Genomic DNA, 144,179 nt, shown 5'->3' on the forward strand with positions numbered 1-144,179 from the left:
GAGGGAGAGAAAGACGCGCGCTGCAAAAAGCCGTCGTCCGCCACCGAAGCGGTGGCGGGTGTAATGATGGCCCACAACAGAAAAAACCCGCAAGCGGAGCTGCAGATTTTAACTGTGCAAAGAAATACATTCGGGTTCCTCATTGCCTACTTTCGATGGTGAAGGGCTGTTCACGGCTGTGGGGCATCAATTGTTCTTCGCAACCTCTAGTTTTGCCTGTAAATATGAAGATTGCAACGTGCAGCCAAGGCGACGCTCCGTCGGTGGCTTCGATTACTGATGCACCGGGTGAAAGTGCTGCCGCTCCAGTCCCTGACTCACAACTGCAACAGATGATCAGCCGCTCTAACCAGTGAACAGTGTGACGCTTTGGAGGCCTTACTGGTCAAAGAATTCTTCAATCTTTGATTTTTCAGAGCCCACCGGTTCATGGTGCATTCCCGTGACATGTAGCCGGCATCGCATTGACACAGGCTACTCACACCCAACTCGACAGAAGCCGTACAGAGCGTCGCCAACAGAACGACAGGTCATCATTGAGCAGGTTCGGGATATGCTGGAAAATTGTGTTATTCAAAAGTCATGCAGTCCCTGGGCCGCCATTGTAATTCTAGTGAAGATGAGAGATGGTACATGGAGCTTTTGCGTCGGCTATCACCGCCTGAATGCTGCAACAAAGAAAGACGTGTATCCCTTCCCCGGATCGATGACTCCATAGCTTGTCTGTTCTCCGCATCATACTCTTCATCCGCTGACCTACGATCGGAATATTGGCAGATTCCTATGCACCCTGACGACAAGGAGAAAATGCTTTTATCACACCCGATTGCCTGTTTGAATTTAATGTAATGCCTTTCGGGCTCTGCAGTGCTCCTGCAACTTTCGAAATACTTATGGACGCGATCCTACGTGGACTAAAATGGCAAATATGTATGTGCTACCTCGATGATGTCGTCATTTTTGGCCGGCGATTCAATGCGCACAATGAATGCCTCGCTCTCGTGCTCGACTGCTTCAAAAACGCCAGTCTAGTACTTAATTCGAAAAAGTGTGACTTCGGTGAGCGCCAGATTTTGGTACTAGGACACCTCGTCAATCGTGAAGGCGTCAGGCCTGACCCTCCAACGACCGCGGCCGTTGCATCGTATCCAACACCTCAGTACGTGAAGGAACTTCGAAGTTCCCTAGGACTGTGCTCATATTTTCTCCGCTTCATACCCCGTTTTGCTGACATCGCTAACCCACTCACGTGCCTTCTCCACAAAGACGCTGCCTTCGAGTGGACATCAGAGTGTGACTCTTCTTTTCACCAGCTCAAGTTATTGCTAACATCACATCCGATTCTCTGGCATTTCAACCCTTCTGCTCCAACGAAACTGCACATGGACGCCAGCGGTGTTGGCATTGGTGCTGTGCTGATCCAGCGTGACGGTGACAAGGAACATGTTATTGTTACGCTAGTCGTTCCTTAAGCAAACCTGAACGCAATTACACAATCACTGAGCAGTAATGCCTCGCTGTAGTTTTCGCCGTTCAGCGGTTTCGCTGTTATCTATACGGGCGACCCTTCACAGTGGTCACCGATAATCATTCCATGTGCTGGCTGATAAACCTCCATGACCCATCTGGCCGTCTTGCACGGTGGGCAATCCGTTTACAAGTGTTCGATTACCCAGTTTCGTACAAGCGTGGACGCCGGCACGCTGACGCGTACTGTCTCTCACGTTTACCGCTTCCCCCGACGGAATGTGACGCCGACAATTTTGATCATTACATCGCAGTGGTTTTACCTCCATTCCCCTATACCCGTACGTTCCGCACTAAGCAGAGGAAGGACGAGAATCTCCAACCAATTTTTGCCGCTGCAGGGGACCCTACAGTTTCCAGTTCCTATTGTATACGGGGTGTAAAAAAAAAGGACTATTCTGCCATTGGTCTCCGCTACCTTCTGGTGGTGCCCGTCAGCCTACGCTCCTCTTTTTTGCGCGTTGTGTACGACGACCCCACTTCGGTACAGTTGGGATCTGCGAGGACGCTTTATCGCATCCAAGAACGTTTATACTGGCCACGGATGCGTGAAACCACTGAGAAATATGTGGTTAGCTGTGCTCAGCGTGCTAGTCACAAACGCCCCACCAAAACTCTTCCTGGTCTCTTTCAACCTGTGACGCCTCCAAGATCCCCTTTTGAGAAGGTCGGGGTAGATCTCTCGGGACCCTTTCCCAAGTCTCATTCTTGCAACCACTGGATCGTCATCTGCACTGATTACCCCACTCGTTACTGTGAGACCGCAGCTCTTCCATCGGCTACTGCACACCAGGTCTCCCTCTACCTGCTGCACTCTGTTATACTGAGCCATGGGCCCCCTCAGTGTTGATCAGCGACCGAGGTCGTCAGTTCACTGCTGATGTTTTCGAAGCACTCCTTTGTTTGTGCCAAACGCATTTCCGGCATTCTACCCCTTATCATCCGCAAACAAATGGGTTGACCGAGCGAACCAACCGGACACTCACCAACATGCTTTCAATGTACGTCGCCGCCGACCACAAGGACTAGGACTCTGTGCTACCATTTATAACATATGCATATAATACCGCCCAACAGGAAACAATCAGTTACAGTATGTATATATATATATATATATATATATATATATATATATATATATATATATATATATATATATATATATATATATATATATATATATATATATATATATATATATATATATATATATATATATATATATGTATGTATATATATATATATTCAATGCTGAACGCAGATAACAATGCGCCGCATCCGCCAATAAAAAGCGCCAAGACCTACAGTCGCCATGTAATAAATTCTGCGGTATTAGTGATTTGATTTCTTAACGTGTTATAATAACACTGTAATGCATAAAGTGCAGCAATCGATTTAATTTTGTTTCAGAGAAACATACGCCAGCTCTGTTTCTTGATCTCAGCTAAAACAATTTTGTTGCAAATGTATTGCACGTTCTCGCGTGCAAGGTCGAAAATATAGGTGCTTGGTGTCATCCGATCTTTCAGCACGTGCTCTGCATAGCCCGTGTGGAGTTCCATTCCCTACACAGTGCATCTGAAGACGACCAATCTCGCAAGTCTTTGTTCGTGTGCGGCAAGAAGAACCAAATATAAGAGTTCCGTTCGATTTTAGGGCAGCAGCGTGTATCTATTCATAGTGTTCGTTTGATTCACGGCTGACGGGACAAGATGATCCATACTTTTTGCCAACAACGTCACTCAACCTGAAATGAAAGGACACTTTTTTGCTGCACGCACAGTGTGCAAGTTGTACAAACAAACCGGGCCAAACAGGGTTTAATCTAGCCGGTCGGGAATTATTTTACCTACTCTTAGCGTCGCCTAGCAACACGTCTGACACAACATTCCCGGTCCATCCCGAAAAAGACGCAAGATAATTCATAGAGTGTCTTCAAGAAACGGTTTGGTCCAAGCGCAGTTGCAACGAGGCACCTCCTTTACCACCGCGACTATGCCAACACTCAACACTGAGGGTCTTTTGGAATCTGATTAGTGCGATTACTGAATCAAGCAGGAAATTAGAGATTTTTTGTGCCTCCTTTGCTGCATTTGATCCAATATCGTTGCATAAGCCCTTGGGATAAGAATTTTGTTTCGTACGTAGCGGTAAAAAAGGTGTTGCAGTTTATTTTATCTGGTTAGGAGACGTTAATGCATGTATTCTGGATACTCCAATGAACAGGGATAGAAGAAAGGTATTTCGGGGGTTCGTATGCAATTGACCTTCGGTGTTGCTTTCACCATAACCACTAGAATTCCTATTTTTGCAAAGACATTTACTAATATTTTACCTGTGTATAGTTGTGTTATAGAGATTTGTATGAGAAGGTAAACCTGAAATTCGGTCTAAGAGATCATAGTGAAGTATTAATAAGCAAAGACCACAATAGTCTAAAACCCTTTAGGCGTCACACCTAATATGAATGACCTTTCAGCACGTGGTAATGTAGCAGCGGATCGCGAAGAACTGCATTTCAAAAGAGAATAATCTGAACGAGGAGTAATCACCTGCTATGACATAATGAAGATCACTCCAGTGCAAATGTTTTTAATAGTCCTACTTTACCGCCTACCGATTCAGGAAGCAGCTGAGGCATATACTGAACACGTTCTTGAGGCCATTCTCTCCCGAATCGGTGAAAATTACCACATAACTATAGCAACTTGCGAAGGATTCTGGGACTCTTCAGACATTCAATGGATGCGCCAGCTTCCAAGGATATCGACTCGATGGACACTGCCAAACGAGTTGTTTCGTTTTCTGTTCTACGATGACAATTCCTTCAAATTCAATACTAGCGTTGTTGTACCGATACATGGCAACAAAACTTGGCTGTGCTTGGACGCTTTCTTCTCGCATGATATTTCCTTTTACCTCGTAGACTGGATCGTGATTGGGGGTGGGGAAGTGCATGTTAGAGGACAGAATAATTCGTTGTGGCCCCCTTATGTTCGCACCTTCAAGTGCCTTGAGGCAGAATACGACTACATCGACGCTGAGCATAACAAGAGTTCGCTGGCATACAGAAGCTGCTTTCCGCTGTCATTTTTTTCCCAGCTGTGCCCGTCATCAAATCGTCGGCGAGAAGGTAGGAACAATGTTGGAGCATCAATTAAGAACAATCTGATACGCATAGGCTGCTATAAAAAACGGTATACCGTTTATCCTCCGTGCTCTCAAGAAAGATCACGAGTTATTCAATCTGCTTTGCATTTTTATAATGCTACTCTTTCTGTGTCTTTGTATAGCGGTTTATTAGAGCTCGGACAAGATATCTACATTGGGAACATGGATATTTTGATGGAAATTGGCGTAGTGAGGGAAGACACCCTTAATAGATTCAGTATTCCAGCTGTGGTCATTTACTCGCATAACACGTTTTATGCCCAGCGCGGTAAAAGCCAAGCTGCATCATTATTCACTATAGCTATAGAGTCTAAAGGCGCTTTCTGCCTTGTAATAATCGTATTGTTGTCATCTGTGCTTGCTGTTGGAATGGCAGATATTCTTGATTTCCGGTTCTGTTCCGCTGATACTGTTCTAGACTCCACAATGTTCCTTGTGGCTTCGTTCTTTGGCACGTCGTCGCAAATTCCCTCCATTAGGCGCTGGGCATTTAGCAGAAATCTAGTCTATGGAATATGGCTGATTGCCATTCTTCCGCTGTCGAGCTATATAAGGAGCGAGTTAACGTCCCGGCTAAGCGTACGGCTCCCTGCCGAAAGTCTTGACTCGCTAAAGGAGCTTGGGGACGCTATCGACGATGATCGTGTGTGTATCCACCTATGTGTAGTTTCAGAGAGTTTGAGTGAGTATGATTTGAAGTTTAATAGAAAGTGGACTCCGTTGCAAGAGAAGCTATCATCATGGTTCTGGAAACAAAAGCGGTATCCCGCTTCGGATTTAGTGACGAACATGCAAGACTGCCTGCTCTGCGCCCAAAGGGAAGGGCACGTCTGTTTGATGCAGCATATTAGTGAATGGATGGTAACGATGGTGGCGCCTACGGTCGTTGAGTCGGTGGACAAGCTGCAGCCTATTATGGGCACAGCGCCCGTTCGAAAGAACTGTCGTTTTGCGAAGCCGTATGCAGCATTATTACGGCGAATCTTCGAGACATCGCTGCACATACAAGACAGAGAAGTGGCCCGTCTCGCAATGCAGTACGGCACCCTTGCTGGCAGTTTGGAAACCAGCTGGAGGCCGGAACAGACAGAGGGGTTCCGGCTGTTTTTTTCTTGCTTCTTTGCCATTTTAGGGGGTGCAGGAGTAGTCCTCGTCATTGAACTCCTTGTTGGCTGGTATCTGCGCACTAAAAAGGTGAGTTACACCCATCGTCTGTGCAAACATTGCATTCATTTGGGAACCTAAATTGACGTAAACGATTGAGAGACTTTCAATAAAATATATCACTGGCAGCCCGGCATGTTATTCTGCACTGGCTAAAATCCACTTTCCCGGACGCTTAAAAGCTATTTCATTCCATTTATACCAAAGTAATTAAGTCGACACAGGTAATAAAGAAAGAAAAAATATGAAATGTCTTAGGAAAAGGCGATGGTCAACTTAACAACGCTCTATATGCAAAAGGGTGGTTATCAGGACGTGGAGGAATGAAGAAGGTGGGAAAAGAATGAGAATGAAGAAATTTTAGAAAGGTAGCAGCATGTTTACAGGAGTTGTTCACGATAATGCGCAGTGAACAGTTGAAGACAAAAGTAAACAGGGATCCTTGAGCGATTTCCTGTGCTCTTATTAATTTTGCGGCGCTACCTGTCCCACGGGACAATTCCAAGTAAAGCTGAAGGTTGTGACAGTCAATGGAAGTGAGGCTGTTTGAACTTCATGCCAAAAATGTAAAACCTGAGCCCTTGAAGTTTTATGGCTTGGGCAGATACCGAGAACATTGGTGCAGCCTATATTTGGAGGCTTTGTTTTAATGCGGGCGAGTCGCAAGGCGGCCATTTGTCTGCGATTTTGGTGCGCGTGAGAGAGACCCTCTTCTCAATATGTTTCATTCCGCTTCACTACAGCATTTTTCATAAAGATCGTAGCTCTCTGACTTTAAACACCAATAGCTGAATGGAAACCAGGATGTCCTAAATAAGCGGGGAATTCCATTGAAAACACCGCCACATTTTACCAATATCCATGAAGCATGCAGTTCTCTCGGGGTTATAGCTAACTGTGGACAATGGTAGGCAGCTCCAGGGGCCTTGAGAGTCAGATAAGCAGCAGAATAAGAAAGGTGTTTTACGTTCATGACCGACAGCTTATCAATGCCCCTCTTTCAGTAATGCATGAAAAAGTGATAAGTTACCACTGCGATCTCTTGGGGGTGGTAATTTTGAGAGTGGTAAAAAGAATTAAATTTAGGCTTAGAACAGCTTCCCGTGAAGCAAGATTTCTTAGGTGTCTTACCCTAAAGTTTCTTCAAAAGGAGTAAGACGGGAAGTGTAGTATTATGTAGAAGCAAGAAATCTTTCGTTAACAGTAAGAACTGAAAAACAGAAAGTTCACGTAAAGCACTAATACGCCAAACGGTACGTACTACCAGTGATATCGCTGCGAAAGCCTCTCCATTGTGTTGTGGAAGGCAAATAATGCAGTGAAGGTAGGGGTTCGAGCACGGCTGGCGTACGACTTGAAACGGAATTCTGACTCGGTGCTAAATGCGGGATGTTGCTGGGATGCATGGTTCTTTGTAGAGAAAAGTAAAAGCCTTGCGAAGAAAGGGAAAGGAGATAGAAAAAGCAGTGCTGCCACGTCTGGAGAGCGTTGTCAAACCACATTTTCCTTTTAAGGCTAAAACGCGCAAATCATAGCAGCAGAAGAAGAGAACGAATCTGATTTCGTAATTTAGAACCGATTCGAGTGCATCAATAAAAGAATGCTTTTTCAAAAGAGGCGACACCTATTCGTACTCTAACCTATCGCAATGCTTGTCCGTAAGCACGTTTACGTGTGGCGAAGCCTTGTGCAGATGGCGTATCAGAAAGTCCAGTATTTTAGGCCTTGCAAACTTTATACTTGTAACATGCGCTAGCCAAGACAGATGCATCACCCCTTAAGAGCTCATAAAAGAATATGCATTTACATTTGGTAGAGGTGAGAGTCATTAACAAATTGCTACACTGTTCTAGAGCAATATTACCTACGCTTCATAAAGTCATTTTGCCTGTCGCGTTATTGATAATTAGTATAATAGAAAACTCTCCTGCACACATTCGTATATTAAAAGAAGCCTTGCGAAATCAGTGATTATTATTAAGGAAAGAATAACAACGGACCAAGAACACACCCTCAAGGAATGCGAGAAGTTACTTGCAGAGGACCAGAGATAATATTATTGACAGATAACGTTTGAGAACTAGCTTTACAATGTTCTACAATTGCAATCAGAACATAAGGGTCCGCATTTAGATTTTGAAGCTTAGTAGAAAATTTTCGTGAGCTATCTTTTGAAGACTTTAACAAAATATAGAAAAGTTGAGTCCCCTTTATTGATAGGCATAAGATTAAATGCAGACAATAAATAAAATGTGCCAGCTGCGTTTGCCAAGAGACCTCCCTCTAGAAACCAATTGTGAAGGATGAAAAAAGTCAACGCGGACTTTGACAGGGAAATTGTAGAGTAGATGGCACATCATACAGCCTTTCTCTGGAGACAGAGCAGTAATTTAGCCCAGATTTTTTTTACTTTTGTGTAGACTATTTTGCAGTCACGGTTCCCGCAATAAGTGACTGAGAAAAGAGTGGAGGCACTTTTGCTTAGCTCACGTGTTTTCTGCATCCTAGTACATAAGAACTGAGCGCTCTACGCCAATTTAATATGATATCCTAATTGTCCCAATTATGGAGATAGAACCATCGGGAAAAAATTTGATACATGATATAGTGCTTTTAATGTTGGTTTTGACATAAAAATAGGGCACGGCAGGTCGTGCAGTGAACAGTGGGGAAAGTACAGAGCTTTACAGAATTTAGCAATTTATTTTATAGCAACATATAAACGAAAAACTTGCAAATTAAATGCTATAAATGCGCCACACACTCTTGAGCCTTTGCGGTCAATTCTTAGAACAAAGTTTAGGCACCTCGATGATAACGTCGGGTTTAGATATGATGGTGTTCAGGTATGATTCAGTTCAAATTGGAAAACTGCTGGCGGGTATTCACATCACATTAGATAAAAAATCGGGTTTTAGAAGTAAACTGTGTAATTTGGAGCAGATTACAGAAAACCAGGGTTCTTGTCTCCTTGAAGCTTGCTTTGACTGATTTTAGCTTTGCGAGTATCACATTGAAGTCCACGTGATTTCGTTTCCTGATTCCACCAAAACACAAAATAGGGAATCTTCTGGGCCAACGAAAATGATTTTCAAATAAAAAGCGTTCACGATTGATAGAGGTTTAACAAAAGCAGGTACGTGCTTTCATGCCTTTCGAATTTGGGCAAGCGAATTCCTCATTAATGTAGTAGTTTGTGCATTTTATCTTGTGGGTGTTTGGCAGAAGGGCCTCTTTGATTGCCCATTGCGGAATTGTTACTATTGATTTCAAGTATATGAGTGTAGCTATAAGCGAAGCGCTCATTTGAATTTTAGAGATCTGACACCTACTTGCAGATGACTAAAAAATTGTAGGCATTGCAGAAATTATCAAAATAATGTTACAAGCGAATCTGAAATTTCGTAGAAGGTGAAGTTATTGTTTTTAAACCCATAACTAACGAAGAACGGGTATATCAGGGCGATCAGTTTTCGTCGTCATTTATGAGCGTTTAGAAATCCATCACGACGCCGGGTATCCCAGCTGGTCTTTAGCGAAATGCTTAATATTCCTTATTTAACGTTCCTTGCTTAGTGCCCAACTTGTGTAGCGCCCGTCTGTTGTGCTTCTCGTCTTCGTGCTTCCTGTATTCGCGCTGTTCCGTCCGCTATGAACTTAGTGCTCAATGTTCCTTATTTTTCCATATTTTTCTAATATGTATTGTAAGTTGAATATGTAAAATTGAAAATTTTTAGTCACTCCTGCACGAGCCTGTAACAAAAAGGCATCAAGTGCTAACAAATAATAACAAAAATAATTTAACTTCGTATTAGCCTTGGTTACAGGCCCATGAATATCAGGGGGTGTATCTGCTACTAGCCCAGTCGCATTTTTGTTCAGATATTGAATTGTTTTGTTTATTGTTACGAATTGAGTTTTGGGGCTCTGCATTTCATCAAGAATTTTAGTTTGTCCAGCGATGAGCTTTGTAATTAAGCCGCGGTACTACTTCAACATCAGTAAGACCTGGGTTAGTCGTAATCAAAGCTGAATTGATTAGTAACTAACCAATATTGGGAGTGCTATAAGCAGCAATGGCGCCGCAACAACGTGAGCACGACAGCTACACCGCCTGACGACTGTTCTTATTTTATTTCGATAAAAAAAAGTTTGGCAGAGGTGCATTAGAAGAATTGACTAATAGTAATCGGCACAATGCTGTAGACATCTGACTCACAGAGCGCTCTTAATGGCAGTTGTTAGCATTAGCTTACCAAATCTCATCTTACTGGTGGCGATGGAGTCTTCCAGGGTGTCCAAAGGAACGGCATCTCATGTTCAAATGTTGGCGCTCACTGATGGGATGGTGACGGGTTCGGGAAATGTAAAGGGTAGCACATGGCAGCTCATTGTTGGCAACAGAAAACACGTTCTGGAAATGCTGTCGCACGCAGTTTCTAATCCGTCAGCCGGTGGTGCTCCCTTTCTTTGGAGGCGACAAACAATGCATTGTTCGGGTACTGTGGTGTTTTCGTACATGTTAGAAAACACCAGAATGTCAAAATCGTAAAGGTCTCCACTACGCCCCACGCACCAGGGCAGGAAATGGAAGATTTGTGATCACACTGATGGCAGTCGTAATTATAACCATTATTTGGCCCAGCCACAAAGACTCTTGATAGCGTTCACAGCTAAAGATGAGCGAGAGCAGACTAGGTGAGAGAATAATTGCGAGCTAATGATCGAGCTAATAACGCCCATAGTCGTGTGCGCATAAAATGCTGTAGTATATAGATCATCACCTATAGCATTTTCGGATTTTGAAAGTCACTGAAGAGAAGGCAAAAGTTGCAAAGTATGCAATCTGGCAGATGGACGAGGAAGGGGTCATCACGTCGACCAGGTAAAAAGAGAGCACAGACAAAATAATCACAGAGACAAACAATTAGGCGCCCTTATCCTTTACTGGCAGTATTTCAATACAACAGGACAATAAAGCAGTTATACTCCTGCACAGAACATGAGACACGGAACAAGTGGATTTATATAAAATAATAATATGATAACAAATTAAAACAACTGCTGGCGTTTATAGACTGGGAATATGAAGTGACATTGAGAAAAAGAGTTCTGCTCTGTCGATAGCATTCCCTCCCATTTTGGAAGCGATGAGAACTTTTAGGGCAATTACATGTTCACTACTGCACGCAGGCTGTAATACAGCAGCGGGTTATGAGTCCGGGTCACAACGCAAAGCAATACGTTCGTGCACAGTGTTATCAATTCGTGCATTCAAGAGCAGCAAGTGGTCAAATTGTGAAACTATAGAGTTCCATTACTGCGTCTGTCATAGCCGCTCTTCCTTTGAGGCAATGAGCTCCAGCGCTATATCACACCACATCCTTCATTACCCTAATGCATCATGCCATGTAACAGAATACCAATAAATATCAATCCGCACCATACAATATCCCCGCCGGGGTGGCGCAGTGGTAAGACGCCCGACTACTGTGCCGGAGTTCCCGGGTTCGAACCCGACCTCGGCGGCTGCGTTTCGGTGGAGGCGAAACGAAGTGGCGTCCGTGTGCTGTGCGATGTCAGCGCACGCTAAAGATCCCCAGGTGGTCGAAATTACTCCGTAGCCCTCCACTACGGCTCCTCTTTCTCTCTTTCCACTTTCACTCCCACCTTCCTCCCTTCCCTTACGGCGCGGTTCAGGTGTCCACAGAGCAAGTGTGACAGATACTGCGCCTTTCCCTCCCTGTGAACCAACCAACCAAACAACCATACCATACCATACCCAGCCACCATTCCGTGTGAAACCACACCATATACGGCCTCCCATAGCACACTATGCCATACCGCGAATGGCTGCCGAGCACTAATGTCGGCTATATAGCGTGCACATTATAAAATCCATATGCATCACACCATAATTTATTATATCACCTTTCCCATACCCTAGATGCCATACTGCACTATGGCCCCGCTCTGGTGGTGCAATGGTTAGGGAGCTCTAATCCTATGTCTAAGGAAATGGGATTGAATCCCAGCCGCCGAGGCCGCTTTTCGAAGGAGGGGAAAGCAAGGCGCGTATGCTGTTCAGTGTCAGTGCACGTTAAAGAACACCAGGTGGTTGAAATTTCTGGAGCCCTCCACTACGGCGCATCTCACAGCCTCAGTCGCTTTCGGACGGTAAATCTCTTAGACTAAACTATACGGTTGCCCATCATGCAATAATAAACAGTATACACAGCCCTATAGCCTTCGATACCATACTATGGTATGGTACACTATAATGTACCATACTACACTATACTGTGTCTATATCAATTGTTACAGTGTAATATTCTTAAGGATAGCAGAGCGATATAAAATGGCTGTTCATTCCGTTTTTAAGATAAAAAGAAGCGTGAAAAGAAATATTGTTTCGATCAACTCAACTATGCCAGAAAGAGCGAGAGAGAATTTTTACTACAAAGTAAGGATACACTCAAGCGCTCTTTTAAAAGTATGAAACCACAACAGTGTTGATCTCGTCTATTTGTAAACGTACTCAATAGCATGCAGTTGTAAGATAACATTTTACGTGAAAGATCACCGGTCATACATAAAATCTTTCACTCGCTCCCATGGTGTCACAACGTGAGTTTCGTAGCCTAACCGGTATTGCGATTGTCTCGAAAACCAGATTATGGAGATTGGAATTCAGCCGAAATCTAGAAGAATCAATTATTTTAGAAAGAGAATCATTTGAAAGGTTTGGTGGTTTCTATTCGCAAGACATAAGGTGACGTATTAGCATTTGTTCCTTGCAAGGAGTCATGCTCTCGTGAGCTTCCAGTGGTGCTTGAAATTCAAACGCGAGAACACGCGATGATGTCGTAATTACCATGTCGAACAATCAAGAGCTTTTAGCCAACTTGCCGAGCTTCCTTGAGACACCGCCAGGTTTTCCACTCAACAGGTGGCTTAACTCTCTCGCCTATTAAAATTATTCTATAAAGCCCCTGTGAGGGTCCCTTTAAAAACTTAAAGGTGGACTCTTGCTTGCCGCGAGGCTGCTGGAGAAAATCGACTTTCACCTGTTGGTATAAAACTGATCTTGAGGCTAGGGTATGAGGAAAGGTGTTCCGTTAAGAGTGTATGACGTCGCATTCTTCGTAAAGTTTAGAAAGCATAGTTTAGAGAGTTTCAATTGATCCCTTACTACTATATTTCAAAATCCCGTACACATAACAAGCGGAGACCACGCTATAAATGAAATATGCTAACAGAAAAGTTAGCTTGACTTGCCTCCTTCATGCTACTTTCTTAGAGAAAGGGAAGTCCTACGCGGCAGTATAATAATAGCAACCTCGTCTACCCTCGTCTTCATTTCAGGGCTAATTTAATGGCGAATGTTTTTTCATTTCCGAATAATCTCAGATCATATAACTTTAATCCTAAGATAACAACAAACAAAGCAATTTTGTGAAGACCGTCTTTATGGTTTTATACAAAGCCAGAATTTTTGTTCGTGGAAAAAAATGAGAACATTTTAATGATTTAGAAATCACAGTTCATTGCACTGAGCTGCGACTGTTTGTTTAACACATGTAAACAGATCGTGCATTTTTGTTCGTGAAAAAAATGAGAACATTTTTATGATTTAGAAATCACAGTTCATTGCACTGAGCTGCGACTGTTTGTTTACCACATGTAAACAGATCGTGCATTCCCGGTCGCCATTATTAGTTCCTCTGAGTGGACGTACTACAGAAGCGTTAGGCAAGAACCCCAGGTCTCCCATTTATCGGCGACAGACTGTGTTCGTGCGTTGGGTCAAAGAAGCCGAAACTTAGTGTCCAAGAGGCACCTTCGACCCAAGCAAGCAAGATGGGCAGACAAAAAATCCGACTTCGAAATCTCGACTAAAGCCAGGTCTGAAAGAACCATAATACGGTTTACAAGATCCGCATCCGACCAGAGTAGAACTCTCAAGATGACCAGCCCAGCTTGCAGCAGAAGGAGGTCCAAGTCGAGTCCCACTTACCTGCGAATACATCCAGCCCAACCGATGTAGCCGTGCCGACCAGCCTGTGCCTTCGATATCTAAGGAGAACGCAGCCAGCACACAGAAAAGTGCATACAGAAAAATGTGGCAAAGCGCGAAAGCCTTGCCGGCTCCTTGCCTCAAAACAGGCGTGAATGCTGTGGTGATGTGGTTATGGAAAAGGCGCTGTCTATTCGTCATCTTGTCATTTTTTTAGCCGTTGCTCAGAAGTCAGCAAGGAGGTCGCTAATTAATGTTTGAAGTTTTTCGCTTATGCTTTTATACTGCGGCACGTTTCCTGCGTGAGAGGATAGATGAGCACACTTTTAGGTTTTAGATAAGTCAAGTATCGAGGACCCGAACAAAGCCCTCGAAAACGCCCAGAAGAACGCAAACCATTGGAGATTCAATACGAAATATAAAGGTGTAAGATAAGGTTCTTCTACCTGGAGAAAAATGAATTGGAGAGGCGCGCTGCAAATGAGCGACTTACTGCAAAAATCAGTGCTTTGTTTGCAACAAAATTTAAAACATTTTAAATGTTAAATTTATCTCACCAATTTGTAAAAATTGGACAAATATGTATTTGAAGTTCAAACCTATATCCATCATACAGTTCGCTCGAGAAAACTTTCTGAATTTGCATGCCTACAATATATCAGCAGCGCATCAAAGCAAACATTTTATCTTAGCAGAAATTGTCATTTTGCATAAATGGTGCACGCATTGTCAGACATATTTGCTCAATCAGATGACGGTTTATTTCTTGGAGTGTAGTAAGACAGACAATCATTTAGATCTCTTGGCAAAAAACTGCGTGTTCGGACTTTCTGGCAAAAAAAGTTCCGACATTCTGCAGATACCGCCTCTTCAGAGAGAAGAAAAGTTTAAATATCACTTTTTATCATCAGCTATTTCTGTATTGGAGGACATTATATAACCTAAGCTTTTTGACGCAGTTTTGTCTTATATGGTTCATTTAATTAAAACCATAAAAATTAGTTTTGTCCTAATTACACTTCCGCAAGAAATTGTGAAGGAAATATAATTATTTCGTAAGCATTACATGTTTAACTGCCTAAGTGTTGAACTTGAGGAAGCAATACAATAATGCGCAGTATTTACCCACGCAAAGTATCGCTGTTGCGTGGGACTTCAGTCAAGCAGAAATGGCTGATTTATTAAAAGAGAACGCCTACCTCTTTTGTTCGGCGAGCGCTTTCCTTGTAGTGCAAAAATAAAGAATGCAGTTGGATACCGTGAAATCATGACCATAAAACTGCAGCATCGACACATATTCACAGTGGTTTCTTATGCTCCTAGGACAACATAACCATCGAATATCAGGCGCATTGAATCTCGCATAGAAAAATGAAAGAAAGCTTCGAAATACAATTTAAGACTAGTCGTGCCGTTACCATATCGCAATACGTTGAATTTCAGACCTGGCCTTACCCCCTCAGTACAGACTGCGCGAGAGTACGTCGATTCCACTTCCTTAAGGGAATGATTGACATGGAATAATTGGAAGGGAATGATTGGCAGCAGTCTACAAATGCTGTCACGTTCTTGCGCTTCATTTAGATACAGCTAGGAGACCCTAATGATGATTTTCGTCCTGAACAAACTGTTTCATATTTCGGTCTATTATTGTACCGTTTAAGCCTTCGTTAATCAACGCTCTACTATGAGTATGTTTTTGGCCTTTTCCTTACTATTCCTATTTTCCTCTATAAGTGAGTAACGGCAAAATAAAGCCGTAAATTTCTTTTTTTTTCAATTTAGGAAACACTAGTTTGCTATACTGGATGCCTTCGATGTCGAACAGGAAACGATCGTTTAGAGAGAGCGACTGGTTGTAGCATTCCGATTATAATAAATGTACAATAAAAATATCTAACGCATTCTCGGAAAGCTGACTTTCTGCTCCTCAAATAATTTGGCTTGAATCTGGGCACTGCAATTGTGTGGGTAGAGTGATCACAGCTACTTACGAAATTCAGTTCGCAGAGCGCGGCTTCTGCAGCTTTACAAAACTGACCTAATCAGTTGCGCCGGTATCGGTGTTATTTAAAGAATGAGAAGAAGTACAAGCTAAACAGTCAGATAAAATCACAGTTTTCATCCTTGATAGTTACTACGCCAAAAATTGGTGGCATTATTAATTACGTTCTAGTTAGCCTGCAATGTAGATATACAAGGCTAAGCTAGGTGGAATGAACTAATTTACTCTAATATAAATAATTCTTAAATAAACTTTTGCTATAAACTAGTGAAGGAATACACCGTTGCACGGAGACCAATGAGTCATCTCTCTGCAAGCGGAATGCGATAAACCCCATTCTTTTTGCAGGTGGTGAACCTTTTCTTATGTGACACTGCACAACGAAAACTATCACGAGCTACACTGTCGAGCCCCTTTCTAACTCTGGCGCACAAGCCTCCTATCTTGTTTTCCGCTGTAAATACAATGTCAACGTCGTAACTTGACGCAAGTTTCTTGAGTCGGTGCGAAATGCAGTGGAGGTAAGGTATGGCAGCCAACTGCTTTCGCCGCGCCACCAAACCAACATCAAAGCTCGTCTGTCAGAACATGTTAAAACACGTTAAAACACGTTCTGACAGATGAGCGAAATGGACAGTTGGAAAGCATTCCGCTCAGTTGTGGCCGGTGCTACTACAGGCAGACAGGCAGATGTCTAAACATGCGCCTGACGGAGCACTCTAATTCTCTTGGAGGGAAGACGAATTCTATTCTGGCGCTACATCTACAATCCCGGGAGTATAAATCGGAGGATGACTCGTCTCTTTGTACGCCTGGTTTCAGTAATATGGGTGTAGTTTACAGCAATGGTAAACAATTCTGTCCAGAGTTGGTTGAGGCGTATTACATTTCTAAGGCTGAGGACAATTGTGTGGCTAAGACATCGGTTAGCATTCATTGTAAGGAAATCGCTCTATTAGAAAAGTCGTCAGTTAGGCCTTCACTGAATTTTCTTCTTCTTTTTCGTCTTCGTCTCAATTTCCTGCCATTTCAATGGTTGGGTTGTGCGCGTGCTTTTCAGAACGAGTCCTCTTTGTATTCTTTCGTTCAATAAACATTCAGTTGTTAGTCCAGCCTTGTCCTGTCCTCTTCTTCCCTGTGTTCCGTCCTTTGGCTGGTTAAAATGAAACCCTTCGAACTATTAGGCTGGATTGCCATGTTACCTTGAGATCGAGAAATTAAGTCTCAGCTTCAACTTTTACACGCGAGCAAATGTAGCTAGGGTCGAATGTGTGCGCGGCCCACCTCCGGCGCGTCGGCACCTCGTGAACGAAGCATAGTGCACAGCGAGCGTATTCGGGGTTTCTGACTCCATTGATCGCTTGCGCGAGGAGCTGCAGCTCGAACATTGCGCTGCGGTCTATTTCAAGGCCAGAACATCCACGTGGATGAGGTGCCACTAAGGTCGGCACCATTGGCGGCAAACCGGCCCAGAGCTACCACCCCCTCATCTGTGGTCCCTAATTTAGATTCCTTTTGTGAGCTTATCTGAGGCCCACCTGCATAAGTGGCATTATCTGTCCGTTTCTCATATTTGCCCTACTTTACTTGTCATGTACGTTCATCTATTCTAGCTTTTTGATTCTTAAAATCAATGTTAACACGCTGAGTAATTTCTGCTCTTTGCTACAGCCAAGAGGCAGCTTTGTGCATATATATCTAAGAGTGGGCTTGGTTAGGCGAAACCTCCTGGGATGTTGCAATAAATAGCATAATATCCAAGGCTAATGAGCTCCTGAAAGGGAAGGGTTCGACTTTTGTTTGCACGCACCTTATCTTTTCCGCCACTGCCTCGTTTCTTAATTTTCAGCTACTTTTCGCATGTCCGAATTATTTGTTAGTTTTATTTTTATCCAAAATCTTTTATTTACTTCTGTTGACCAGTGTCGTTAGTACGAAGCATTTTACTCTTTGTTGTCGTCCTCATCATCATCATCATCATTATCAGCCGAACTATACCCACTGCGGGGCGAAGGCCTTCCCGATCATGTGCTAGCTGCATAAACTGACCCCTGCGAATTTCTTAATCACATCCACCTAACTAGTTTTCTGCCGCCACCTGCAACGCCTACCTTCCCTTGGAATCCAATTCCAAGGGAAGAGACCATCGGTTATCATCTCTTCTAACTACATATCTCGCCCATTCCTATTTCTTCTTCTTTATTTCGACCAGAATATCAGTAACCTAAGTCATTTTTCTGACTCCCTCAGCACGCTTTATATCTCTTAACGTTACACCTACCATTTTTCGTTCCATGGCCAACTACGTTATACTAAACTTAAGTAGAACCCTTTTTGTTAGCCTCCATGTTTCAGCTCTATAGGTCGGTTCGGTGCCATACTGTGCCACTAATAAACAATGACTGAGATGCTCGGCACAGTGATGGTGGTTTTTGTGAACGGGAATGCATTCACCGCACAACCGGTCATTTCATCGTGCACGAAAATAAGATGATCCATGTCGATATACTTTACCTTGCGATTAACCAAGTGCTATATAATAATTTTCGACATATTTCACGTCCGAACTGCACCCCATTGAAGACGTAGGATCATTTGTTCTTCTTCCGGCAGCTCACAGAAACTGACGAGAAATGCGCTCGAATCGAAAAGAAGCCGCTGAAAGCTGCATTCAGCATTAACAGGCGGTGCAATTTCTCAGTGCGGAAACGTTTGCTCTTCTTCCCTGTCACAAGGTACAATTATGGTGCTGAACGCTCCTCACCCTAAAAACAAGAATGGTAATGGCCATGGCTGCCGCCAACATTAAGCGTTAGGCTCATTCCCTTTCCTTTTAATGTAACAAAATAGCAAAACTGGATGCTTTGCCTCTAATTATGAAATTCAATGAAACTGCATTGCTGCAGGGCCCAGCATTCGTACCTTCAACTTGATGTCTCCAAGGGTTTTCCGAGGCTGGCAGTTTTAGTCTGTCGAGTGATCCCTGATTTTGCTCTTTAGCACAATAGTGAGTGATGACTGAACATGTGCCGTTGCACCCAGCGCCTTTACAGCTGGCCATAGACATCATACTAGCTCCGTAAGGCATCTGTTATCTGCCGCCACTCTGTTCTCAGGACGCTGACATATATATGTTGCTGCAAAACCTGAAAGCGCCTAAGTTACAAACACGTAGTTCATGCAATCTAAATTTTAATTATGTTGAACGCGGCGAAAACACAAATACAGTACGGCCCACTGTTAAAGGGAACATGAGGTCGTGTTGCTGCCGTGCTTTACAAAGCTCCCCGTGAGAGAGCCAGTGGCAAACAATCTTACAAGGTTCATGCCCACTAAGCACAGACGACTGCTCTTCCCGAAAATGCACTTGGTGCCATCCGATCCTGCCAGTGATCGGCGGCAGCACTTTGCAAAATGTTTAGGCCACGCGATCTCATGTTTTCTTTATTTATAGATAGTACGGTTCCTTGAAAATTCCCCCTGATGTTGAACGGCTAGCGTTAGTAAGATTCTTTATAACATCATTATAGTCTGAGGTAATTTTGCGTCATGATGCTTTACAGAGGCCACTCAGAAACATTCAGTGCGAGTTAATCGTACGTTTTAGGAAACGTGTAGTGAGTATGAAGGTATTCTTGAATTAGTTGCCAAAAAGCTGCGTTTAACGTTTCGTGCTATTTCATTGATAGTGTGATATTCTAAATAATTCGGTGTGCAGGTTGCGCCTCATCTCCCGAAAGCCAGCCTTTCGCTTAAAAGTTTGTCGCATATTAAAATTATTGACAAAATAATGTGGCCATCAGAAAATGATATTATTCGCACTAAAACATAGAAATGCCTCAAAGATTTTTTTTTTTCATAACACATGGTATCACTCTGTTCAATTAGCTGGTCCACTGCGCTACATCTATAAGGGGTCTTTAATTGTCATCATGTTTTTTTTTCCTCAGAATATCTACACACAAAGAGAGGGTATACGTTCTTGTAGGCCTGGGAAACCCCGCCATTGAGCTTTCGTACATAAGAGGGACGATTGCAGCGGACGAGAGTGGGAGAGTGTCAGAAAGCAAGTGTTTCGAAGAGTGAATGATGTTTACGCAAGACAAACTGAAAACGACAGCACCTGTAATAAACTTTGAGCATCACATGCCCTAACTGGTCTTTGCTTTAGATTAAAAAAAAATTGTAGCTTGCACTTTGACCACAAAAGAGTTCAATCAGAAGAGAATATTTAGCCTATTTTGCAGCACAGACTTCTCTGCACATTGGGTCCTAAAACTAGAACGTAGAACGTTTCCACAAGCGGGACTGTGTTTCAACCACGACTTTACCGGAGCCAGTTTTATTCACACCCGATAAAATAATAAGAGAATATGCTTTCTGTACCTGCTGCAGCTACTGCATGATCTAGAAAAAAAAATCAATCACATTTTTATTACTGACTATGCACCATAGACGCAAGACTTAAACCAATATCATTTTGTTACCTGTCTCAGCTGAGTAAGCATGCGCATGTGGCATCGAGCGTTGCGGTTAGAATGTGGCTTGATTGTGCTCAATTCTATTCTTCGTCATTTCTCAATTTCACTACACTTAATTCAGCTATAAATCTTTTATTTGCAAATCCGTATTTTCGAACATATCAAAGCGCATTTCCAGATGAATAGATTGCGTAGACTAGTTATATTCTTCAGAGTTGCGATGAGATCGCGTAGCCCGCACACATACTAACGGCATGACAACCACACTGTTCGTACTTATTAAAGTTTCAAGCTCGCCTAAATAATAATTGCATTCAGCGACCGTTTACCTTGCCATCGAAGTGCTGAGTGCGGAACCTCAATTTGCCGAAGCCATCCCGAGCCGACCCCAGCTGAGTCCCCATTTCCTCACTCGAGTTGATTCATTAAACCTCCTAAATATCAAATCTTTGTAGACATCGCGTATTCAGGCTTATGTTTATAATTCCGTCACAACAATGTGTCATGTAGAATAGGAGTAAATAAAAACATGCAATCAGCAAGTAAATAAGAATATTTAGGAGCACATTGCAAGGCTTCAAAAGAAAAAAAAATTTTTTTTAAATGTACAATACAGCACTGCTCCCTAAAACGTTGCTGCTATCGTTGTGCGTTTGGGCGTCCTTCCACCGGTTGCAGGCATTTTTCTAGTTGAAAAAAATTGTCAATTCTTGGGGAAAACCCAAAAATTACAAAGAACTAGTGCTCGCCGCTACGTCACCCAACAAAACACACGCGTCTAGCGGCCGGTGAAGGAAGCAGGAACTCAGTACGCCGAGTATAGCAAGCGCTTCGACAGGCGCGTCCTTGACGCCGTCAGAGCAAACGTGGGGCACCTCACACGTGTCGCTACAACGCCTATCCTTCGCACGTGGCGTCACTTCCGCTCGGGCGACGATAAAGGCTCGGGGCACGATGCCCCCAGTGCAGGTCAGGTACTGCGGCAGGCGAACGTACACGCTTCTGTGACCAAGCTCAGATGTAAGACTAAATATTATGTAAGGTAAGTTCGTGCCCCTGTCTGGTTTTCCTACGTGTTGATGTCGATGTTTTGATTCTTTTACGTTGCTGTCGGGCAGATAAGTTTTAATTCGATTGGGTTGTTTTGTGTTTTTTTCAGAAAGTAAATTTTTGCTTTAATAATATTGGCTGCCGCAGTTTGTGCGAAGGCTTTCCGGACACAGGCTGTCTGCCGTCGGGGAGATGTTAGAAAAAATAAATAAACCAGCAAAACATCAAGTACAGAATGAGTACTGAAATTTATTTATATAACCGAATTTTCAGCAGCTCTAAAAGAAGGGTTGTATGAGAATTTACACTCGCAAGGATATATCGACATTGTCATTTAACCATTTAAGACAACATAATGCATTGCCGTCTAAAGTGCCAACTGTCGACTAATATTCGGAGCGTAGTAAGAAGATCGATTGAAATTTTTTTTTTTTTTTGAGATTCCGTTTTTACTACAGTGAATAAAAATGGTGCAGTGCAGCCCAACCTTTTCACTTGTTTTGATGGGTTACATGGAGATGTTAGTTAAACGTGAAATGCGCTTTTAATTATTAACCAGCGGACCGCTGAAATTGAAGGCCCGAAAGCCTTTGAGGCTAAATGCAAGCACTTGAGAAAACTCAGGATATATAATTTGTAACGTACCTCTTTGTTATGGCATTAATTACTAATCCATATACCTGTTCGGAGCCACTTTCAAAATCCACAAACATGACAATTAACATTTTATGCTGTCATGCAAATATTTCAATATACGCATGAGTTTGCCAGCTTATGCTGCATGTACAATATTATCTGCTGTTCAAACATCTTCTGTTTGAAAATCCGTAATTCTTCCCACCGCTTAGGCCATAAGTTTGTCTGTTTGATTATTTTCTTAGTTTTCTTAAAAACTAATTATTTCCAACATGTATTCCAGCAATGTGTACTTCCTGATACTTCCTTCTTTTCACGCAGAAAAGACACGATGAAGGTAACAGCACAGGTTGTTTTGATATCACTCTGCATCACACTGCCCTGCGTTTCGTCACAAGCGAAGACACCACAACGTCAGTATAGTACATCTATCTTTACGTTCTATTTAATTCTTCCTGCTTATTAATCATGAACTGTAGCGTAACATATATTGATAAAAAGAAAACATGCCACCCTTCTGTGGTGCTCACGAAAGCATGTTTTTGTCAAAACTAGTAATGGAAGTGTTTTAAGCAGCCCCCAGTCTTGGTGAGTGTAAAGTAAGCCATCGCATTCTTCCTCAGGGCGTACTCGAGTTTTATAGAAAGAAATGTTGCAAGAAAATCTCTACACAGTGTTGAATAAGAAAGTATTGCCGCTAACAACAATACTCTTTGCTCCTGCTATACTGCATATTAAATTCCTCACTACACAGTGTAGCAGAAATTCATCGTTCGACAGGCGCTATGCTTTTTTGCGTGGCTTTTGCTGTTGCCGAATTACATAGTTCGTTCGTGGGCGCAGGTCAGCCCCAAAAAAAATGTTTCCAGTCCCTTGTTTTCCTCCATCTCGCCTGCGGCATTTACCGACTGATATTATGAATTTAGAAAGCTGGTTCAGGGAGATTATGATATAAGTGCTGCTGTACGCCACAAATAGGGTTACATTCTTAGCTACATGTTCCTGAAATAAATATTGAAGTGTACCATTTTTCATCATAGATGTGCCCTTGGTAGCATATATAGATAGGCCGTTAGGCATTAGTCACAACCATTCCAGTTTCAAAAATGTCTGCACCACCGGTGGCAGGATGAGCCAAACAGTGACGTCGTGAGATTGTTACCGTTGAGCGTGCTCCGAGAGAATCTAATTGTAGCAGCTCGAAAGAAACTTGCTATGTCCAAAGGCCAGTGTTTATAATGTATTCTATTTTCATAAAGGCTGGAAACTGATGTCGCTTTTACTATTCTCCAGCTACAGATTCTCCTGGTAAACAGAAGGCCTATATGTAATGAGAAAAATATAGCGGTTAGTATTCATATTGAAAATTTACTATTAGAAGAATTCTGTTCATTTTCTGGCGTTATAAGTGGCGGAGGGGCTTGCGAAACTCGATGAAGTCGTGAGCTCTGCGGTGTAGGGCCACCTAAGATAGACAGCTCACGGCAGAGAGTTCTAACAAAACGTGATTCACTGGAGAGGGTAATGGCAACCCACTCCAGTATTTCCTGCCAAGAAAACCCTATGGCCAGTCACAATACCATTAATGATATGGCGCCGGAAGATGAGCCCCCTAGGTTGGAAGGCGTCCCACATGTTACTGGGGATGAACAAAGGGCGCTTCCTAGTAGCTCCAGGACGAATGAAGCGGCTGGGCTAAAGCCAAAAGGACGCTCAGTTGTGGATGTGTCGGGAAGCGACCGGAAAATCCGATGTTGCAAGGAGATATATCACATAGCAACATGGAATGTAAGATCTATGACTCAAGGTAAACTGGATGTCGTCAAGCGAGAAATGGACAGATTGTACATTGACACCTTGGGTATCAGCGAGCTCAAGTGGACCGGAATGGGAGAATTTAACTCCGGCGACCATTATGTCTTTCATTGTGGGCACGAATCCAAGAGAAGGAATGGGGTCGCCCTCATAGTAAACAGAAGAATGGGCAAAGCAGTGCTAGGGTACAAACCCAAAAACGACCGAATGATTTCACTTCAGATCCAAGGTCACCCTTTCAACATAACAGTTATCCAAGTCTATGCACCGACCACTACTGCTGAAGAAGCTGACGTTGAGAGATTTTATGCGGACCTACAATGCCTTTTAGACCGCACCCCATCATCAGACGTCGTTTTTCTCATAGGAGACTGGAATGCTATGGTCGGGAGTGAAGAAATATCCGGAATTGTAGGCAAGTTCGGTCTTGGCGAGCCAAATGAAGCTGGGCAGAGGCTAGTAGAGTTTTGTCAAGAAAACAACCTGACTATAGCGAATACTCATTTTAAACAGCACTAGAGGCGCCTGTACACATGGACTTCACCGGACGGTCTGTACAGGAATCAGATCGATTATATTCTTTGCCGGCAGAGATGGAGAAGCGCTATACAAGCAGTAAAAACAAGGCCTGGGGCCGATTGTGGCACCGATCATCAGCTTCTTGTTGCCAAAATTAAGCTTCTATTGAGGAAAGCGCAGAAAACTAGAAGGCCTTTCAGGTATGATCTGGATCAAATTCCATTAGAATATGCTGTGGAAGTGAGGAATCGATTTCAAGAATTAGATCTAGAAGACAGAGAGCCCGAAGAGATGTGGACTGATGTTCGTGATATAATACAAGAAGTTGCTACTAAGGTAGTTCCAAAGCAAAAGAAATGCAAGAAAGCAAACTGGTTATCTGAAGAGGCTTTGCAAATAGCTGAGGAAAGGAGGATGGCAAAAGTTATGGGGGAAAGAGAAAGATACAAGGTTTTCAATGCGTATTTTCAGAAAATAGCAAGAAGAGATAAGAATGCCTTCCTGAACATACAGTGCCAAGCAGTTGAGGACAACCCAAGTAGCACAAAGTGGGCTATGAAGAGTGAGCCCCGGTGGGCCCGATGTAGGCAATGCAGGACAGCCCCAGTGGGCTCAATGTGGGTGCTGCAAGAGGGGCCGACGTAGGCCCGAAGCGGGCTGTCGACAAAGCCCCAATGGGCCCCACTAGGGGCCGATGCAGGCAGCCCTTGCGGGGCCGCCCACATTTTTCCGGCATTGTTAAAAGGGCCCATCCCGCCAACTCCCCGCGATGGTCCTACTTTGGACCGATTTGGGCAGCCGCTTTGGAGGAACATTTTTTTTTATTTCAGTTAGCCCCTCAGATAACGACATAGGACCAATCCGCGTTCTATAGCGCTAGCCGCACTTGGGCTTGCCCACATTATTCTCACAGGGGTCCGACGCAGGAAATTGATGGCAAGCCGTAGTCGAAGTTTTCCCAATCAATATCTATGCACATAATTAAGTAATTATTTTTTCATGTCTAGACTTTCTAAACAGCCAAAATATTAAATTTTACAATAATTCATAACATTCATCTAGCCGAAATGACTTCATGTACATCTTGTTCAGGCTATGTAGATGTGTGTTCTGAACAGCAATATTGTGCTGGGAGTTGCAGGCTGTCCAAACCAACCTCATCAGAGGCAACAGTTAGCAATCAGTTTATTTTAGTATTTGTAGCGCAATTTGCATGAGCGCGAGAACTAAAGCCATGTAAATTTCTAATCTACTAAACATGGCAACAACTGTTCTACAAATCATCTATAATAGTAATTTAGGGCAACATCTAATGCACATAAAGGTTGGAAACAATGATTACGCAATTGCACGTACGCCTTCTAGCCCCATTACGGCCGATGCGGGACCTACAGCGGTTTTGTGTGGGCAGTCCCAATTGGGCTGGGCGTTGGTTTTGAACCTAAAGCCCACTTGCTGTTGCACGTGCCTTCAATTCCCCACGAATGACCAATTTTGGTATCGGCGGGCCCTTCCGCCTTCCAGCCCCATTACGGCCCATGTGGGATATAAAGCAGTTTTATGTGGACAGCCCCAATTGGGGTGGACGTTGCTTTTCAACCTAGAGCCCACCTGCTGTTGCACGGGCCTTCAATGTCCCCACAAAGGACCGATTTTGGTACCATGCGGGCACGCCAGCCTTTTAGCCCCATTACAGCCTATGTGGGACCTAAAGCGGTTTAGCTAAGGCTGCCTCATTTTGGCTTCACGAGGGCTTGCCCAAATTGAGCCCTTATTCATATTTCACCTGCCCTCAAGTAATCTACAAGGGGCCGATTGGGGCAGCATGTGAGTATTTCTGTTTTCTTGCCCCACTACGGCCGATGTTGGTCCCACAAAGATTTAATGGGGGCGGCCTCAATTCGGATCTATGAGGGTTTTCCCATAAAAAGCCCACATTTAGGTTGCATTGCCCTCAAATATCCGGCAAGGGACTCTTGTAGTCTGGATGCAGGAATGTGCTCTGCATTAGCCCAAGAAACGCCGCTATGGGACCCATGTAAGGTCCCATAGCGGCAAGCCCAAATGGGGCTTGCCCACTTTTGCCCCCTCGGGGACCGATGCAGGTTTTATGATGGTTGCCCCAGCCTTACTTGCCTACATCGGACCTACTGGGGCCCCACATTCTGTGCTACCTGGGAACAGCCAATTAAGGAACACAAGAGCTCTATATAAGACAATCAAAGATATCAATGGAAGCTTCTGTGCTAAGCTGGGCGTGATTAAAGTCCCTTGATAATTTGAAAGTAGCGACACTCTCCTCCGCGCCGCGCTTTGCTCCTCGATTCTCCTCGCGCGGCGGCGGCGAGCGCTGCGCACGACACGCTTTTCCTCCTTGACGCCCGCCGGCCGGCCGCAGCAGTGAGTGAAGCGCGATCTTTTGGGCCAGGTCTGCGCTTCAGGAGTGCACAAAATTTTTAAAAAATTGCGAGAAAAGCATTGAAAATGCCGAAAGTAAAGTTCATGAATTGATTGGTTTCTTTTTAGAACTGTTTTGAATGGGGAATACTGATAAACAAAGCTTTCAGGCGATGTTCTGTGCTACAGACACTTTTTAAGTCTCATGATAAGGTTTTACTTTGTGCACTTAATCTAGTACTGCCTCTGACTTTGTGTTTGTTTTTTTGTAGCGTGAAATCTGTCACCGCGGTAAAACTTCGGAAAACGATCCAGGCTGCTGATTTGAACTTCAAGATCAGAGAAGGTGAAAGCAGGACTTAGTCTATTTCGCTACTGTCAAGCTATCTCTCTAAGCATAGTATATGTCACGTGATCAACCATGAGATTGGATTATTGGTTAATTGTACATGTATTTCGATCAATTACTGAGCCAAATTAATTGATATTTAGTAAATTGCAATTAAAATCTAAATTTTAGCTGCAACATCGAACCGTATACCATTGGAAAGCTTAGGCCAAGTGTAATGGCACTGTGCTAGTTAGCGATCCGCGATAATCTGCGTTAATTAGTTAATTTTGTATAAAACCAAATTTTTAGCTGTTCCTTGCTGCTTCGAGGCAAGGAACAGGTTTGCCACGGCAGTCTTGATATGATGCTGATGGAGGAAGTAAATAATTTTACGAGTACGCGGCCCCTCACCTGACTTCGCGTGTGGTTAAAAGACAGCAGGGTACACTGGGAGATGTGGTGGGCCCTATTGCCGACACACTGAAGTTCTGGGGCAAGCATGCTGTGGTCTCATGCGCTATGTAAAAGAGCTTGATTTCATTGAACTCAACAATCAAATAAAAAAAATTACAAGGTGCACATAGGTCTTCAACGTGCGGAAATGAGAAAGCATATAACTGCCAATTCATTAACTATCGCTATCCTATCTATCACTATATCTACTGATGCCAGATACGAATCGCAACTGTCATTATCCGCAACGAACACTATCACCTCACTATCCAGGCCTATTACTATCATTTACTATTATTATCCGTAACAGTCACCATCATTACCTATCACTATTCATAACCATCACTATTTAATCTGTGCCGCCCCATGACCCATTGATATACTTCAATTTTCATTGACTTACTTTGTCAGTCATATCTCTATTATCTCATAATATCTGACGAGACAACTATACATTGACTTTTAATTCTTATACTTTCTTGTTTTCTCATAAATGGAGGTGGGTAAAGAGCAAGCCACAGAAATAACTGACTACTATCAGAGCGAGGTTCATGTCTCTGTCGAGGAGGCTTCCTTTACTTCAGGACAGGTCGGTGAGAGAAAATTGATGGAACTGCGTTTGGCCTGTCTTTTTTTTCGAGTTCGTGTAATATTGGAGGCTCAAACTGGTATTCAGTGAAATGTAGCTAGAACATAGAGCGATGAGTTAATCACTCAGGCTAGGTGAAAAAAAAATCTTGTTGCATACAATTGAAATGAGTAATATGTTACAGTGTTAAGAATTGTTGCTCACAAAATGTTCCACTATTTTTACATCATAACTATAATCATTATTGATTGTTTAAGTACAGAAAATTGATGCAATGATTCCGGCTGATTTGACATCGATGGGATAACTTTCCTCGCAGTAAATTAATACACGGAATCGCGGTTTTAGAGCTCCAGCTTTCAAAGCGGAGGTAACCTGCCAACGCCTAGTAGTTATGGTCAAAGTGAAGCGTGTGTGATCATATGAACACCGCCTGCCCATTGGCCGTACCCCTGATAAAACGAACGCATATTTTTAACCCACGCGTGCGTCGAAGCATGGCAACACATTCAAGAATTGAATGTGTTGCCATGCTTCGACGCACGCGTGGGTTAAAAAATGGCTACACATTCAAGAATTACCCCGCCGGGGTGGCGCAGTGGTTACGGCGCTCGACTACTGTTCCCAAGGACGCGGGATCGAATCCCGGCCTCGGCGGCAGCTTTTCGATGGAGGCGAAAAGCAAGGCGCCCGTGTGCTGTGCGATGTCAGTGCACGTTAAAGAACCCCAGGTGGTCGAAATTTCCGGAGTCCTCCACTACGGCGTCTCTCATAGCCTGAGTTGCTTTGGGACGTTAAACCCCACCAACCAACCAACCAACATTCAAGAATTGAAAAAAAAAATGCCGTACGACCTAACTAGTGCAGATTACCCGCAATACCTTGGGTTTACTTACCAAAGAGTTTTTCAGGGCCAGCATTAATTCCTCCCGAGTAACCGACGCACACTACAAGTACAAGCTGGAAAGGCTAGCTCCTCTAGAAGCCCGAATTTTGATTTTTAGTGAAAGAGGCCGGGGATCCTAGCATAATCGCGACAAATGTAATCGAGAAACAGTAATTTTCCAGTTATCTCTGACAGCAAAAAGCAGATTATAGCGCCCTGTTTCTGACTGTACAGAAGTCGAAGCGTGTTAAATGATGGAGCCTTGGAGCCTCGCAGAATATTCAGCATGCTGCAGAGGACAACCTTATTCTTATACAATGAACATGCTGCCGCCGCAAAATTATTGAGGAGCAAGCAGGAATAAAAAACGCAATGTCAGGTGACGCGTTATTACGGGGAGTGAGAAAGGCACCCGACGTCGCAAACAACTCTGTTCTTTCTAGGAATAAACGTCTTTCGACTAATCTTGTGAATCCATTGACTCGTGCGCAAGCCGTCACGCTTGCCTTGAGATATCATGAATACCGCATAACCATCTTCAGGCCGCTTGCTGCAGTTGTAAGCTGAACAGCACAGCATCGAGGTTGCACGCTGCAATAAAAGCACAGCGCGCAATATTCGCTCGCCGAGACTAGGAGAAAAATGGCGCGAAGGAAAAAGAAAACACAAGAAAAACGGCGGACGCGCGTCTTTTTCCAAGGGCAACGGCAGGGAGACCAATCGTCGCTCAGGAAATCGGGCGGAGAGCCGGCCTTCAGCGAAGGGGCGCGCAAGGGGCGAGGAGGAGGCGAGGAGGTAGCGCGGCGGCGGCAAAGTTCAATCGTTGGCGTAACTTTCAAAGTATCAAGGGGTTTTAGGCGTGATAAAGGACAAACGAGGCAAGGACCTCACTGAAGCCTCAGAGATAAAGAAGAGGTGGCAGGAATACACAGAAGAACTGTACAAGAAGGACCCGAATGTGCAAACCCAACATAAGACGGTTGTGATTACTGATCTCGAGCCGGGCATCCTGAAGAGTGAAGTTGAATGGGCCTTAGCCAACCTTGCTAAGAACAAAGCTAGCGGAATTGATGGCATTCCAGCTGAGTTGCTTCAAAACCTCAGCCATGACGCTGTTAACGTTCTGCATACATTATGTCAGAAGATTTGGACACCCCTGCAGTGGCCACAGGATTGGAGGAGGTCAGTTTACATCCCCATTCCAAAGAAAAGAAGTGCCAAAGATTGTTCCAACTACCGCACGATCGCGCTTATTTCGCATGCTAGCAAGGTGATGTTGAAAATCCTCCAAGGAAGGCTGCAGCAGAATGGGGATCGGGAGCTTCCGGACGTGCAAGCTGGGTTTTTTCAAGGGCAGAGGAACTAGAGACCAAATTGCCAACCTTCGCTGGATCATGGAAAAAGCAAGAGAGTTCGAGAAACCCATCCTCTTCTGCTTTATTGATTATGCGAAAGCGTTTGACTGCGTAGATCACAGCAGATTGTGGCAAGCTCTCCAAAAGATGGGAGTTCCAATTCACCTCATCTGTCTCCTCAGGAACCTGTATGAAGGACAAGAGGCCACAGTCAGAACTGGGCATGGTCTTACTGATTTGTTTCCGATTGAGAAAGGAGTGAGGCAAGGCTGCATGCTGGCGCCCTGCCTATTTAACCCATATGCAGAGTGCATCATGAGGAAGGCCGGTTTGGACGAGTCTTCAGCTGGAGTAAAGATTGCTGGAAAACGTATCAACAACCTTAGGTATGCGGATGATACCACTTTAATGGCAGAAAGTGAAGTGGAAGAGACTTCTGATGCGCGTACAAGAAGAGAGTGAGAAGTTTGGGCTTAAACTGAACATTAAAAAGACAAAGATCATGGCGTCTTGCCCTATCAAGTCCTGGAGCATCAATGGACAAGAAGTGGAAGCTATGACAGATTTTCTCTTCTTGGGCTCCAAGATTACCTCGGAAGGAGACTGCAGCCATGAAATTAGGAGACGCCTGCTTCTGGGAAAGAGAGCAATGGTTAGCCTTGACCGCCTTATAAAGAGCAGAGACATTAGTCTGCCAACCAAGATCCGTATAACTCGTGCGATGGTCTTTCCAGTTGTGATGTATGGATGCGAGAGTTGGACTGTGAAAAAGGCTGACCGCTGAAGAATTTACGCGTTTGAATTGTGGTGCTGGCGAAGACTCTTGAGAGTTCCTTGGACTGCCAGAAGATCAAATCAGTCGTTATTGTCTACCATAAACCCTGACTGCTTATTGGAGGGTCAAATTCTAAAGTTAAAGCTCAGCTACTTTGGTCATCTGATGAGAAGAGAGGAGTCGCTGGAGAAAGATTTGATGTTGGGAAAGGTTGAGGGTCGCCGGAGAAGGGGTAGGCAGCCAACGCGATGGTTAGATGGCATCCTCGAGGCACTGCAGATGAAGTTATGTGATGTTAGGAAGATAGTGAGAGACCGGAAAGCGTGGCGTGACATGGTCCATAGGGTCCCGAATAATCTAGATAATGTTGCAAACTGCTACCAGCACAAGCTGGAACATAGTATTAAGACACAAGAGTGGCCGGAATCTTTGAGACAGGTCTCAGTGCGTCTTGCCCTAGAACGAAACTGATAAAAGTGCGACTCGCGACATCGAGCATTAACAAAAAAATACCGAAGTGATACGTGATCGCGAGTCAGAGCGATAAGGCCGTATGCCGGCGGCTGTTAAAGAACAACAAATACAGTTTTGAAGGTTTCGTGGCAATATATATATATATATATATATATATATATATATATATATATATATATATATATATATATATATATATATATTGCATAAATGACGAATTTCTCTAAAAACATAGCTGGGGCGTAGCTTTAGTTAATCCCGGTAGGTTGCGAAAGCAATAATAGCTTGTCTACGCTATAGTTTCGTTGCTGTTCTTCTTCTGTTTCCTGAACGAGTCGTTGCCGCCTAGTTGCATTACTACGTTCTTGACTGCTCAGTGAACACGTCGACAAAGAGTCTTCACTGTTCAAAGCGTCCATTACATTCCATTCGGATTCGTCACCGGTTGAGGAAGGTTCAAGAGAAGCGCGACGCCCTCGTGTAGCTGCATCCTGAGCGCGCCATCGAGCGAGGCGCTGTTTCCATTCTTCATCTCTCTCAGTAGCCCGCGTTCCTGTTTATCAGGATGCATAGCCAGTGCCTCAGCTGAGCAAGCGTGAGCATTTATATAGCCATCGTTTTCTTCCTCCTCCTCTCAACTGCGAGAGAAGAGGTGACAGCAGCGCCGCCACTCGGTAGCAGCGCGGCTTCAGCTGCAGCGCGCCGTGCCTACCGACCGCCGCCACCCGACGACTCGACTTGGTAGACCATCTTTCGCAGCTGGTATGACGTCACAGCCACCTGGGGTCAATAAAAGTCAAACCTGCCTACCGACCGTGGCTACGCGAAGGGCTGAAAATGGGAGTAGTGTTGCTTTTGCTATAACACCTACTTTATCCACTCTGTCTTCTGCAGGGGCAAAAACTTCTGCTCACAGAAAGTATGTGCTTCAAAAAGGTACAACGGTCAACAATAACACAAGTATTTCACGCCGGACTTGAAGCTGCGAGCGCGCAGGACGTAACCTCAAAAGAAAGAATTTTAGACATTCAAATCTAGATCCTTAGCCCTCGGCTGGCGCCATATTCGCTGATGCTGCTTTGATGTTGGTTCGATTGCACACTTTCTAATCTTCTCGGCAACAAGCCATTCCAGCTTCTCGTTCAGGCGACTCGGTAGCGTGTCTGGCCCGGCTGTGGTTTCTGCCATTAGCGACAGTGGCTCCCTCTACGCTACGCCGTCTTTTCTTGTCTCACCACCTGGTGGATTCGGTCGACACTACACTCACGGTTTCGGCTGAGATCGTCCAGATGACGTATGTGATTGCGTATTTGCCTAAGTTACATTGAGGAGCGGCGCAGATGAAACTTCGTGACGATGATGATGTTCACAGCAAAGCGCGAGAGTTTTTAGTGGTTGAAAATTGATAAATACGACGACGGTTTGCTCCGCAGCCCCAGCATGAAAATGTGTTTTAAATTTGCGTAAGACGTGATCGGCTCCGGCGATAGCAGAGTTCCAAAGAGTACCAACACCATTCCCACTTTGAGTTATAGATCAATGCGCTTCCGCCATCACATCTGGTCTGCTAACCGCCCTGGTTACCTCAGTCGGTACAGCGGACGAATGTTTCTTTAACTACGAAGTTTCTGAGAAAGCTTTATAGCTTTTCTTTGTAGCCTTATGGCTACGCTTGCGTGGAGGCGAACGAGTAATTACTCCCTTATTAGAAATCTATTTCAGCTTGAGGGATTTCACTACATATTTGAAAAGCTCCAAGGAGTGTTCATTTTTTTTTTTTGTTGGGTTCGTTGTTTTTTATCCTTTAAGCGCGATAGGATTTTCTGGCCTGTAAGCGCAGGTGGCCTTGATCAGAACACTTTCATGTTCATCAGATAGTTTTGGGTTTCATGTTTTTTCCATCACCCTTGCCAGTCGATTGTACCTACATGTTTGCAAGCAAATGTAGTTTATGTTTTGCCAGATTTTATTGCGTCTTTGAACGTTCCAAATCATGCCTGTTTATGGGGTGTAATGCAAGAGTTGTTTTGACTGTTCAATTCGTACTTGTCCATTTTTCCCCTGGGTTTCTTTTTCAGCGTCGACGAAGGGTTTGTACACAGATTTAATTTCTAAGCTCTGCCTTCCACCTATGTACCGCTTTTGTTCTTTGTATTTTCGTTTAACAGGAGATGGGGAATTCCAGATTTTACGAAAAATACCTTTTTCGCCGAGTATAAGAATTTTATTATAAGACAAACACTGAGACCCTGTCCTTCAAAACGTGGTGATTGAAAGGGTCATTTTAAGATAGATTGTGACCAATCTCATTCTCCAGAAACTATTGAGTATTCTGTAATTGATTGCAGTGATGCGGTATTTTTGTGAGATGTTATGCAAAGGATGTCGAGAAAAAAAAGAGACTTTATTAGATACCTCACTGTAGGCTTACATACAGCGCTAACTTTTGTTGATGGGCTTTAGACATGTTATTTTCAATTAGAGTACACAGCCTCTGAAAAACGCGCATGATGTACCAATAGTGTAAACGTGTTGCTTCTGCAAAGAGAAGGTTCTGTAGATAATTTTTCATTTAAGGAAATTTGCTTGCACAGCCCGAGCTGTAACCAGAGTGGAACTCACTCTAGTAATGTTCTCTTCACTGCCTCTAGTTTATAATTTTGTTGACTAGGGATGTCCTATTGTGTAGCTTGTTTATCTGGTGTTGCTTCCCTAATATTGAGTAAAGTTCATGTATGTGGAACATTGATTCAATGTCATAAATACCACGTCGAAAAAACAAAAAGAGGCGATAGAATAGTGCTCTCGCGTACCAGGGCCAGGGATGTTAGTCTTTTCATTCTGGCGAGGGTTGAAAGCCATCCTCTGCATTTCTTTTAGTAATTTTTTTTTTCAATTATTTACCCTTGGCAGAAAACGCGACTTTGATGCGCCTGAGCAGTAGAGTTAATGCAGTAAAATGACGAGAAAAATAAATTTGCGGAAGCGAATGTCTTTTTTTTTTTCAAACGTGAGCTGAAATCTGGACACAAAGACCAGAATCCTGCGACGCACATGTATAAACGCTGCTTCTGCAGGAAGGCACAGAAAGGTCTCACACACGTTCGAAAGCGCGAAAGGCACGGATGACCAGGGGTAGTTATGCAAAAGCAACATATTTACTGTATCGGCGCAAGCCGCTCAGGAGCACTTGACTCTGGTAGGTGAGAGGACAGCTGAACAGCGCCCTTCTAGGTTGCTCGCGTTGTAGCTGTTTCTTAAAATGAAACCTTGTTAGCAAAATATTTATCCAGGTTGTCCGATGAGCAGAGGTTGTGCAGCTGCTACAGCTACGGGTTGAGGTAAAACTTTGAGATGGCTATTGGAATAAGTGAGTACGGAATTCTGCCCTGTATTTGTAAAAGCGCTCGAAGTCTATGATGATGATACAATGACATCTTGACAATGACAATATGCCTTTGAAGTACAGTTTGTGCCTCAAGCCAGCAGATTAAGCCATGATATTAACGACTTCTAGGGATGCATGACAAAAACAAGGTAGTAACATAGATTAGGAGAGCAAGGAAGCAGTGGCATTGTCATAAAAGGAACTTTCGTTTTCAAATTTTGCTTGAAATAACAACATAAGCAGAATCTTTCTCGCATGCCTAATCAAACGTGTAGGAACTGCGTAATATAAAAAAGAGCATTTTCTCTCCTGCTTTGAGGGCGCAATGCTCGCCACCACTACGGTGATTCCATGCGGCGTAAATTACATTGCTGCATTCGTAAAAGGCATTATCTCCTGGTGGTCATAATTTTGTCTATTTTCTGCTGCGCTTGGTTTCTTCCACAGCACTGTTTGATGCACTTTCTGTTTTCCAGAGGTGTGTGAGTTTTCGGGCCTGGATGTGGAGACCATGGTCAACGAAGTTGTGAGCCACCTGCCTGTAGAATATGCCGAGCACGAATCGTGGCCAGAAGAATATATTGGCGGTCTCGTGTCCTCCAGCCTCATCTTCAGCGGGCTCAACAGGCTAAGGCCCTACGGTCCCCCACTACCGTATTGTCACAACGGTTCGAGGCTCGTGCAATTTGACCTTGCCACGCCGAAGGACGAGCTAATTAAAGCCTGGGCACGCTGGAAGACGTGCTCTGGCCGGAACGGAACGTTTGGGACATTTGCAGGTGCGAGAGTGACTGCCACATTTGAGGTAAGCTCAATGCGCAGAATTTGGTATGCGGACCTCTTATATTCCCCTCAGTATCGTCGTGCAAGTTATATTTTGTTTATGCAAAACTTAGATTTATTACATCATTATTAAAGGAGCCTTGCTTGAAAACAATTAGGAGACACGCAAAGCCCACTTTAACGGCTAGGAGTTCAATGTGATAGTGGTTCTCGCCGCAGCTCTTGAGAATTCTAGTTAACCTACGCGCACAGTTCAACCACATGTACAATATTATTTCTGTAATTGCGGTTTCCGCAATGTGCAGCATTTCTAAACCCACGCTCACACTCAATAGCATAGAGTCGGAACCTACCACATTTTATCAAATACTTCAAGACATAAATACACTTCACCACTCTAACTAAACTACATGGCGGTGTCTGCGTGGCCGAAGGGGGCCTGTCCGACGGCAGAACTAAAGATCACGGGTGTACATGGTATCTGGCCCCAATGGCGATTTTTTTTTCAGCGCAACTCTCTTTCTATTAAGTGCTCTGCGGTGTCTCATTGGTTCGGGCGCTGGAGTACCAAACGCAGGGATGTGGATCAAAATCCCGGCTGCGGTGGCCGTTTTTCTATGGAGGCAGAAAGCACCGCGCCCGTGTACATGTGATGTCATTGCATGCTAGAAATCCCTATATGTTGAAATTTACGAAACCTACATTACGACGTTTCTTTAGCCCTAATAGCTTTGGAATTTAAGCCCTGAAAATCACATAAAAACAACATTTTCGTCTTACAGATTTTCCTTCATATCTTTTCTTTGTACTGAAAGGGGCCTTAATAGCATTTGCATCACAGTGTAGCATTGTGAACACAATTCATTCAAAAATCAAAAACTTTTCAATTCCAGCACTCCAACAATCATCTCAAGCTTCTCCCCCACTAATCCCAATCCGTTGAAGCCCTCGGCAATGGTTTCTCCACTGGACAAGCGCCCTAACAAAGTCGCGTTAAATCATTCGGCACTCCTCGTGAGCCAGATGAAAAGAGTATGGAAACCGAAAAAGAAATAATAATCTTTGAACGAGCGCTCCGCTGAAATAAGAGCTGGGATGAATACCGTAACGGGGAGGCATCACGAGTTACCGTCTGTGCAGGTACCCATATAGAAGCGGAGAAGACAGTATTTGGTGGGAGGAGATAGGACACAGATACTCCGGTTGTGCCCGCAAAAGCCTCGTCTGTAAACGAAATCTTGTAGCAACAAATGTTAATGAAATCGTACACTGTACGAAAACGTGTGGGGCTAACTATGCAGCGGCTATGGCCACGTTCGCCCATTATCGCTGAATCTACGCATGACTTGTCCTGTGATTTTCTAAAACAAATTGTACTTACCTATCACTAACACTGTGCAGGTTTTGTCCCAATGTCGGGAGAAATGCTTGCGATGCTCTGCCCCATCGAGTTCTTAGTTGAAATCTGGAACTTCCTTGATGGCTTTGTCACGCTTGTTAGAAATAGTTCAAACACAAAGGTCAAGCCTGCGCAGGCACTGGAGAGGCGGGCATGGTGACGCATAATGATCCACAACAACACAGAGCAGGAGGATTCATAAAAAAAATAAACATTTTTAGATTTATTGCCCTGGTATTTAAATAGTTTCATTTAGCGTAGTCGACGCTATGTTTTGCGTTCATAAACTAGTAACTACTTATAGAACATTTTACAAAGCATTAGTATTAAAACTAATTTTCTACCAAATCGAAATAATTCCGCTCTGATTGTTGGTATAAAATGTGTGAAAAAAGTGATATTATGACACGTGCGCTACTTTTTTACTAGCGCTGATAAAGACTTATGTAAATGTTCTTTTTTACCTACCTAGCGAGCACTCCGTAACCTTACAACTGCAGGTAGGACTCTAGATGAAGGGAAGACGTGGAACTGCTGCACATGATTTCGTCTTGAGAAGCATACTGGATAATGATAATATAGTGGTTTGTTTGTTCACTGCCCAGTCGAAAAAAACTACAGAACTGTATCAAAAATACGACAAAATAACCTGTAGTTCTTTCGTAACCATCAGATTCTTCTGTAGTTCTGTAGTTTTTCTGTAGTATATTTCTGTTGTCTGTAGTTCAGTAGCACTTTTCTGTTGTAACTACAGAAATTTCTGATGTTACTACAGAATGTTCTGTTGTCACAACAGGTTTCCCGTCAAAAACCGCTCAGAAATTCTGTCGTAACATCAGAAAATTTTCTGTAGTTTTTTCCCACTGGGTGGCGTCCTAGCTTTAATTGTGCGTTTCATTATACCTTAAATTTCATAATACTCCGGTTTCTTTACCACAGCAGCATAATTTCGTGAGCGAGTGAAATTATTGCAGGCTTTAAAAAGCACGTAATATCGTGCAGTAGCGCTGTGGAACGCTTTACATAAATCTGTGCGTTGCTTGTATGAAGAGCTGGCGCTGTTTGTCGGTCTCAGTGTAGAATGCTTATCACGAGATTCTGCCTTTTATGTTTTAGTCGCACTCGGCTACGGCAAAACTTCACGTCAGACAATCGGAACAAGCCTGGTTTCACATATAGGCAACCATGGCCGCAACGTGTTCGCGCCATATTCTAACGCAGTGGGCGTTGAAGCAGATCTCGTTAATAGCACATATTGATCTCTTCAAAATATACTTCCGCTTTTACCGGGGCGCAATCATTAATCCCATTAAAAAAAGCTGACTACTAGGTCGTTGCGGTTTACAACTTTCGATCGAACGCGATGACATGGCTGCGTGTGGGAGCCTTAAAAACGAGCCTTAATATTGGTGCTGGTTTTCCTCTTTTGGCGCCAAGATTGGGGTGCAACCGCTTTCCGGAAAGCATGCGTGCTCGTACTATGTCGTTTCCTTCTCCATTTACAACGCCTCTTTTAGTAAAGTGGGAGATCACTTTGCGATAGGGATTGGATTCGACGACAAATGTAACTCTGATTTTAAACTTTGATCATCAAAAGACCACGTGACCAAGCTTAGGGGGTGGCGTCAAAGAAAGAGGGTGAAGGAAATGAAAGGTTGCCGTCAGCAAACACAAGACAGCACAGAGGGCTTCACGTAATTACTATTTCGCTTTTCTGTTTTCTGTTTCCGAATCAGTCGTCCGCAAACAGAAATAGTCCCCCGCCGGTGGGTGGTGGTATAAACATTTTATTTCCATTGGAACAAATAGTGGGGGCGACGCTCCCTGCATGTAACTTGGGTGCTGCCTTTGAAAAGCAATCCTTGAAAAGCAATCCTCCTCATAGCATTGGAAATGCCCCGCCGGGGTGGTGCAGTGGTGAGACGCCCGACTACTGTGCCGGAGTTTCCGGGTTCTTTTCCGATCACGGCGGCTGCGTTTCAATGGAGGCGAAACGAAGAGGCGTCCGTGTGCTATGCGATGTCAGCGCACGTTATATCCCCAGGTGGTTGAAATCACTCCGCAGCCCTCCACTACGGCTCCCTTATCTCACGTTCCACCTTCACTCCCACCTCCCTCCCTTCCCCTACGGCGCGGTTCAGGTGTCCACAGATCAAGTGTGATAGATACTGCGCCTTTCCCTTCCTGCGAACCAATTAGTATTAATAAACAGAAATTGCGGTGTGCTGTGTGCAGGTGCACACTTCCTGTGTACAGTTAACCGTCTACATGAAATAACAAAGTGGCAGATATCGGAAAGGCATCTATTCCTCTTAGACACGGCAACGTCTTAAAACATTTTCCTCAAAAATGTGGCCAGACATGCGTAGAGATTGGCTCACTTAAGAACATTGTCCTCCCCCCCCCCCCCCCCCCCCCGCGTAAACGTATCTTGTAAACAGGCGGTTTCACACTTTCTTTCCTTTTCTTTTTGTTCCTGCAGGACTCGGACCTTTCCTCCGGGTGACAACAGCAGTTTTGACTATTACCTATAATGAACGATTGTGTGGATGTGCTTGCTTCGTGAACCCTATTTAAAATTTAGTCATCGCTACTGCGTAGCTATTTCAGGCAGAATCTGCAAGACTTGCCCCAATTCTAACCTGCAAGAACCACTAAGCTTTGTAGCCGTCGGTTCGAACAAAGCCGTGTAGTTGCCTCTGCTCTAGCAGTCTATAGTGTGCCGCTAGAGCATAGTGGAGATTGCACATGACATAGCTCTTCGGTTTGTTTTTGTTGTTGTGGCTGTAGGAAGAAGGAAAAGAAAATGTACGGACCTGCTACTGGCTCTCTAGCTGAGCCACCTCCGCTGCCTCGTGCAGACAGAAAAGAGAAAGTGGAGAAGAAAGAAAACGAAGAGGGAGAGAAAGACGCGCGCCGCAACAGCCGTCGTCCACCACCTAAGCGGTGGCGCGTGCAATGACGGCCTACAACAGATAAAAATTGGTGGCCGGCCAGACCCCGCCGCAAGCGGCGTCGACCTGCCGTCCCAGCCCCGCAGGGCTAGGAACAGTCACCGTCATCACCCTCTTCGGTTTGCAGGAAGAAAAAAACAATCAGTACTAGGCCATATCAGCTGCCAGCCACCGTCTGCCGCGCCATAACATAAAGTGAGCAAAAGTATAAATATATTTCAACGCGATGACGTTAAAGCCCCTTTCACCAAAATATCTTGCAGCGGCGCTGCCTTTGCCATTGTGGGCAAACCTTCACTGGCACTCTCGGCTCTGGCAGGCGGTAGCTGGCAGCTGATATGGCCTAGTACTGACTGATGAGCAGGCGACAAGTAGGGTCCTCTGACGTTAAATACGGAATGGAGCTGCACACTCGGGCCCCTCCTTTCATACGGGAGGGTCATATCAGAAACCACCTGTCGGGACCCTTGGATTCATGCTGCTGCCTTTAGGCTATATCTGGCTTGGTAACCTGGGCTATTGCGTCATACCGTTAAATGCAGTTCTTAAGCGTCCCCCATAATGTTTAGCTGAACTGCGTCCGCCATATGTAAAGATTTCACATTCCCGCACGTAAGTAGTTTCATGTGTCTCTACCAAATTTGTTGCACGCTAGTGTTAGCTGCTTCGTGGAGTACTGCACCTGGTTATCACTTCCGCTCTTTGAGCCTTTGCAGCGGAACGAAAAATTAAAAGAGTAGCGAGAACATAATTTGCGTATTTATACGCCGACTGAAGTTGGGAAATGTATTGATATGTAAACTCATTTCAGTGTACCTCTATTTGTTTGATTCCCACTTATTTTTTTCTCGCAAAGATCGTGAATCCACGGTTGAGTCGGCCAGGCATATCCGGTCCAGTGCTCACTCACATCAGCGGCCCGACCATCGTATCCGTCAACAAGGTGTCCCTTTTCCTGGATGGAGCCGGTGACGCCATGGGCACTGCGGTTGCTGTGTTGGGAAAGCTGCTTCCGCAAGTCCTCTACGAATTCTGGGATGACGTACTCACCTCGAAGCTGGGAAACATACTTGCCGTTGTAACATTTGCCTAATAGTGTCTGTTAATGTTAGTGATCAAGGGCGATGTACTGATTTGGTAGGCCATTTTTGGCGCTCCTAGGCTCCTTGTAATCTTTCGAACTACATGCGCTCATCTTCCTTCAACTTGGTGCGCTCAGGAAGCGTAACTGCGTGTGACATGTGCTCGAAGGGGTAGGGATCCTCGGTAAGGATAGCGAGATCTAACGAGTTGGGATTTTGTGCGGAAAGCTGCTGAGTCATGGTTTCGGTTTCGTGGAGAGTTGTTTTATAGCGCACAGGAATGGTGGAGCTGGGCATTGCAAAGATGAAGATTGCAGTGATGTTTTCTGAAATGGTTTAGGCATTCACATTAGTTTCTTCCCTGTGGGAAGAGTGGGTGAGTGAGTGAGAAGACTTTATTTACACCGCCATGGACCTCGTGGCAGGGGCTCAGCCAGGGGGAGGGTCTCCTTGCCGGCTTTCCTGCGCCATGGCCGCAGAGAAGGTCTTGGAGTAAGCCTCCTCCGCCAGGCATAGGACGATCTTTTGTTCATCCACATTTGGGTTGCGGATGTAGGACTCGCAGGTAATTTGATCATGGGATCAGTTTCCTCAGCTCCGAGAGAATAGGGGCATTGCCAGATTAGGGGATTTTGACTCAGAGGTACGTTGCAGAGATTGCAAGCCTCTGGGTCTACTGTCGAAGCCCTCTTTAAGGCTCGGAATTTCCCGCCTCACATTGACTTATTCGTACTTATTCGTACCATGGTGTTGTGTCTCAACACGTTGAAGCGCTGACACCGATTATGACACAACTTTTTGTCATCCAGGGTAAACCCGCGCTTATGTAGGCACTGTGATTTTGTCCCTGGTAGGGCACGAAAATGACTGGCGGATGTGTTGTCTAGAAAGTGGGTGCCCAGTGTTTACTAGGCCGCTTTTCTTTATACATCTAACGCACACCAAACGTGAAGTCTGTGCATGTCAATGTCACTTCGTACTCATTTCTTCATTCTGAAAGCAACAGCTTCAAATGATGAAATAATGCTCAGCAAATAGCGTCACACCTCACTCAAAGAAGATACCCTACTCAACATATAGAAGATAAGGTGACTAGGTTGTGCATATTAAAAATAAATACAAGAAATTTTGACTGTCACCTATTTTTAAACTTAGTATCAAATAATCTGAAACAATTTCCGTGATCACTGCAGATTATACCCTGCAGAAATGCGGAAGCTTGAGCATTGCTGTGTTGTCCGCGAGATCGTACAACTACTTTTTCAAAGTCATTTTTCCTCCTAACAGCAAGTCAATGGAACGACCTTCCCCACGAAATTGCAGCCATCACCTGCCCATCCACCTTCCTAGGCAAAGTCACATCGCACTCGTTATCATGAAAATGGTTTATGCACTTATGTTAACCCCACCCCTTATGTAATACCCCCAAAAAGGGGGTCATTAAGGAAATAAATATGAAATAAAATGAAATGTGTCAGCGGGATTCTTTTTCTAATTGGTATTAAATATTCTGAAAAAAAATTCCGTAATTACTTCAGATTCCACACTGCAGAAATGCGGAAGCCTAAGCGTTGCTGTGTTGTCCGCGAAATGTGTCACCGGGATTCGACTTTTAAGCTTGGTAATAAATAATCTGAAAATATTTCCGTAATTACTTCAGATTCTACACTGCAGAAATGCGGAAGCCTGAGCGTTGCTGTGTCGTCCGCGATATGTGTCAGCGGGATTCAATTTTTTAGCTTGGTAATAAATATTCTGAAAAAATTTTCCGTAATTACTTCAGATTCTACACTGCAGAAATGCGGAAGCCTGAGCGTTGCTGTGTCGTCCGCGATATGTGTCAGCGAGATTCAATTTTTTAGCTTGGTAATAAATAATCTGAAAGAAATTTCCGTGATTACTTCAGACTCTACACTGCAGAAATGCGGAAGCCTAAGCGTTGCTGTGTCGTCCGCGATATGTGTCAGCGGGATTCAATTTTTTAGCTTGGTAATAAATAATCTGAAAGAAATTTCCGTGATTACTTCAGATTCTACACTGCAGAAATGCGGAAGCCTAAGCGTTGCTGTGTCGTCCGCGATATGTGTCAGCGGGATTCAATTTTTTAGCTTGGTAATAAATAATCTGAAAGAAATTTCCGTGATTACTTCAGATTCTACACTGCAGAAATGCGGAAGCCTGAGCGTTGCTGTGTCGTCCGCGATATGTGTCAGCGGGATTCAATTTTTTAGCTTGGTAATAAATAATCTGAAAAAATTTTCCGTAATTACTTCAGATTCTATACTGCAGAAATGCGGAAGCCTGAGCGTTGCTGTTTTGTGCGCGAGATGTGTCACCGGGATTCGATTTTTAGGCTTGGTAATAAATAATCTGAAAATATTTCCGTGATCACTGCATATTCTGCACTGCAAAAATGCGAAAGCCTGCACATGCTGTGTTGCCCGTGAGATGTGTCAGCGAAATTCCGCGAGCCATAGATACTGCACCTTTTTTTCCCTGTAAACCAAATTTAGAAAGCCGGGGAAAAGGCATAGTATCTATCGCTCGCGGAATCCCGCTGACACATCTTGTGGACAACACAGCAACGCTCAGGCTTCCGCCTCAGAAATGCGGGGCCTGACCATTGCTGTGTAGTCCGCGAGGTTTGTCAGCGGGATTCCGCGAGCAATAGATACTGCTTCTCTTCTACCTGTAAACGAAATTTAAAAAGCAGGCGAACTGTGGCGACTGCGTTTCGATGGAGGCGAAACGAAGAGGTGGTGGTAACTTTTATTGCCACAAAATTAAAGGAATCATTACGGGCTGCGGCGTACACAGGGTGGCCTCCAGTCGGGGGCGACCTCTTGATCTCGCGTGACGAGGGCCAGGTGTGTAGTTTTTCTTGGGCTGGCCAACAGCTTGTCCCATTCCTCCGCTAAGGGAGATAGCAAGAGTGCCTTTAGAGGTTGATAACTGGCGCATTCTCACAGTATATGGTATTCAGCGGCCTGCGTTCCGTCACAACAGTGCCGACATGCAGGGTTGTATTTTGTAATTAACGATGATCGGTAGGGGCTAAGAATAGCCTTTGTAGGCGTCTGAGTGTCGTTGCTTGCGCCCGGTCCAGATCGGGGCGAGGGGCGGGGTACATGCATCTTAGCTCGCGATAAAAGTTTATCTCCGCGTATGTGCGCGACGCCTCGACGGGCGCGTCCGTTCCCGATAGATCTCCTGTCTCCCGGTTGGTTAAGCCTCGGGCTAGACGGTCGACCCCCTTCGTTTCCGGAGTTACCCATGGGAGCCGGAACCCATACGAGATTGATGTTGTGATTGAGAGAACGGTTCTGCAGAATTTGCGCCGCGAGTGCGCGTACAGAATGTTTGGCAAAATTTTGAACGGCGCCCTTTGAGTCGCATATAATAATATTGGGGAGGGGATCTGCGATGGCCAGTGCGATAGCTACTTCCTCTGCCTTGCATATGGAGCTAGCATGAAATGTTACGGCGGTAATGAAGGTTGACTTTGGAGTGGCCATACATGCCACGTATGCTCCGTTTTTGATGCGTTGAGCTGCATCCACGTACACTGCTTGTGGATCGTCCTCGTACTGTTTCTCAAGGGTCTGTGCCCTTGTCTTCCTGGTTAACCAACTAGTCTACTAGTAATATCAGCCACAGGATGCGGGATCGAAACCCGGCCTCGGCGGCCGCTTTGCGATGGAGACGAAAAGCAAGGCGCCCGTGTGCTGTGCGATATCAGTGCACGTTAAAGAACCAATTGTGGTCGAAATTTCAGGTGTCCTCAATTAGGGCGTCTCTCATAGCCTTAGGTGCTTTGGGACGTTAAACCCCACAAACTAAACCAAACCAAACCGATAAGCCCCGCCGGGGTGGTGCAGTGGTAAGACGCCCGACTACTGTGCCGGAGTTCCCGGGTTCGAACCCGACCACGGCGGCTGCGTTTCGATGGAGGCGAAACGAAGAGGCATCGTGTGCTGTGCGATGTCAGCGCACGTTAAAGATCCCCAGGTGGTCGAAATTACTCCGTAGCCCTCCACTACGGCTCCTCTTTCTCTCTTTCCACTTTCATTCCCACCTTCCTCCCTTCCCTTACGGCGCGGTTCGGGTGTCCACAGAGCAAGTGTGACAGTTACTGCGCCTTTCCCTTCCTGTGAACCAATTTATTTAACCAAACCGATAAATGGAATGTTGCACACACCTCCTCAGGGGGGTGTGTGGAGCTTGTCGAGAGTTACGCGTCCGGCAACGCTGCGAGACAAGCGGGTCACTTGTGCTGTTTTATGGGCTTCAATGAGTTTAGGTAGCGTGTTAAAAATTCCCAACTGCAGTAGTCGATCTGAGTTGGCGTATACCGGCAAGCCAAGGGCCGCTTTGTATGCTGTAATTATGCTATTAAGTGCATCTTCGTCCCTACGACGCAGATGATAGTACGGGCAAGCGTACATGATTCTGCTTATCATGAAGGCTTGAATAATCCTGCACAGGTCGGCTTCTCTCATACCCCTGCTAAGTGTGATAATGCGCCTCACCAGCCCACCTATCTGGTGCGCCGTGACGCGTAGCCGGCGTATAGCTTCTGTGTTCTGCGTATTATTCTGCGTATTATTCGACAGATGCTGAGGCGTTAGAGCAGCAACTCAGCAGTTCGCCAAAGGAAGCAGATCATTGAGTGCGATTCCGTGGGGTAAAACTTGGGTCGATCAGCTGAAGTTAAGAACGGGAAGATAGGTGCGGTTAACACTGACAGTCACGACGGTATGGGGGAGTATGTCATTGCGACGGAGAACAACATCGGTAATTGGGCAAGTGACGTATGTGCCGCGTTTGTGAGAAGGAGTGAGGGTGGAGAGGAAGCCTTGAAAGAAGGGAGGGGGCTCCAGAAAAAACTAAGAATGCGAAGGGCCTCAGAGAAAACGTGAGAAATGAAAATTGAATGGGGGAGAGAAGCCGAGAGGAGAATAAACAACAAAAAGCGCAATTTAGCAGAGACAGATCTGATACCACCTGACGTAATGTTTTTGTTTCCTCTGTGCAGTTTGGCGAATAAAATTTTAAAGAAAAAAACTTTCAAATTTGGAATGCACTTATTCAAACATTGGTCAGTGACACTTCTTTTACGCTGTTTCTTCTTTAATGAATTGCCTCCTGCATCCTCTGTGCGAATCCATATTATTTGAATCATACTCACGAAGGTTATTTTAAATGCGAAAGCTCGACAATTCTTCTGAAGTACAATAAATTGACAGCTACAATGTACTGCAGACACTGCGATTGGCCACCCGAACCGTTTTGTTAAGAATCTGGGGGATTTAGTAGGCGAAGCGGCATCTTTCAGACGAGGGGCCATCAATAGAAAATATAGTAACTTGAAAGGACGCTTGTTCAAATCAATGCTTTATCGAATTCATAACACTGTTCCCCGCTATCAAGTAGCGCACAGTTTAGGCAGATATTTAATGTTCGTGACTTCTGTTAATGTTCGGTGATTTTCTTACTATCAAGTGCTTATTCCCGAACGACGTACTTTCGTGGCAGAAGATTCCAGGCCAGTTGATGCCCCACACGGCCTCAGAGCTTGGCTCTCTGGTGCTTGAATCTTTCTCGAGATTCTGAGCAGATGACAAACGTTGAACAAAATGGACTACGAGTTCTTCAAAGCCGGAATAATTGTCTGTTCCACTTCATCATAAAATGCACTGGGTAATTTTTCCTCGCGAAAGCTCTTTAAAAAGCTGAAGTCACCGTAATCTGCAGTATTGTTTTCGGATGCAAATAAGATCTATAGCGCCCATTTACCCTACTACAGAAATTAATCTTCAAGAATGCACTAATTAAATAGCGACCTTAATAATTGAAATTTGATGAGATTTTTGGGTTTCCTTATTTTATTTTTCACAAAGTACACCGGGAGGTGGAGTAGCAAAATGCTTGAAGCGGCAGTCCAGTCAGTGGTATATTCGGGACAAAATGGTGCAGGCTATTCTAGATAGTACGGAATAGCAGAGCTGAAATGCATGCAGAAGAGTATGTCTTTGCGGTGCTTGTGTCGACGACATATGCAGTTCCGGGAGCAAGTCATTCCCCATGAATTAGGTTGACACTGGAACAAACAAAAGGCATGCAAAAGTTACGCAGGTTCTGTTAGTCGACCGAAATTGTTTAATAAAGTGTTTGATGTTGCAATAAAACGAAAACCTCCAATTGTTAGAAAGGGTGCATTCGTAAATTTCTAGGAGTACGCCTATTGTTGTAAAGGCGTGGTCAATGGGCACGCCGCTCCCGGGTGACGCCTCAGACAGCGTAGCCAGGCCAAAGAATGCCGGTTTATTTTCGGATCAAGGGTTATTATATAGCCAGAGGGGTGAGGGAAAGAAGGAAAGAAAGAATGAAAAGATCGGTGCCGTCGCCGGTTCATAGTTGGCGACTTATCGCTTCTGCTATCAGCAGCACCTATATTAGCTATCGGGCTATTACATGAGAGGAGTGCATGTTTTCTCGATTTGTATGCCAGTGCACGATAGCTATCGTTCTGCAGTATCAAAATTCATTTTCTTGTTTCTCTTATACACAGACCATGCTACAGTGGTTTTCAATTCTTATGACAATATTTAGCAATCTGTTTGATATCTTAAGAATCACACCTTGCAACAATAATTAAGGTGAAGTCGTATTAAGATATTAGCGTATTGACCTCGTTAAAGCCTGTACGCTTGAATCCTTTATTCGTGCAGGCTCCTTGGTACCTGGCAGTCACGAGCTATGTGGATTTTTGTAGTAACGCCGAGCAGGCCGAAATGTCAGTCCAAAACACCGAACGCAGCCGTAGGAAACAGAGCTTTCAGATTTCCGAATGGCGAGTTCTTCAACTCGGGAAGAAATTTTTTTTCTTTTTTGACAGGTCGCAGACACGATAATCACCTAATCCCTTCCCAGCAGCGGGTGGGATAAGAAAACACCTACAAAGGCGGGGTGGTACTTCAGCAACGCAGGCTCGATTACAATTGTCATCCCGAAAAAGTGTGCACCAATTTTACACTAAGCGGTGGCGCTTGCAACTTTGTTACAGCGGTAGCACAAATGGACACATCTACCGGTATTGTCGTGGACAAGGCCTGCTGACACAAGAACATTGCCGCTGTGCAACGCTTCTCATCGCCTCAATGCGTAATTATATCTTCCGACGCCTACACCAACTTTGGATGCTTACCGCCCGGCACAGATGTGAAAAGCTTTGCCGGTCTCCATTCGCAGACTGACGCCACCAACAAAAAAAAAAGTGGCGCTCGCTGTCTGCTCGGCATCTTTCCTTTCCTTGAGGAAACTAGAAGGCGCGGCCGATGAAGTAAGGTCGCCGGAAAATCAACATTACCAATACCTCAAACTGTAGTTATGGTAAAAAAATAATTTTGAAGTAGTCAATTATGGCATACACATCGTAACATTAATTGACACTGGAGCAACTTTCTCTTATGCGTTTAAGCTCAAGAATCGTTTGGGACGCAAAAAAATTCTCAGCTGGAGTCAAGCTGTCGTATTATGTTGTGTTGACGGTGAATCATTCGTACTTCTGTGTGTGTGTTGCGCGAACATTGTGATTGGCGGGCAAGAGTTTGGAACCGAATTGACAGTGTTCCCTTGCTCCACATATAACGTACTTCTGGGTATAGATTTTTTCAACAGTTTGGTGCAATGTTAGAATGCCAAAGTGAACAGATTGCACTGAATACTACATTGAAGTTAGCTCTTGCAGAAGCCTAGTTGCTCGATTTGGGAGCATTTTCTGTGTCTGAAAATACAGTTGTACCTGCGATGCATAGAGAATTCATAAAAGTTGTTTCGTTTGCAGACTTGCGCGAGGATTTCGGCGCCGTAATGGAACCTAAAACCCTTTTTTGTGCAAAGAAGATTGTCTGCGTGGCCTGTTGCCTAGTTTCAATAACCAGAGGGCACATCTTGCCGTGAATTGTAAAGTATTCAGACCAGCCAGCTCTGTTATCTCCTGGCATAAAACACGCTCATTAAGAGGAAGGTTTGTCGACTTTCCTAGTGGCACTGCGTGACTGTGCTCTTTAAGCGAAAACACATTCTTTTTCAGTGTTTGAAATCCAGGCAATGGTAAACACATCTTTGGCAGCAAAGGAGCGAAAAGATTTGTCTGACCTGCTAAGCATGCTTCCGTTTCCGACTTCGCTAAGGATCATCCTCCACCGATTCGAACTTCTCGTATTCATAATTCTATTAATACTGCAATCTTTTGCCCGATTATACAAAAGCCCTACCGAGTGTCGTCGAGAGAACATCAGAAGCGTATTGATAAACAAGTACACGACATGCTCCAACTTGGCATCATCCAGGAATCTTCAAGTCCTTGGGAGGCGATAGTTGTTTTTGATAAAAAGACTATACATGGCGTTTCTGTTTGAAATGCCGTTAGAAAAAAGATGTGAATTCGCTTCCACGTATTGGCCATGCAATCCAGTCTTCCCTCAGCATCGTAAGTTTCCTCGGTAGACTTGAGATCAGGGTATTGGCAGATGCCAACGCACCTGACAGACAAATAAAATACGGCCTTTGTGACACCCGATGGTCTTTGTGAGTATAACGTAATGCCATTTGGATTATCTAATACGCCTGTCCCGTTTGAGCGAATCATGAACATCATTCTGCGCAGATCCTCAGGCGAAAAAAAAAATTCAGTTCAGTTCAGGCGTTCAGTCGTGTCCGACTCTTCGTGACCCTATGGACCATGTCACGCCACGCTTTCCGGTCTCTCACTATCTTCTTAACATCACATAGCTTCATCTGCAATGCCTCGAGAATGCCATTTAACCATCGCGTTCGCTGCCTACCCCTTCTCCGGCGACCCTCAACCTTTCCCAACATCAAATCTTTCTCCAGCGACTCCTCTCTTCTCATCAGATGACCAAAGTAGCTGAGCTTTAACTTTAGAATTTGACCCTCCAATGAGCAGTCAGGGTTTATGGTCGACAATATCGACTGATTTGATCGTCTGGCAGTCCAAGGAACTCTTAAGAGTCTTCGCCAGCACCACAATTCAAACGCGTCAATTCTTCGGCGGTCAGCCTTTTTCACAGTCCAACTCTCGCATCCATACATCACAACTGGAAAGACCATAGCACGGGTTATACGGATCTTGGTTGGTAGACTAATGTCTCTGCTCTTTACTAGGCGGTCAAGGCTAACCATTGCTCTCTTTCCCAGAAGCAGGCGTCTCCTAATTTCATGGCTGCAGTCTCCTTCCGAGGTAATCTTGGCGCCCAAGAATAGAAAATCTGTCACAGCTTCCACTTCTTGTCCATTGATGCTCCAGGACTTGATAGGGCAAGACGCCATGATCTTCGTCTTTTTAATGTTCAGTTTAAGCCCAAACTTCTCACACAAAAAAAAATTACGAGGGTTCAATGCTGCTGAACCAAATATTCAGCGAAAGAATTAGCTGCAGGTGACTGAGCGTTCTTCTTCTTCTCTTTTTCTTTTTCCTCAGCCCACATATAAAGCCCCGCTCTAACCAACCCATATGAACGTGCCTTAGTGGCCTGTAGGGTTACCGTGAATGCCAGGGTCCTAGCAGGCTGATTCTGACATAACCGTCCCATGTGAAACGAGAGAGACAAGTTGGCAGCTCCTGCCAGTCCGTGTGTCACGTGGGGTGTGACGTCACAGCGTCACGTGGGTAAGACGTAACTGCGTCCGGGTCACGCGATGGCTTGAACGTGCGAGTAGTATTGCTTCCGCAATTAAATTTGTTTGCTCTGTTCAATGTTTGAAAGGCATTCCTCGTCCTCAAATGTAAGAAATGGCACTTTTGCGAACGCTAGACAAAGGTCCTGGATGAGTTGGTCGATAAAGAGAGCATTCGGTAGGATCCTCAGAAGATTTAGGTTGTAATCAACATTACAGCGCCGAAATCAGCGAAGGCGTTTAGAAGCTATTTAGGATTGTGTCTATTTTTGGCGTTTTGTACCCAGTTACGCTTGCATTGCCTACCCGCTCACGTGATTTGCACAAAGACGCATCGTTCAATTTTTCTGGTGACTGTGATTATGCCTTCCGCCATAATAAATTTCCTCCTACATTGGAACCAATTCTGCTCCACTTCTGCGCCTATACCCCCATAGAAGCTCACACCGAAGCTAGCGGCGTCGGCGTTGGCGCTGTGCTCATCAAGCGCCATTGCCGTGATCAGCATGTGATAGCTTATGCCATTTTTCTTTGAGTAAGTTGGAACATAACTACTCCGTTAGGTCAAAAGAGTGCCTCGCAGTCATTTTCGCTTAGCAACTATTTTGTTCCTACCTCTATGGAAATTCTTATACCATCGTCACGGACCACCATTCGTAATATTGATTTGTAAATCTCCGATTTTTGCGACCGGCTTGACCGAAGGGCTTTGCGTTTACAAGAGTGTAACTTGAATGTGGCATACAAAAGCGGCTGTCAACACGCCGACGCTGACTGTCTGTCGTGCTTGCGGGCAGGGCAATTTATTTTACATTGCCCAAACTAACTAATGTCTCTCATTCGTAAGCCCGTTATACTTAGTGGCACTGGCAGAGTCACGTTATTTTATAATATCTTTGGATGGCCTCACTATACTATAAATCTGTCATATTCTCCGCTTTCGTCAGCTGGTAGTGACAATGACAAATTTGATGAGTACTTGGCTCCTATCGAGCAACATTTTCTCATCCTCAACTGTCTAGACAGAAAAACACACCAATTAGAATTTGGTGCCGCTCATGCCTCAAGAGATGCGAGTTCATGCGTTCGTGATGGCCTATTTAGAATTGTGACCCCCAAGGTGAGCACTTTCTTCTCGTCGTGCCGGAAAACCTCCGCATTCTTGTTTTCGAAATGATGCATGACAATGCCACGTCTGCCCACTTGTGTGTCACCCAGAGCCTCAACTGCATATAGGAACAATATTAATGGCCAAAAGTGCGTCAAAGCATTCAGCGCTATGTAGCCAGTTGTGTGAAGTGCCAGCGGTACAAGCTTCTTACTGCCCGTCCACCCAGACTGCTGCACCCTATTACACGTCCGACCGCATCCTTTGAGCAAGTCGACATCGAACTCTTGGGTCCTTTCCCAAGGCCTTCGAGCAGTAACCGATCGGTAGTTGTATGTGTCGACCATCGTACTCAATATTCAGAAATAGCCGCCATATCCTCACCCACTGCTTCCGAAGAATCCCTATTTCTCGTCCACCGACATGGCCCTCCTCGAGTTTTGAATAGTAACCGTGGGCGTCACTTTACAGCTGAAGTTATTGAAGAACTCCTCCTTCGTCGCTGTGTCTGAGACTACTGTCATTCAAGGCCGTGCCAGCCTCAAACGCAATGAATTCTTGAACGCACCAACCTCACTCTGACCACTATGTTTGCAATGTATGCAGATTCTGATCCCAAGATCTGGGAAGAGCTCGTCCCTTTCCTACCTTTCATTACATAGCTTACAATAATGCGCAGCATGCGACTGGCTGTCGTCCGTTTTAGCTTTTTTTGTGCTTGAGTTTCCAGCAGCTGTCTAAATACCATCCGTCCTTTCTTCCTTCACAACGAGCCTTTTATCGCCGCTCTACGCTGATTTAGTGTTGTTATGGGCTCCACTGAGCAAGCATGGTTTATCCCAGAAGCTGGTGTCTCACTATACGGGTCTTTTTGTCGTCCTAGAGCACCCGAGTGACGAGAACTATATGGTGTCATGCAACCGTGGAAGTGGCCGATGCTCACGCAGGACCCAGATGATGCATGTCGCTCGGCTATATATATATATGTGCGTGCGTGCGTGTGTGTGTGTGTGTGTGTGTGTGTGTGTGCGTGCGTGTGTGCGTGTGTGTGTGTGTGTGTGTGTGTGTGTGTGTGTGTGTGTGTGTGTGTGTGTGTGTGTGTGTGTGTGTGTGTGTGTGTGTGTGTGTGTGTGTGTGTGTGTGTGTGTGTGTGTGTGTGTGTGTGTGTGTGTGTGTGTGTGTGTGTGTGTGTGTGTGTGTGTGTGTGTGTGTGTGTGTGTGTGTGTGTGTGTGTGTGTGTGTGTGTGTGTGTGTGTGTGTGTGTGTGTGTGTGTGTGTGTGTGTGTGTGTGTGTGTGTGTGTGTGTGTGTGTGTGTGTGTGTGTGTGTGTGTGTGTGTGTGTGTGTGTGTGTGTGTGTGTGTGTGTGTGTGTACGGTTGCTAGCTTACGTGTGCTTTAGGGGGAACTAAAAAATTCTTGCAAAAAAGAGTACAGCGCTTACCGTGGCAGGACATCTGCGAATGCTGGGTCTCGGCGTAAACGACGGGGGAGGTTTTCCTCTGAAGGTGAAAGGAAACACTAAGTAAATAGATGATAGATACTCTAAAAGAGGCGCTCGTTAATTCAGTAGCAAAACAGCCTGATCAAACAAGACAACGACATCCGGCATCGTCTCAAAAAATTCGCTCTTTGGTCGATGGAGTGCGTGATTTATGTAATCACGTGATATGGCTGCGTTCGGGGGTGCACAGGTCAAGCAACTTGGCCATCAACAATGCCTGGTATAGGTTCAGTGGCATCTGATAATCAAAAAGGTATTAAGATAGCTCCACGTTTATGATGGATTGAAGACATGTTAACGCGAGGAGTGTCTAGCGCTGGAAAATGGCGGAACCATAGCTGGCGGCCAATAAAGAACGTCGCTGATGATAGTATATTGGAGCTGCTCAGGTTCAGAGAAGAAAAGGCGACCTAGTGAAGTTAAAAGAATAAAGCAATCGCATTCTAAACAAGTAACGTGCATAGAGTCAATAAACTTTCTCGCCACGTCGTACTGCACAAATAAACAATAACGAGCAAAGAGAACCGACGCCTCGTGCTCGTACACCTCAGGAAAAGCTAGGGTGGCACTGAAGTGTTCAAACATTAGCGTTAGGGACCCTACGATGACTTGGATTACCAGGATGCACTATTTTGCAGACATCACTCGTTTTTTCTTTCACATATATTGATCACTCGTTTGCTCTGTCACACATTACTCTTCAAGCCCCGCCGTGGTGGTGCAGTGGTTAAGATGTCCGACTGCTGTGCCTAAGCACCCGGTTCTAAGCCGAGCGCTGGCGGCTGCGTTTCGGTGGATACAGAGAGGCGTCCCTGTGCTTTCGGGTGTCAGTGTACGTTAAAAATCCCATGTTCGCACAAATCCTTCCGTATCTCCACTTTCACTCCCACCTTTGTCCGTCCTCTTATCGCGCGGTTCAAGTGTCCGCAAAAAACATTCTGGCAGATACTGCACCTTTTCTTTTCTGTAAACAAATTTATTTATTTATTTTTTCTGCTTAATCTGAAAGGGGAGGGAATTCTGGGGCAGCATTTTACGGAATGAGCTACTCTTGATCACTGACCCCATGAAAGCAATAAGACAAGTAAATAGCCTGAGTAGGAACACTACGACTTAAACGTATCGGTGGTGAAATCGCCGCCGTGTAGTGTAACACGGGGCAAGACCTAGGAAGCGACCACAAAATTATTGAGTTCGTGGTAGAATCTGGAGCGCCAGCGTTGAAACCCAAAAAGGTTGCTTCAGTACATTTTCGTCTATTCAGGCAGAACCATCATGACGATCAAGAAATCTCAGACATAGAATCATGGGGTACAGACATTCTCGTGGGAGTTAACGAAGCCACCGAAGAGTTAAAAGCAGATGAAACACAAGGACAAGTGGATAAGCGCTTGATAGGACTGTTGCGAAAGAGAAGGGAGCCACAAGGAAAGCGTTCCCAACACAGCGTGAACAGGAATGTATGCAAGCTCCTGGCCAAACAGAACAGAGGAGCATGCGCTGTACATAAATAAAAAAAACTGGGCAATCATCTGCGAGCAGATGGCCTGCGAAATCGGCAAAGATAACACGTGGAAAATGCTTACACATTTGTAAACAAGGATAACAAAAAACATAAGGCACGCCAACTACAGAAACTGATATATATATACGAGGGCAATAGCGACCTATTAATCTCTCAAGTGAGAGCCAGGAACTTGCTATGAAGCCCCCTGACACCTCTCTCCGAGTAGAAGGGTGCATATAATCCCATTCTGAATGGGCCGATCACCATAGGAGAGGTTAGGATATCATTAAACATGCCTAGAACAAAAATGGCAGCACATCGAGATAGAATCAGCAATCCAATGCTAAGCTATTTAGATGATGCGTCAATAGCTAAACTAACAGCGTACATGCGGGAATGTTAAGCCAAGGGCCAAATTCCGCCTGTGTGCAAAGGGGCCAAATTTGTCCTTATTCTGAAAACAGGCCAAACACTGAGTCTAGAAAACCTCAGCTTAATTTCGCTTACCTCATGTATAGGTAAGCTAATAGAGCAAGTAACTCGAACGAGACTAAACAGATTCCTAAAAAAACAGAACCTTTACCCAAACCCAATTATCGGACACAGGGCACGTTCCCACATACGACGTCCTTTTTGACCTTAAGGAGAAATGCTAGACAACCAAACGTTAGACACGAGAGTAATGGTCTGTTTACACGTGGCCAAAGCATTCGACACCGTTGATCCCTCAGCTATAATAGAACGCCTAGAAACTATAAACGTAGGTAGAATGAAAGAGAATTACGTCAAAGACTATATTTCAAATAGAACAGTTAATGGCTGCCTATAGGAGGGAGGGAAGCGATAACAATAAGACTAGCCAACAAAGGTACTCCCCAAGGCTCAGTCCAATCACCAATACTCTTCTACTTTGCAATGATTGGCCTACCGAAGAAATTGGAAGGTCTCAAAGGGATTAACGCACACAAGATACGCGGTTGACCTCACATTCTGGGTTGCCAGAGGCAGTGACGCACACATCAAAAGCACCATCCAAAAAGCAATCGAGGAAGCTGAGTCATGCCTAAACTAAATAAGACTCAAATTTTGTGGCAAAAAATCGTAAGCGCTCTTTCTCGGCCTACAGAATAGGTATAAAAAAAAAAACCTCAGGAACACGAGTTAACGCAAACAGTAAACGGGGACAAAATACTCTTTGTAGAAATGATTTGAGTGCTGAATCTTCGGATACAATGAATCGGTAAGAACATTGAAACAATGCAAACACTAGACTCGACTGTAGGCCTGAAGTGTAGGCTAATCATGGGAATAGTAAACAAACATGCGTGAATAAAAGAGAGCAACTATTGAGATAATTCAGTCATTTATAATCAGTTGTATCCCATATATGGCACCATACCTACGGCTAGCCTAAGCAGAAAATAATAAGATTTAAATTCTAATCAGAAAAGTGTCAAAACCACCTTGGGCCTCGCTCCGTTCGCATGCACCCAGGGCATTTTCAGCATTTGAATTTTAACCACAATAGACGAGCTGAGTGAGGCTACCAGAGTAGCTCAACAGCAATGACTCCTACGCAACGAATCGGGGCTAAAATACTTGAAAAGCTAGGCTTGAAACGTTTAGAAATCCCTAAACTCATGCAGGATATAGCATCAGAATCCCCCCACTCCAAGAAACATACACCGGGTTACACCATGAGGGCTGAAGAAAGGACAGAGCGAATGCTGTACAGAAAAACTAGGAAACAGAACTGACATTATTTAAACGAACGCGGAGGAATACAAACGCAGAACTGGTTTCCTATCCCAAGCAGCCAGGATGGACGGGGACCGAGTCTCGTGTTGCAGCATTCGACAGAGAGACGCAACAGTGGTTGAGGAGGTGGCCATTGCACCGGCCCTAACCCATACTAATGTCCGGGTGATTGTAACCGATTTCCAATCGACTGTCTGAGACTACAATGCAGCTAGGGTATCTGCTGAAGCCGTTAAAATTCTGGCTACCGGACCCCCCCACCACAGCTAACTGACCTTGTCTGGACTCCGCCTCACAAGGGCTTGCGTGGAAACGAGACAGCACACGCACTGGCCCGAGGGCTCACACACCAGGATACCAGTGCGTTCTTTTTGAACAGAGAGCCTGTTCAGAGCGAGAAGCTGAAAACATATCACAATATTCTCTATCCTTACAGATTAGAAAGAGAGACAGTGCCTCGAGCAGGCAAAAATATGAACAGAAAGAGAAAGGCTTTATGGAGCAAATTTCAGGTGTTTTTTTTTTTTTGTAAGCCACTCGCACTAAGCAGATGACATCCGGCGATACAAGACCCGAGGTGTGATCATTGTAACAAAATTGCCGACATGATAGACATGGCGTGGGCATGCCATACCTACAACAAACCCGACAGGAATATGGAGTCCTGGGATGCCTTAATGATCAGCCAGAAAGAAGACGTCTAAAAGAAAATCATCCCTATGGCCCTAGACAGCGCTGAATCTCAAGCAATTTCAGTCTGCTGAAAGGGAACAAAGGTTACTTGACGGGTTCAAATAAAGTAATTTATCATCAGCCAAAACTGCCTTGATGGCGCAGTGGTAGTGAGTAAGACGCGATATTCCAATCTGAGAGACGTTGCTGTTCATCCTTGGAAACATATGCTTCTCCTAATTGACAACTGCCATTAAAGCAGCTAGGCCTGTCAGAATTGTCATTACCGCTAAGCTAGTAGATATTTTTCCGGCTGCTTTACTATCATTAGTTGGGCAGCTGTTTATTGTCATCTTTTCTAGCGTATTTGTGCACTGGAAAGACCTAATTGTGGAAAGATATCGCCCAAGTCAATGTGTTGCGCATTTTTCTTTCATTTTATTTTCGTTGTAACTTGCGTGTTTTACGCAGAGAAACCTACTTTGTGGCTGCGTACATTTTAACAGGACAATTTTTTTATTCTTTATCACTGATTTAAATAACTCTTAGAAAGAATACCCGACTTGATTAGTCTCGAATTTTACCATTCACATCGTTCGAATGTGAGTCTTGATGTTTAAAGTTTACCGTGCAAGGGAGCGAGTAGATCGTTTGCACATTTAATGAAATAATTGATAATTCTTCAAACTTCGTCCTTATTTTTTGTGTGCGCATGCTTATATGTTGCTGTCTCCTTATTCACTAATTTTCTAGAAAGGCACTGCTACATAAAAAGGTTTGTTGATTTACGTCTTTGAACAGAACGGTCAACATTACAGTTCGCCGAGAATGCTATGTGGCAGCGGAGCCCAAGTTCCTTATCGAGCATTTTTTCACTGTTTACGGTGAGTACCAACCTGCTTGGAACGAAAGCGAAAGCATCACCTTTAAAAACATTTCTTTGAACGCGAAGACACGACTGGGCACTGAATTCACGTATAAAATTTTCTCTATTCCACCGCATTGATATTAGGAAGGTGTGGTCATAGAACCTCGAATAAATAGTAAACCTTGAGATGCATCTGAAGATAAGCGTTTCTGTAATGCGATTGAATATTTTATTTTCCTATCATATCCTCACATTAATGGCTCAAAGGGATAATTCAGTGCCTAGAATAATCTTCCTTGTGACAAAAGTTTGGAGTAAGTTGAATGCACTTTTTATACTTTCCTTATTTTCTTTCTGATGTAGTAATGCCACGCAAATTTGGTCCTGGAATGAAAAACTCACCACGCGAATTGTTTCAGTGTATTTGACTTAAATGGGCCACTTATGATAAGACGCCATAAGTGCAACAACTTTCAGTGTGGAAAGGCACGCATCCTGTCAATAACGTTCTTGAGGCACTATGACCCCATAGGGGCGATAATGCGAGAGCCTTTGGGGCTGGTTATACTTTACTGTTTCTTGACAAAACCCCGCCGATCACACAGTGCGGGACAGCGTTTTCTTCTTTGCCAGATTTGAGGTGAGCAGCTACACTCGGCGGCGATGGCGTGCGCTTGTCGCGGCGCTTGCTCTTTATGGCTGGTGATAGATGGCGTGAGCCACGCTTCCTTCTGGATACCGGAGTTAAGGCGTAGTCGTAGCGCCCCTACGTTGTAATGACGATGACAGGAACGGTAAAAAATGAGAACTAAGTAATGTTTCGCACGTGCCCGGCTTGGCGTAGCCGGTTAAGGCTCTCGGCTGGTTATCGGAAGGGTAGGAGCTCAATTCCCGGCATAAAATGTTTTTTTTCTTAAACATTTGACAGAACCCCACCAATATCCCACAGAATCTGGCGGACAGATATCATCGAGCTGAATTTTCACCATGCGCCAAGTAAGGCTTTCGAAATGAGAAATGCTGCGTAGATTCTTAACAGTGCCTGTGTAGCTTTGAACCTGCAGCATAACAAAAAATGCGCCTCCTCTACCCTCTACTCTAATGATACGTACGCACCGCAGATGTATTAACGAATAAGGTCGTTTCACATGACAGGATTCACTGAATACGATAGCAGTTATCATTGAACAGGACTATTCGCCTTTCTGAGTAAAAATATGGTTCTACTCACTCGACGACAAAAAGTAATGCAGCCGTGAGCAAAAGAAACATGCCATGCGGGATCATCTTCGTTTCTAAAAGAACACCCTACAAAGAACTGAGGTTATCGTTTTTAGAGCCCGCGCGAGCCGTGATAATGCGTCGACTTTTAATGCAGAAGAAAATTCAAATTCTTTTCGCCATTATCATAAATACTCAATACTTCTTAGGCGTCCTAGCCGCACGTAATTTCCTGAAATTTTTGCTTTGCCACACTTGCCTGGATACAGCTAGACTCTTCCAGAAAGAAATTCACTGAAGGATGACGTCATTAACTTCAGCAATGTCGGACTCTGATAGAGCGAAATGGGTCTCTCGATGCGCCTAGCAATCGTGCCTGCTTCTGATCTGAGCAGACAAGCGCAAGTAAATGCTCTCCCAATGTTACTCTACAAAGAGCAGTCATCAATACTTACATGTATTAGTATTTTGTTTTGCCTAAATAGTACCTGGATCGCTTATGAAGCTTTATTTTTAGGTAATCGCCGTTTTTGCCCGAAGAAAAGGAGACATGAGTGCATATTCAGGCTATTAAGTACGTATTTTATATAATCGCAAACTATCCCGTCACTAATTAGTCCGGTTACTATATATAGCGAGATTGTATAAATGGCTTCAATTGCATATTGGAGCTAATTGTTCGCCGAATATTATTTATGTAACATCTCCGCGGCAACAAATTTATATAAATTTTGTAATACGAAACAAAATTTATGATGTGATTTCAGCACGATCATGCAGTGTGAGCAAAAATAGATACTGACTTCAAATTTGGGGCAGCTAACGAAAGAATGTACAACACACCAATAGAAATCTCTGAAGTTACGAGAAAGATAGAAAATATAAACTGACATTATTAGATCCCGTTCTTCTAAAACCCTTGGTTCAGCACTGTTGACTTTAGAGCTGTGAGTAAAAAATCGTGGAAATTGTGGCCTTTGCAATGTGTAACGTTAAGAGGCTAGAAGACATGGAATAACTAGCGGGTGCTACAGAAGGTTTTATCCTTGATGTGGACAATGAGATTAATTATCTGCCCACCAGGACTCCAAGATCTGGAGTTTGAAACTTTGCTGTAAGCCACGCAGCCAACCAAGGTTTTGCTGGTTGGTTACAGCGGGCACTCTATGTGTAGCCTCCTCTTATTGATAACGCAGCTAACAACTGCATGCCTATTTTTTGCGATGTTTATTGCCTAGGGGAATAAAAGGATTGTTCTGAAGGATGAAGTATATGGTAAAGTAAATGAAGAGAGGTTGGCTAATGTAAAGAAGCCTAGGAGTAAACGATAAGTGTTTGCAATATAAAATGGATACAAATTAAAAGATTGGTGTTTGATCGAAAAGCAAAGCGATTGTACTCGAAAGAACGTCAACAAGGGGACCTTGCAAACAGCAGCCAATAACGAGTTTGCTTTGTGTCTCTAAATGTGGAGTTTTAGTGCAAATTGTTTCCAGATATTTTACTCGGCTGTGAGGCTTTTTGCTAATAATAGCACTCAGCTGTACTAGCGGGACGCCAGTGATATTAAAATGCAAAATAACGAAGGCACCACAGTAATGCTTATTGTATACTATCCTTCTGGTCAAATTAACTTGATGAATAAATATAAATATACTGTAAGGGCAGGCTTGGCAGGCCAGGTTTATTTAAACCTAAGGTCCGAGTCGCGCATCGATGCTATCCACTCTAGGTTTCTACTAAAGAGAAGGATGAAGAGGAAGCAGGCATGTGCTCCGTTGTGGAAAGAAGAAGCGCCATACAGCGCTCACACAGCACTTGGCTCTGTCTTTTAAAATGAACCTCTTGGAGATAATAAATGAGTGGGAAGTGAGAAAATTTAACCCCAGTAAGTGAAACCTACATACTCTCATTACATGCAAATTAGATTATGTTCCAGCAGCCTCGGAAACTTGTTTCCCGACATGTGGAGAACGTCACCTGTCTAGCGTTGAATGCAATTGTGATCCTGTCGTTCTTAAAAGTCGTAACCGAAATCTTCGCGATTCCCTTGCTGCAGAAATGTATCGTGCAGAGGCTGTCGAAAAAATCCGTGAATGAGGGGAGACACTTGATGGGGTTTCTTTTCTCCCGACAGCCTCATGTCAAATTGTTCAAGTAAAAGCAAAGGAAGGATAGGAGGAACATATTGAGAGAAAACGCGAATTAGGAACATTAATGTGATTTCCGCCTACACAAAATCATGTATGAAGACGTAAGTTTGTTTTTTGTCTTTGGATACAGATGTAGATAAAGTGTACTTAAATTTCGATGATGTCCATCTTAGCTTGTGCTTTGTAGCCTTTATCGTGCGCACGCAACTCATTTGACGCAAGATATGCAGATTGAATTGGGAAGTGGTCGTGATGGTGAACACTTTGAACTGCGCACCACAGCACCTTAAAAGCCAGATTCTCCTAGAGAATTTTTTCGTGTACCATAATTTGAGGATAAAAAATGTCTAACATAAAGATATCTTCCGGCTCCGCACATTCGCTATCTTCAATTCGTACAATGGCCTGGATATCACCGAACCCAAGGCGTTGTTGCGCGTTCGATTTCAGTCAGCAGAATTAGGGAAACAGTTATTTTCGACAAGATGCGCCCAACTTGCAACAGCCATTCCTAAGCTCTTAGCGTGTTAAAAATTCATATAATGTTTTATTCTATGCCCACATTGTTTAGCGTCCGCCGACAACCACTAAAATAGCAAAACTAGAGAAATTCGGAGAAAGTCCCGGCGGTTTACCCATAATAAATATCGGAGTTCAGACTCCCAGACTTACCTTGCAGCCATCTCAGGGCTTGGACACTCTCAATAAGGGCAAAGCTCCCCCGTTTCAAATTTTATTATCAATTATTACATGTCAATTATCACATCAATGTGCCAAATTTATTTGCCAGTAACGGTATCGACAGACACGCCACAAACCTGCTCTCACATTAACTGAATATTCATGTCATACAGATGCACATAAGCATTCATTTTTGTCCTGCCGTTGTTCGAAAACGGGACCAAAACTAGATTCTTCCATCGCCCAAGCGCCGACTTTAGTAACATTTGCTACAAAGATCGAATTAATTATTTCTGAAGTATAACCCCTGCGCCACCCCAGCGAGAGAATGGGGATTAGTTTGGTAATTAGGCATTCGGAAAAGTTCTGAGCATTTATGTTAAAGATGAAATCCGGATTTCAGTTCTTGACACAAAGAAAACTATGGTCAGTAACTTCGAAACAGACTGCTTATTTATTGTCTGTTTAGAATCTTTTTCGGTTATCAAATTTTGCAAAGGAATGGGCATTCTTATGTAAGCAGACCTGCAGTTAGATGAGACTACTGCGTAGCGATGTCCGTAGTTTTGTGCCTACAACGCTAGCTTTCATATCTAAAACCAGTTTTTCTGGCGGACATGGACGCTCTACACGCAGTCCTGTTGACACGCGTGTAGAGCGAAAGATATAAAAAACTTTTAAAGGTTGTAACCTTGACTGCCATTTTGTTCGACGTCAAGGTTTGAAATATCAGCGAGCGTGGCAGAATTCCTAATTGCAATAAATTTTGTATTCAGAGGCGTCCAATTTCCACACGCGTATTTATTAGCAGTCATCACTAATACGATTGTGCAGCTGAAAACGCAGCCACAGATTTGCAAATCTAAAATTTTTCATCATGGTTTCTATTGAACGCAGCATTTCAAACAAAAATTTGTGTTAGGCATTGCTAATTATATTAAATATTTAATAAAGCAATATATATTTTACAAAAATTTGAATAATCCATCATTCCGGCACCTCCTGACTGCTAGCCTCTCCCCCCATAATCCATCGTCATAAGCCGCTTGGACGCAGGGACCGTATCATAATTTACTCCTAGACTTCATTACATCAACCAAACGTTTTTCATTTATTTGACCATACAATTCATCCTTCATAACTTTCAATTTATGCCCCAAGGCAATAAATGTCACAAAAAACGTTATATCTGAATTTTGCAGACTGATTCAAAAGGCAAAAGAACGCGCAAAAATTTAAATATATTTATTTGGGCGAAAGATGCTGATAAGTCATCGGTCTAGTTTAGAGTCAGATTCTCCACCTCAGCTCTCCGATACATGTTTGCTCATCACGGCCATGCAGACCTAATAGCGCAGCCATCTTATCTCGATCTCAACCGAACTTTTGATAATCTAAAGCACTTCAATGGCATGAATATCATGGGAAAACTCAACTTTAAAAATAACTATTGAGTACAAAGAGGGAGTACAAAGAACAAAGATTTACACAAAACAGAGAAGCCCGTGAAAATCGGGAGGTCTCAGATCCCAAACAATCTCAGTAGAAAATGGAGGTATGCGGCAGGGCGCATTCCTTCTTGTGTTTTTCAACATTGGTCGTATGCATTTGTCGCACAAAATGCTGATCACAGATAATTTTAATCTCTGTGGGTGAACAGGGGCAGTCTGGGGACAGGAAAGCGGGTATTCTAGAGGCTGCTACGGCGTTGGAAAAAAATGCAGAGCAGCACGGTCTCCGCCGCTTTCCGAAAAAAAAAAAATAGTAAGTTCTATATTTTGGACAAAAGGATGGTACGTGGCTGTTAAAATTTTGCGCACATTCTTGTTATATCAGATGTAAAGTAATCCAGTATCCAGGGGTTTTCAATTAAAAGGGCACCAATGCAGAGATGAATATAAAGCTGCGTAAGGTAAGCTACCAACTAATGCGCATGATTATACCGGTAACACAATTTTAGAAAAAAATATGGCTGGTTTGAATAGTTAATGAAAAACGAAGCAGGTGCGTAGCACCGCTTATCACTCACTATATCTTTCATGCATTTTAAACTTTGTTATACTTCGTTTTGCTTTATACTAAACGAGTTAGTATGTGATGGTTCGCAGTTCGCTGATGGTCTCCGAAATTTCTCGGTTCCCCAACGAAGTGCCGAATAAAATGCAGCCGAACTGCGAGGAGAAATTTTGCTGTTTCCTAATTAACCAACCACATTCGTTGAAGAAAACACGCTCACAATAAAGCGGTGCCTTCGCACTCTCACCGGTTTTCCCAGCACGACGCTGGACGATTCATGTATCATGCCCCCTTGGAATTGGAATTCTTCGGAGCCGACGAAGGCGATCTATGATCGTCCGTGTCAGCTCGCTGTTAGCCTTGCGTGAACTTGAGCGTCCAAACGGCCGCGTCTCCGCCGACTGCCGATTTATGGGCCTGCGACTTTCCGATGCTGTCGCCCCACTTCTTTTCACGTTTTCCGATGCAGAGGTCCGTGAGCAGTGTCGCCTGACCGAAGAGGGCAGCGGCGGCTACGCGGCCGCAAAAGGGGAGCCGGCCGCTTCTGGACCGAGCCAGGTTGCGCAGGTGGCGTCTGGACCGCAAACGAAGGGGCAAAGGGCCATCGCAGGGAACACGTGAACGACAGAGACACTTCTCCGAAAGGGAGGCCAGCTTGTAAACACGCGCGCACACTCTGTCTTGTAGCAACAGGCCGCTCTTCCCATAATTCAGTCGGTTTGGCGCCAACTGTCCAAATTCCAGACAAGTCGAGCCCAACACCTCCTCACCAAACTGTGCTGCACAGTCTTCGAGCTTGCCGCACACAACAAGGTACAAGAGCTCGACGCTTTTCCACCACTTCACTTTTCGACAAGTACCCCTCCACCCCCGTCGCACAGTGAGATGCGGGCGTCGCCACTTTCCCTCCCCCCTCTTCAAGTTCACGGAGAGATGGATCGACAGATTGAAAGAGCGACTTCTTTTATAGCTCTGCTGCCGCTCCACCTCAATATAAAAGAAACAATCCAAAGGTCAGCGAGGCCAAGAAAAGCGAAGGCGATTTTCTCTTTTATTTTCCTATTGACCTGAACTTGTGTTCTAAATAATTTTAGGAATGAAGATAATTAAATCAAAGTAGAGGGAGAAAGAAAAACAACATGCGGATGGTGGGAACAGAACCCGCGACCTCCGATAATGGTGTCCGGTGACCATACCAACTGAGCTACATTGACGGCTGTCCAACCGTCTTATTTCTTTGCTATTAGAGTCGCCTGTAACCGCACATTGAGTTTTCACCAGCGCCTCCCATCTATATATATATATATATATATATATACAGATAATGCGTGTGTGTGTGTGTGTGTGTGTGTGTGTGTGTGTGTGTGTGTGTGTGTGTGTGTGTGTGTGTGTGTGTGTGTGTGTGTGTGTGTGTGTGTGTGTGTGTGTGTGTGTGTGTGTGTGTGTGTGTGTGTGTGTGTGTGTGTGTGTGTGTGTGTGTGTGTGTGTGTGTGTGTGTGTGTGTGTGTGTGTGTGTGTGTGTGTGTGTGTGTGTGTGTGTGTGTGTGTGTGTGTGTGTGTGTGTGTGTGTGTGTGTGTGTGTGTGTGTGTGTGTGTGTGTGTGTGTGTGTGTTTAAGATTTGTTTAAAAAAAGATCTATACAACCTATCTATCTAATGCTACAGCAGCTTACTGGATCCAGCCAGGCGTCCGACACATTCGCTTGAAATTCGATCCAACATTGACATTTTATTTTCCTTATGAAACTGCGCGCCATCATGCGCGCTTACTACATAAACTTCGTTTACACGTGGCTTTCACGCGCAGGTACTTGCATTTGATTGGACAGGATGTTCAACTTGAGGAATCCCAGAGACTGTGGACCATATATTATCGGTGTGTCCAGTGTATGCGGGCAAAAGAAGTGTGCTAGCCGCTTCTTTGAAGCGTTTGGACAAGAGGCCATTGTGGGAGAAACTGCTGCTGGGCGCTTGGCAGGACAAGGGGAAGGGTGTCCAGGACTGTGGGCTCTTTGTAGTTTTTTCTGCGCCACCGGGCTTGATTCGCACTTTTAAATCAAGATGCCGTGCCTGTATATATTTTCATAAGCCTTCTCCCACATTTTCACCCATCATGATCCTCTTTCTTCTCCCCTTCCCCTTCCCCAATGCAGAGTAGCAGGTCAGATTTTATTCACTCCGGCCAACCTCTCTGCTTTTCCTTTCAATAAACCCATATAACAATAAATATACCAATACATGGCTCGATCATCCGTAAATAAATTCGTTTATATCCACTTGTCTGATTGTCAGGAACCCTATTTAAGGGATTTGGCTTTAATTTTGCTAATATTTTGGCCTAATCGTGTATTTAAAGCAGCTCAGCTTATGTGAAAACGGCATCGCAGAGTAGCTCCGACAATGTTCTCTACATATGGTTTTTGAGAATCACTGGAATCACGCAATCACGCAATCAATAGAAGCCTTGCAGGGACCGAACCCAGAGCACCCCAACCACTGAGGTCGTACGACGAGACTATGCACCTATCATAATATATCTCTGCATAGCTATGCATTCTTGAATACCTCTTCTTTTTTAGAGCTAACTGAACATGAAACTAGCATCATATATGCGTATCGACTATTCATCTATCCTTCAACCTACAATGCATGCCATTATTCCGGATGTCTCTCTGTGTTTTTCTAGAAGTACTGCTTTCCAAACTAGAATTTGTACAAACATATCTACTAATCACCTGTGAACCATTTCAGATACCTCAGTAAAGTTTCAGAAGAGGAGCAAGGCAAAATGACGTGCTTTGTGAGCCTGTGGATTCAAAGTACCTATATAGGAAACTTTAGGAAATAATTTTTGCTTTTTGGTATAACGTATCGCTACATTAAGGGCTGTCAGAATGAACGGTTAATCCCGCTCAGAAGTTTTCGTAATCGGTAATTAGGCCTCAAGTATCCAAACTGAAAAATTTACGCATCTGAAAGCTCGTTCAGGTAGTTTTAGCGCTCAAGGTGCAGTATGAAACGTCGTGCTACGGTAGTATTGTCTTCAAAGTCTAGCTAAATGTTTCTGTATTATGAAATAAAAAAGCACCGCGTGCATTTCAGCCATGAAAATGTAAGGAACCTGACTCTGTAAATGTGGGTTGTGTGAAAGCCAACTTAGCAAGGATTCAGATGCATGAATTTGAGGTCTATATTCCCATACACAGACCGAATTGGTGATTTTGAGATAAAGACCAATGTTAAGTGTCAAGCAGCCTGCAACTTCGCAATATGTTATTTATTTTTAAAGTTATAAATGAAATGAAGAAGTTAGATAGGTAAATGTTCGTAACCTGCATAATGTTGACTGTGCTATACAAACCACCTGCACAGACCATACCGGCGTCCTATTATCATAGTTTTTGGAATACCAAAATGTACACATTTGAAAGTAACCGAGAATATCATTCTTATGTTCCACTCAACTACTCTGCAGAAAAGAATGTGTCCTGCAAGCCCATTCTGTTTCTTTCTTACCTAAAATATCAGTGGTTCTTCTTGTAGTCCAGGCATAGTGCCACAACTGCCTAATTGTTTTTTTGCGGCAGCAAACACCGCTATTCTGAATGGATTCAATCACATCAACTTGTACGCATTGACCTCTTACATCAGGACCGATATCGTATGCAAATATATCCTTTCACACAACACGCTTTGAACAATAGATAGAATAAGACAGCTGCTGTCGAGGTGCTCGAAGGCTACATATTGGACCGGTGAAATGAATAGGAAGAGGCGACGAGTGCATATGAGCTTGCACCTTCTCTCCGGCAGAGATGAACGTCGTGAGTACTCAAATGCAGCTGCAGGCATGCGTAAAGAATGCTGCATTACGGGACAGAGCAATAAATGACACAAAGGCTATTAACAAAAGGAACACAGCTCTGAACAATGCAACTAAAGTTTCAAAGATCGACAGCGCTCATAATATTTGTAAACGCATTGGCAACAATAAAAAGAGCCCGCTTGTAAACTTCGTGGGACAAAGCATTCCCTCTCTCAAGATAAAGGACCTTCAGAGCTACTACGCTTACAAACAGTGCCTGACGTACTCTGCCGCTCATTATCGCATGTCGCTGTTGAACTTTCATAACCTACTGCAGGTCTGGTTCTGCGTTTTTTATCTACCATTTATTGAAAGTTGCGCCAGGTCTAAAGACAATGGTTATAGTGATTGAAACAACTGAGTCAAGAAACTGGAATGGCGAAGCAGGCTCTGCATAGTACAAACTGATCGGTTGCATTGTAATCAAAGGGAGGTTCGAAACAGGGGAAAGGCTTCACTACCAACTCGTTACGTTAAACATCTGTTGTTTCAAGCCTCTGGTAACAAGCTATCTCAAGCCACGTTTTTGTTTATGGCAACGTAACACAACCAGCTCTCTGTGATGAACTGTTTTCATTTTTACTCAGTGCTGTGCTCTTCTTAAACATATTTTTAAAGCTAGGATTTATGAATTCTAAAGGCAGTTATTACCTGCCTATTCTTCCACTGATGACAGTTTGACAAGATGTATTATTCAGTTGACGCCTAAACAGTGCTATATGCGTAGCACTGCGTTGTTCGTAAAAATAGCCAGAATATAAATATAGCTAGAGTATTACATATAGGGCTAACATTTAAAGCTAAAATATGCCATTTTGATATTAGCAGTCTCGAGAGGCACAGCACGGTGAGCGCCTCAAGTGTACATACCATCAGTTGCCGTTGGCCATCGACATCATGTATTTTTTGCTGCTCGCTTTGATGGCTTTTGCTGTGGGGCTACCTCCTTCGAATGCCGACATAGATGACGAACTGGAAGAAGAGGTGTCAGTACACCCGGATGATTTTCACTACTATATGCCCTTGGCGTTCATGATAGCCAATCACAAGGAACGAAACCTTGTCTGTGTTTCTAGAATCACGAACATTACAAAAACGGTAAGCGAAGCTTCTTTATTTATCAAATCATATGCAAAAGAGTTTATTATATGTGCGTTTTCTATGCGAAATTTCATACAATGAAAAGGATTCCCCTAGGCATTGTGTCAGGTGCGTACGCGTCGTCCTTACGATGTGGTTGCATGGTCTCCCCTTGATCCACCTGGTACGCAACCACTGATGCCTTAGCGGTACATGTTCCTGAAATGATACTTCAAAATCATCCGTTGTACTGTGCTCTGGTGAAATATTATTTTTCTTCCTTGAACCTAAAAAGGTGATAACTGCTTCAGTGTACATTTTCATGATTAGGGGCGATATATATGTTACACTGACTTACTAGATATATGATTCTGATAACACACGACATGCACATGTACAGAGCACACAATAAATGAGCACTTTCACTTTTTTGTGCGGAATAAAGCGCCATTACAAAGAATGAGCTTGAAAAGCAGGGGTATACAGTACATTATACAGAGTGAACTATTTCCTAACCCGTATAAAAGTTATCTTCCCTCTACCTGCACTTCTGACATCCGCCCAAACTATTCCCTTTCGCTATCTTCTAGGGCATAACAAGATGTGGTGAATGCAAATTTCCTTTCACTCGTCTCTCATCTTTAATGTTTCTATGATTTCTCGGTTGGTTGCATTTTGTTTGGCCTATGACTGACACTTCATCAAGTTAAGGTGATTATCATGTCTTGTTCGTTAGTAACGCTTTTTATTGCCCCATGCATGGAGGCAGATAACAAAAAGAAAAATTAGGCGATCGAATGAAGCAGAGGAGAGAGCGATGGTAAGGCCAGCGCGTCCAAACAATGTATTAGGATGGGTGGTTAGGCATTCCTGTGTTTTGTAATATCCACGCGACATTTCTTCTTCGGGCTCTTTAAAATCAGATCGTGTGGAGCGAAAATTGTGGGGTGTGCTGTCTAGTCACACACAATGGCGTGTTTCCACAATCCGATATTTCGCCTACTTGTCTGATTGATGTGTGTACAGCTGCAACGAAAAGAAATTAGCACAAGTCACTCATGGCCGCAGCAGAAGAGCTGTCAGAAGCGACGCTGTTGTGGTCGTACGCGCCGATAGCGACAGTGCCAGGCACTTTCTACTAACCAAAGCGGGGAGTGGCTGGCAGAAAGGAGGCAATGCAAACTTTGACCAATTAGGAAACCTGCACAATAAATGAAAGCTTGTGTATTCCTTACGGATGCAAGCACGCACCAATGTGGCTACAGACACGACTTCGTTTTTTTTTTTTTTGTTGGCGTTACTAGCATCGGCATCGTTATTACGTTTTAGGCAACAGTTTGTACTGTCACGATCACAATATTGCGGGACGTGGGAGAGCGTGGCAAAACTGCGTTCTGCGCCTTCTAATGGCGCCCGTCCGCTCCAGTTACCCTCGCAGGCTTCTCTGTATCCTTACTCCTATCTTGCGCTCAGCAGACGCAGATCGAAACCGGCGCCAGGTGACGCTTTGATATCTAGCGATGAGTGAAGCGATATCTGCTTTACTCATCACAGCGGCTGGGGCACATGCTGTCGCTAGATATCAAAGCGTCACCTGGCGCCGGTTTCGATCTGCGTCTGCTGAGCGCAAGATAGGAGTAAGGATACAGAGAAGCCTGCGAGGGTAACTGGAGCGGACGGGCGCCGTTAGAAGGCGCAGAACGCAGTTTTGCCACGCTCTGCCACGTCCCGCAATATTGTGATCGTGACAGTACATCTCGTTCTGCATAAAAGCCTTCGGCATACTAGTTGTAGCAGTATCAGTACAGAGCATCGTAAATAATCAGTGGCTGCGTAAAAGAATGTGAAGTGTGACATGGCCATTTGTGGTTCTAGTGTAGACGACTAAATGTTGTGTGACATGCAGTGACGAGCTAATGATATCATTGTAAAATTGATTACTTGAAGCTATAAAAAATGGGGATTCGAGGGTGTCAAAATACCTACAATGAAAATCGCTTATTGAGGCTAATTAGAGAAATTTGAAAATGTGTAAACAATCAATCAATTGAAGTAATAAAAATGAAAATGTGTCCAAGTATGTCAAACGGCTTAGAATAGAATGCCAGTGTTTGATAGTGGTAAGTATGGATTACTAAAACTTAAATATTGAAAAAAATTTAAACTGAAAAGCACACGTCAGTGCGTGTGAAACGTAATTGCGCCATATACCTTAAAGACAGACGTTAAGTGCACCCCTATGTTTCATTGCTATTAGTGAATGAAACAATGTCTACTCCTAAAAGGTCAGCATGAGGAAACGAATCGAACCTCCAAATGCGAATACCTCCGTCCGAAGGGGACAAGAGATCACGCTTGCACTGAGCTAAATAATATTGGGTGCCCAAATAGACGCTCGGCAGTAGGTATTTAGAAAGGGACGGAGCATAAAAATGTACAATTATAGGCTCTGTAGCACTCTTCTTGTAACCTTGTGGGCTTTAACAATCCCCTGCAGGAATTTCATTCAATGCTTTTGCAGCAACCTACTTAAATGTATCTTCTTTTTTCAGTGATGTCTTATCGATAGTACGGGGAAAAATATGGTTTCGGGTTTATAAAGATAAAATTTTAAATGAAGCACCTTCTCGTAATGCGCTCAAGATGCACATCTTTTTCAGGTGAATAAACCGGAGATTGTAACAATACGCTATGACGCGTATAATACTAGACTTCCTCCACGTCGCAAAATGCCACCCCTTGGGACATGCCCTCATAAATTTCGTAAGGTGAGTGGATTTATAGTTTAGAAGTGTTGTGTAATCATTCTCACATTGAGCTTGAGTGACATGGCGCGTCAGAATATAGCCACTATTATATACAGCTGCAATTTCTTTTGATTGTTCATTCTTGCGACGGCTGGTGTACGCATAAACACCTGCGTATGAAGCGCTATGCTGTCATGCATGCTACTTGAGGGAGATAAAAGTGGCGATGAGGATGGGATCCACCTGGCTATTGAGTAGCAATTACTCGGTAACGAAGTGTGGGCCCCTGACAGTAGCATGGCTACGCTGGGCCAGCCAATCACTATGTCGATGACGATGATGAAGAGTTCGCACCCTATTTTGAGTGTGAGGCTTGAGTTTGAGGCTAACAAGGTGAGCAATGACCTTAAGGAAGCTAATTCTGTAACTGTCATAGACAAGAAGACTTATCGGGTGCTAAAAAACTTGCTAGCTCCGGTTAAAGCAGAACACAAAGAATACGATCACCAGATAAACGTGCTCCAAGGAGCACAGCTCTTCACAACGAATAGTAATAGCAGAAAGGTACCGTTTCAACTGCTGAGCACAGAATGGAAACGATAAAATGGCAGAATTGTTCGTGGAACTGAAAAAGTATGGCCCCTACCAGCAATTTTGGCAAAGTATTCGCTGAAATATTGCAGCATCGTCTTGTAGCTCGCCCGACCGACTCAGTTACTCAAGCAGAAGTTCAAAAGAAAACCACGCTGCCGTTTACGCTATCTGCAATTTTGTCAAAATCATTGAACTGGCTGGCACAGAGACAAAAAATTACAACATGCCTTTCAGAAAAAGAGGAAGGAAACAAATTAAGACGAAACACTTGGAGGCCCAAGCGTGAAACACGTGGCACAAAGGCAGTACGAGGGAAACTTTCAGAGCACAGAAGCGAAGCTCGTGGTTTTACCCGGTTGCGGGTCCGGCCCCCTTGATGCATCTTGCACGTTCCGGAAATACCGCTGTTGTACCAGCAAGCGGATGGGACACATTGGAAGCGTTTGTCTAGCACCTGTTCATTCCATGCGAGCCGACGAGCAAGTAGTGATTAAGGGCTAGGACTCCTTCCTACTGCATAGTGTATTTTAGTGTGATAATAATCGACATAGCTACCTTGTGAATGTTCTCCTGGCCGATAGAAATGTTACAATGCAAACTGGGACAGGTGCGTCAAGCTATTTCCGTTTTTCCGGAAAGTGTATATCAGAAGCTTAACTGTATATCAGCCCTAACTCTAAGTTGCTGTGCAGTAAAATTGAAAACTTAGCTAGGCGTGTCATTAACGATTTAAATTAACTTTGAGGTCCCGGTCGTGCATAATTGTCGAGCGGTTACTCTCGTGCGTACTTCATGATGGAGTGATATTTGTTGTTAGGTTGCGATTGGCTGGAAGCTTTTAATTACATTTGTGAGCAAATGCGGCATCATTTGGAGAAGGTGGCAACCTAATAGAAAAATTTAATTGTGCCCGCAGTAGGATTAATAGCCATCGTTTTAGTGAATCTCCTATTAAACGGCGTCACTACTCCTATGTTCTGTAAGCACCGGACTGTGCCCGTTGAAAAATGAGTTGAAGTTTGTGGTATATTCAGTACACTAGTTTGTTCCAAATTATTGAGAGGGCGATTGGTTTGGCTGTCGTTTCTAAAGTCGACGGGATAGTAAGAGCATGCGGAGAATTCAAAGTGGCGGTAAATACTTTCCTCTGAACAGACCATTATCCGTTGTTTTTAATGGGTGATACATTTACAACGTTACAAGGCTGCAACTGCTTCACGGTGCTTGCTCTTTCAACTGAAGTCGCTTCAGCTTCGTGATGCAGCGAGAATCGCGATTGTTTCTTCAACGCGCAAACCAAGTTGGGGCGCCGAGACAAACAAGCAAACCGTTGAGTGAAAACATTCGCCAAAATGGCCAATAAGCAGCAGCTCCATATGCCTCGCAAGCAATGCAGCAGTACTCTCTGAAAAAGACGGAGCGCCTCAGCGCAATCGGTAATGGGCACGTCATGTGACGTTTCTGAACGGCACCGACTGCGTGCCCGCTCTTGCCGTGATTGCCGTGTTTCCGAACTGTAACAAAAAAAGAAGACATCACACACAAAGCTGCTTGGCATCGACTGGTGAGGCGAACGGTGCATGTCGGGTTACATATCCACGAGCACACGTGCCCAGAGAGAGGATAGAATAAAGTCGAGGGAGCCGCCGGTTTGGAGGGAGCCCTTCATCCTACTGTTATTCTTCTTTATGGCGGGACTAAATATTAGTTCATAACATTTGCACACCGCACGCATCGAGCCGCAGTCTATCCTTTCGCTGTTTAACAGCCTGATTCAAGAATCAAAATGGCCGAATTGTTTTCTTAAAATATAGTTTATCACAGGAATGTAATGTTTAACAGCATTTTTGCGCTCGCGTGTCGTCGAAATTCTTTAGATATCCGCATCCATTGAATGAATTTCGCCGCAAGGACTACTATGAACGGGTCTACAGGTTTGACGCCAGCAGATATCTTTATTGGCCGCGAACTCCGCTTTCCCGTTGAAGACTAACTCTCCAATGAAGCTGTGTCGCTGAAAAACGCCTACTACAAAGTAAATCCAGGAGATGTAAACGCACCACGACGAACTTCAGGAAAACGTTCTCAGAGATGCAACTAAAGTGTTTTTCGATTATTTGTCACATCAACTTGAAGGCCTCTACCAGATGACAAAATGTGTCTTACCCTTATCATTTTGCCTCCGTGCCTTGAAAAAAAGAAAGTGAAATCGGAACAGCGAACCTGTATGACCAGTGGGGGCGACCTCCACACTACGTCAGACCAAGCAAGAAGCCGCCTTTTTTGTGCAGGTTCTCTAAGCCCAATCTCATATTCGTGACCCCCTGCAGGAACTCCCTGGTCATCTTCTACTGAGCACCAACCACCGTAACTGCCACGGTGAAGTGCGCCTGAACGGTGCCCGGTTTTTAAACCAGAAGCGGGGGCCTCCCTGCTTGCTGACGCCTAGGTAGTCAACCCTGTCCTAACCGTGCTCTCAGTCCCGCTTTCTTTTATATGTCCCACTGCCAGTACAATCGCATGCAAAACGACGGCGCATGCTAGGCTGGTGCGTTATCAGGGGATATCTGATGCATCACGGCGGTGAAGATTCACAGCGCGCAGAGATCAACTAACCGCAGATGGTGTGCGGCTACTGGAGCGCTGCTGTGACTCGGGCACGCCGACGGGGGCCTTCGCGGTTGCGACAGCCCGTCACAGACCTTCATGGTGTTCCCGGATCACGACTGTTGAGGAGGTGACCTGGCGCCCAGCGTCGAAACGCAGCCTGCTACTGTACCCGGCGTCATTGATTTCGTTTACCGCAGGCAGATTTCATGCAGCACTGAAATTTTGTTACCATGAGGCCGCCTCTCCTGCCGTCTTACCCGACTAGTGGCCATATTACGCACACGTTCTGCAAACACTTTGGCTACAAAGATAATTTAGCTACATCGACTGGTTTTTGATGTCCATGTAAACCGGTATGTGGCTTTGTTATGCTCCTGTCGTTCCACTAGTTTGGTGATACAATAACTCACAAAAATAGCTTTGGACGAAATGGACATCACAATGACAGCCACTAATTACACCCAAAGGAGATATATTTACGCGTATCTAAGAGCTCAAGTTCTCTTGAGATTTTTTGTTACCGGATCCCTATTCCCTACTTTTGCTAGTTCCCATAGGTATACCATTGTTGAAAGGGTGTTATCTTGAAAAATACATTTAAATGTCTGCTTTTTTTATTTTCCTGTTGCAGTCAGAGCGCCCGTGCGTAGGAACCGCAGAAATCCGTAAAGGAAAGTTGGGAAGAGCCAAGGTTAAAGGCTCCCCGACATGCGTGTAAGTGCCACATATCTTTGCTTGTTCGCCTCAAGTCTTATATAAATGTCTTGCTTGTGAATGATCGCATTTGCTTTTCTCTGTATATGCGAGGTGGATTCAGTCATCTGATTACGCTTTTAACGTCAAAGAAATCGCAGATGCATCATTATGAGATTTTAAATATATGGAAGCGCACAGATATATATATATATAGTATGTGATCATAAGTTTAGGTTTCCACGTTAAAGTAGAAGGTATAATAATTGGGCTTAATAGGTGGTTTAATATGAAGGTAGCACAGGTCAACGACCCTGTACCTAGTTTTAATGATTATATAATCGAAAGCCTCTGAAGATGAGTATTCAGTAGTGAATAAATAAAAGCACGTTATATTCTACTGCCAGGTGAAATCAATGGACGGTAAGAGAAAGGTGGGCTGAGAACCAAGGAGCGGGCGACTATGGCATACCTGCTAGAGACAAGCCTAATCGAAGAAGCACGGATGCCTTATTTCGAAAACAGGACCTAAACTGAATGTAGTCAGATGCCATGGCGATATTTAAACTAAAATAGACTTCATGCAATGCGTTCAACTTTCCAATGGGCATCCTGTCAATGAGTTTTCCAGATAATACGATATAGGAACCCAGGGGCACTAAGATAGCGAATTCAACTAGATTTTGAAATTAAGAGACGAAATGTGACAGAAAGATGCCGATAAAAGTGTTGCGTGGTAAACTGGCAAAAATGACTGAAGGTCGCGCTGGAGAGTAGGTGTTTAAGTGAGGACGGCGACTTAGTGTTCACGAAATGAACGATTGTCTGACAGCCACCATTGTGAATATTGAGCATAATTAGGTCGCAGAGTGCTTAGACAGCATATATGTACGGCGTCACAATAGATTAAAGAGGGGCTTGAGAGAGGCCAAGCATAACATCCAGTATCTACATAGGGAGAGCAGAATAAGCAGGAATTTCAAAAGCAATGACAAAGCTCAAAGTGTCTAACCAAAAGAAGTATAATATTGAAACCCCCCCAGCATGCTATAAAACAGAAGTAGCCTTAATGAAGTGAATCGCAAGTTGAACTTGGGTAAGTATTAAATACATACACAGATATACATAGAAAATGTACACTGCGCTATTACAATCGACAAGATAGTTTATGACCCGCGAAGATAAGAAGATATCTGCACCCTTGTCGATGCTGTCAGGACGACATTAAGAGTGGCAGCCGTAAAGCAAAGTTAGACATATTTCGAATAATAAATGCGGAAGTATAAAAAAAAATGCACGGTTAAAAACAGGAAGTTAGCATCGGGAGAAGGTGCATGTTTAAAATATGGGCGAAGATATTACGCTGAAAAACTGTCCGCCATCAATATGCAATGTATCATGACTTATACCGTATGCAATATATAAATCTCCGATAATGATATAATAAATTAAAAACAAGCAGACATCAAATGCCTAAAATATTTATAGGCCGATCAGCTTTTCCTAAGTTCTATTTAACACAAGAATCTATGGCACAAGAATCGCGTAGAAAGCCATGGTAACCATACATTTCAGACAATAAAAAACAAAGAAGGTTCCATAATGGTCAGCCGACAAATGAGGATAGCATGAGTGTGGATCGTGTAATAAAGACATTCCGAACAGTAGCCAGCGATGTTTTTACCGTATAGCCTTCATATATAGCTAGAAATTGTTTGGCATTGTTCAAACCTCAGCAGTGATGCCAAACTTATAAAGTAATGGTGTCCAAAAGTGGTGTTCTATAGCTTTGGGAGATATTTATAGCGGACGTCCAGCCTCCATAGTTCTCCACAAAAAATTGGTTTCATTCGAATAAGGTAGGGCGTCGTACCGAAGTAGAATACCGTCACAGTTAGTCCGCTCGTGGTTACAAAAGGTATTCAGCACAACTTACTAGGAACAGCGGATGACAATAAACTTAGATTAGCGTACAATATGTGATCCCATTATATCATTGTTTAACTCACGGTTCGAATCGCAAACCATGATCAAAGTCATAGACAGCAAATTTAGAACAGTGGGCCCTATTTCAAAAAGTGAATATTGTTCTCACTGCTAAAGAAGGTGACAGCAATTTGCAATAGGCGAAAAATCGTATGAAGACATAGTACAATATACCTACGTATGGCAGGCGTTGGTTGCTTATGGAAAAATTGTAATAACCAAAAATATAAAATGGCTGTGAGTGATTCTGCGCAGTATTCTGAGATCATGAATGGGGATACGTCTGCATTCCTCAAACAGATTAATAACATCTGTAAGTTTCGAGTTTTGCTTAGAGGAAGTATTCAGAGACTTCGAATGGGAGCAGTTAGGGATAAGGGTAGATGGAGAATACCTCAGTAATCTGCGATTTTGCTGACGACATTGCCTTGCTAAGCAACTCGGGAGATGACCTACAAATAATGATTGATGACCTAGACAGGAAAAGTAGAAAGGTAGGCTTGAAAATCAATATGCAGAAGACTAAGGTAATGTTCAACAGCCTCGGGAAGGAACAGCAGTTTACATTAATTAGCGAAGTACTGGAAGTAGTAGGCGAATATGTCTACTTAGGACAGGTAGTAACTGCAGATCCGGACCATGAAAAGGAAATAACAAGAAGAATAAGATTGGGATGGAGCGCATTTGGCAAGCACTCGCAGATTATGTCTAGCAGCTTACCGGTATCGCTAAAGAGGAAAGTATATAACAGTTGCATCTTACCTGTACTCACCTATGGCGCTGAAACGTGGAGGCTAACCAAGAGAGTTCTACTTAGGTTGAGGACAACCCAGAGGGCTATGGAACGAAAAATGGTAGGGGTAACATTAAGAGATAGGAAGCGTGCACAGTGGGTAAGAGAAATAACACAAGTTACCGACATTCTAGTGGAAATTAAGAGGAAGAAATGGACATGGGCAGGACATGCAGTGCGAAGAGAGGATAACCGATGGTCGCTTAGGGTAACAAACAGGATTCCAAGGGAAGGAAAGCGTGGCAGGGGACGGCAGAAAGTCAGGTGGGCTGATGAGATTAAGAAGTTAGCAGGGGTCAAGTGGATGCAGCTAGCACAGAACCGGGTTAAGTGGAAAAATATGGGAGAGGCCTTCTCCCTGCAGTGGGTATAGTCAGGCTGATGATGATGATGATGATGATGATAATGATGATGATGATGATGATGATGATGATGATGATGATGAGATGGCATGTTCATCATACTTCACTAAGTCTCCCAAAGCTGATGCTGAACTTTCTGCAGAAAAATACTCGACTTTCAAAATTCGACTTTGGTGTAGTGCTCTAGACAACGTTAATCTAAGCTTGTCTGTTCGCATCGCTGTAGGGCTCAATTGCACTGTCAGATTATATAGATAAATATCCTTCACATTTGCGCCAGCAGACCACGTGGCAAGTCCGAGATGAAAGAAGGTCTGGCAGTCTGTTCTCCTGAGGTGTAATGTCATTCACAGTGCCAATGACAGTGCCCTTGTAAGAACGCTTTTCTGATTTTTCAGCAAAGCACTTTTGCTGAAAAGAATATAAGATGATCAAGCGTGCTGAAACTATCGCAGATTCGCTCCTGCCTACCTTTTCACCTCCGATTTCGTTTTAGCATTTCTCACTCAAGGTAAACACAGCGCGTTGGTCACTGAAGTAAAATGCGATGGAGGAAACTATGCCCACTTTTATGTCGGTGTGAGTCGTAGACGTAGAGAACACCAAATCGCAAGTTCAACGTAATTTACCCACATAGTTATTGGTACGTTGGGATCTGACTTAGGCCTAAGTCCAAAGATCTCTTTCTTTCATTTTTGTGCTAAACGACCCGTCTTTTCTAGCGATGACAGAGTGGAACGCTGCTCTTCTGTTCCAGCTCCCTAGAGGGCCCAGCGGTTCCTCAAGCGGTCATTTTTTGGTTTAGAAGCAAGCTGTTCCTCTATTTTGACTTCTCTGCTGACACGCTTGGTATCTTTATCCACACGAAAAACTTTCTCTTGAAGCATCTGTTGCTCAGGATCGTCAGAGACTGCTCAGCGCCGGCATTATAGCTGCCAAGCGCTTAGACCAGAACGTAGTCTGAGTGAGGATTACAAGGAGTGAAGTTATATTTTCAGACAGAAATGACACCTTTATCTCCTCGGCACTAGATCGGGGAGGCAGGAGGCACCAATTTAGCTGCTGTCCGGGAGATCTGTGTCCCGGCAGCCTCCTGAGCTAGTCGGACAAAACGGATTGGGAACTCAAGGTCAGAATTGAGCAAGCGGGTCTCCCAGGACTTCCTTACCAGTCAATATATGGTCCCTGCCGGGTGCATTTGGTCATTACAAGTTTATATGGCCAAGTGACCCGCGGAACGCACAGTGGTAAACTGTTCTGATCTTTCATCCGGGAACACGTGGTTTGCCAGGATCAGATTAGGTACGTGTATGTTTCGAGTCGGCTCACATGACTGCCTTTGCTCTATTAATGACGACTTTAGTGTGGGTACCAGCTTAAGGTCCAATCTGTAATTTTGAATCACATCCCCATAGTTTGCCATCCGTCCACTGCTTCTTTGTCAGAGGCGGTCTGAGTGACCTTTACTTGCAGCGGTCACAACTTGTAAAGACCTGTATTGTTCTATAGGAGTATAGACATTTCACGGCCATCGTCAAGACCAAGACCAAGGCCTAGATTTGACGAATGAAAGCGTGCGCTGCCGGTCGTTCACGTTCCTGTACATCGTTAGTAACAGGTGAGTGGTCAAAAAGTGTATTGCAATTTTACATGCATCGTATGGGAAGAAAGCTGGACTGCGGTTAACGACTGACGCCTTGTGCACATAAAATAGATTTTGAAATGAAAGTTACACGATGCCTTGTGAAGTAAAAATTGTAAGGACATTACGACAGTCACTATGCGAAATTTGAGCACAGCTGCTTAAGCATTTTGTGGTTACTGATGCAAAGAATTTGAGAGATGATTGCATGTATGTATGTATGTATGTATGTATGTATTTATGTATGTATGTATGTATGTATGTATGTATGTATGTATGTATGTATGTATGTATGTATGTATGTATGTATGTATGTATGTATGTATGTATGTATGTATGTATGTATGTATGTATGTATGTATGTATGTATGTATGTATGTATGTATGTATGTATGTATGTATGTATGTATGCATGTATGTATGTATGCATGCATGTATGTATGTATGTATGCATGTATGTATGTATGTATGTATGTATGTATGTATGTATGTATGTATGTATGTATGTATGTATGTATGTATGTATGTATGTATGTATGTATGTATGTATGTATGTATGTGCGGATGAATGGATGGATTATGTATGTATACAGGTAGTGAAGTTAAAAACCACTCTATTTTTCACATGCCACACAATTTCTCATAGTTTACAGAGATCGAGGCTATTCGTTCTCTTCTGAAAAACATTGGCTCGTGACTCTCTCATTCAGATGAAGTATATTACACACTTCTTAAACGACAAATTAACGTCACTTACGGGGAGTGAACTTCGCTGATCAAAGGGTACTTTACGCTCCGCAGTGCTAAATGAATGGAAGAAAGTACAAATATATAATTTAAAGAAAAGGTAGCGTTGGGAAGGTGGTCAAAAAGAGCCTCCGAAATCATGTGATCCCAGGAAACGCAGGTCCATGCGGTTCGGCATTGAATGCCCGGGTGTTAGCTGGCCTTCGCTTTATTCCACGTGTAAAAGCAGTCATCCGGTAGCAGCTCCCAGGGAGTTCCCAAATTATATGGTTTAATGTTGCGATTGACCGCCGCAGTGGCAGGTCAGGCTAATGTCTGAATTAAGGAACCTGGAAGAAATGTATTGTTTAGGAAATGTTTTATGAGTTTGAAGTTTTCTACACACCACTGGTTCTCTCCAGTCTGTGTTGTGTGGTGTAATTGTGGTATGAGGTGAGCGGTTGTCCTAAGGACTCCAAGCCAAGATGAAGTCCACAGCTCAGCCGGCTTCTAATTTAGCGTATGCTTGTGCTTCCTCATCGCCTAGGTTCCCCGCGTGCTCTGGCACATAAATAAATTCAATATATCTTAATTGTCCTTTTGGGTTGAGGAGCATCTCCCTAGCAATTGTGAAGATTCTTCCTTTGATATAATTAATACCTCACACCTAGAGTCGCTCAAAATGGTGCAGGCTGTGGTTTAGGACATAACCACTGCGATGGCTACTTCTTCCACAGTAAGGTAGTTCGAGGTTAGGATGATTTCCGACATCGTCTATCTTTACAGTCTTCATACATTGGGTTGCGCGACCCCTCAAGGGGTGAAACTGTGCGGCCGCCGTCTCTACACATAAGAAGTCAGTGTTTGCCAAGTTTCATGCAAACTCGCTGTACCTTAAGGCCGGCCTGTTGCCTTCATGGATTCATTGTCTTAAGTACTGGCTTTATCATGAACCCTTTTCTCATGTTTGTTGGTACTGGTCCACGGAGTTCATCATCAGTTCCCCTTCGATGCCAAGTTTATGTAAGATGGCACTTCCGTGGGTGTGGTGCCTATCGCGTCGACTTGCATTGTCCGTTGTGGTTCTTTCATCTCTTCATATGTGTTGCGTACTCCAAAGGTATGTAGTTTTTCGTTCACCGTTTAATGAGAGAGGCCTAGAGCTATTCTATAAGCCGACGTGATTATAGTATTGTTCTTAGCGACCTCGGCCTTGCGAAGGATTAGGCTAGAAGTGCATGCGTTATTCTGCTTAGTATGAAGGTGTTATTGATTTGAAAGAGTAATACTCTTCCATTCCCTTCTTTCAATTAGCAATGCGCCTAATAAACCATGCAGGGTGGTGAACAGATCCTTTGATTGCTTCTGCCATAGTAGCGTTGCCCGGTTCATAGGTATCCTTAATCCAAGAATATGGATTTACTCGACTTCGCTGAGTTTATTACTTTCACTTCAGCCAACGGAGCCCCTGACTGCGGATATGATCAACCCCGCCCTTAAACCATTACAATCTCCAAAAATAAATGCTTTATTCCACCGCTACTATCATAATCGCTATTTTGTTTTTTGGCTTATCTTCTAAGGATCAAAGCCGTTCTGACATGCTCGGCGAGCACTCGGCTTTTATTGCCTTTTTTTTTTTGTACTGCGCTGGCGGCCTCCTATGCCGCTTCTTTCCATCTGAGCCTTGATGGTTAAGTGCAAAAGCAGAGTGCACTCATAGATACGAAACTGACAACTGTATAAATGTCGTTAAAAATGTTCGTACCTCCAAGCGTACGCTTCCGAATATTGTTCTTAATGTAACAAAATACAAAAATTTCCCAAAATGTGCTATCAGGCCATACCTGTCTTACATTTTTGAGCGCTGGTCACGTGTCCAGCCAAGCCCAGTCTGAATCATATCCAATATCCATGCTCAGAGAAAAAACAACATGGGAGACAGTATTGAGTTTTCCTAATCTGCTGTCGAAAGGTCTCGGATTGGAATTTAGAGGGGATAAAGGTAGGTAAAGAGTGCACAAGAAAGGTACCAGATATGAAATGTTGAGAAGGGGGTGTCTCGGGGCCCCACACTAACACCGCAAATAATAACAGCGATATAGCTGAAAATGGCTTCGCCGCAGTGCCAAATCACGCTTAAGTTTAGAGCTGCATAAAGGGTTATATTCCGCTTTTGTGAAGTGATCGTTTGTCTTTCGTGTTATAAAATAATTGCCTATACAAATATACACACTATAGGTAAACCAAAGTTGTATAAATGCCGTATTACATAATACATTTTTTAACAAAGAAATTTCGGCCGGTGAAGTTAGGCACTTAGCCCTCAAATTCTGCTCTACGTAGGGTCAGCTATGAGAAGTCACATCGGTGCCCACTTTGGCAAGTGCACTTACGTCTCGCCGTTTAGCGTGGCAGTACGCTCGTTTCAGAAGTGACAGTCCTCGTAAGTGCACTTTATTTCTCGCGGTTAAGGGGGTATTATACGCCCCGCCGAGCAGGCATATAGCCGCGGCGCTCCAAAATTTAAGACGCGAACGCAGGAAGACTACTTAACGTTGTTGTGCTGCTGTTATACAGTACGCTGGGTGCGAGGTTAGAACATGGCGCGGTGCACCTTCTCTGACAGAGATGTTACTAGGATTTAACTGCTACCACGGCCTTTATCTTTTACCTACCTTTAGCCCCTCTAAATTTTAGTCCAAGACCTTTCGATGGCAGATCACGAAACCTCAATACTGTCTCCCATATTGTTTTTGGTCTGGGAATGGATATTGGATATGATACAGACTGGTCTTGGCTGGCAATCTAGTGCAAATTAAGAAAAAAACTGGCTTCTAGCGGTTTCATTACCGAGCGACCTTAACCTTTGACAGTTTGGAGCATACACCGCTACCTCATGCGAGGGTGAAAATTATTATGCGGATTCTTCAAGCCTACGACGGCGTCCCGGGACTGTTTCATCAATGCCTCGTAACCGCCATGACCTAAACAGTAATTACCGTGCGCATTCGCTCGCTAAACAGCTCAGGCATCCCGAACCACTAGCCCAAAATCGGGACTGCGCTATCAAAGTGTGACCTAAATAGGACCATTACATTGCCAGCATACTCCAATGCAGAGACGACGATTTGTGCTTCTTTTTCATCAGGCTTCAGATGACTAAACACAGTTTTCGGCGGGGCTAAATCAAGCCATGAAGGGTGTCTCTATTGCATAAAACTACCAGAATATCATCTATGGACTGCTTTCAGATCAATCACACCAGTGAAACTGAAATCTGCGCTCAATCATGAACATTTCTCGGTCTATAGTAACATCTTCCTATTTCTATTTTTTGCCGCAAGTGTTTGTGACTGGATAACATTTAGAAAGCCTGTACCAGGCGGTGTATTTACCAACCTTGTTGAGAACTCTGTTCGTACGTTCCTATCATAATTAGATCATCAGTTCTATCATGCGCTGTTTTCTAATATGGGTGTACAACCACGTCCATAGGGCGCGATGCATGGTTTATACGTGCGCTGTATGCATGTCTTAATTTTATGGCTGAAGCTAAGGACAAAATGCTGTGAATTCTTACTTGCAATACTCATTTCTTTCCCCTCTCTTTAAGGCTGCAAGTGATACTCTTGGCAACTTTTGGATATACTTAAAGCAGAAAATATCTCTGAGTCATCGACTTTCTGCTTCAGGCAGATTTCAACACGTATTAAAGAGATTCCAACATTTCCTCATTAAAAAAGAGATAAATTGATATAGGCATTCTTTGTCCCTTTCTGTTGCTCAATCAAAAAGTAGAAGCCTTACTAATTGCTTGCGCCATACCTTTCCCCTTGAAGAAAATATACATAACATATCTACCAATAAATACTAACCTCTATTACCCGAGCTTTGAATGGAGCTAAAAAATTAGGATGTCCAGCACCCACAATAACCTAAATAGAGATGTGTAGTGTAGTTATACCATAATTAACCCAACAGATGCAGGTCGAATCGTATAGTTAGAATAATTCTGACCAAATTTGTATTGCCCTGATCTGTAATGCCCAGAATACAAAACCGTAGGTCTGCAATTTGACGTATTACTTTCATTTACAGTGTAGATCAATGTAGTCGGAGACAGTAGGAAGTCATGTGTCTCAATAAGGATAAAACTGCGGAAAATTTACCGTTATATAAGACGACGAGTACTTTTAACTAAATCTCGCTGAGGCAAGACGTACAAGACAGTGCAAGTTATTAACGATATAATAAAAGTGCTTTTATTTATAAAACATATGTTGAACTTTGCAGTGGCGAAGTTATTAAAAACTGAGGCCTAAATTCGTTTTGGTCCCCAAAACATCGCCCCATCCTTCATCCGAGCGTAGAGCTGAGATCGAACTTCGAGCTCTAATAGCAAAGTCTTCGACTTTGGTGCGGAAATTACTACATCTAGCTGTGTCACGTTTGGCTTTTTTCGGAGATGCTCACGATAGGGACGCGCCCAGTTCGGAACAGAAAAAAGGAATTGAGGTTTATTCAGGTTTGATCGTCGGAATTGAGGTGGCCGTGGATGTGAAGCCTTGCTGGATGATGCGACTATGGACAGATGGAGCGAGAGGAAGAAAAGTAGGATTTCAGTTTTGCGTATGCATAACAGATCCAAAAATATGACATTCAAATACAACGTGGTGCCCGTCCCCAAATAATGAGGGGAGGTCATGATGTCCTAACCAAAGAGGCCTCAATAAGAAACTGCAAAAGGTATCGAGTTTCGCACACACCAAAGAATTCGCACACTGCAGTGATAATGACTATAAACTTCGGTAAGAACAATCTTTTTGTTGTGTCTCATGCTGCAGCGGCTGCCTCATAGAGGTTTAATTATATTTGAATCCTTGTTGAAATTTGATTTTTTGCATTTCTTCTCTTTAATAGGTTTTATTATTTAAACGAAAAACACCATAGCGTATTTCGCGTGGAAATAATATTAGTACAGCACACAGTTTAGAACCTAAAATTTGGTGCTCACAGCAGCGCCACAGTTTTGCACAACACAAATCATTCTTCACCAGACTGATGAGAAGAAATTATCTTACTTCTTCTCTTGCTCCACTTTGTTTCAGGCTACATGGACAGAAAGCTGGGCAAGTTAGCTTTTGTTATTCGCTTCAAGCAGCGCGAAAAAGGCGAAGATGGAACAAGCTGTACAAGAATTTGGCTGTACACAATTTGTCCAGGCTTTTTTGTATTTGCATTTTACCTGCTTTCTGTAACGTTGTTTGCAGACAATAAATAACCATATGAGCATTTTTATTCTTTGCTTGGACGAGGCTGGTAAGCGTGTAGCAGCCAAATGCTTACGATATAAAATAGCACTGAACAAGTATTGAGTGGGGAAGCCTCAGTTCGCAATTCGAGCCAGCATTTCGAGAAGTGGACTTGTCATATTTCTTCTGGCATCTGGGAATTGTCTTCGCCCAGAAGAAGGAGTGCCTATTTCTAGAAACTTTGGCTCGAATTACGAGCTGAGACTCCCCCCCCTCTATCCTTGTTCAGTGCTCATTTATTATCGTGTACCATCTTCTTCCTCTCGTTGCAACCTGGTTCCTCTACAATATAAAATAATTTACGAGGCGGCCTTTCACGGTCCAGTGTTTTTCCAAAAATTATCGCACTTGTTTTAAATCAGTGGGTAGAAACGCTATATTGTAAATAGGCGTAAACGCTTGACATATCAAGTGAGATGTACTTATCCATAGCAGAGCGTCGAATTTAGTACGAAACGAAAGTGCGGCCACCGCATGCACGCATCTGAGTAATTTCCCGGCTTAAACTCTCCCTGCATACTATGACACGCACATCGCGGCATCGAGTAAAGCGCACTCTATAGGGCGTCAGAAGAACCTGGGTTTCCTCAATCCCTAAACTATTGGCGTTGTCGTTCATCACAACTTCATTTGCATAGACTCTTAAAGACGAATTGTTTGGTACCACGCGCATGTATCTACGGCCAGGGGTTCTCAAGATATGTACCCGACCTCCCTCCTCCCTACTCAAATTACGACCATTTCGGGCCGTTAAACGTTCTTGGTACCACTACTATATCATAGCGAGAGTGGACTTAGTCAAGTAATTTTATTACGATCGCAATACTGCACCAGGTTTCGGCCCGTCGCGTCGCCCCTGAAATGGCTACGTTTGACCTTGAACAGCCGCGAAGAAGAAGTAGAAGAAGAAGAAGGACAGAAAGAAGAAGAAGAAGAGGAGGAACGCTCTGTCACTGGCAGCCAATGCTCTCGCTCCACATTCGGTTCATAAGCGTTGAACCCTTCTCATTTATATTTGGGCTGGTAGCTTACGCTCTCGCGTTATACTGTTAAAGGATGAGCTTAAGTGTCCCCGATGATGTAGCACCTTACACTGATAGGGCGTGACAGGGGAATAATGTAGAAGGCAAAAGAAGCTTCCGTCGTTGCTACCACAGATCAGCTATAGGTTAACCAGAATTAAACCACTACAAATGTTTTTCGCCCACAAACCAAACTAATTGTCAAACGGCACCGAATCGGTCGTTAGTCGTGAGGCACTGTATATAGCGGAATCAATATGAGAGTGCTTTAGCTTAAAGAGCTTTGCGATAATTGCTTGATTAGCGAAATAGCGGAGCAAAAATGCGCATGCGCTGAACGCTAACAGCAAAAAAGCGCTACCGCATGCACGCAATTTGAGAAGTTAACTCGTCTTTCGCGCATTTAGTGTGAAAACGTGGCGGCGTAACTTGGATCGGGCAGCCGTGCGCTTCAGATGAAGACAGAGTCGTTGCAGTTCCGGTTGGCACGTTTACGGTCAAATACTGTCATCTTTCGCTTTCAGTAATCTTGCTTCAACGATGATGTGCAGTGTGTAAAGAAGTTGTTGTTGAGATTCGGTCTCTAATCTGATGCACCTAGGCCTAATGAGGTTGCCTACGAAGATGCAACCCAACCTCTTTTCGATGATTACTATATTTTACTAATAATCTTGGCTACTATATAATTATAATTTGCTAGAAAGTATTGAGCTGGCTGTGAAGCTTGCATTCCATCTTTTGATAGTTCAAAGCCTCACTTCAAAGCGGCATGCAGGCCGGGTTCTTGTAGCATACGTTCATCAATCATAGAGAAGAACAGAGAAGACGAGAAACGTCACATAGTAAAAATGTCCAGTGCCATAGTCGGAACACGGTGTAAAGGAAATATGCATGTACGTTTCACTGCTCATGACGACGTCGCACTGCTGCGAGAAGTACGGAACCTGAATCTGTTTCAAGCATCTGAACAACCGCGGTTGTCCGCGCATGGCCAGTTTTCAAGTGGTATTATATATAGCTTTCATTCCAAGCTTATACGACAGTAAAAAAAAAGAATAAAAGTAAGTTTTTTATGCATTGTGTGAATACTCAGTGCTGCAAATTTCTCCGTCAGCCAACTGGGATTGTTGGTTCCGACAGCCAGCTATGATTGTTGGCATCGCTAAAAAGGTGCAGAAAACTACCAACAGTGTAGTCGATCGCTTGAGCCATAACGCTGGACACCGCTAATGAATGCAAACCAAACATAGGTACCACATCTCAACAGCGGTTGAGATGCGCAAGCCGTCTTAGTGCAATACGAAGTGCTTGTTAGCCAGGGACCTTAACGCCTTGGGCTCTGTTGAACGTGTCTGGCACAGCAAGTTAGTTGTAAAGTTGCTCAAAAGTCGTTTTTCGAACCGGAAATGCTATTTGAACAGCGCAGAGTCCACAGCAGATATATCCAGCTGACCATTCTTCGAGTAGCACCGGCTTATAGTCGAATCACTTCTGCTTTGCAGGAAGATTTCCAAATTGTCGGCTTCAAACAAGCCAGTGCAAGCGAGCTCACGAGCACACGCTCCTAGATACCGTTCTGCGTACTCCACCCATGTCAACATCGACAGATATCGTGAATCATTCAAGACGCTCGATGGTATAGTTAAAAGACGAATGAAGAATGTCCAGATCAGAGTCCAAGCGCCGCGCTGGAAGGACACGCCGTCTGTTTTGAAAGCAGACGTGCGAAATGTTTAGAAGCAGAAGAACGTCTGTAGCATCTGTAGAAGCAGACGTTCGTCAGCTTCCAAAGCAGGCGGCGTGCCCTTCCAGGTTCGTCTGCTTCCACAGTCTCAACATATACCTTGTTTCATTTCACTGAACACTTTGTTTACCAGGCGGCGCTGGCAAGCACCTTGAATACATTCTCAATCGCTGTTACCTCATTCTAGATAGTTTGTGTACCGTTTGCTGAACGCTATACTCAAACTCGCGATTAGGTATAAGCAGGTTTCGCGACGAGGAAGTAAATAACCTTGAACCGCAGCACTCCTCCTCTCTGGTAAGTGGGGCGAGGTGATAGCAGTCGTGGCGCAGTTCATTGTACGGAGAAAGCGTACATGCGACACCGTATTTTGCCCACAAAGCATTTGGAATAGCCTAAAGGCGTCTGAGGTGCTCAGCCGATGCGAGCGATGCACTATATTTATATGCTTTATATTTTCTATGCTTTTCACATACCCAGAAGCTGTCCTGTCTTCATTCCTTTGCTTTCTTTTCTCCCCTCATTGATCGCTTCATTTCGGCTGGCTGCAGCTTAGCTGCTAACAAGTGCCGCGGCTAGCAATTTTTTTATATAACAATCAAAATAGATTATTCACAAAAGACAAAAGATTAACAGCAATGGCATGCGCGCGTGTCGCTGTACATAATTTGTTAGAGTTGTAACCCTTGCAATCGGGTGAAGAAGAGCGGCCTTGGAATTTCAAGCACCAACCGAAAGTGTTTGCCTTAGCACGCTTTCGTGCGATCTCAGAACGCCTTGTTGATAGAGAAGGGACAGGAAAATCTGAATACCCGGGCAACAACCGCAGTCGTCGGACAACAAGTGGATGATATTCTTTGAGGCGAAAATTCACAGATGGCGTTTCGCGAAGATAAGCTATTTCGGCGCACACTTCAGTGAATGTGGCCATTGAAACAGCAGCCATTCCGTAAAGCAAGCGAATCTTGCAAGTGGGCCTAGGGTGAGCTTAGAGTGGCCGCCATTTTGGGTTCCACCACGTAACCTATGGGGGCTACAATCTTGGATGGCATCACATGCCCTAGGGTGGACCGTATGGTGGCCGCCATCTTGGGCGGCATCCCGCGACCTAGGGCGGCCAACATCTTGGGAGGCTAGGGTGGCAACTCGCCTTCGGGTATACTGCTTCGGACTTAGAGAATTTCTAAATCAAGCCCTTGGTGGTCGCGGCTCAGACCCGGACCAACCAACGCGAAATCACCAAACATGAGAATTAAGAGCTATTGCTCTTCATAAGCCAGCGGTCTAAGCCGCGCTATGCCTAGATTATTCCACTGCAGGAATGCATTCTGGCCCATGTTCGCTTGGCAGTAACAAAGCAAAAATTGTCAGGAAACTTAGTTTAAATCAATGCACATAACATCAGTTTATTGTCCTTAAAGACCCCTGATGGGATGTTACATAAGGGGTGGATTTACACAGTGGAGGCGTTCACAGTGGTTGAAAAAGTCCATGAGCAGGATATAGCGGCGATATGCTGGGGATGGGCATTCCAGTCCGTTGCTGCACGCAAAAATTAATGGTAAAAAGAGCGTTATGGGCACGTGGACGCAAAACGTGAAGTCGATGACCGATGCGAGATGATCAGCGTGGTGGGAGTGCGCAGATGTATGATTCCTATCGTAGTGGCGAATAAAAGAACTTGTGAAACAGGAGAGAACTGCCAATGCTCCTTGGGGTATTCCTGCTCCAATACTGTAGCACAGGGTAATGTTGGCGCAGGGCAACGATTAGCGACTTGTGATAACGAGGTAACACTCTCAACTCAAGCTGGTTACATCGACGTGTAGTGCACATTCGTAATCAATACAATATTCGCTTCTAGTAGTGGCTTGAAGTGGGTTAAAGCAACAATAGGTCATAGCGTCTTAGCAACATGGGTGGCAGTGGACTAGTGGAACATGCGAAAGGAAGAAAATGGTCGGTCAAGCTAGAGCCTATCCTTAGCGAAGTACAAGGCACCTTATTGACACGTTGTGCCTATTGGTGCCGTTAACGCGATAAAACCACAATTGTGACGCGCGCTAATAACGCCAGATGGCGCCACTTGCCCAAGAGGCCGCGAAAGTGGAATAGCGGAAAGTTTGTTCGCCGCACTAGAATAACATCCTTGCAGCTTCGAAATGTCGTTATTAGAAATGGTTTTTAAAACGAATGTGCACAGTTAGTACTTATTCATCTCACATTGTTTTTAAGTACCTTTTACAAAAGAGATGAGAATTTTCAAACATCCTCGGATAGCGACCGTTTCACGCCATGATGCGCATCGACTTGGTGGACGGAACCGTTATACTCAATAGAAGCTGGGAATGTAGCCGTTAAATACATTCCTGCATTAACGCCCGCCGACCTTCAGCGTGCTAATATGCTTCGTTCAGGTGTATCGAATGAATGTTTTTGTGATAAATTGCAATTTAAACGAAATGTGTATGGCACGCTAGCGGTTGCCCTGTGTTGCCGAGGCCACACACCAATACCACACCAACCCCAGTACAACGCCGTGAAAAATTGGTACAATCATTGGCACAAAATAGAAATTACTAAATTTGTATATATTGGTCCGACGTATATACCAATATCAGACCAGTTTAGACGCTGCCAACATACGTGATAAGTTGGTTGGGCCGCTAGTATCAGATATTAGTATTTATTACCATTAAACAAGCAATTATTGGTACACGCCTTATTGGCACTACGGATGCTAAGGCATGCAAAGTAATTTCACCTTGACCTTTGCTTACTGCTGCCGACCTTTTCTTTGGATAAATTATTTTATTAGTTTGAAGTTCATGATTTTCTTACTACAATCCTTTCCAAACTACAATCTGGCATAAATTATTTTATTAGTTTGACGTTCATAATTTTCATACTACAGTCCTTTGCAAACTACAATCTCGCATGCCTTCCTTACCTAAAGAGCCACCAAAAAGCTTGTAATAAAATGAGAACATTAAAATATTTTCTAAAAACCTTTTATTGAGAGTTTTTATATATGTACAGTCGCACAAATTTTAACTGGCTTGCGCCATGGCTGCCTTTTCTGTTCTCCTGCATCTTAGGGTGAATAAAAGTTGCCGGAAAGTTCAGATTAAGCAAGGCCTTGATGAGCCTTTGCTTATACTTGAACTTTTCGCAGGTTAGCTCCTCTACAACGCTCGTAATCACCGACAATGCGGCAGGTACGCACGCCAGTTAAAGATTTGGGAGGCTGTACGTGCGGAATACGCATCCGACGCATCCGAAAGCTCGTTCACATGGTTTTCACGAATCACCATTTATTAAATGGTGGCGCTTGAAGTTTAGTGCAGAAAATACAGAGGCCGTTTATGTATTCCATGAAGCAGAAGCTCATATGGCCCCTGTCGACATTTTCCCGCGCACCGTTGCTGTTTCATATCTTTTTTTTTTTTTCCTAAAGCCAACTAACTCCGCTTTCAGGACCGTATTTGGCACTCAATATTTCAGGCCACATTTTCAATTCAGGTAACTGAAAGAAGTGTGCAAAATTATCCAATTTTTTAACGCCACTTTACCTAAATAGGTAAATTTACTAATTTTCGCTAATCAACTACTCATTACGCTATTTAACGGACATATATCCCACCATTAGAGACATCACCTAAGCACTTGCCAATTTAATTTTCAAATACAGATCTTTAAAAAATGAAAAAAAAACTGAAAAATCGGTCGTTTCATTCTCTAATTCCGGGAGGAAACTTCGGTAAGTAGGCGTCTTTGCGTTAAAAAAACGCATCCTGTCTCGTTCCTTCTTTGTCCCCGTCGGCGGCGCTGTCTCTTTTTTACGGCAACTACTGAGGCGTCGGCGCACTGCTAAGCCGCCAAAAGGCATAACCAGTACGCACGTGACGTGGGTACTCAATAAAACACGTGGCAGTGCTATGTGAGAGCAGTACTTGGCAGAAACCATTAATATTGGCATTTGAAGCGGTCAGCGCGATAACTATCGGACGCAGACTGTCCTGTGAATTTAAATATCTTATACCAGGATATACGGCCAGCACGCTCTGAGGCAGGCTTCAATGAAGCCTTAGTAGGTAATGCTCGCTCCTAATTGTCATTCACACCACTGATAATCTTATCACTATGCAAATTAAACTAAGAACATTAATCAACAATGAATAAAAGCAATAATGCTTACGGAAAGCGCAGTGACCATATTAAGAATCAGAGGGTTTAATTCCAAAGAAACAGGCGTCGTTATAGCCATCCCTTTCCCCTCCATTCGTTCTAAGCGTTGCCAACACTTTGGATTTGCATTGCATCGGCCGTCATGGCAGAGAAAAGGCCGTTGCAGCAGTGTGCGGACCTGCAGCGATTTAAGAGTTCAAGGTGAGTTTCCATATTGTTCTTCTAAAGTACAAACATAAAGCCGTTGGTAAGCATAAAGTTGTTTTGAGAGACCAAAAAGTGCTGCTGATTATGTACGTGTGATTAGCGCCCAGCTCAAATGCAGCTGATGGTACTTAATCCGTAGCACGGATGAGAGAGAAGAGTGTTGAGCCGGCGCTCCTGGACTGTGTTTCGTCGGTATTCATGGTCGCGTATATCTTTTTTGGCTGCCAGTAGCCAGTAGAAACTTCACTTTTTACTTCTTTTCCATGTACTTACACGGTGTGCATTTTCAGTGGGTACCAGAGCTTTGCGGCATTACTTCACTGCGGTGGCCGATTTATTATCGAATTCAGATCTCAATGGGCCTGTTGCCAGACGTTTACCACACATTAATGTTATGTCCCGTTTTGAAAGGTTGTATATATATTCTTCACTCCCTGAGCCATCAGCCGCTACTTGCCAATTCGGACTTCGAAACTAAGTTTAAATTTTGTTTGAACTATCCTACATGTAACAGCTCGAGGCAGTGTAAGATCTTGGTGACGCTCTCGCACTGCAAAATGTATTTCCTCAATCTTCATTTACGCCCCTCTGGATTCACGCCCCCAATTTTTTGTGCGTCAGGCGACGATGCGCAATTTATAGAGCACTGCGTCGTCCCCAGGCTCTATGCCTCCTCTTGGGCTAGCCTGGGCGAGCATTGCTAAATATTCATGCTCGCAGAGATTTATTGTTTAGAGTCGCTGTCCTCCTCTCCTTTGGTGCAATGTTCAAAGGAAACGCCCTAAAACCGGTTGGTGAGTCACTTCATCAGCATACAATTGCGCCTCTCTGTATTTTACTCACAGGTGTAAATTGCATTTCTATCTTGATTACTATCCCTATCGTCTCAATATTTTTTTCAAAAATGTTTTTCAAAAAAGAAGAACGCTCTCTCACACGCAGCTAATGCTTTCGCCCAATATTTGGTTTATTAGTGTTGAACCGTCGTAATTTTTTTTCTTTGTAATGAACAACAAAATCGGCACGCCGAAATTCAATAATAAACTTATAAATGGACAGGTTTGCTGTACCTAGGGAAGTTTAGCGCAGCATTGAAATGCAGCCAATGCATTGCTCGATGACATTAATCGATGCCAATACTGTTAAAATCAAAATTTTCGGAACACCTTTAAATTGGGAGGCAGATGTGACTTATTGTCCTATGTCGTTGTGATCATGTTAACGGGAATCATCTGCTTTCAAACTGAAACAAACATTGTCTGCGCACGATTCAGCCGGTAGCACCAGGTATTTTAAACTGGTTTTAAAACCCAACCAACTACATTTCTAAATATAATTGCAGAACAGCTATGGCGCGATATATGATACTTAGATGAACCTGATTAAAACGGTTTAAGCTTATGCTGCATAGTGCTCCAGCTTAATTTAGTCGTGCGCTCAGAACGATTAAGTCAGCCTGCGATCAAGCCGGTGATTTTCATATTTGAAAAAAAAAAAAAAAAAAAAAAAACAGGCGTCCGCGGATAATTTTAGGATACCGTTAGGAACGTCTTTGTAAAGACTTCTAAATGTGAGATGCGTAACAGAGATTCACTTCTGAGTTTCGTTTCGCGCTCACAGCAAGCAGTTAAGGGTGCCATTGAAAACGATAAGGGTGTGGATTCTAAATATAGATAGCCTAAAACTAAATGTCTGCCCTGGGTGGATATAAGGACATAAGAATTTTTATATGGCCTCCAGACAATATACAAAACAATACAATACAATACAATATACAGTGAGAAGCTTTTCCCCATAATTTGTAGAAAATGTTTGGGTTCTTCGTCGCTACCTTCGCCATGTACCTAATTCAACTCACCCACGTTTGCATCTTACTGTGGAAAGTATCGAGTTTACTATAACTATCTACCTACATTTGAATTTGTGTCCCAATTTCAAATAAATCCGCAAAACGATAAAGCACTGTACAAGGTAATTACAAAATTTCCTTAGGAAGCTTGGCTAGCTAATGGCTTGTTAGGCGCATTTAATTCCCAGTAACCCTACAGATGCCGATTTGTTTTGTTTTTTTGCTTGAATCTATGCATGAACAGCCGCAGATTGCAATGTTTACTTGCTCGCTTAAGTGCGCGGTGCCAAACAAAGCTGGTTGTTTTGACGGTTATGGAGCGTATTTCCCTGCAGAATTGGCAAATTCTTATCACAATTGCAGAGGCACAACTATTACCGGAGCGCAGTACACGTGTCCTTAACAATTTTAGACAACAAAGAGTTCACGCTATCTCAGATACAGCAGGCGTAGTTGCTGGACGTTTTCTGTGTCTGCTACTATATAATGTGCCTCCCGATAGTATTTATTTTTCAGCTCTTCCATGCTAATGTTTCTATTGCGCCGACCTTCGTTCGCTCCTCCATGACAGCGTGTCTCTACCAGCGCTCATTTGGCAGGTGACATGGCCGGCCACTCACTGGTCGGAGGGTTGAGCGACGTCATGGGACCGCATGATGTAGCCAAGTTGGTAGGGGTTGCCTAGGCCAGGCATACATGTTCGGATTACTTCTTTAAAGCAGGGCTTCAAATCATTATCGGGTGGTATTTCGGGCGATGGCTTAGATAACTAATATACATTAACTATTATGCGTGACGCGAAGCCGGAGTGCTGTCTTACGTAATTTGCATTTGGCCAGTGCACACTAAATGAGCAGCCTTTTTTTTTCTCCTACCAGGAGTCTGGCTTACTGCAAAACCGATATTTCTCTGTATAAAACTCTGGCATACATTATGTTTAGCGCTGCAATTTTTTCTAATTATGCACAAAACACTTTAGCTCTGTACACTGGCGGTAATAAGTTTCGGTAGAGAAAAGGCTTAAAGTAAATATTCTGGACATCACAATACAAAGGGAACAGGATTAATGGGGAGCCTAGATCTGCAAGCGAATGTTTCAAAAACCACGGTTTGTGGGGTTTAACTCCTCAAAGCGAATCAGGCTACGAGAGACATCGTAGTGGAGGGCTCCGGAAATTTGGAACAGCTGGATTTCATTGACGTGTACTGACATCGCAAAGCACGCGGGCGCCTTGCATTTCGCCTCCATCTAAAAGCGGCCACCGTAGCCGAGATTCGATCCCGCATCTTTGGGAACAGTCGTCGAGTGCGCTAATCACTGCACCACGCCGGCGGAGCTGAATTTATCTTACTGTCGAAACATTGGATAGCACTTCTGCTGTGTTCCCTCAGCCATAGTGTATTTTGTTTTGCGTTGTACGGTTGTCATGTCAAATACTAACCAGATAGAATCACTATTCTCTTATATCCACTACTGTGGTATAAATCTCAGATTAGACGGAAATGTGCCAACATTTACAGTACTGCAGTGGTGCAAAAATTTAATGGAAAACAAGGTATGCCCAATGTATGTTGCAAACCTTTACAGCGCTACGCTGCCTTCACGATAACGGCACGGCGTTCTATGAGATATCTGCTCAATGGTGTTTCAACTCTCTGCGGCGTTTTCTGTTATAATTTTTGGTATTTATCGCATTATATAAGGCGTATTCCTTGCAATTTGAAAGGACAGAAATCTGAATTGTGCAAAAATACTTTCTGATATGTTTTTATTTCAAAACCAGCTTACCGTTCGACACGGGCCCTGATGTGGTGGGGATTGGAGTGGCAACCGTCGTTGTCTTTTCTGCATTCATTTATTTCAACCGGAGCCAGGCAAAGAAGAGTAAGGTAAGAAGAACAAGAAACGGTGAGAGAAAAAAACGGAATAGTGAAAATAAGGCAAGACGTGCGCCCAGAAACAGCCACATGCATTTCCGGGCTCAAAATGCGAGCTCGCGATACTGTTCAAATGTAAATATAGCTTCGTTTATAGTAAATGAAGGCGTGGTAACTTTGAAATGTTTGAGTGGACACCTGAAGCTCGCTGTAAGTAAAGGTATAAATGTGGGAGTGAAAGAAGATAGCGAGAAAGTGTGTAAACCTTATTTAAACAGAACGAAGCCGCCAAGCCTTTGAAGTGAGGCAAGGCTGACTGTAAGGAAATGCGTGTGGTCGAAATAAAACTACAAACCTATCGCATAATAAGCGACTCGTACCACTTTATTCGTTGAACAACAACTTCGAACACATATATAAAATGTAGCAGCTGCCAAACATCATTCTAATTGTAGTTCACATAAAATGTATTACCCATTAGCAGCAACACGCTTAGCACGGGCCAGCAGTTGGGATGGAATGTTTGATTAACTTGACAGAGAAATGAATTTTATACCATTTATTAATAGGCTGATGCCGGTGCCTATGCTGAAGGCAATAATAAACTTTATGAGGGTTTTTGTATAAGCCAAGTTAAAATGTCATTACTGTCTATCAGCCCTAAGTCTTAAGTTTCCTTTCTAGCTTGGCTTGCTTGAGCTTCAGGAAACATGGTGGGTGGCAATGACATAGACAACACTTTCTTAGCACAGGTATCTACACTAGGACAAGCACTTGATCCTCGAAAATACACTTGGTAGAATAATTAACACAACCTTCGGGTGGCAAAATGAAAGCGTTATGTTTTGTTCGGCCGCTTTTCTGTGACTGAAGTTAGTTTTGTGAGAAGGCTCGTCTGCGTTGTTTGTTGGGTCCAAACGTCGTTCCGAACACGTTCCGAACGTCGAGCTGCACTGGAACCATAGAGCGCATAATTTCATGCAGACATCGAAAGAACTGTTCTCCGCGCCGTTGTCTTCAGCCTTCCGCATGCGTGCCTCGACCACGACAGCGTTCCCTGTCTCCACGGCCGCTCACCTATTCACAGCGCTTGGCATTGATGGATAGTTACCGGGTCTAGGCCGGCTCGATGCGACGCTGTCTAATCCGGGTGTAGCGCGTCTTTCATTGACGCAAGCATGCGCGCCTCGTTCAGGCGCATATGCCGTACGATGGCGTGGTGCGGCTTCATTCTGGGACCACGGCGGCCTTAACCACAACAGTGGTCACCGAAAGAATTTTGTTTGATGTGGTTAGTTAGGCCTAGTTGTCGAAGGTAAAAGAGTATTAAGAGTGTGGATGCGTTTTTTTTTTTTTGTATTTATCAAGGGGCGCCAAAAGGTACGGACGGTGGGTCCAGGAGATGTGCCTCCTGTTTTTCCAAACGGCTGGATTCCCGTGCTTGAGTCATCAGATCTCAAGAAGGGAGAAGTGAAACCAATCAGCGTGATAGGTGAGTTAGCGCGGTAACGTTTAGTCGAAAAGGATCCGCCCTTATCTTGGCAATCGTTTTCCACCTCCATCCTCTACAGCTCGTAACATTTGCAACAGATGGTCTACTTCCTAACAACAGTTGTGCCTCTTTTTTGGGTGGTGTCGCGCACGTACAGCGGTGGTGTCGGTGAGGAAGTTGGGAAATTTGGGATTTACCCTTTCCTCAATTAGGGAACCTCTGGCAGTGAAGACTTATAGGCCACAGTTTTTATCGCTGGATTTTGCTTGATGAGTGCACACTAAAAAAAAATACGGAAGACAATATCGTAGAATAAAGATCAGGATAGTAACCTCAGTAGGACCTGCTCTTTTTTTGCTTTACATTTTGCAGTCTTAGGCAGAGCATGAGATACGCTAGCAGCATTCTGGTCTACCTATTACGGGATGCGTCAGAATTTTAGCTCAAGCATCGAAACGCCTGCAACCCGCCGTAGGCGAGTGGTCCGTAATAATGTGATTACCTGGAAATGTTTAACAAGCATCGACGTCGCAAAACGAGACGCAATCTCTGTCTGTTTCTATCAAAATGCGGCTTCCGCTGAACAAGCCTTGTATTCATGCTCTGCACTCGAGCTCTTACCCCCTGCGCTACCATGGCGGGTAATCAGTTTAAAAAGGTACCGAAAGTCAACGCAAAGAAGACTAATATTGTACCGAGAAATAATTTTTTGAGTCAATTGTAGTTTGTCTGTATTTCATTGAGGTATGTCATGATATATCAGGATATGAATCACTGTTAGATGTAGTCGCTCTTCGTATACTTTCGTATTACCCGTCACCTGCAATTACTGTTATCATTACTCATACTTCCTCTGTTAACCGTATGTCCGAATATACACGCATTGTTAACTGGTGCTTCTAACAATCGCAAACGATTACGGATAGTTTCCGCCTTCATGGCATCTTTACTGTTTTCGCATTAACAATAAGTTCAGGAATCTTTGTAGCCTAACTCACTATATTCTGTACTTTTAATGTATATATGATTTCAGTTTCGACTCTCCAAACTTATGAAGAGTTGTCGTGTATTGAGTGTTCCTTGTGCGGGAGTCACCATCAGGCTCTAGCAATTGGTACAGATTATATAAATAAATAAAATGAGTGATATTCAAAGTTTTTCACAGTAGTTTTGCAAAAAAAAAAATTAATAATGAACACAGCCAAATGACTGCAAAATTAAGAGTTGCCGCCATTGGCAATTTGTCCTCGCGCTGTGCAACAATAAATCTGACCATATGAAAGAATTTAGCAGATTGAACTGAATTTCTGAGACATATTCTTTTTTTGCTTACTAATCAGCAAACCGCACTACAAAATTGTGTACGTACTAATCTGTTCACGCCTCTAGAGTTGGTGTGCATCCAGCAACGCAACTGTTATCCATCTCAGCTGTTCCTGTGTCGACTGCCAACTGATTGGGGTAGAAGACCACTTCCATTCTCCACGCAGGCAACTTGATGCTTTCATTTTTACATCTTCATGTTAAACCAATACCACCTCGAAAAACAAGAAAAACTGGTCTCTTCCCTACAAGACTGACGTACAGTGGTGGTCGGCGTCTTCGGGGTGGCGACTGCAGGTCTTGCGGCTGGCTATTGCATTGATCTTGCAGGTGTTGCGGCTGGCTATTGATCTTGCGGCTGGCTATTGCATCTAAGCAGCTAAATTATTATCATCATTGTATTCATTGCTAAATGCCTTTGCCCTCGTGGTTTCAACTACGCTCTTTCTGTCACCAAGTGCTGAAGAAGAGCAGTCCCTGAATCACATAGACGCACTTTGATCTCACCACCAAGAAGATGTTTACTTGCACATTTTTCCCGGCACGCTGAGCACATTGACGTGTCTGAAGGACAGCGAAGAATGTTATTCATCATGGTCACGTTTGCAGCTGGCAAACTACCCTCAAGGAAATAAAACAAAGCTATTACTTTTGTTGAAACAAATCAGTGGGGCGGGTACAAGGAAAGAGCAAGAGTGTATGCAATAAGTTGCTGGCTTTCAAAGGTGAATTTATTAAAATCATCACTCCTAATTGCCACAGATATGGTCGATGCAAAAAGAAACAGGTAAAGAAAAGGACCTGAAATCAGGCAGAAACGTGCACCTTACATATTGAGCAGCGCACAACACCACAATCAAGGTAAAGTGAAGCAACGTGTACGACGAGATCTCGTTTCACGCGTTGCTTCACTTTCATCCAAGCTTAGGTAAAGTAAAAAACGATTTATTCATTTTGAACAGCGATCCAAGGCGGTCTAACGCAAATACGTAATAAATAAGCAATGAGTCTTTAAAGAAATAAAAACTTATGTTGTTTTTAGGCTAAAGGGCAATAGATAGGCAGTAATTGGGATGCTGTTATTTTTGTAACGTGCAGCTTCACAGAGTACGAGGCTACTACTCTAAATAAATGCTTGCGGTAAATCATTGCCCTCCTGCTGCATGCCACTGTGCGCGTTATTCTCAACGTCGTCTGTACTGTTCTGAATTGCAGAACCAACCTCTTCAATCATCAAGTCTCACGAAGATTGTTTATCCGAACATTTATTGCAACGTACATATTTTAACAGCAGTTCTGAAGGATCGCTATGCAAATAATAATTCTGTTTTATTCAATGTATTTTAGCGATGAGAATTGAGCCTATATTTCTGTATGGTTCCCTCCCTGTACTGAACCTCATATAAAGGGTTAACAGCGTGAGTATATATAAAATTAAAAGTGAAGAACCAATTCACGCATGGCTATTATTTAAAATGAAAAATAGAGGCCGGGCACATAAATGACAAAATTATCAACGTTCTTGCACATTTTAGCTATGTTCGAAAACGATCTTGATGGATTAGAATTAACGGTGTTTAGTATGCACGAAGAAGCATTTCGCAAGGCCAATATAAGAGGTGTCAGTGCTGTTTCAAAGAAAACACTAATATCATGTAATACTCACGAGTGCTTTTGTAACTGCCACGTGGAATATCGCCATCACAGATATACCTAGTAAGAGAGACGGTGCCAACGGAAGAAGAAATTATTAAAAACCACTGCCTGCAAATATCATTTCGTAAAATGTAAGCCGATGAGTGCTCATCATCACTTTTTTTCGTGCACTGAAGGAATCAAGGCAAGTAGATATGTATATGCTGCAGTTATCGCCGAGGCATTTCTTCACGAGGTTGTGAAAGAGGTTGGGGAAAATGTAATCACCGGTTCCGCATATATCAATCGAATACACGACAAGAATACTTAGCAGAACAAACGGGTTTCCATGGTGTACTTTGTTGAATTTCCTCTCCTGGTTCATAAACATCCCGGGCTGATTGCGAAGCCTCAAGAACTGCACACCCCTCAATGCACGCTAAATTTCATCCTATCCAACACAATTCCCATTTTAGTAATACATTGATACAATTCATTTCGCATGTTTCAGTTATTTACGCTTGCCACGTCAACCGAGGTTGGATGGCAGTCTCTGGTCCAAGCAGGCTCCTTGTATTCTCTACCGTACATATATTGCATTAATACTATATTCCTGGAAAGTGACGGGTTTTTATCCTCAGTAGTGAGGCGGTTAAGCTATCAGAGTATGTATATGTCCATCGTCGGTCTTCACTTTCATATCCACCCTGTTGCACACAGCCCAACGCTACATACGGTCAGCGTGAAATTGATCTAAATCCCTGAACGTTCCGTTGTTTCTTCGCTTGCTGAGAAAAAGGCGCAACAAAATATCAACGTATTTGATTCCGAACAAAGCCTCCCCTTTTCGTCGCCGAAGTACAGACCTAGCCTTTTTGACAAATGACATTGTTTGAACTCGCGCGCCAACCATAAGGTCGTGTCGAAGCGTGCTCTTCCTCGCAGTCGATGACCACCCTGTAGTAAGGCTACACCTTGCGCAACGCGCAAAATTTGCTCATGATATAGTGGATATACTTCATCAGGCGCCGCTGAGCACATCGACACCAACATCAGACGCTCTATGAGCGTCTCTGCAGGGGTATTAGTTGATAAAATATTCGGGGTTGCCGCCATGCGCCTCCATTGCTCCTGTACAAGATCGCGAAGGGAGGGATTAAGAGACCGGTGATATGGTCATGATCACGATACATGTTAAGTCATTACATAGCTCAGCCTGAAGAAACCAAAAAAGGTCATTCAACTTGATAATTGTAAATGTTCTGCTAGCGCATAAACTTGGCGTTGACATCGTCAAGATAAAGAAGCCAAAGCTGCCGAACAGGAAGCGCTGCGCTGACATCGACAAGAGGCAGATGTGAAACCATGAGAAAGTGATGATATGTGGTTTGACCTAAAGTGACTCGGACTATATATGAGGGATGCCGTAGCAGCTTGGTTTAAATTTTGATGAGCTGGATTTCTTTAACGTGCACTGACATTACACGATACTGGAATGCTTTGTATTTGGGTTCTATCGATACACATCCCCCATGGCCCGGATCGTATTTGGCTCCTCAGCTAAACGCCGTAACCATTGAGGCACACTGGCGTGGCTGCGTGTGAAAAACAATTTAGTGCTTGAGGGAGCATATTACATAAATGGCTATAGTATTTGTTCCTTCTCTATAGAAAATCAGCAAAGCGTTGCCGTAATAAGTGTGCATTAGGATTTGTGTATTCTTGGTACTAAGGCTCTTATTTTGTGCCACGCTGCTTGCGGTGACCGAGTTATTAGACCATTGGACGACTGAGCCAGAGCACAAGGCTTCGGCCCAAACGTTGTGATGGCGTTTTGATTGAGGCGAAATATGTCCGCGCCCTTCCAAATGGCGTCCCTTAAGCCTCAATCACTTAAACTACAAAACTACATTCAACAAGATAAACACAAGTAATAATGTGGTATTTCATGTTGACGTGACGTATGTGTTTCCTTTAAACGGTGAGGATTGATCGCACGAACCTGAGCTTGAAAACTTCACTTTCTTCAAGGTGCCCGTACACTATGGATTACAATGAATATATATTACGTCTCGACACTGTTCGAAATGAACGAAAATGGAGTGAATACTAAGTAAACTACAGCCCTAGAGAGATCCCAGGACTCCGATTAAGCAAATGCGCGGAGTGGTAAAAGGAGGGTGAGAGCATGCAGATCTCTCTATAGTTGTTATAACTAAGTTTTTTTAAATCGACTGATGTTCAATGTTATTAAGAGTGGCACCTTGTGCTTGCAACGCGTGCAGGTAAGGATCTCGTGGCGTTTCGCGCTAACGACGGAACAGCGAGGGTATTCGGCGCCTATTGTCCCCACCTTGGTGCTCACCTGGGAGTCATGGGTCGCGTAGTGGATGACTGCATCGAGTGCCCTTTCCACGGATGGAGATTTCAAGGGGACACTGGCGCCTGCGCCTACGTGCCTAACGCCGAGAAAGGTGAGATCTCTCGTTCGGGGAATGAGAACTAAAGATATGTGTGAGCAAGGCCAAATTCAAATAAATAATTATTATTTAACAGCGCGAACAAATGAGAACAATAAATAATGAATAACAACCAACTCGCCCAGCTTTCTGTCCTTCCCAAATAAATATGCGAGAATAAATAACAACAAAAACTTTCCAAAAATTCATTCTCCACCTGAAAACACACGATAAAGCGGCTCTATACAGCCAGCTTTGGTTTTTTAAATTTTTCTCATGAATTTCCTGTACTCGCTTTGCTCTTGGTACTAGCACCTTGAGGTGCTGTGTTTACCGCACATATATTCAACGCGAATGTAATAACTGCCGAAAAAAAAGCATTATTACCAATGAAGACCTTTCATTCAATATTGTAAGCATTGTTTTCTTCTACGCTGTGCATATATAAGGAAATCCTTAAATATGTAAGTCCATAGCTAATGCGCCACAAAATTATTTTTGCTATTTTGTTTGTTTTTGAAATTTTATGAATAAAATGAGTTGGTTTTCTTGAGTAATACATAGTTTACTCAGAGCGAAATATTTATCTTTTTAAATAATGTAGTTGCGGCTTTCTGAACTATGTGGCAGTAAATTCATGTCACATCAAGAGGCGCAAGGTCAATGCTATAACTTCTTGCATTTTGTGCTTCAAATAAACGCACACGCCCGCACGCACACGCATGCACACGCACAGATATGTGCACGCACGCACGCACGCACGCGCGCACGCGTCGGAAACGACGGCAGGAGCCGTAAAAAAACCTTCCTCGTAACTGCGGCATCACTTTAAAGCCTCGAGACGCTTCCAAGATAACAAAACCCGCTATTCTGGGCCATGCTCTCTACGATTAATCGAGTTGTCCGCACTTGACGAAGGATTTAAAATAACAGCTGGCCACGTGACAGCATTTTTGAAGGCCTACACATAAGGCGGAGTAAGTCGTAGCATGATAAAAACAACGTAGCTATCCTTTTTTGAGAATATCTACGTGTTTTGCTTTGGCACTTTGTCTCTCAAGCCAATAATTTAAAAATAGCTAATTTGTCTTCCCTAATTATACCACTGTAATGAACAAAAAATACTGAAGGTTAGCATAAGCGACTCTGCACATCCATGAATTGGTTGCACTGTGATATGGCAAACCGTATTTTTAAAAAATACTTGCTGCAGGTATATATATATATATATATATATATATATTAGATCTCTTAGATAGAACAATTGCCATTTGGTATTTTTCATTAAAATTCATCTATGAACATGAAGAGAATGGTCGTTATGGGCAAGCCTATTTGGTTACGGTATTTGGGAGAGATTTATGACCCTCTCAGAGAAACCTCAGCCTAACTAGCTTTCTTAATACTTAGCCTTGTTGTTTACAAAATCTACGTACGTAATAAACAACACCTAGCGCAGTGCCTCCACAGCCAACATTCAACTGCCTGAACTTCCCAACACCGCCACGACTCGCAGCTCACAAATCATGGAATGTAATCCTCCTTGGTAGCAATAAAAACAAAAATCTCCAATAAACCTGTAATTGTATAGTTTCCTGCGACACTTTGTCTAGGAAATTTTCAATTAAAGAAGCTTACATGTGTCAGCTAGCCTCCTTAAAGGGACAGTAACAGCATCTTTATGACTAGTTTCATCTTAGCAAAATTCGATCGCGCAGTATTTCATCATTTTACCGTCGCTTGTTCGGCAGCAAAATACGTATATATTGCTGTTATGTTTTTATTATAAATTGAAGAGGCTGTTTTTCCCTGCTGCTGTGGCGCAAACTCCGTTCACCTACGTAGATGTGGATAATGACGAAAACAAAGACGTAAATGCAGCCTCCGTGATTGCTGGGATGATAAAAGGTACGCTTTACAGCAGCCGAAATCAAAATTACCGCTGGGCGGTGCCGCCATGATTGCACCAGCCATACATCCCATTGCCGAGCTCCACAACAAAGTTCACAACGCCTACCTGCACTTCAGTGATCTCGACCCCGAGAACAGCGTGTTATAAGTCATATATGCTGAAGCGGTGCGGCAAAGAAGATTTCAAGAATGTCTGAACGCCGATGAGGCGACAATGTCGGTAGCAAGTGAATCTACGGGTGCGGAATCAACTGTCAACGGAAGCCCAGGCAGCTCTGTACTTGATTACGCAATCATGAGAGACTAGCGAAAATTGATAAACTGAATCACGCTCAGTTACCTCGGCAAACTTTGATACTTATAATTGATGTGGCACATCGGATGACACCACTGAATATAGCCAGTATGAAGATTCAGCACGCTGAGTGGGGATCGTTTACCTATGTCGATGGCTATTTCAACGCTTACGAAATGGGCCAGAAAAAGCTCAGTTACTGTGCACAAGTAATAATAATGCGAAACACCTCAGCTGCCTAAAGCGTTAAACCTTAAAGAATGCCAGTTTTATTTGAGCTGGCTAACTTAAGACATTTTGGAATATAGTGTAGCCCTCCCAGCTTTTCGCTGTCGGTAGTGTTACTGTGCTTTCCTGCGATTTTCATTCCGTTATATTTTTAAATGTGAATAAAAGCAAAAAAAACGTCGCCGTACCGCGTCCGTAGAGATTCGTGTATATCTCACAAGAGGCTTGCTCCAAATCCTGTTCTCTGCCATTTATTGTTTCTTCTTTTTTTTCTAATTAGGTACTCATGATATTTTAAACCTGATACTACTTTTTCAAGCCTTCTTTTTTATTTCGAAACAAATAGGGCCTACGAGTACCACAAGGTAAGCCTGCACGACAACTCCTCTCAGTAAAGTGCAAGCGTGTCTTGCACAATAGACAGTACAAAACCCGTATAAATTTTCGCAACATTTTGCAATAAGGACGCGCTTGCTGACGCTTGAACGTCTTCCCGATAAATTTGGAGCCCTTTGCTGGTATGCGTTAACATAGCCCGTCTAAAAGTAACCACGTGGGCATGCAACGCAAATAGCTACGACAGCGACGCATATAATCATGGCAAATCAGAACAAGCCGCTTGTGGGGCCGCCAAGCACATATATTCTATGCCGTCCAATGTTTTTTTCTCATTTTTTTTGTACTTGATGAAAGGGTGCATGCAGTTTGAAAAAACAATTACAAGAGTTTAACGCTGCTAAACCAAATATTGAGCGAAAGCATCAGCTGCGGGTGACCGAGCGTTCTTATCATTTTCTTCCTCAGCCCGTATATAAAGCTCCGCTTTAAAAAAGCCGCATGAACGTGCCTTAGTGGCCTACAGGGGTAACGTGAATGCCAGGGTCCTGGCAGGCTGATTCTGACATGAAACGAGAAACCCAAGTTGGCATCTCCTGCCAACTTAGCCGTGGCTCCGACCGCGCCATGCCGACCGCTTGAGTTGGTAGCCCAGCTCTCACCCTAGTGTCACGTGGTTTGTGACGTCACAGCGTCACGTGGGTATGACAAACGTGGCTACCGCCGCGCTACGCTGAAGGCTCGAAACCTAGAGTATTGCTTTCGCAATAAAAAACCATTAAACACCGCAGAGAAGTAGTCGTAATGCTTATTATACTCCGGGACATCTTGCAAGTCATGGCAATTGTGCTCGTGAAAATGGGCTCTGGCGGCAATACTTGTGTGTCTGCTCTGGCTCGTTTCTATATACCTTCTTCCAGTGAGAGATGTGTTTTTTTATTTGGAGCTGGAATTATGTGCATGCAAATCAATTTTTCTTTTCAGCGCTTCTTTTAACCAGAAGCTTGGTCCTCTCTCTACAGTGCCTGCGTTTGTGAAGGCGACTACATGGATCTGCAAAGAGCTTCTGGGCTACGTATTTATCTGGTACCATGCCGACGTGGAGGAGCCCTCGTATGACATTCCAACAGATGCACTGGAGAAGGGTCTCGAACGTGAGACCTCTTGGCGCTTCGAGCACAGAGTGTATGGTCATATTCAGGACATAGCTGAAAATGGTGCCGACATAGCCCACTTCAACCAAATACACTGGGCCAATGGTCTCGTCAATGGCACCGACTACAGGAAGAACCGGGGCGAGTCATGGATAGGCCGCATTTTCAAGCATAACTGGTCACCTGTTTGGAGCTACGAAAAGCACGTCGGCACAGTAACCCTGAACTCGTTCATCTCTGTCCTCGGCTGGAAGCCTGATTGTCTCCGCCACCAGACCACAGCACGCCAAGTAAGTTTTAGCTATCTTTTTGATGTATATCAGCTTTTTGTAGATGCATTACCATGAAGACCGCGCTGCATGATTGCATGGCACCCTGAAGCCTCTGCTGTATGAAGCTCCTACGAATTAGGTACCTGCTGAAGCGAAAGATGCTTATAACGCTCTAAAGTTTCAACAAGTCTTTGGTAGTGCAATTCAACGGTGCCAAACCATCAGCTTGAACGGCAGTAGTCTCTTCAGTACTGACTGATCTGCATGCTGCTGGAGTATCTAGTGCTAGCATCTGTCACCTTCATATGAGCGCTGCACAAACAGTGGGGTTTAGACGGCGCGTTATATCGCGAAAATAATTGTGCAGACACAAATTCATAAGTGTGACTTTATCTATTTACTATTGAAATTCGATCACTGTGCCAGTGACGAAATACCAATATTTACTCTGAGAGTTTTAGCCCTGCAAAATCGTCAAAATCTTCAGCTCCTGACAGCAACAGATTTGTTGGGGCTGCCCATTCGGGCTTCGTCACCTTCACTACCTCCGATTCCCAGCTTTACCCACCCCCACCGTTCAAAAGAGCAATCCATGAGCATTTTTCCACCCGTCCTTACCTGCACCCAGGCGCACCGCTCACATCCAGCGGGCGCTCAGGATACAATGGCGCTTTATAAAAAAGCTAAAAAGCCACGTTAAGTATATTTTGCACGAAAGGTACAATTACAATGCATTTACACAATTGAAGGAAAAATGGCAGAGGAAGGATACCAAAAACAGGTACAAGTCCGTTACTACCGTCTTCTATTAATGGCGCTTGAATTATGCTCCTTGTGGAAAATTTGCATACGTGTGGCATGCTGACTCTAGAACTTGTTTTCTTAATGCATCTGAAAAATTCGGCGCCCAAACTGGTCAGGAATTCATCGATCACTGTCAGAGCAACCTATACGTAGACATAAACGGAAAGCGAGGTGGGCGCGCTGCCAAAATATTTCGGAGGACAATTCAGCGGCTTAATTTCCTTTGAGGAAGCAGTAGAAACTAGCGCTGCGTTTCATAGCTCACGTAGTCCAAACTCGAATGCATCGTAAGTGTCCATCACATCTCGCATTCATATCGTGGTGACATACATCATGTGAAGTGCGTGCACTGATATTCAAAGAAAAAAATTGCTTCTATGTTCTTCACTTCTACAGCTTTCATAAAATATACCAGGCCCCTTCGGTTCTCTTCCGCTTTGAGACGACATTAAAATCATAACATAGCATTGTTACTGGTTCTTATGTTAGGAAAGGTTGAGGGTCACCGGAGAAGGGGTAGGCAGCGAACGCGATGGTTAGATGGCCTCCTCGGGGCACTGCAGATGAAGTTATGTAATGTTAGCAAGATAGTGAGAGACCGGAAAGCGTGGCGTGATATGGTCTATAGGATCACGAAGAGTCGGACACGACTGAACGACTGGACTGAACTGAACTGATTCTTATCGGTAACATTTAGAGACCTAGAAAGGATGCAATACATTAAATATGATTGGATTACAGAGGAGTGCTTTAATGTTTTCTTGGTCGGCTGGATAGTACCGAAAAGTTTTTAAATTTGTAGAATGAACTGCATCTTCTTTCCCGGTGTGGACAATCTTGTGTGAGCCAGGATTGTTTCTCGATGGTGTAAATGAATAAACGAGACAGAGGGAAGAATTCGCTGTCGGGAATTTCAAAATGGCCGCCCTGATTAGAAAAGTGGCAGTAGACCGAGGTGCGCTTGTAGGCAATGTAATATGAATTACAACGAAGATGCAGGTTCCTGTGCCTTATGGCAAAAATAGAGTTAAGCAATACACGTTTGTAGAAAGGCAGTTTTCAATTCCGCATGAATTTTGTTTCCAATAAAGCTAGAGGAATTTGAGCTTGTGTAAGCATAAACCTTATTCCTTAGATGCTACGTTAAAATAATATAGATTTCTAATCAATCGCGCAGGTGGAAAACGAGAGAATACGTCATTGATGTAAAGAATGTTTCTGTCATCCCTTATAAGCACCATCTCTCTCATAGCATTAAGAATGTGGCCGTTCATTTTGGGATTAGAGTGTTTTTTTTCTGCACCCTTCAAACATGGCTAGATTATGTTCCTCTGTACAGCGAAAAATTAATTCATCCCAGGCTATTGGCCCATTTCATTGTCATATTAAGCACTCATCACAGTATATCCCTTGCATGCGCGCTGTTGTGTATGAGTTGCATTTATCTTACGGTAAGCTGAATGTTTGCCAGACGGGCCGATGTATAAATGTAGGACTGAAGGAGAATTTGAAATCTATATCATCCGATACTAATTCACACGTGGCTGTGCATTGCAAAAAATGGAACGAAAGAACCAATAGGAAAGGGATTAAAGATAGACAAAGCTGCTACCCGCTGTTCTCACAAACTAGAATTCTTTTCCTTCATTGAAATAAGCTAACGATAGAAGTTAAGGAGGCCTACTTTATGAGGAAAAATGATGACAGATGCATCAGCCAGCCTTCTGTCTTTCTCGCAGAGTGTGAAGTTTTATTATTTGATAAAACTTTAAACGTAACGGTTTTTTTTACTACCTGGGGGGTTCCGCGCAGGTGCATCTCTTTGTTTCTTTGTTTATATATCTCGTCGGTTTGTTCAAATAAGCTTAGTTGTGAGTTTGCACTTATCGAGTAATTTAAGTGTTTCAGTTCAGTTCAGTCGTTCAGTCGTATCCGACACTTCGTGACCCTATGGACCATGTCACGCCACGCTTTCCGCTCTCTCACTATCTTCCTAACATCACATAACTTCATCTGCAGTGCCTTGAGGATGCCATCTAACCATCGCGTTCACTGCCTACCCCTTCTCCGGCGACCCTCAACCTTTCCCAACATCAAATCTTTCTCCAGCGACTCCTATCTTCTCATCAGGTTACCATAGTAGCTGAGCTTTCCTTTAAGTATTTAGGCGTCCTCTTTTTTAGCGCATTGCATTTTTCAATCATGCCTAATTACACTCTCGCCCAGCTTTCTACCTTACTTAATTCGAGCGGGTTGATTCAGGTTTCTAGGACGCAGCACTAAGAAAACAAGAACGTTGACTACGTCGCGTTAACATTTATGTTGAATTTGTTCTCTTGAGCGCCGTTATTTTACTATTCTCTCCACGGCCAGGTTTAATCCCGCCACAGTGAAGCGTTAGCTTATTATCAGAGTACTTCAGCTCTTGTCCATTATATTTAGGCCGGCGTAACATGCCTCATTGCTGATGCTGACAAGAAACAATTGATTGAGTGGCCCTTGATTTTAGGATGTTAATTCCTTGATTTTCCGCTGGTGGTCTTCCTAACCCCACGTCGAGGGAGCGAAGAGTTGTCGCATTAGCGTCCATCAGTGGAAAGAAAAGATAAACGCCAGCTAAGGTCCCTTTCGATATTGCACTGCTGGATTTCTAGACGGAGCAAAAATCATGGCTTGTTAACGCTCGCGAGCACTGGAGCTTTTCTGCTCGAGAGAAGATCTTGTGACCGCCTTCCGGAGGGTTTCCGCGATGCGAGTGCATGGTAGCCAACTGCATAGCTTGCCGTACTCTCAACAAAATGGCGCAGATTGTGTGAATTACTAGCGAAAGGCTATTAGACGTAGCCGCGGGAGTCGCATCCTCATTGTTCCTCATAATTCAAAATAAATGACGCAGATTGGTCCTGCCCTCACCATCATCCACATCCGCGGATCGGGTACCAATTACATGCTGGTCCAGGCACTGATTCCAGAGGGACCCTTCAACATAAAGGTTGTACACCGAGCTTACTTCGCGCCTGGAATGAGCTGGTTCCTCCGGAAGCTTTACATCATCGGACTCCGAAATATGGTATGTAAACAAGTTTTGATGTCCTCTAAAGTACTTGTGATGTGCTACGAAGCCAACACTTTGGAAGGGAAAGAATGAAATAGAAAGATTTGTAAACAATTTCGATTTTCTGTAATAGTTACCGAGCCATAAAAAGCAGCTGCTACCCGAGCTATTTTCGCGAGTTATGACGTCACGAAAAATGGGTCTAAGGCGGCTTCACTGTGTCATAACTCCGCGCATTCTGTTGTGTCCAGCAAGAAGCAAAATGGGCCTTCATACCACTGTCTTTTGCGGGTAATCTCATACACCGTTACGTTTTATGGCTGTTTCACTAAAAAATATCAGTAAGAAATTTGCGCGAACGTTCTGTCCGACAACCTAATGCACCAACAACTCCTCTAAAATGTGCAAGTAAACGTAAGAAGCTCTACTTCTTGTGCCCCGCGCTTAGCATCACAACACCGGTACTGACTACACGTAAATATAACATCAGTGACAGACTATTTGAAGAAGTGTACCGTAATCTCTTTTTTTGGCTTAATAAAAATGAATTATTATCTTTTTTTTTTACTTAAATTGCTTATTAAATAGATTCTAAACGATATTTATACTTGTTCAAGAAAGGGTATCTAAATGCTCAGCGTGAAAGCTCTTTTAGGAAAAGAATAATGACATGATGTTTTCATTGTTCGTGCTCAAGACCGTTGTTCAATATATGTGACTACGTAGTGTAATTCCCTGTGGCTACATTGGGGAAATGTCCAGAATAGTTGCTTTGTGCTCAGTGTTATTTACACTACCTGTGGTGTTGCTTCCACTCCAAGAGCTCTCCGTGACATAGGTTCGTACACGCGCCCATTACGGGTGCATTTCGCCTAGACTGTTACAATCCGTTTGTTTATTTATTTATTTCACTTTTTGACAGCAGAAAAACAGAATGCCTAATTCAGGATGAGAAGCTAAAGGGAGTTGGTGCCTGACGAGGCCTCTGTCCCTAAGAAGTTTGGGCTGACGCTGCGCCATATATTTATATAACAATGTCTTTCTTAACAAGACCAGGTATATAACGCAACGCTGTTCTACAATTACAAGAAATGTTCACACGTACAAGAGCAAAATATAACACACCACACATTACTTTGTATCAGGTTAATTTCGATCAACATATGACAGATGTAAATGTGTAATAGCATGCATTGCATTTGTTGAAGGGGAAAACATTTACACATAACTTAAAATGAACATATAAACAAGGTCACCCGAAAAGATGCGCAGTAGACATCCTGTGTTACCCAAGAATTATTTTTCTAAAGGAAGGAAGTTCATTTCTGTGTATGTTTTATAGCAGAGGAACCAACTGTATCAATAATATGGCGTTTTAAACATATGTGCTGTACATTCAAAGTTTGCATTCCCTGAATTTTACTTAGGGTGGCAGGTAGTTTATAAGCCAATATTTGCTTTCCATAAGTTGTCTTTACATTTATTATGGGGAGTTCGCGGTTCCTTAAAATATACTGAGAATTTTCCGAGTCTTAGTTTTGTGAAATTCCATCTGGTGTATTATTTCGATAGCCTTAAATATTATCATTGATCCGCCCTTACTATGATGTGTTTTTTGAACAGAGGAGCTGTTCTTATTTCCTGTAGGCTTCCATGATTATTTAAAGCATCGCGATATTTATTGCACAAATTCGTCAGTCTAGTGTAATTGTATTGCGTAGTGGTCCCCCAGACAGTCAAGCCTTACGTTAATCTGGAGTAGAAAATGGCAAAATAAATATCCTTTTAAACCAGACAGGTATCATAAGAGATATCTTGTACATACATCCAACTGTACTGGCTACTTCCGTGCCTGAGTGTTTATGCCAGTAGACCAGTTAAGATCTCCATAAAGCCAAACCCCGAGGAAATTTTGCTGCTTTACTTTATTCATTAAAGTGCCCTCAAATTTCACAGCGAGTTTATTAGGTAAAAGTTCGTTGATAGGACGCAATGTGATATATGTTGTTTTAGAGGCATTTAGTCGTCGACTATTGTTCCTTAACCAGTTTATATGTGTGCAAGATACGTGTTTACAGAAGATTCTAATGTCAATAAGTTATGTGAAGAGAAGAAAATATTAGTGTCTTCACCGCACATTACAACTTGAGCCTACTATCTTGACAATGTCAATAAAATAAATGAGAACCAATAATGGACGTAATATGGATCCTTGCTGTTCTCTTCGTTTTAGCTTCACAAGCCTTGATACTGCGTCGCTAGACTTGACAACCTGCAGTCGATCGCTCCGATAATAACTAGACCAACAAGAGTCATCACACGGCTGTGACGTTGCCCCATAGTCGGATTGCTAGGCTCCCACAACGTCTGTAGGTATTGGGCATTTTGCTTTAGGCATTCGGAATTAGCAAATAACAGTAATCGACACAGAGAGCTTTTTTGCTGAAAAAAAAAAGCATTTTTTTCTCATATATTAGACTTCATTTTAGCAATCAGGATGTCTATAGATTCTTCATCGAAATTGTCTTAGGTGTGAGCTATTTATTGCCAAAGACGCAACATATTGCATTTTTGTGCGGTCTCTCCCGCTCGCTCACCACAGAGCGTTGAGAAGAACTCTTACATCGAGTTATAATTATCGCTCATAATGTGGTTATGGTGGTGCTTTTTCAAGAGTACCGCAAGTGCCTATGACCATCACTTTCTGGTTTAGTTAAAACATATACTGATTATATTTATTGAAAAGCAGTTTTCTGTTCGGCTGATGACGAGATATTTTTTATTGTGTAAGGCGTTAACGCCTTTGAAGGCAGAGAAATGAAGGCAGAGAAACGTTTCTCTGCCTTCAATTAAATACAAAGCATTATGCAAGTAAAACAGGCCTTCTTTACAACTGGGAAATGTCTGTCAACCCTTTTCGGTGTCAGTTTGTCTTAGTCCCAATAACGTAATACATAGCCCTTCAATTAATGTTTACACATAACAAAGCTGTCGCACGAATTCAATAAAGCAAGGTGGCCATATTTAAATCTGAATAACATAAAATTAGCAGGTGAGTTAATATCGGAAAAAATTTTGAAAAGTGTTGACTTTTCATCAAACGCCGTTTCAAGACTATTCCTCCCGAAATTAAGCGTTTTTACTAAACTAAAGTACCTTTTCTTGTACAATTGCGTGTTTTGGTAACCTGGCAATTAGATAAGGTTATTTCTGATAATTTTTAACAGGTACACACCTTCGACGAACGATTCCTCTGCAACAATTATGACTACTTTTATAACGTTGAATTTCTTGAGGAAGGGTGTGGACAACATCTACTCGGCAGCTACATAAAAGTCAAACGAGTTTAGAGACGCTCGTTAGAATTTGTATTGTAATCCGGCCTGTGTTTCTTCTTTTTTTTCCTTTCAATGTTTCGTCTAAGGGAAGAGAGCACAGGTGGAAAATAAAGGAACAATTCCAAACATACGTCTTTCATAGTTTACGCCTTCCAACTTCGGCCGATGGAATGATGTGCACTATAATATATGTGCCAAACTTAAGTGTACTTTCAGAAATTGTTGTTGGGTGTTTAACGCTTGCCATTTTTATCTCATTGAAACACTTAATTGCCGTGTTTTGTTTCAACCTTAAAGAATCAAGATGTACTCTCTCCGTCGGTGATAATTACTTTGGGTGATGCAGGTATAAAAAAAAACTGAGTAAATCTACACCCATTCCCTTATATCTTCGCAGGTGGACAGAGACGCTATTATATGGAACTCCAAATTGCTCCACAAGAAGCCGGCACTGTCGAAAGAGGAGCAGTCCATAGCGGCCTTCCGCAAGTGGTTCGCACAATTCTACAGCGCCAGCAGCCCCACGTGGCAGGAGATACGCGAGCAGACCCTAGACTGGTGACCCTTGTGGGCACTCTCTTTCCAACATTACAGTGCTATACCTGAACTTTTCACGTTTTCAGTTTTTTGCTCCTCTATCACTGTTCCACGAGGGAATATTCTGGCTTTTAAGATTCACATATAAAAGATTTAAGTCAATAGACCGGAGAAGCGACGTAAAAGCGTATTTAAAGGCAAGAAAAAAAAAATAAGCCATATGTCGAGTGAACACTATGGAGAAGGCGAATTTACACTCTAGACGCCATCGATAAGTTTCACTTCGCCCATTTGGCGCATCGAAATTGCGTTAGCATCACGTGAAAGCAGGACCACTGGCCATAGTCTACTACTTGCGCCACCCCGCAGCACTTGTATGAAACAAGCTCTCAGTTCACATCGCACATAAAGAGTTGAACAATGTGCTATCATAACTGTAACGAACAAACACGACCACTTACATCATAAAAACACAACACACGCGCGAACGCGTCACTTGCTTGCCCATGTGGTGCGTGTTGCAGCAGCTTTTGTGAGCCTGTTACGTGTTTTCCTATCTGTGTGAATGTGTTTTGCTGCTGAAGCTATGTGATGTTAAGAAAATAGTGAGAGACCGGAAAGCATGGCGTGACATGGTCCATAGGGTCACGAAGAGTCGGACACGACTGAACGCCTGAACTGAACTGAACTCGTATACAAGACTAGAAGAAAACTTCAACTGAGAATGCGACCCGTTGACGGAGTGCGTCATACGCTGCCGCCGCAGGCAGGCAACATCAGCAACGAGAAAAGCAGTAATGATGAAAAGAACTCGGAAAAGAAAAAATAGAGAGCTGTCTTGTCATTTTGGTCTTCCGCAAGGAATGAAATAAGTAAAACACCAGGAGTATTCCAGTGACATAAAATAGAGGCACGGAAAATTATTCTCACAAACATCAAAATTACAACGTACGCTGCGGCAAAAAAAAAATTAAATTCATGCGCTGAAGTCTGTTTCCTTTGGTATAATACGTTGTTGTAGCCAACGAAGTAGATTTTTGCTATAATGCCAAGCTTACTTGTTAATGGATTTGAAAAGCCTAGCGTGTGCTGTGCAAATTACTGAAACGCAAGAATTTTGTTTCATAGCGATCTAAATCAAAATGCAATCATTAACACTTCGGGGTCCTGTTATGCATGGTGCCAACGCTATATGTATACATTTGTGGATTGCTTTAAAATTTAACTTTTTAATCAGCTGTTTTCATCTACTTAGTGCGTCTCAATTTGTAAGGTAATGGGTCCCTGTGTTTCCGGGTGAAGGGGTCGGGAACTTTTGCTCCGGATCACTAGAAGTTCTGACTTGGTTGGTGAACAGAGCAGCCCATTTGTTTGGACAAAAGTGTGAACTGTGTTGATTGCTTCTTGGAGTGAAGCTTGAATTTCCCCATCCCAGTCACTGTTTGACCATAAGGTAATATCGTCGGCATATATAGAGTATTTTAGATGCGGTAAGTTGCTTAGCAAGGAGGGGAGTCCGCGCATGGTGATGTTGAAAAGCAAGGTAGAGAGCACTGCCCCTTGCGGCGTGCCTCTGGTGCCGAAGGTAATGCGCTTGCTGCTAAGACCCACAATGTGGAGATCTGCAGTACGGGGGTGGAGGAAATCCGCTATTTAGTTGTACGTACGCGTGCCCACGTTCATTTTCGAGAGGGTGGCCTATATAGGCGTGGGACACGTTGTCGAAAGCTTTGCTGACATCGCGACCCAAAATGGTGCGGGTAGCTCGAATGGGGCTGGGTCTAGATGTCGTTTTCGAATTGCCACATGGCATCTTGAGTGAAAAGGCCCGCTGAAGAGCTTAACATGGTAGGGGGCATAACGTTCTGCTTCGTTAGCGTGTGTGTGGAGTCTGTTTAGCACAACATGTTCCATAACTTTCCACAGGCATAACGTGAGTGACATGGGTCTGAGATTGCTTAGATCAAGCATCTTGCCGGGTTTCGGAATAAAGATAATTTTGGCGTATTTTTAAGTACCGGGCAGGCGGCCTCCCACCCTGACGCTGTTGAAAAGGTCTGTAAGTGCCTCAACCGCGGGGTCGTCAAAGTTCTGAAGCATTTTATTGCTGATCCCATAATCCCCTGCGGCTGCAGTGGTCTTAACATGATTGTGTGCAGTTCGGACCTCCGCGGTTGTAATAGTTATGACTCGAGTAAGATTTCTGCGAGGCGTCGACTTTGTTTGGGTTGGGTCTAATAGGTGCTTAAGCACAAACCAGAAGTTCTTGTTACCTTATTGCCCATTGAGGCGATCGCAGGCTTGATACCATTGCTCTCTGCTAAATTGATCAGAGTAGATTTCAATTTCTCGCTCTAGGCGAACTAATCTGAGGCGTAGAGCCCGATTGTGTTTCTTGCGAAGCCATCTAGCATGGAGGCCGCGCTGTGCTTCCCACATGTGGCATAGTTTAGCGTCCGCCCAGCTCATCTTGAGTAAGTGCAGAGGCGGCGTTTTCTACGTCTTGAAGGAGCGATATAGTTCGTGAGTCAAGGACCGAAAAGCGTCCCAGTTAGTGTGTTTGACTGTACGGCAGGAAGTTTTACCAAGCGTGACAGTAAAGGTCGTGCTTAGAATATAATTTTCGGTGCTCACACTCAGATGTAGGTTTTCCCAGTGGGCGTCTGGAATGTTTCGGGTAAAAGTGAGATCGGGACATCTGTCTCGTTCAACACTGTTGCCGATACGGGTGGGCTGATTGGAATTCATAAGAAGTGTGAGACCGAGTGTTTGGGCCATCTCCCAAACCCTGCCGTCTTTACGACCACACGCCTTACTGGGGTAACCCCATTCAGCGTTTGGCCCGTTTAAGGACCAGAAGCATGAGAGTTTGGGCGACTAAACAGGCCTTGCGGATGACGGTCGCAACTCGTTCACTTTTATCGCCGCTGGGGGAGCTGTAGATGTTGAGAATGTGGAAGGGGGTGTGAGTGCGACTTTTGGGAATGGAAGGACTTGTACGATAGTATGAGGAATATAGGGGTACTCGAGGTCGAGCTGATTAGCCGTTAGGTTTCTGTGAATTAAAATAGCCGTATTTGGTCGTTAGTCAGAGGCGGTGTGTTGGTTGTATGCAGCTTAGGTAACCAATTATTTTGCTTTGTATGTTTCGTGTAGGGTGATTATGTGAGGTGTGAAGTTGACTTAGCCTGTGGGGGATGTCAAACATGAGGTCGCGCCGCCGGACGAGCAGGTGAAGTGTTGGCCAACTGGTCAGTAGATTTGAGTGCCTGAATCATGCGAATGCTGGGGTAGAGGGTAAAACTAGAGTAGATGCCATCGTCTGAGGTTTCGCTAGCCGGGCGGCGGAGGCATCGGCAGAGCCTTTCACAACACCAGAAAGATACGGGGAAACATACGGAAATGTAGGAAGAGGCGTAGAATGTACAAACTTCCACATGACACACTAAGCCCAGAGAAAGCCACTACACTTAGGGTCCTACAAACCAACACATACAAACAAGGAATACAAGGAGCCCAGCCTCTAAAAATTGAATTCATGCTACATATGCAATCCCTGAGAGTTCCACAGACAGTATATTAGTAATAAAATATTTGGGAATATGTATGCTTATCTTAGTATACTGCCCACTTACATTGCCAGGTGGCGCTTCACTGAAGGTGGAACGATGAAGTTGGGAGGACGACGACGAAGTGTCGTTCGCACTTTCAGAAGAACTGAAAAAAAGTATTCACACCAAAATTGCAAAGTTTGCAGTTAAGTAATTGAATTATTCACACTCAGTCTGGATTTCGAAAAGGAAGGTCCGCCGAATTTGCTCGTGTAGCCCGAAAAGAAATAATTCTGAAAGCGATTAAACAGAAGTATATAGTTGCAGGCGCATATATACATTTCTCGTATTGAACTCGTATACATGTCATACAGAAAACAGCACTCTGCGCTTAGCAAACGTTGCTCACCATGAGCCCACAGCTGATCTTTTCATTGCACCCAACATTGTTTCTATCCGCAATATGTACTCATTCTATCTAGCAAAAAGGAATAAACATGATTCACATAAATTTCTCGGCGCACTTGAAGATTTGACCTTTGTATACACGTTGTAATAAAGTTTCAAAATCTTTTTTTCCCGCATTAAGATTTCTAAAAAAAATGCTATGTCCTGCCCTGCCTACCCACTTAACAACTTACATGACGAAGGCATTATCAAAAGTATAAATATAATGATGTGCATTGTTTTCAGCATTTCTAATGTGTAAAGATGTACGTTTTCTCTGAGCACTCACAGTGTGCCTTGTGAATAGGGGGATCAAATCTTGTCAAGTGGAGACTTCCACATTTTATTTGATCCCTCCTGTTCCTCTTGATTTTTCGGGAGAAATAAAAACACTGAGTATTTGTGTGTTTAAATAATTGTTTGCACCTGTGTGCTATTTCCACAGTTGTGTATGGGCTGACCCCCTGTCACAAAAGCTTTGGTGTCCCGAGTTACCGAGCGTGGGCATTGGGGTGGAGGTGCAAATAAACGGTCAACTATGTAAGAGACACCATCCGGAAGACGTCAAGCTGGCCCTGTACCTTTTCATGCCTCGGTGCATTGCTTCAATCGAAAAGCTCCAGTGACTGTCTTTGGAGCTTTAGCCATTAGCCACCGCCATCACATCCAGTGCTCCTACTCAACACGCAACCGGCGTCACGCCCGCATTTAACTACACCTTTCAGACCTCTCGGGTACTGAAGTCTCTCCTCTGGAACCTCTTTGATAAAGTGGAGGACTGGTTCGTCCACTTTGAACGTGTCACTGCTTTTAATCAGTGTGACGACGCTGCCAAACTACGGAACGACTCGTTGACTAGTCCAGTCTCGAGACACCCGTACCTGGTTCGAGAACTACGAGCAAATTTTAACATCGTGGCGAGAAGTCTCTCAACTGATCGAGGCTTACCCAGCGCAGATTTCGCGAACGTGCAGAAACTGTTCTCTACTATCAATTCCAGAGGCTGAATATGGGTGTTTAGTATAAGTGTAATTCATGGCGCGGCTGTTTAGGCCAGCTGATCGCATCTTGCCTGAAGACAAAGAGATAAGGAACCTAATTCGGGGAGTGAAAAAGCCATGAATTCTAAGCCCTTTTAGTAACCTGCCATCGACTTTTAACAGATTCCTTGCTGGGGCTACCAAAATTGAAAGGGTCCTACAACAGCGTGCCGTGAATTACGATCGACCTTTCCTAGTGCCACAATCACGGAATAGTTTTCATTTTCCAAGCGACACCCTGACTATTTGCATGAACTGAATGGTAGTGTCCTGTGCGAAGAACTGAGCAAGGTCGGCAAACCATTGCAGCCATCTCCATGTTCCCTTTGCGTCATTATACGTGGGGAGGGGCAACAGAGATTCAAGAGCTTTCTTTCGCCTGTCGACAATAGGAAATAAATAGTCACGAAAGGGCGAAAGCATAAAATTCCGATATCACAGAAAGTCAATACATTTTCACAACAAAGTGTAAAATGCACTATTGACCAAAACCTGACAAAACATAAGAATAAACGAAAATGCTAGAAACATTATTCCTGTAAATGGGTTCCTAAAACAGCATAACAAATCGTTTCGAAAAGCCGGAAAGCTATGCAGTAATTACAATACTAAAACTTATATAAATGAAACGTCTTTATCAATGAAACAATAAATAAGAAAATAATGGATGTCATCTGCGAACACTTGGACTTACAAAAACTTAATAATTCTGAAGAAAGGATAAAGTATTTAAACAATACAAGGCAAAAGGAGACAAATGTTGCATACTTGACACAAAAACGTGCCACTACTTGGCGAATACTAACAAAAGAGCACTTACACCTCTTTACAAGAAATGCGATGGGAAAAGAGTGATATTGTAGCCCTGTTACTTTTTTTCGGCATAACCTTATTATTGTTGATATTTTTATTGCACGCGAAGCGTTTTCTTTTTGTTTTTCACTTTTTTGTTTTCTAATACTTCGTAGAGCGATAACGAAGCAGGAAGCCTCGATACGATTTGCCATATGTGGAAACGTGCATGTGCGGACCGACGTTTACCGCTCGACATCCCAGCTTTACTTTATATCAACAATGTTCAATCAGAACGAAACTGCATACAGCGAAGCTTCATATTCGTATTGCTGAAATGGCGTAGTCTATTTTGTAATGTGCATTCCATTGGAAGCACGATCATCGTCGGTCGATCTGGCTAACGTACGTGTATTAAATGCCTACGCTTATCGCTCATATTGAGAACACAATTTAGAAAACAGGCGTAATCGCATTGAAATCAACTCTTTATCAGCATGACTTGCGCCCGCAAAAGAACTAAACAATTCGGCGGCGTCGATAGCAACAAAGGTGCTCTCTCGTCGTCGAACTGAGTATGCCCGTTTCATTCGTCAGCGTCCAATCTAAAAGGAGCGTAGAAACATCTAGATAAAACCGCGGGCATGGACTAGCACAACCGAGAACATTGTAGAAATACAAGCTCGTGGCTTGAATCCTTCGAGATACGTGTCGAAACATCTGCCGCAACAAAGGAAATGATGAAGCCGCGTCTCGCGACAACGAGCATCAACAAAGAATACAGACGTGATTCGTGCGGTAGATTCACAATAATCAGACTGCAAGCCTGCGACTGTTGAAAAATAACAAATAAACTTTTGAATGGTTCGCGGCAATAGAATTCTACAACCAACGTAAGCGATAAAATGACACAGCTGGGCCTACATATGGTCAATCTTTGCCAGCTCAAGGAACAATATTGGTCAGTCTGTTGTGATAGCCGGCACTGTGGTGATACAAAGAAAATGAATAAGCGTTGACATCTGCTAGAACACTTAACTGTTGGTAGACGGCAGATTAGATATATAAGTAATAATAATCAACCAACGAATATAGTTGAATGAAAAATAACAAAACGTTAAAAAAAAGTTACTGCAGCAAAACATACCTTAGTATCAAAGTAACTAGATAATATGCACAGTTGAGATAGGCTATTTAAAACGTACAGAATACAAAATGGTACACAGTGAATAAGAAAAGCGTAAAATAGAAACGCAGCTGCAAAACCAGATCGTTTTCTCACATAGCAGAACTCGCAAGCAAGACCTAAACGGGATCACTTCAATCGAAAAATATAAACACACACCAGATAAGATGTTTCACTCCTTAGTGTATGGCAGGGACAACAATGATATCGGATAATTTTTACCTGTAAACGGCATAATCATTGATGCATGCGATATCAGCCAGGAGGTGCTTCCAGTCGCTGCATGCATGTGCATACCCGCTGATCTCTTAGTGTCCGCCAAAATGTACGTTTCGCTAGCCGGAGCATGCCCGTGAGTTTGCAATGATAGTACCGATACCAAGTACAAGAGCGGAGCCTTGAACGCTGTCAACGTGAAACACCAGGTTGATTAGGGCGGATTGCGACGCCATCTTATCGGCGGCCAAAGAGAAACTACCACCAAATTTAAAAGGGCCTTTTTAAATAATAAATATGTTAGTTAGATTGTCAAAAACTTCATAACATAGAGTACATCATGTCCGCTTTGCTGTACAAACCACATAAACAAGTCATACCTAGGTCCTAATCTCAGAGTTACTGAAATACAAAATTGCAGAGTCAAGTATCCCATAATATCATTGTATGTTTTTCCCTTCTCCCCTACTGAACGGAATTAGACTTGCAAGCTGGAATCAGTTCTGTAAGCTCATTTGGTTCCTTTCTTACCTAGTATGTGAGTGATTGTCCCTCTTCGCACGAAGCGATAGTGCCAAACCAGTCTAATGTTTACTGCAGCAAATACCGCTATTCTGAATGCGTCCAACCACAGAAACTCTTACGCATTGACTTCTAATATCAAGACCGATTAACAGGATAATATATGTCATTTCATATTTAACTTTTAAACAATATAGTAAGGCAGCTGCTGAGTAGGTGTACGAACAAAATGTTTTTCTTTTTGAAGATTGAATAGTAGACCGGCAAAATGAACAACGAGCGGCGACGAATCGATAATAGCTTGCAGCTCGTATGCAGCTTCTATGCGGCATCGACGAGTCTAGTCGGTTCTAAATGTACCTGTCAGGTATGCGAGCAGAGGGTTCATAATGGAAAAGAGTAGTTAATGACACAAATAATATTACCAAAAGAAACAGCGCTAAACAAAATAACGCAACAGTCAAATATCGACAAGCGCATTTATTACCAGAGAACACGTTCACTGTAATCAGAAACGTCGGTTGTAAAGTTCGTGGGACAAAGACCTGTTTCTCGAATCATAGTAACTCGAGAAGGACAATTCAGACCTTAGGACATTTACAAATAATCATCGATGTATAATGCAACCAATAACTTTCTCGCTGTCAAACATTCGTATACTACTTACAGGTGCGGTTTCGCGTTTTGTACTGGCGATCAATTAAAAGTTGTAAGAGATCTAAACACGATGCATATAGTGAGTGAACCCACCAACTCATTAAACTTGGATATCGAAGTAACTTCTGCGTTGTGAAAGCTGAGGGTTGAGGGGTGGTCGTTACACTCAACTTCTACTGTACATGTTTGAAACATATTGTTGCAAACTTTACAAGTTACATTTTTGTTTAGGGCAATCTAAGACAACGAACACTATGAAGAATTATATTTTTTTTACTCAGTGCTGTGGTCTTCACGAGTTATGTGATGTTAGTAAGATAGTGAGAGACCGGAAAGCGTGGCGTGACATGGTCCATAGGGTCACGAAGAGTCGGACACGACTGAACGACTGAACTGAACTGTGGTCTTCACGAACATCTTTTCAAAATAGGATTTATGAACTGCTGCGGTACTTTTTATGTGCCCATTTTAGCACCGATGACGGTATTGCAACGCGTATTTCCCGGTTAACGCTTAATAACGGCTCTTTACGCGGCACTGCGATGATCTAAGAATACCTAGAATACATAATATATATAGCTGGAGTTCTACATCACTGTTAAAATTTTAAGCCAAAATATTACATTTTAATATTCGCTGTCTCCAGAGGCACTGCACGGTGAGCAGTGCAAGTGCGCCGACCAACGATTAATTGCCGTTGACCATCAGCTTCATGCATTTTCTGCTCCTCGCATTGGTCGCTTTTGCTGTGGGGCTAACTCCTACGAACGGGGATAAGAATGAGGAATCGACAGAAGAAGTACACCCAGATGAGTTTCATTACTACATGCCCTTGGCGTTCAAGATAGCCAATAGAAAAGAACGTAACCTCATCTGTGTTTCGAAAATCACCAAGATTACTAAAACGGTAAGCAAAGCTTCTTTATTGATGGCGTCGCAAACAAAAAGAATGAAATATTTGTATGCTTACTATGTGAAAGTCGGTGTGGTGGTAATGCTCTTTCTCTGCATTTCGGCAGGTGTATACTCTGCCGAACGACATTGACATAAAGTATAATTTCGATTCGTAAAGCAGGCAACCACGGATTCTTAGCAAGACATGCTGCTTGAAATCCAATTCGAAAAACTTTTTATAATATTTTAATGAAAGTTTCCCTTCTGCTGCAGTAATTGGGGATGATTGCTTATAGCGTTACGTCCTCCCTATTAGGGCTGTAAATAGGTTGAGACGTAGCACATAGCTGATTCAGAAAACAAAGGACATTCTCAGGCATAGAACACACTTAAAATGCCTACTTAGAGCTGGTTTTGTTGTGCATGATATAGCTCTATTAAACAGTGCTATAATTAGAAGCAAGTGTAAACATTAAAGACCAATATGGTTTGCACCCGAAAGGACACTATTGTCTTTCTATACCTACACTCCTGACATCAACCCCAACAATTCCATTTCTCTGCATGCGAATCAGGATGTTGTGAATGCTGTTTTCTCCTCACGCGGTCCTTGTCAGGAATGTTTCTGGAGTTTATTTTTTGTATAATTTAGGATCGAGGTGCGGTTACTGTGAGGTTGCTATCATTTCTTGGCTTTTGTTTTAGGCACCCTGGTGGTATATAGGGGACATTCCAACTTTTTAATGGTTACAGTGGGAAATCAAAATGCGGAGGTGTGCTGTCGGACAATACACGTTGGCTTGTACTTTTAAGCTGGTATACATGTGCCTATCAGTGAGCTGGATCTGCGTACCTTTTTGTCCAAAATAATGAGGCTGGAGGCCTTCTCAGGCATGTAGGGAAACATATTTGCCACCCCTGAGAGTGTAGCCCTCTTTAGGGTAAGGCTAACCTTTCGGCTAACCTTTTGCACAGTTTTAAATTTCTCAGAAGACTCACAAGCCCCATCATGTCAGTGATGTACGAATGCAGCACCTGCACTTGTGGCCGAGGCAGTGTATTCGACTCTGTTTAAGAGGCATCCTATATATCAATCCGGCCCTCTCAGCTATTCGAATTTTCGCTCTTTCGCGAATGAAGCAATTCTACGGAGGTATTTTTACACTATTTCCGCTAGCCTTCACGCGGAAAGAAAACAGTATTGCTGCATATGCCTCCACTCAGCCAAATGATCGATTCTTAGATGTAATTCTTCTTTATTTACTGCGCACGCACAAGAAAACGGTCCCTTTTGCGCCGTATTTTTATTGATGACGTGTTAAAAGTTACTTGGTGTCATGTGAATTCTCAAGGGCCTTTAACGCGTGAAACTTATTAGCTCATGTTGAGAAAGAGCATTTGCAGAAAGCTTTCGAAGGCCTCTTCCAGATTTGTATTTCTGGACCTCCAATATTGGGACTCCGGACATCCGAACAATGATTTGACAAAGGTTTGCGTACAACCTAATTCTAGTATGGCCCACTCAATACTGGACTCCAAATATTTGTGGGCAAGCCCAAAATTTGGCTCCCGGGACCTTCAAAAAATGAACCCTTGGAATTTTTAATGTTTGACTTTATCAGAATCGGACCAAGACGGATAGAAATCCTGACAGCAGTGTAACCAATTAAATTAAATTAACCAATTTATTAAGGATAAAGTAGACATTTGGCCCCCTGGACGCCAGAAATTGGATTTCTTACGAATTTGATCAAATTTGGTGTCTAGCCTAAATTGACTAAGGCCAACTCAGTGCTCATTTACAAACAGAGGTAGTTCAGACCCAAAACGTTTGAAGCCTACAATATTACCCTCATAAGAGTCTGGCCAAACGTGATGTCTACCCTAATTGGATTTAGGCCACTTGAGTGGCGACCCAGCTTTATTTCTGCAGCACGCTACAAAAATTTAAAATATAGTTGAACCCAAATTGTGACTTTGGCCGAACTGCACCAAAATTGGTGTCCGAAAAAATCTGAAAATGAATTCAGTACCAACATACAAATTTATGTGGACCTCGCAAAAACATTTGGCACCTAGATTACGAAATTTGTTTTTTTTTTTTTTCTGAGTTTACCAAATTAGTGTATGACGCAACTATCTAAGCAGAGGCAGCTCAGCGGTCGCTTTCAAATTGACGTGGCCACTCAGAAACACATGGTCGCCTGGACTGTCGAGGTTGGCCTCCGGGACCCTAAAAAGTTGACCGCGTCAAAATTTGACCAAAATCGATGTGCAACCACATTCGTTTATGACCAATTTTCTAGGGAGCTCTATATTTCAATGGCACTTACTAAAAATTTGGATCTCCGTAGACATCAAATTTGCCTTTATCCGAATTTTTCTCACTGTTCTGACTAATCGCCATTGGGTCTGTCGAACTGAATGGTTACCTCTGAATTTAGGAAGACCTCCCGAAAACTTCGGCACCTCTTATCATCCGAAAGTGAACTTCCTGCGAAGTGGAGAGAAATTGGCTTCAAATTAATTTGAGCAAGACCAACTCAGTAGTGACTACCAGAGCTCTATTGCGATTTCCAATAAATGGCCTCCTGGACTTCGAAACTTACTTTCAATTTATGCAACATTATTTCCAACATAATTTCAGACGGCCAGTTCTGAGTTAACTTCAAAATTTAGGGTGTCCACATCGAAATTTGGCAGGTTTACACGTTCTATTCGCGTAACAATCTCCTCTAGCCTTGAGATTTTTTGGCACTCAGAATGCGTCATGCCTTCAGCGTTCATTGGTATTAACATTGAGGATGGCGAATAAACATGTGTAGCTAGCTTATTCAATCACAAACAATATAAGCAATTTTCGAGACGCTTGCGCTTATCAATATGATATTTAAATTAGGGTGAACATCAGATCATTGTGCGTTAGAACAACTTAAACACTAAAGTACGGCTGAAGCCTATGTAGCGCCTGAGTCTGCCAAGCGCTAGTTTTTGTTCTCAGCCTCTGAATCCTTTTGCTGATAGCAGATTGACCTTCCAATGTGAAACTCGTCAACTCAGCATTCTTTCACACGGGTTTTATTTCACTCATCATAATCATCATCATCAGCCTGATTATACCCACTGCAAGGCGAAGGCCTCTCCCATATTTCTCCACTTAACCCGGTTCTGTGCAAGCTGCATTCACTTGACCCCTGCGAACTTCTTAATCTATTCCGCCCACCTAACTTTCTGCCGCCACCTGCTACGCTTTCCTTCCCTTGGAATCCAGTTTGTTACCATCAGCGACCATCGGTTATCCTCTCCTCGCCCTACATGTCCTGCCCATGTCCATTTCTTCTTCTTAATTTCTACTAGAATGTCGGTAACTTGAGTTATTTCTCTGACCCACTCTGCACGCTTTCTATCTCTTAATGTTACCCCTACCATTTTTCGTTCCATAGCCCTCTGGGTTGTCCTCAACTTAAGTAGAACTCTATTGGTTAGCCTCCACGTTTCAGCCCCATAGGTGAGTACAGGCAAGATGCAACTGTTGTATACTTTCCTCTTGAGCGATACCGGTAAGCTGCTAGTCATAATCTGCGAGTGCTTGCCAAATGCGCTCCATCCCAATCTTATTCTTCTTGTTATTTCCTTTTCATGGTCCGTATCTGCGGTTACTACCTGTCCTAAGTAGACATATTCGTCCACTACTTCCAGTATTTCGCTACCTAATGCAAACTACTGTTCCTTCCCGAGGCTGTTGAACATTACCTTAGTCTTCTGCATATTGATTTTCAAGCCTACCTTTCTACTTTTCCTGTCTAGGTCATCAATCATTAATTGCAGTTCATCCCCCGAGTTGCTTAGCAAGGAAATGTCATCAGCAAATCGCAGATTACTGAGGTGTTCTCCATCTACCTTTATCCCTAACTGCTCCCATTCCAAGTCTCTGAATACTTCCTCTAAGCAAGCCGTGAATAGTACTGGAGAGATTGTGTCTGCTTGCCTAACGCCTTTCTTTATAGGAATTTTGTTACTTTCTTTATGCAGAACTATGGTTGCTGTGCAGCCACTATATATATCTTCCAGCACTTTCCCGTACGGCTCGTCTACCCCCTGATTTCGCAATGCCTGCATCACCGCCGAGGTTTCAACTAGGTCAAATGCTTTTTCGTAATCAATGAATGCTATGTATAAGGGCTGGTTATATTCCGAGCATTTTTCTATCACCTGATTGATCGTATGGATATGATCGATAGTAGAGTACCGTTTCCGAAACCCTGCTTGATCCTTTGCTTGATTGCAGTCTAAGGTTGTCCTGATTCTATTAGCGATTTCCTTAGTAAATACCTTATACGTAACAGACAGTAGGCTGATTGGTCTGTAATTTTTAAGGTCCTTAGTGTCCCCTTTCTTGTGAATGAGGATAATGTTTGCATTCTTCCATGGTTCCGGTACCGTCGATGACACCAGGCACTTCGTATATAGGGTGGCCAGTATTTCTAGCACGATATCCCCCCCGTCCTTCAGCAAATCTGTAGTTATCTGATCCTCTCCAGCTGATTTCCCCCTTTTCATAGTTTCTAGTGCTTTCTTGACCTCGTCCTTCGTCACTGGTGGAACGTCTGACTGTTTTTCCCTACCGCCAATCTCACTACGGTCCTGACTACTTTGGCTACTGTAGAGATCTGTATAGAACTCCTCGGCTACTTTGACTATCTTTTTCATATTAGTGATGACGTTGCCCGCTTTGTCCCTTACCGCATACATCTGGTTTTTGCCTATGCCCAATTTCTTCTTTACCGCTTTAAGGCTTCCCCCGTTCTTTACAGCATGCTCAATTTTCTCCATGTTATACTTCCTTATATCGGCCACCTTGCGCTTATTGATTAGCATTGATATCTCGGCCAATTCGATCTGGTCTGTTGGATTGGAAGCTTTCATACTCTGGCGTTTCTTAATCAAATCTTTCGTCTCCTTAGACAGCTTACCGGTATCCTCTCTAACTATCCTACCGCCTACTTCTACCGCGCACTCAGTAATGATATCTCTGAAATTATTATTCCTTGCCTCTAGGGTAATGTCGCCATCCTCAGTTAGAGCTGAATACCTATTCTGTAGCGCGATCCTGAACTCTTCTGCCCTCCCCCTCACCGCTAATTCGTTTATGGGTTTCTTTCTTACTAATCTGTTGCGTTCCTCCTTCAGATTTAGGCTAATTCGGGACCTCACCATCCTGTGGTCACTGCATCGCACTTTCCTGATTACCTCTACATCCTGCACAATGGCGGGGGTTGAACACATTATGAAGTTGATTTCATTTTTAGTCTCTCCGTTAGGACTTTTCCATGTCCATTTCCGGTTCTTCCGTTTGCTGAAGAAGGTATTCATGATTCGTAAGTTTTTGCGCTCTGCAAACTCAACTAGTAACTCCCCCCTGCTATTCCTAGAACCAATGCCATAGTCACCTACTGCCTTGTCTCCTGCCTGTTTTTTCCCTACCTTGGCATTGAAGTCGCCCATTAGTACAGTATACTGCGTCTTTACTTTTCGCATTGCCGATTCTATATCTTCATAGAAGCTTTCAACTGTCTGGTCATCATAACTACATGTAGGCGCATAGGCCTGTACAACCTTCAGTTTATACCGCTTATTAGGTCTAATTATGATGCCTGCAACCCTTTCATTAATACTATAGAGTTCATCTATATTACCCGCTATATACTTATTGACAAGGAAACCTACTCCTAGTTGTCGTCTCTCTGGTAAACAGTATATGCCTTATTCGGCCTCCTAACCTCACTAAGCCTTATGACATCCCTTTTCATGCCCTCTAGTTCCTCGAACAGCACTGCTAAACTAGCTTCATTAGCTTCACTAGGTCTGACCGCCGCCGTGGTCAGTTGTTCCGCAGCCGCTGGCGACTGAGGGCCGGGGTTTTATGGAGCTTATCATAGGAGGTTGCGGCCAATTACTGCACCAGGGTGGCCAACTCCTGTTCTGGTGAGGGAGTGCGTTGCCGGAGGTGTTCACCGGCATCAGGTCGCACCCCAAACCTGTCTATGCAATTCCATCGACACGCGGATTTTTTTTTTCATCCGGTGGAGAATTGCGCGGCACCGGGATTTGAACCCCGGTCCTCTTGCATGCGAGGCGGATGTTCTACCGCTACGCCACCGCCGCACATGTTATTTCACTGCATTCATTCTAATCTCAAGGCCACAGTTCAGAAAATACGGAGATGAAAACCAGAGTAGAGAACAGAAGAGGCGGTTATGATCTCTTTGGAGTAGTAACTATTTCAGTGTACTTAAGCTTAGAAATAACCGGAACTCGAAGTGTAAGAAATATAACACGGACCCTTATGTTTGGTGGTGACAGTGAAACACTGTGTAACAGAGTTAAGGTTTTGCAATTTTTCGTTTAACGTGCTATTCGCATTATTTCATTGAAGCTACAAAGTTGTTCTTGTAGTCCCTTTAGAGGCTGCAAGATTTAAAAGGATATCAAGAAGCAAATCAAATATGAAGCGGTAGTTTTGAGATTGACTGCTTTAAGTGCATTTGTCACTCACAAGCTAGACGGAACTTGTGTTCCCAAAAGCACTAGCATGTTCTTCTAGTCGACGATGGTCGAATTGATGTCACTTGAGGTGACAGTAATATCCTCGTTTGCGACGAAACAGGCGATGAATTATTTATGGCTTAAATGAAATTATAAGAGAAAAAGTTTAGATGTTCAGCCAGATTGCTTTCTCTTTGCCTGTCCAACGCAGCTTCTGGAGGCAGTAGCAGCAATTCTGTGGGGAAGACCTCTCAGTCTCTGGCGGTTCGGAAGTAACAGGAAGCAGTTAAAGTAGTTGTGTGGGAGCTTGAGCGTGCAACTTGGTGTTGATTGGTGGTGAGTTAGCATCCTGCTACTGGTATGCCGCTCGTATCTATGTCATATCTTTATCTGCCCTTTCTTATGCTTAACTACCTTTGTGTCAACCCAGTATAGCGCTCAAAATGGACCAACTATGTCTGTTTCGGAGCCGAAACAGTACGACCCGCGTGGGTGTGGAACTCTAAACAAAAAAACTGCTGTTAGATTCGGTACTCTGACCGAACCCTTGCGCCTTGCCAGAAATCAAAACCTGAAGAGCAGTTCAATGCGCCGAAAAAAATTTAAGGTGAGTGCTCTTCATCGACATAAGATATTGGTTCTCCTGGTCTCCAAAAACTTGTATCTGTAGGAAGTTGTTTAGGGGCGGAGCACTGCTACGTGTAGACGTATACTGTTTACGTATAACGTTTTGCATAAATGGAAAATATGTGTTGCTCTAAAACTGTATTGAAGCAATAGGCCACGGAATTGTTCATAGGTGCCACATAAGCTTATTACACTGCTCGTAACGCTCTATCCTGAGCGAACGCATAAAATAATTACAACCCACCCTCGCTGCAGCCCCTCCGAACATGTGGAGCCGCTTTATATCTGAGGCTGAACAAAAGCTTACAATGCGAAAGTGAAATTAGGAAGATAGCCATTTCCCAGCAACACGGAACGAGTGCTCGAGCGAGTGTGTAGACATTGGCGCCTATCCAATTTATTCACTGATAAATGCATATCCAGCCATGTAGTTCACAGAACATTTACAGTAAAAACTTTTTCTTAGAGGCTAGCTGGTGGGAGATGGTTCAAGAATGAGCTATGCAGTGTAAATTGAAAACGAATACTGCTTGATTTGGGTGGTCGTCAGCTGAATCGGAGGAAGTGGGGAGTAAAGAACCTCAGGTAGGTAAATATAATCTAGCCTTCCTTGCACATACTCCATAGCCTGAAGCACTTTGTTATATTAACCAATATAAATCAAACCAAATCTTCTGTATATGGCACATTTATAGCACCCCCTCCAGAGCAATCCCTAGCTTCCCCCAAGAGCTGTACATACAAAATCATCACTATACAACACATAGCAAAGAAAGACACATTAGCTGTTTTTTTTTTTTTCAATTCTGAAACCTACCCTGCAGAAAAGATCAGAGGTTTCCCGAAATCTTCTGTATATGGCACATTTATAGCACCCCCTCCAGAGCAATCCCTAGCTTCTCCCAAGAGCTGTACATACAAAATCATCACTATACAACACATAGCAAAGAAAGACACATTAGCTATTTTTTTTTTTTTTCAATTCTGAAACCTACCCTGCAGAAAAGATCAGAGGTTTCCCGAAAAAATAAATAAGCAGTAATAGAAATAAAGAAACCGAAGAAATAAATAGACAGTAATATAAATGAGCGGGATTATATTACAACGACGGAATGTCGCAATCATTGAATTTCGGACTTAATCATTCAAGTGGTGTCAAATATTGCTCTTAAAAATCCAATATTTATTCTGAAACAGTTAGCCATCTCCTGATTTCCTATAACGTTGCTGGTCCTAGGCTTTTCACTAATTAAGGCGCAGCCTCCCCGACAAAGTTGTTCCGGTCTTACGGTAACTGAACAAAACGTGCAGGTGTTGCCCAGTCTAGTAATTACTTGTCCTGTTTTCCGTAAAACATAAAAAATTGCCTTCCTCACAGTTGACACTAAATCAACGTGAGAGACAGAATGGCTTGGTTTGTGTGGTTTAACGTTCCAAAGCTATTCAGGCTATCAGGGACGCCGTAGTGGAGGCCTCAAGAAATTTCGACAACCTGGGGTTCTGTAACATGCATTGAAATCGCACAGCACATGGGCGCCTTACTTTTCGCCTCCATCAAAAAGGCAGGGATTCGATCCTTCATCCTTTGGTACAGTACTCGAGCGCCCTAACCGAGGCACCACCACGGCGGGTGGAGAAAAACAATGAACTCTGCCGAATAGGGTACTGGATCAAGCGCAGCGTGATTATTTGACTGAGATGAAACCTTATGCGTACTGTAGCTTTATCATGAGTAAGTGCACGTTAGGCACTGTATGTTTCTAGGTCCACTTTGAGAGCAGGGGGGGAGGGGTAATCCCAATCGTTTCTGCTAATCAGAGCCTAAGCAATCAGTATTCAGTCGCTGCTGATGTATTTATTCACAAAACTTGGAGCTTACATGATGAGAAGGGCTATCTGACCAGACAGCACAAGTAATAGGCCAAATACTGATACTTTGTTGGCAATGTCCAACATAAAATAAGATCAGTGCATTGTCAATGAGATACCAATATTAGGATGAAGAATTGTGCAGGCTGGGTGTTTACGATGAGCCTTCCCAAGATAAAAAATATTCCTCGAGAATTGAAGCTTCTGATGCGACCCACCCGTCTGGTTCAGTATGTCGGCAGACCTTCCCATGTTCCCATGCAGCCGTCTTTGTATAGCATCGATCAGTGGCGCTCCCTTAAGTCCAGAATCCTAAACAACACCAACGCTTCAGGTAACGGCTTCAGGTGGCGCAACGATACCGTTGGTGCCACCGTTGGTGTTGGGAACACGATTGTAAGCGTGTTCAGATTGGTCGCTTAAAAGCAGAGAAGTGACATAATGTTAGTAATGTAGAAACCAAAATTTAATAGATAGAATGATGGTTTAGTTAACCAATTTAAATCAATAATTAGGATATAGGTAGAAAAATGAGCATGATAGCTACTGCTACCACCCCGTTTCAAAGGGGATGCTCCTATATTACATCCATCTATCCATCCATCCATCCATGCCAAACATCATCATCTTTGTTATCTCCTCCAAACTATTCCAAACCAACGTTACTAGATACTTTTACAGTTCTCAAACTCCGGCGCGCCTCCTGACGCTTCTTCGTTGCGGTCCGCGCGGGGGCGCGCGCGACGCAGTTTGCCTAAAGCCCCTCTATCTCTGGAAAGTAGCGAAATTGTAAGATCTTTGCCGCCGTTTCCCTCTCCCGGCGCTTTCCTCCTCGCTCCTCTACGCTCCCCTCTCCATTGAGAGAGTGAGGGCGGGTTTTCTGGTTTGTCGTTGGCTGCCGGGCCCCCTGACGTACCAAACACGTCACCATACGTCATCAGCGCGCGCAAAGTCTTGTTTTGCTTGTTTTTTATTTTCTCGCTGCCGCCATTAAACTGCCTCGTCGTGCCGTTCCTGTCGCTTGCGCGCGTGCAGTTTCGTGCACGCGATGCCGTGCTGCTGCGCGTTTCAGTGTTCAAGTAGAACAGAAACAGAACAGGGAATAGTAAAACAGAACGACTGCCGCGCTTCGCTGATTACCAACACGGCGCCGGCAAGGTTAATTGAGTTGAAGAACTTTTCACAGTCTCACATGTCACTGACGAACCCTTCGCCAGCCGTAATCGAAACTGTAAAAATTGCTGAGAACTTTTTCCGCAGTAACAGAGAGGGTCTCCTCAAAAATTCAATCAGCACTGCACAACTGCAGGCCCGGATAAAAGATAGCATTTCATTGGTATCTTGCTTCCCAGCCTGCCACGATGTTGTAAAAAAGATTGTGAGTGTTTTCGTGAAAGTGCGGATCCAGATTTTTGTCTGAGATGAAGCCTCCAAAATATCTCCAGTGACTAGTAGTAAATGCGGTAGAAAAAGCGTAGGCATGCGGGTCGCTGCAGCTCAGATTCGGTGGCAGTATGCATTCGTAATTTCATGTTTCATTTATTTGAAACATTTGTGAAAGTTGTGGTTTGAAAATCTGCATGCAATTAATATTTTGCCTGTCGCCTGAATGAATCTGTAAATTGTTCAAAATTTCTGGCAGCTGCTTGCATTTTTTAAAGATATTCTCCTGCATATCTGAAGCTTATAATCATTGAAATTAAAATTGGATTGTAGCGTGTGTGAAAAATGTTTCTACGAAAATTATTTGCTTGCACTTCGTTTTCATATCTTTTCATTTCGTTAAGGTTTCTCAGCATCTTCCAATTGTCTAACAGTGTTTTTCTGTGCATTTATTTTTATATGAAAATGTGTGTTTTCGAATAATGTGCCTGCGCCAGTCTTGAGACCCTTTTCAAAGCGACCTGTGCTGTGTCAGTAAAATCAAAGATGCTACTTGGTTCTAATGTGCAACAGTGTTTATCGCTACATTTCTTCTGTATTTGGAACTGTTTTTGTATGCGCCACATCTTACGACCTTTAAAGCAAACCAGTATTGTGACAATAAAATAAGACCCTATTTTGCGTGAGTCACTTTGCCGATCAATTGATTTTGCGAAGAAATAAAAGCCACTTATTTCACCTACACTGCCTCTGATTAGCAGCTGTAGGAACACTGCTTCATCGTTTTCTTACAGATGTGATTTGAAAATGAAAGCATACAACAATCGACGCTTTTGCTTATAGGTTAGCCAGAAGCGATCGATGTTAGAATTCGCCGGTTTGCCGCTCACGCGCAAAGATGCAGAAGATTTCTGAAGGGGCCATTGGCTCTCATTCAGGGTCATCTATCTGTAACCCAACACAGATGACACCATAATTGCCTGCTCAGTTTATTTCCCGTTCTTGATGCTTCAGAGTACCCGAGCGCGATGCTGAGTGCAAACATTTCTTGCCGTTTTGAGCGTGTCTTCTCCTTCCTTCTTTGTTATTACGAACAATATGTGCCGCTAAAACCAAACATAACATTTTCAAATCGATTAGTAGTTACCTGTGCAAAGCAGATTTAAAAGAACGCTTTAAAAGGCAGCACAAAAAGCCCCCGCCATTCACTATCATTGACCCTTCCGCGGCGCCCCTCGAGCGCAGGCAGGTTCAGCGTGCCGTGCGCAGCGCTCCCGCCGGTGGGAGAGTGAAATCAGAGGAAAATTGAGGAGGAAAGCAGCCGAAGGGAGGAGAGTTTCGCTACTTTCCAGGTAGAGGGGTTTTAAGTTTGCCCGGACACGGCCGGACTGAACGCAGCGGCGCGCGCTCTTTTCAAAGCGCGCGTGCGTGCCTCCAGATGGGCCGTGGCCCGGCGAATAGCAGCATAACGTTGTTTTTGACACCAACGTGCTACTAGGCGCAGCGAGCGTAGCGAACAGCACGTTGTGGTGGGTGCCGGGCTTGTCCTGCGGCAGCGTGCACGTGTGGGAACGTTTGCTTTTGTATGCGCGGTTGTCGCGAAGTATGTGGCAGCGAATCATGCCGCGCTGTTCCGTGCCGGGTTGTAAAAACGGCTACGGTTCTGTGTAATCTGTTGGAGAGAAGAGAATTTTTTTTTCAGGCCGCAGCGCAACGCTGGACGCCTGCAGCTATGGGAGCGCGCAGTACCAAGGCAGGACAAAAAGCTTTTGAGCTCGTGTTCAATTTGCGACTTCCATTTCCACGATGCGGATATTTGGAAAGTGTTCAAGCACAAAATTTGTGGGAATTTGGTGACAATACCACGTGAAAAATGGGCAATAAAAGACGATGCCATACTTAGCCTCTTCCCAAATTGTCCGAAAGTACCTTTCGAACACGTCTGAGAAAAACGCAGTCGAAAAGGGCACGAAGCTGTTTGCCGCGCAAATGACAACGAAGTCCGTACGTGTCACATTGTCATCGAACACTATCAGTTACCTATTCGACAAGGATGCAATTTACATATTGACCGTCGTTTAACCACGACCCGTTGGGGTAACAGAATGGTTTTGTTTCAGTTTGCCTTTAAAGTTACAGGTGCGCACGTTTACTATATAATGCTTGTTTTTGTTTCCAGCAGCAGTTTGGCCTGGTACGTTCACTTGAGGTGATGAATCCCATCCTACTGTCGCGAATTTATCGCAGATATTTCGCCTGCTGAGCTTGTGCACACCTCTAAAAACAGCACTGCGTGAAAGTGTTCAAGGGGAACTAAGGGCTGTACTTGTAGGTGGGGAAGAAATACTGAAGACCGCTTAAAAGGCATATCGCTCGAACAGGCTTTGCAATTGCAAAGTGAAATTGAGGCTGGGTTGTTAGAAATTACTTCGTTTCCATTGTTCTTTCCTGAACAAACGAGTGATGAACACAGCTACTACAGAGGTTCTCTAGAGGACAGTGTTGTATACTGCTTAGCTCGATATGTAGTATATAAAGTCGGCAAGCGCGCAGATTGCCAGTTTTGGCAGCAGGACGTCAGAAGCTCCAGTAGTAGGTACCGACGCATATTTAACCACATATCGGCGCTTCAAAGAAGGAAGCCTGAGGCTACCCAGCAGGAAGATGTTGCACTTTATAAGAGTTGCAAATGAGCCAAATTTGCTTTCACATGATAAGAGGAAGGTCTGTGTGACGACCTATTTTAAAAGGTCCTGGATGACTGTAGTCTGACGCGGCTGGGTTGCGATCAACAGAAGTACACGTTCCAACTCTTGTATTTTTTTTATTGCAAACGAGCATTCACTTTTATGCGAGGGATGGGAACCGCCGCCTAGAAACCGTGCATATGTGAAAGCCGCCATCACGAGTAAGAAACTCGTCTGTGTAAAGGGGTGATGACCAAGTGAAATACGTTTGTGTGTTCTTTGTGCCTCACAATAAATGCGTTTACACCACTCAGAGAAGCAGTTTTCTTTGCTTATTTCTTGTTTTCAGCAATTACTGCACGCAAAGAGCGGCAGTGAGTTTGTTCCAGGCAGCTTCGCCGCTCATGCTTTCTCGAGTTCATTCCGCTCAATCATAGCTTCTCCCCAATGTCAGAATAGAGCCCTAATGAGTAGCAAAAATATGAGCAATGTAATGCATGTCACAGTGTTAAGGTAAATTACGCGATTTGCCGGGCAAGCCGTAAGCGCTTCGCGTTACGCTGCTCGGGGCGTCGGGCTAACCTAAGGGGCTTTAGGCTAACCGTGGCTGCCGCGCCATCTGGTGAGAGGAAACGAAAAGGGGCCACGCATCGACGGCCGCCGCGGAGGGAGTTTGAGAACTGGAAAGGATCTAGTAACGTTGCTCCAAACTTCGTGGAAACGGAAATACCGCGCTGGCAGCAGCATCAGTGCTTTGTAGGGTTCGCTAGTGGGCAGGAATATAGATATACTCACAGTTCGTTTTCAAATCAAAAGTGTTGTGAATAGCACAGCGTTTCATCGTTTTTGATACGAATCGTTAAGTTAAACGCCGTATTAAATACGAATGAAATAGGCAGTGAGCTTTGTCAAACACCAATAGAACAATTTCACGAATATAGACTACTTCTTGGGATATTTAGGGAGCGGTTGTAATACGGCGCCATAACTGAGGAATTAAGGGGAAGCGCGTTTAAAAAGCAACAGATTGAAATGTGCTGCGGAGTTGACACTTGAATTCAATATATCGCTTCTAATGTCATAGTGTTGCGTGCCTAAACTACTGACGTAGAAGCATCTCAATGAACTGGCTCTAAGGGGGAGGTAGAGGAATTCAAGATCAAGCTTCCAGAACAGATAGCCAGCTTCATCCGTGTAAGGCAACCTTAGCGTGGAGCGAGGAATGCCAATTGAGAGATATAAATGCTGAGTGAGAGGTGGAAGAAGGCGGTAGGGTCGTTAGGCTGCCAGTAAGCTAAGGAGAAAGCTTACAATTAAAAATCGCCAAAGCAAGAAATCCTCTAAAACAAGGAACAAGCCTGAACTGACATAGATATCAAATCTATTACAAAGCTTAGAAATTCCGGCATCAGCATAATATGGACAGAATTGACAATGCTCAAACCACAACATTTTTAAAAACGGTCTTAAGCATACAAGGCGGAGCGAACATTAGGTTTATGCGCTAAGAGATAAGGCAAGCATTGGCATTATCAATATGGATACAGTATTTAAAGTGGCCGATAAGTTATTAGTGATATGTAGAGATTGTAATCAAGATGATTAACAGTATAAGAGTAGCGCAGAGCAATGACACTTCACGGAGGTTAAGAACGAGGGGAAAAATTTTAAACAGAGAAAAGAGGGAAAGCAGCTAGGGAAGATCAGCTAAATGAAATTTTGTTCGAAGCTGAAGAAACATTGAGCGAGAAAGAATGGCCGCCTTTTGGGGGAAATAACTCATGACCTCGATAGCACTTGAATCATAAAACATCTAACATCTCTCAAGTTTTCTTAATTTGTGATAAAATGGATGTTAAGGATTGACACAAGCCAATCAACTTACTATTTCCGGCCTACAAGTTATTTTCTCAGGTACCAACTGAAAATATCAGGGCAAACTTAGATTTGAATCAAAAAAGGACCAGGCAGGATGTCGTGAAGGCTACTCTACAATGAATCACATGCCTATTGTAAGCGTGTTCAGTACTCGAACTAGTCAGGAAATTACTCAGATATGCAGCAGGGAAGAGCAACTAGATGTTTCACCAGTAGTGAAGGACAAGGAAGCTTTAGAAGCTATGAAAAAAGACAAACCATGTGTGGAGGATCAGGTAACCACAATTTTTGGAAGGCTGGGTGGGGGGGGGGGGAGAGGGGGGACGAATATCGTTTTATATAAAAATGGTCACAGTGTATAGGCAATGCTTGGTGGTTTTCATGGTAGCGTAGCTATGCAAAGACACTAACATTATTTTATTTTATAAGAAAGCGGACACCTATGGCTTCACAATTAGTGTCTAATAAGCTCTAATAAGAGTCTAATAAGGTATTCACTCAGGGAATTGCTGATAGAATCAGGGCGATCATGGGCTTTAGTCCACTAAATCATCAAGCAAGTTTTCGAAAGGCTACTCTAGTATCGATTATATTCATACCATAATAGGTGATAGAAAAATGATCATAAAATAAGCAGCCCTTAACGCAAATTCTTTGATTATAAAAAAGAAGTTGACTGAGTAAAAACCTTGCCAATCATGCAGACATTGCGAAATCAGGGAGCAGTTGAGGTGCATGGGAGAGTACTGAAGATATCACAAGTGGATGCAAAGTGACCATAGTTCTGCGGAAAGAAAGTGACAGTTCCCATAAACAAAGATTTTAGGCATGGAGACACAATCTCCCCAGTACTATTCATAGCTTGCTTAGAGGAAGTATGCTGAGGCTTGTAATAGGAGCAGTTTGATATAACGACTGTTGGTTAATATCAGATTATTCTCCGATTCGCTGATGCAGTTGCCTTGATAAGTAAATCAGAGGATGGTTTGGAATTATTGTTTGATGAACTAGACAGGAAAAGCAGAAAGGTAGGAATAAATATAATATACAGAAGGCTATGGTGATGCTCAACAGCCTCGGGAAGCAGATTAGTTTACATTAGGTAGTGAACAACTGGAACTCGTAGGCGAATTTAGGACCGATAGTAATCGCTGATCCGAATGATGAATGGGAAATAAGGAAACCCTGATTGAAATTGAACGCATTTGGCAAGTACTCGTTTATTTTGACGAGCAGCTTACCGATATCACTGAAGGGGAAATTACATAACAGTTGCATCTTATTTGCAGTCATCTGTGGGGCAGAAACGTGGAGGCGAAAGAAAAAGGTTCTATTAAGTCGAGAACAACGCAGACAGAGACGGAACGTAAACTGGTGGCTATAACGTTAAGAGATAGAAAGCGCGCAGAGTGAGTCAGAGAAATAACTCGAGTCACTCCAATTCCAGTGCAAATCAAGAAGAAATGGGCTTAGGCAAGGCTTGCAGTTTAGGCAGGGCTTGTAGGGCTTGCAGTTGCAGGCAGGGCTGCACGTTCCTCGCCTGTGGCGCATCTGTTTTCACGTAAAACGGCCATGCGCTCGTGATCGGCCCAAAGTTGATCTGTGACCATGTTCACGGCTCAAAGGTTGGCTCATGGCTACATCCATCGCTAATCAAGGGCAAACCTGGTCCGGCACTCATCGTCAGAGTTGCCAAAGATGTTGCCGCGGCTTAGAGGTCCATTATCTTCTCCAGGATTTATGCCTCAACAGTGAGAACTCTCAAAGTGGCCTCAAAAAGCTTAACATCTGTGTCACGTCCATTTCTATTAACTCTTACCCAGTGGGTTAAGTTCTTGGTTTTCTTCTTCTCGCGACCAACTTTATAGCCGCTGCCAGCAAATGCAGAAATAAAAATTCGAAAGCGCACAGAACGCACAGAAGCCGTAGGTGCACGTCTTCTTTCTTTTAGTGCTTCTTCTCCTGTATGCTGTGTAGTGCGGCGTTCGAGGAAGCGCCTAATGAAAGGATCAGCACGGATGCCTGTATCGGAGACGCGGCGCCGTCAGCTTAGTATATGCTTGAATCGCCTGGCGTTGCACATTGTCGTGATCGGATGTGACGTCATGATGACATCAGTTCGGGTTATTATACGTGACCCAGCTTGAGTTCCGCCCTGCGGTCGCGGAGTTATGCTGGGATATATGAGTAGGTGTATTCTGCTAGGCTTGAGAGGGCGTCCAGAATTGAGTGTTGTGTGCACTGAAATCGAGAACCAGTACGGCTCTCGTGCATTGGCGACGCTGGGGATGTAGAATTTTTTCGGAAATTTTAAGCTTGATTTTCTGCGTGGATAAGTGGCTTCTGAATCCCATCATCTTGTATGGAAAGTGATTGTGGGTATAGATGTGTTTGTGTGATCTGTAAAGGATTACATGGTCGAGAAGTTTGACATTTCGTCATGTGGGAGGAATTGGTCGCAGGTGGATTATGTCTAGTGGTTTTACTTGTTTGGGAATGATGGAGACTATTGCGTGTGTCTGTTCCGGCAGGAGAGTACCTGCCTTCCAGTGCTTGTTGAACAGGACTGTCATGGCTTGGATAGAGCTGTCGTTCAGGTTTCGAAGAGCTTTGTTTGTTATTCCATCTACTCCCGGGGGGGACATATTGCTGAGTTTATGCATTACTGCTCGAACCTCCCATGTCGCTATGTCTGCATCGATATTGGAATTGGGCCTGCCTGAAATGAAGGGAGGATAGTTCGTGGCGTAGTAATGAGAGACTTGGCTGTTAAGGCTTTTGTTAAAGTGTCACCATGCATGTTTAGGCTGTGGATGAGATGAGTTACGTTGTGGTGTTGAGAGCTTTTTGTGTCATTAGGTACTAGAAGGCACCTCAGAAGCGTCCACGTGTCTAAAAGTCCGCAGTTGCCTTCCTTGCGGTCGCATACCTGTCCCCACTGTTGTCGGGTTAGCTGGGCCGCATGTGACTCTGTAACCTTATTCAAATCTGTGAGCCTTCTTTTCGGGGAACAGTTATGCTTGTTTTTGTGCCACCGCTTTTGCAAGCTGTTGTGTGCCTCCCACATATATAGAAGGCGGCTATCGGCCACTTGCGACTGCTTGTTGTTCGGAATATCGGACGTGGCCATGGCTATGTCGCAGGCTAGGTCAATAAATTGTTGACAAAGGGATCTAGTGGGATATTATTTAGTATGTTTCGGAACTTGTCCCAGTCTGCAATGTTGAGGCGCATTCTGAGGTACAGGGTGATAGAGCTTAGAAAAAGGAAGTTTGGCTAATATAGTGTTCACTTGCTAATGAGGTCT

General features: G+C 43.6%; 2 protein-coding genes and 1 long non-coding RNA gene across 3 annotated transcripts; 2 read left to right on the forward strand and 1 right to left on the reverse strand.

Annotated features, from left to right (window-relative positions):
* The first annotated feature begins 21,210 nt into the window (after positions 1–21,210).
* Positions 21,211–86,824, forward strand: LOC146176541 (uncharacterized). Its single transcript, XM_084582825.1, has 7 exons — positions 21,211–21,407; positions 22,373–22,464; positions 35,510–35,838; positions 72,043–72,150; positions 75,965–76,047; positions 80,677–80,785; positions 86,647–86,824. Exons 2-6 carry the CDS (start codon positions 22,383–22,385, stop codon positions 80,735–80,737), a joined length of 663 nt encoding a protein of 220 aa, XP_084438951.1. The 5' UTR covers positions 21,211–21,407; positions 22,373–22,382; the 3' UTR covers positions 80,738–80,785; positions 86,647–86,824.
* LOC146176542 (uncharacterized) lies at positions 47,119–59,733 on the reverse strand. The gene is made up of 3 exons (XR_014701533.1): positions 59,599–59,733; positions 53,503–53,560; positions 47,119–47,351 (listed from the first exon to the last, which is right to left on the reverse strand). It is a non-coding gene; the product is annotated as an uncharacterized LOC146176542 (long non-coding RNA).
* A 7,045-nt stretch (positions 86,825–93,869) lies between the features above and the next one.
* Positions 93,870–116,745, forward strand: LOC146176543 (cholesterol 7-desaturase nvd-like). The gene is made up of 7 exons (XM_084581005.1): positions 93,870–94,005; positions 97,645–97,750; positions 99,107–99,230; positions 104,474–104,662; positions 108,440–108,861; positions 112,544–112,717; positions 116,438–116,745. The coding sequence occupies exons 1-7, from the start codon at positions 93,947–93,949 to the stop codon at positions 116,600–116,602; spliced, it is 1,239 nt and encodes a 412-aa protein (XP_084437131.1). The 5' UTR covers positions 93,870–93,946; the 3' UTR covers positions 116,603–116,745.
* The last annotated feature ends 27,434 nt before the right edge of the window (positions 116,746–144,179 follow it).

Source organism: Amblyomma maculatum, chromosome 10, assembly GCF_055883805.1.
Source record: "Amblyomma maculatum isolate TAMU_Amacu chromosome 10, ASM5588380v1, whole genome shotgun sequence".
Taxonomy (NCBI): Eukaryota; Metazoa; Arthropoda; class Arachnida; order Ixodida; family Ixodidae; genus Amblyomma; species Amblyomma maculatum.

Coding starts and splice junctions, on each gene's coding strand:
- LOC146176541 (XM_084582825.1), top strand. CDS start 22,383: ATGAAGGTAACAGCACAGGTTGTTTTGATATCACTCTGCATCACACTG. Junction 72,151..75,964: donor GCCCTCATAAATTTCGTAAG/GTGAGTGGATTT, acceptor TTCCTGTTGCAG/TCAGAGCGCCCGTGCGTAGG. Junction 76,048..80,676: donor AAAGGCTCCCCGACATGCGT/GTAAGTGCCACA, acceptor ATTGTTCTATAG/GAGTATAGACATTTCACGGC.
- LOC146176543 (XM_084581005.1), top strand. CDS start 93,947: ATGGCAGAGAAAAGGCCGTTGCAGCAGTGTGCGGACCTGCAGCGATTT. Junction 99,231..104,473: donor GAAACCAATCAGCGTGATAG/GTGAGTTAGCGC, acceptor CAACGCGTGCAG/GTAAGGATCTCGTGGCGTTT. Junction 112,718..116,437: donor TCATCGGACTCCGAAATATG/GTATGTAAACAA, acceptor ATATCTTCGCAG/GTGGACAGAGACGCTATTAT.